We start from the raw sequence: 142,868 nt of genomic DNA, 5'->3' as shown, positions 1-142,868 counted from the left end.
ATAAATTAACTAGTTCTTGTCTCGTTTTAAGTCACTAAGGCACAGGTCCGCCTAAGTATGTCTTGATAAGTCCTATGCATCATCTCCTGAAAACATATGTGAAAATAGGTACGTCAGCATAAAAATGCCTGTGAGATACATTGGTTTTGTGAAAACGGAATTCATGACTTGAGTTTGAGAAAATGTTTAGTCATGAACCTCGTATTTTGCTTTGTCTTGTAAATCATTTGAAAAACGGTAAGATCAAATGATATGTATAAATAAGAAGACACTGTATGGTTAAACGGATAACCATGAAAAATGCATTTGTATAAGATAAGTCGTTTGTAAAGCAATGTCTCGTGAAAAGTGTGTTATTTGTATAAAATGTCATATGTCTCAAATTGAAATGATTCAAATAACGCTACGATATGTTAATACCATACAAACACTTATATATAGGAAGTACCAGCGGCGTATCCAACATGCTTGTATCATATTACACACGCCTCGTTACTTAATCACTTACTCAAACCAAACCATCAGAATGAAATGTTTGACAACTTTAGAAATGTTCATGTATAGTTAAATGTCTATTGTCAAATGTAATTCATGTCAACGGATACAACTGGTTTACACGGTTCAATGGTTACAGACGGTTCATGAAATCACAAGGGGTAAGACGGTTCACATAGTCAAATGGTTACAACGGTTCAAAATGTAGGGTAATGTGTTCATATGCTGGATGAGCATATGCAACAGAAATGCAATGTGAAACAATGTACTACGTATGCACACAATGGGCGTACGTAGCATGAAATGTATTGTAGAGTACAACGGTTCAAAATATAGTATACTGTGTTCATATGCTGGATGAGCATATGCAACAGATATGCAGTGTGAAACAATGTACTACGTATGCACACAATGGGCGTACGTAGCATGAAATGTATTGTAGAGTACAACGGTTCAAAATGTAGAATAATGTGTTCATATGCTGGATGAGCATATGCAACAGATATGCAATGTGAAACAATGTACTACGTATGCACACAGTGGGCGTACGTAGCATGAAATGTATTGTAGAGTAAGACGGTTCAAAATGTAGAATAATGTGTTCATATGCTGGATGAGCATATGCAACAGATATGCAATGTGAAATAATGTACTAAGTACGCACACAATGGGCATACATAGCATAAACACAATGAAATCATGTACTATATATGTACTATCGAACATAGCAGTATATGATGTGAAAACCGGAAAGCATGAAAGTAGCAAGTAGGCACATGTGTTTCACCCCAAAACAGTTTGGAAAACAGTAAAAGAGGGGTTCAATGTACTCACCTGAGATTGCTTTGAGCTCTTGTATAATAACCAGATAATGCTAAAGATCACGGGATATCAACGGCACCTAATAGGTAGCTATGTTAATATACCGGATCAAACCGGAAGGATCGGATAGTACGCGGGTTCGTAAACCAAACGAGTATGGAGACTCGTGTAATATGGTTTAACAAAGCCTACATACTAAAATGAAACCTAACTTAAGTGCTTACGCCCCATCATGACCCGTTTAGGTAGCTTAGGCTACCCTAACGCGTCGTTCGCGTAGAACGCGTCTGGAACGCCTAACATCGTGACCACAAGGTATAACCTCGGAAGGTCATAGCTATGGTCACCTAATGTGTTTGGTCGGGTCCTAATGACCGACCAAATGGGTCGGGTTCGAAAGGATAAGCGATGGTTTAGATCGCTTACCTTACGACCCTATATAAGCACTAAACTAAAAGTGACGAGCTAAGCATGTTAGAACATGCTTAACTAAGTTTAGAAAACAGGTTTGACATCAAAACAAACGGCTTTGATGCTCACGAGTAGTTTGGTTACAAAATATGCAAGAATGCACATTTTGGCCGAAACTACGACCCGTCACTGAGCCTAGTTAACGTGGTGATCAGTAGGTATAGTCACTACGGACTATAACCATCGTGATCACGCTCACGTTATGAAGTTCCATGAACTTCGCATCGACCATAAGCTGGTCAATGCAGAAAGTCAACAAAACGTTGACTTTCGGACTCGAAAAGCGATAAAAGAGCGAAAGAAGACTTACGGACGGTCCCCGAGTGCTAATCTAGATCAAATAGCTCAGGTATGGAACAATGGTTCCAACTTAGAGCCTTAAGATCAGATTTTGTGGGTTTTTGGAACAAAGGGGGGGGGTATTTATAGGAAAAGTGGAACCGTTAGGATCGTTTATCGAATATCGTGCCGCGATCTCGAGCGTACACTTGTCAAATTCTTGTGGTAAGTCAGAAATTGCCCCTTGGCTCTTGATTGGGTGAAAGGGCATTGCCTCTTGATCGAACGAAAGGCCAACTGCATTAAATAGATACATTGAATCTGTCTGACAGTCTCACGCGCCCCGCGTAAGGATTTGGTAAATCCTTACGCGCCCCGCCTAAGGTTCCCAGATCAGAATTTACAATTTTGGTCCCTGCACTTCAGAAACACGTATTTTGGCCCATTTTTGGCACGTTTAAGCCCCGTTAACCTCATTTCAAGGCTCTAAGATGAAGTTAAAGTGTAGGGGACATGAAATATGCTCAAAAATATTCCGGATGTCGGTTCATTTGGCCGTACGATTGCGATGTTCGCTTAATTACGACGGAATGCGCATAAGCGCGAAAGACGATCCAAATGACGCGACGAATGGATTTTTCTCATGCCCAACACTAAGGCATAATATAAGGATGCTTACATAAATTTTTGGATGTCCGGATGTATTCAGAACGTAAGTTATGCGCGAAAGTGCAACTTATGCACTTTTTGACACTTTTAGTCCCTGAATGATCCAAAAGTTTATTTTAGCATACCAAACCCCTCAAAGCCTATTTCTAAGCTATGTAAAGGATATTTATGGTATGTTTAACTTATGGACATGTTCCGGAATGTTCGTTACAGTTCAAATTGGCATACTTTCGCAGTTTGTCAAGTTTAGTCCCTGTAAGCGAATTAACTTGTTTTTGCCATACCAAAGCCTTCAAAACTTATTTCTAAGTTATGTAAAGGTTATTTAAGGTATGTTGAGTATATGTTGATGTTCCAGAGTATTTGTCGCATTAAACTAAGTACGTTTACGCACCAGTTTGTGTATGAACGTGGTAGTTAATCGTTCTTAACGTGATAAACCTGAACACTTTCCTCGTTTTCGACCCCTAAATTAGTTCATTTCCATATATAGAAACATGAGTGGACGAGGAAACGGACGTAGCAACTGTTGATTGAAACCTTGTGTGCTTACTCTTTCTGTCATTTTTTTTCCTTTCTGCGTTAATACCCTCTTTTGGTACGTTGTGAGTGTGCATTCTTTCGTTTAACTTGCGTTACGTCATCAACTCGACAGGCATGTCTGCACCGTCCGCATCTTTCGACCAATCCCGGGCGCCAGGGAAGGCACCCGCTGCTATTCACTCACCCCCGCGTCGGATGGAGACGCGTGCTGCTTATAGGAAGAGACTCGCACAGGGCGGGAAGTCGTCCTCCCGACCTACGCATGCACTACCAGTTAACTCCCTCAGCGCTCAGGCCGAGTCGGCTGTGAGTAAAGCCCTCCGAGATTATAACCAGATTCTAATAGGACAAAACCAAGTCTTAATGGAGCAAAATCAGAAATTACTAAGAAAGGTTGATACCCTAGGAGGGCGAGTGGAAGCTCAAGAGAAGCAGATACAGGAACTTAATAGGAGAACTACTGACTTGAAGGCAGAAGCCCTAAAAGGGCGTGAGGTACAAGGTCTGATACTGAGAGACGCTCGAGTGGAACATGAAAGGCTTAACTCGCATGCCGAAAGGATAGGTATGATGGATTGGAGGGTCCATCAGTTGGAGGAAGCCCGCTTCGCACCTGAACCCGAGCCAGCCCCAGTCCCGGCACCTCCCGAACCAGAGGCGGAAGAGTCTGATGAAGAGCCCGAAGAGGAGGAGGAAGAGTCGGAAGAGGAGGAAGAAGAGCCAGAGGAGGTCTCGGATAATGACGGAGGCGATGATGATGGTAGTGACCTCGGGGATGGTGACGTGGACGATTGACTCGTCTTTCAATCGTTTATCTAGTTATTTTTCTTTCAGTTGTTTTCGTATAAACAATCATGGTGATTAAAACTTTTGCGAATATTCGATGTAGTGACTTATATGGTTTAATTTGAATGGGTTGCTTATTTTATCGTTTAAAGGATATTTCTTGTACTGAGTCGTCACCTTACCTCTTTTTACCCTTGCACCACAAGAGTCACATCTTTGACTCTACGACAGTTACCTTAATTATGGTAAACCTCTCGCTGGCCTTTGTACTACCCGGTGCCTATTGGTTGATGCAATGCCTCTTGTTCGAGTTCGTTGGAACTCAAGGCGTGGACCAGAGTTCACGTGGGAGCGCGAGGATCAGATGAAGCTCAAGTATCCTCACCTGTTTCCTAAAGACAAACCCGAGTCGAGCAAAACTGGTGAATCTCGGGACGAGATTCCTCTTCAAGTTGGGGATGATGTCACAACTGAGCAAAACCCGCAACAACCCTGATTTCTCACTTCGTTTCTCTCACACTTGACGCTTGCCAAATTTCGGGACGAAATTTCTTTCAAGTTGGGGATGATGTGACAACCCGAACCTTCACGGTTAGTATCGTTTTCTCAACTCAGTTAAACCTAACTAACTCGGTTAGATTTGGATAACTTACATCTTGTTAATATTAGAAAATACGTCACAACTGGCCTAATGTAGAAACTGGTAACTTGCATCTCGATTTGGGCCTGATGTTATTAAATGGGCCGTACAACTAAAGTGCTAAATCAGTAGGCCCGACTTCTTTATTTGGTTGTTTAGAAAAGAGAATAGGCCGGCCCAACTTCCTTATTGCTTGTCTAGATGGACTAATCAGCCCAACACTTTTATTCATTTAATCAGAAGCGTACGTAGTATACTCGAAATCGAATTCTGTTTAGTTTAAAAACCATAACAAACTCTACTCCCTATCTCTCTCTCAAATCTACTTACGGCAGCAGGAGAAACCCTACCCCCTCACCCTTGATCGTACGAACTGTAGCAGCCCCTCACCCTTTGTGAGATATCTTTCGTGTACCGACAATCTTGGTTAGTAAATCCACACTGTGCTCATTATTATTTGATTGTTTCTTTTGTACTGATGATATTCATGATATGAAGGTGTTAGTGAATTATTTGTAATTTATTTTGATGATCATGCTTGGTAGTTGTTAGTAACAATCGAATGATACATGATATGTACAACTGTAAATCGAACCACGCCTATATTAATCTCTATTGGATGATCTTGTATGTGTGTTATTGTCGAATCCCATAAACCATAACCTGTCGCATGAATGTTATGGAATAGGGAATTATTTGATTGAATTGGTTGCCTGATTATACTCGATGTTGTATGGATGCATAAAGATTGAATTGGATTAAGTGTGATTAGAATTCATGCTCAAAGAATCTGGGTTGCGTGGGTGTTAAGTTGTGATAATTCCGGTATGATAATTCGACAAAACAGCGTTAATATATTGTAAATTGTATTGGCAAGTTGATCAGTGTCACGTATTAAACTGGATTGATAAAGACTAGAGATATTAGCGGACCACGAATATAGAATTCATGATTGTTACTGAATAGATGAGATCTTGTATGTATATATTCATATGGTTGTGAGTTAAGGAATGTGTGGACTGTTTTAAGATTGTAACTATAGGGTATAATGTTCGGGCTTGCATATTAATCAGAATTGCACGTTAATTGATCGTGATACATAAAAGGGTAATTGGGCTGGTTATATATAAGTAAAGAGAATTGGGTCTTGTAGCGAGTTGGGTCACCCTCTCAATGGGCCGCGCATAATCCGGGATTTGCGTAGGCTCGGAACAGGGTGTGGTTACTAAACAGGTTGGGCCACATTACTGAATCACCAAAGAAACAAGGGGGGGCCGAGGGATATTAGGACCATATCTGGTTTAGTGGTTTGATCTCATTAACGAAGAACTAGTATGGGTGTAGTATTAGTGTTTGATAAATCCGAATTTCATGATACTTATAAATATGAAATCGTGTTAAACACTCACTGAAAGAATTGTGTGATTGTGATCTAGAGTTGGTTGTGATGTTTAATCAATGACTTAGTATTATAGCCTAATATTAGATGCGAAATAGGGTAATAAGATCTAAAATTTAACTTGCCCGTGATCAATTTTATTTAACCAAGATCTGAATCAAATTGGAATTGTGCTTAACTGGAAAAAGGGGGTATAATATTATAAGCAGGTTGTTAACGGGTCTTAAGTGGGGTTCGATACAAGATGTTAGTAACCAAAGGGATTATTAAGTGTTGTGATTTATTATTGTTACATGCATGATGATATATGAATTTGTATTGTGAGAATACTCATAACCCGAATGCTCGTTATACGTGTATGATAAATGTGTGCTATATTTGCCTATCACATGTGGAAAATGTTTGTTGAATACGTGAATTCTATGTAAACGAAACTGATTATTATTGGAACCATATTAGGGCTTGGGGTGTCCAACGATAATACAAGTAACTAAGTCTAACCGAGCAAACCAAAGGTGAGTTCATTGCATTTTCTCAAGCATGCGTCCCGGTGGTTTGGGACAACTGGTAAACATTTGGAAGGGAAACTTTGGGTAAACAACTTGATCGGTTTTGGTTATTGAACATGGGATCTATCATCGGATTGCCTGGAGGGCAATGGGGGTAATTGGTTGATAGCGCTATTAGGTGGGAAACCTCACACCGGGCCGTAAGGACGGGCGTGAACTAATTGTCTGGGTATGGCTATGGTTGTTAGAGGCACACTCCTCGGATACATACGGGCACTCTCCCTAGGGTATCTAACGAAGGCAACATAGCAATCGGTCGTTAAGGGGTACCCACTCCCCGGATACATAGGGGCACATTCCCTAGGGTATCTAGCATGAGCAACATTGTATCGCAGCGTTAAATCGTATTAACATACATATGGTAACATAACTTGTTAACAAAACCTTGAACTCACCAGCGTAGTCTGACACACTTGTTTACATGCTTGTAGGTAATTATTGAAGGAACTTGGGAGCTTGCCGTCTGATGCTGCTGGAGTGGTTATGGTCATGATAAACAATTACATTGATTCGGCTTCGATACATTTATACATTTATACTTCTATGCTTCCGCTCAATACTTTGGTTTTGGTTTAACTTTTCAACGTTACATTTATTTCAATTGGGTATTTCAATACATTATAACTTGTGTTTGATATGATTGATGGCTCTCTGTTGAATCGTTACACCTCCATTAGGGACACGCCCTAGGTGATAAATTGGGGGTGTGACAGTTTGGTATCAGAGCCACTGGTTATAGAGAACTCGGTTTTAAAAATGTTTTCATAAAACCAGACTATAACCGAATTGATCCAAACGATGACCATGACACTCAGCTTCAGACTGCAAGGTTCGTTCCTCCTTAGCTTATGCTTTATATGCCTAGTAAAAGTAACTATATATTTATAGCATACACGATACGGCACGGTAGACATCATGACACATTGATAGTGTAACATAACACCTACATTTAGTAAATCCTCATATTGTTGGTAGTGCATATTTTGTGTTGATTGGGGTGGGAGAAACTTCGAACATAAGTTAAGAAGCATCGAGAGGAGCATGCAAACCGCCTTATTCTCATGGGTGCACACATAATAATAACGCGTGGTGCATGCAAATCCCAATGAGGCTTAACGAGTGTAAGAGGGGTTCTTCCCTGTTTGTGTATGAACGTGGTAGTTAATCGTTCTTAACGTGATAAACCTGAACACTTTCCTCGTTTTCGACCCCTAAATTAGTTCATTTCCATATATAGAAACATGAGTGGACGAGGAAACGGACGTAGCAACTGTTGATTGAAACCTTGTGTGCTTACTCTTTCTGTCATTTTTTTCCTTTCTGCGTTAATACCCTCTTTTGGTACGTTGTGAGTGTGCATTCTTTCGTTTAACTTGCGTTACGTCATCAACTCGACAGGCATGTCTGCACCGTCCGCATCTTTCGACCAATCCCGGGCGCCAGGGAAGGCACCCGCTGCTATTCACTCACCCCCGCGTCAGATGGAGACGCGTGCTGCTTATAGGAAGAGACTCGCACAGGGCAGGGAGTCGTCCTCCCGACCTACGCATGCACTACCAGTTAACTCCCTCAGCGCTCAGGCCGAGTCGGCTGTGAGTAAGGCCCTCCGAGATTATAACCAGATTCTAATAGGACAAAACCAAGTCTTAATGGAGCAAAATCAGAAATTACTAAGAAAGGTTGATACCCTAGGAGGGCGAGTGGAAGCTCAAGAGAAACAGATACAGGAACTTAATAGGAGAACTACTGACTTGAAGGCAGAAGCCCTAAAAGGGCGTGAGGTACAAGGTCTGATACTGAGAGACGCTCGAGTGGATCATGAAAGGCTTAACTCGCATGCCGAAAGGATAGGTATGATGGATTGGAGGGTCCATCAGTTGGAGGAAGCCCGCTTCGCACCTGAACCCGAGCCAGCCCCAGTCCCGGCACCTCCCGAACCAGAGGCGGAAGAGTCTGATGAAAAGCCCGAAGAGGTGGAGGAAGAGTCGGAAGAGGAGGAAGAAGAGCCAGAGGAGGTCTCGGATAATGACGGAGGCGATGATGATGGTAGTGACCTCGGGGATGGTGACGTGGACGATTGACTCGTCTTTCAATCGTTTATCTAGTTATTTTTCTTTCAGTTGTTTTCGTATAAACAATCATGGTGATTAAAACTTTTGCGAATATTCGATGTAGTGACTTATATGGTTTAATTTGAATGGGTTGCTTATTTTATCGTTTAAAGGATATTTCTTGTACTGAGTCGTCACCTTACCTCTTTTTACCCTTGCACCACAAGAGTCACATCTTTGACTCTACGACAGTTACCTTAATTATGGTAAACCTCTCGCTGGCCTTTGTACTACCCGGTGCCTATTGGTTGATGCAATGCCTCTTGTTCGAGTTCGTTGGAACTCAAGGCGTGGACCAGAGTTCACGTGGGAGCGCGAGGATCAGATGAAGCTCAAGTATCCTCACCTGTTTCCTAAAGACAAACCCGAGTCGAGCAAAACTGGTGAATCTCGGGACGAGATTCCTCTTCAAGTTGGGGATGATGTCACAACTGAGCAAAACCCGCAACAACCCTGATTTCTCACTTCGTTTCTCTCACACTTGACGCTTGCCAAATTTCGGGACGAAATTTCTTTCAAGTTGGGGATGATGTGACAACCCGAACCTTCACGGTTAGTATCGTTTTCTCAACTCAGTTAAACCTAACTAACTCGGTTAGATTTGGATAACTTACATCTTGTTAATATTAGAAAATACGTCACAACTGGCCTAATGTAGAAACTGGTAACTTGCATCTCGATTTGGGCCTGATGTTATTAAATGGGCCGTACAACTAAAGTGCTAAATCAGTAGGCCCGACTTCTTTATTTGGTTGTTTAGAAAAGAGAATAGGCCGGCCCAACTTCCTTATTGCTTGTCTAGATGGACTAATCAGCCCAACACTTTTATTCATTTAATCAGAAGCGTACGTAGTATACTCGAAATCGAATTCTGTTTAGTTTAAAAACCATAACAAACTCTACTCCCTATCTCTCTCTCAAATCTACTTACGGCAGCAGGAGAAACCCTACCCCCTCACCCCTGATCGTACGAACTGTAGCAGCCCCTCACCCTTTGTGAGATATCTTTCGTGTACCAACAATCTTGGTTAGTAAATCCACACTGTGCTCATTATTATTTGATTGTTTCTTTTGTACTGATGATATTCATGATATGAAGGTGTTAGTGAATTATTTGTAATTTATTTTGATGATCATGCTTGGTAGTTGTTAGTAACAATCGAATGATACATGATATGTACAACTGTAAATCGAACCACGCCTATATTAATCTCTATTGGATGATCTTGTATGTGTGTTATTGTCGAATCCCATAAACCATAACCTGTCGCATGAATGTTATGGAATAGGGAATTATTTGATTGAATTGGTTGCCTGATTATACTCGATGTTGTATGGATGCATAAAGATTGAATTGGATTAAGTGTGATTAGAATTCATGCTCAAAGAATCTGGGTTGCGTGGGTGTTAAGTTGTGATAATTCCGGTATGATAATTCGACAAAACAGCGTTAATATATTGTAAATTGTATTGGCAAGTTGATCAGTGTCACGTATTAAACTGGATTGATAAAGACTAGAGATATTAGCGGACCACGAATATAGAATTCATGATTGTTACTGAATAGATGAGATCTTGTATGTATATATTCATATGGTTGTGAGTTAAGGAATGTGTGGACTGTTTTAAGATTGTAACTATAGGGTATAATGTTCGGGCTTGCATATTAATCAGAATTGCATGTTAATTGATCGTGATACATAAAAGGGTAATTGGGCTGGTTATATATAAGTAAAGAGAATTGGGTCTTGTAGCGAGTTGGGTCACCCTCTCAATGGGCCGCGCATAATCCGGGATTTGCGTAGGCTCGGAACAGGGTGTGGTTACTAAACAGGTTGGGCCACATTACTGAATCACCAAAGAAACAAGGGGGGGCCGAGGGATATTAGGACCATATCTGGTTTAGTGGTTTGATCTCATTAACGAAGAACTAGTATGGGTGTAGTATTAGTGTTTGATAAATCCGAATTTCGTGATACTTATAAATATGAAATCGTGTTAAACACTCACTGAAAGAATTGTGTGATTGTGATCTAGAGTTGGTTGTGATGTTTAATCAATGACTTAGTATTATAGCCTAATATTAGATGCGAAATAGGGTAATAAGATCTAAAATTTAAGTTGCCCGTGATCAATTTTATTTAACCAAGATCTGAATCAAATTGGAATTGTGCTTAACTGGAAAAAGGGGGTATAATATTATAAGCAGGTTGTTAACGGGTCTTAAGTGGGGTTCGATACAAGATGTTAGTAACCAAAGGGATTATTAAGTGTTGTGATTTATTATTGTTACATGCATGATGATATATGAATTTGTATTGTGAGAATACTCATAACCAGAATGCTCGTTATACGTGTATGATAAATGTGTGCTATATTTGCCTATCACATGTGGAAAATGTTTGTTGAATACGTGAATTCTATGTAAACGAAACTGATTATTATTGGAACCATATTAGGGCTTGGGGTGTCCAACGATAATACAAGTAACTAAGTCTAACCGAGCAAACCAAAGGTGAGTTCATTGCATTTTCTCAAGCATGCGTCCCGGTGGTTTGGGACAACTGGTAAACATTTGGAAGGGAAACTTTGGGTAAACAACTTGATCGGTTTTGGTTATTGAACATGGGATCTATCATCGGATTGCCTGGAGGGCAATGGGGGTAATTGGTTGATAGCGCTATTAGGTGGGAAACCTCACACCGGGCCGTAAGGACGGGCGTGAACTAATTGTCTGGGTATGGCTATGGTTGTTAGAGGCACACTCCTCGGATACATACGGGCACTCTCCCTAGGGTATCTAACGAAGGCAACATAGCAATCGGTCGTTAAGGGGTACCCACTCCCCGGATACATAGGGGCACATTCCCTAGGGTATCTAGCATGAGCAACATTGTATCGCAGCGTTAAATCGTATTAACATACATATGGTAACATAACTTGTTAACAAAACCTTGAACTCACCAGCGTAGTCTGACACACTTGTTTACATGCTTGTAGGTAATTATTAAAGGAACTTGGGAGCTTGCCGTCTGATGCTGCTGGAGTGGTTATGGTCATGATAAACAATTACATTGATTCGGCTTCGATACATTTATACATTTATACTTCTATGCTTCCGCTCAATACTTTGGTTTTGGTTTAACTTTTCAACGTTACATTTATTTCAATTGGGTATTTCAATACATTATAACTTGTGTTTGATATGATTGGTGGCTCTCTATTGAATCGTTACACCTCCATTAGGGACACGCCCTAGGTGATAAATTGGGGGTGTGACATCCTTAAATCGTTTGACAAACATCTTATATATATATTAACCGGTCGTTTCTAAAGTCCGTCTTTTATATGGAATTTGGATTATTGGGAATGTTGCTACTAAAATACTGAATAGAATTCTTGTGAAAAAGAAAATTAATAATGGTTAACTAGCATAACCAACTATTGTGAGAATCCAAGATTTAAATCCTTGGAAATGTCCGACACTTTAAGAAATTACAAGATGCCAAAGTTGTAGAAACATGTAAGGGACATACAAGCATGCAATGGCTGAGCCAATAGGTCCCACAACTGAGAAAGTAGCATGAAGTTCGGAATCCACGAGATTGCATGGTCAAGACTTGAAGTTTGTGAAAATTTTGTTTCTGACCAACGGTTACGGACCGCAAGGCCCTAGTCTTACGGTCCGTAAGGAGGGTACCTGGGCGATTTCAGCAAGGGTCGGTTACGGACCGTAACTGTTTCAGCATACGGTCCGCAAGAGATGCTTACGGACCGCAAGGCCTTAAGCTTACGGTCAGTAAGGCAGTCGCTGGCAGCAGGAAATGGACAGCTGCCTGTTCAACCTGTTAAACCGACTTAAATGAATGGTTGTCGAAACCAGGGGCTTGCTAGGCAGTTTATAGCATCATAGAGACACCTGGGGTGATCTTGTAACCACTCTAGACTACCTTGGCATCATCTTGGACCTCAAGGTTCACTATATAAGAAATTGATGTTGTGAACACTTGGTATGCTTATTTGCAACTTTGGTTCAAGACTTCTCTAGAGCTCCTGGACTACAACAAATCTTTCTTAGGCCTCATAAGCATTCTTAGGACTCTTGTAAGTGTCCTTAATCCCCTCTAATTACTTTTAGCTTAGTTAATTAGCTAAAAGTCAAACCATCGTAATTAAGGTTTGACTTCGGGATTAGTCCATAATTACTCACTAATATCCCGAATTAAAAATACCTTTAAGTAGGTAATGATGTGGGTAACAAACCCTTAAAAGGGTAATTCCGGAATCCCACTCTAACTATGCTAATTGTCGAGTCAAAGTACATCATAAAAAGTCAACAGAAATGACTATTTGCGAATTAATGCATAATTAGCAATGTAGGTTACATGCAACCTGTTTGATCAGTAAAATAACTTGGTAATTAATGTAAGAACATGTTCCAACATGTTCAACTCGACAATTTTCAGTTTAGGCTCGGTTTGGAGCCGGAAGTCGCAAAGTTTGACTTCTGCTTTGACTTTCAGTTATGACCCGTTTAAGCCAAGATTAGGATTGCCTTAGAGCTTCTTTTGAACCTATTTACATATTGGTATAACTCTCTGAGTTTATACAACTTGGTTCATTAGATATCCTATTCACATGCATGTTTCCGTTAATCGCTTATATGTTGACCATTATGCCCATTTGACCTTAAAACGTGATTTTTGAAAATATAAAAGGGTAGGCACCTTAGCTACTGATTTATAAACTTGCACCCAAAATTTGAAATCAGTTTGAGGTCTAGATTAAGAGTTATGCTCAATAGCGTAATTAAGAGCTTCCTTACTAATTAAATGGCGTAAATTACGTATAGCCTATTAAAACCCAAATTTTTATACCAAGCTTTTTACCCATTGTTATAAAATAATATTTTGGGATTTTTGGTGATTTTTATTTATTTTTAGGCTGAGCATAACTTAGTGTTCTAAGATTAATTCGATTTATGCCGGTTTTGCCCTTTTTAGCCATAAATTCAGTTTTACAAATCCTTTTGACCTCAAACCAATTCCTACTTATTTGTTATGATAAATAAATTATTTTGAGCCTTCTAGAATATTAAAAATATCAGCTTTTTACAGAAAACCCGGAAATGGCTCCAAATCGCCTTTTTAGGCATTTTTAACACATAAGTGTGCACTAGAACCTTATTTAGCATAAGGGTTTGAACCTACTGATGTAATTAGCAAATTTTTATATTTTAAACAGTAGGCAAATGTTTTGAACTCAGAATTCCAAAATTGACCTTTTAGGCACTTGTGAAATTACCAAAATGCCCCTACGGTGCATAATAAGGTTAAAGACAATGAATTTCACATAATTTTGATACCCTACTGTTATAACTTAGTAAATTAAATATATTTACTAATGTAATCAGACCTGTAACTCAGGTTATTATTTTAACTCTTTTACACCTTATAAAATGACCAAAACGCCCTTATGAGGCATAGTTTTGGTTTAAAATCATTTGGGGCATAATGGAAGATATCATTCTGATATCACAACATATTTTGAGCATATTGACTTCAGAAACTTGTATTTGACTCTTATGGTTACTCGTTACGCATTATACGCGTTCGGATCGGCTTAAGTGACTAGTTTGGCCATTTTAGCCGAAACGGGTCAAACCATATCCTTTTGGTCTCAAAATTCAGAATGTGATTATATTACCCATATAAAACAAGTGTGCAAGCTTGTTGGGTCAAAACCACATTCTTAAACGGTCCTCGCCTTATTGTGCGTTTAAAACTGTAATCTTCATGTAAAACTAACCGGTCTAAGCTTAAGACCCGTTAGGATTCTAATAGGTTATTAAAACCTTAATTTCCAGATCTAGGAGCCCAGTAAAAGCTACTTGCACTCGTTATATTTGGTTTATACTTTGCTCAGGTACTACGCATAATAGGCTGGTTGTAACACCTCGAAAAAATTACGTCCAATAATGCATTGACACGTGTCATGGGCATTGGAAATGCGAAAACATACTTTGGAGGGGCTAAAGTTGACAAACAGTGAAAACTATGGAACGTAAGGGTCCAAAGTGTCAACAATGGATAAATAGACTCTATGATAACCCTACATAATGTTTATAACCTTAAACGGATGGATCATGGATCATACGAAGCGGAAATTTGCACAAAAGTGAGGAATTACAAACTGCAGGGGCCAAAAGTGTCAACATGTTGAATTTATACCTCTGAGTGAACTTTTGGCAGACCCGAAGCTTTGTAATGCTAAAATATAGTGGTAAAAATTTCATGAAGTTTCGTTATCGTATGAGAAAGTTATGGCCAAAACCGTACTTGAGGGGTTAAAAGCGTCAACGTCGAATTTCATGGCTTTTCGGGTGAGCGCAAAGTTAACCGAGGACATTACCATGTTGGTAAATGTCCCAAGGTTCTTAAAAACGACCAAAACTGCAACAAATGAAAAATGTTTGGGACTGCAGACCCCAGGCGGCCCGCCTGGGCTGCCTAATGCGGGCCGCATGCCCCTGCCAGATGCAGAATTCGCGAATTAAGCCATTTTGGGTCCGAATTTGAGTGCAAAACAGCTGTGATCACCTCCATTTCTCACCAATAAGATTACATGCATGTTGGGACACTTGTAATACTCCTACAACACCTGATTTCTCCATAAAATCTGATCAAAGCTCCATTTTATTGAGTTCTTGTGTTAGTAACAAGAATACTCTCAACTATCAAAACTTCACAAAGCATTCCAGGAGCATTCTGATCGGCAAGACCACTTCCAAGTCCTATCTAAGCTTCATTAGGACCTTTGTAAGCCTTCATATCATTCTCTAATTCGTTCTAGCTTTGATTATTAGCCAAAAGTCAATCCATTGTTCATATAGTTTGACTTTTCGATTAAACGAATTTGGCTCTGTCATTTCTCAAATTGAAACAACTTATAAGTTGGTATTTTTGTGGGAAACAAACCCTCAAAAGGGTATTCTCTGATTCCCACTCTAAGCATGCTATTTGTCGAGTCAAAGTTGTTCTTAAAAAGTCAACAGAAATGATTTTTGCGAAATATGGCATAAATGGTAATATAGATGACATGCAATCAGTTTGATCATCAAAAATAACTTTATAATGAATATAGGAATATGTTTTATCATGATCAACTCGACAATCTTTAGTATAAACTCGGATCGGAACCGAAAGTCTTATAAAACGACTTTTTCGTTGACTCTCGATTCGGATCCATGCATGCATGTTTGAGATCTGTATTGGAGTTTATTTTTGACCAATTTTATTTAAGTGTAACTCTCTGGAATTTTTGCAACTTGAGTCTATGTTTAACCGATTCATATGCATGTTTCCGATTATGCTTAAAAGTTGACTATTTTGCCCTTTTTGATATAAAACGTGATTTTTGAAAAATTGAAAGAGTAGAAATCTTTATTACTAATTTATAAACTTGCACCGAAAATTTGAGATCAGTTGGTGGTCCAGATTTTGAGTTATGGCCGATATCGTAAAACTATATCTTTATGTTAAATAAACGGCGCATTTAGCGTATAACCTATTTAAGGCCACTTTTTGATATAAAACTTTTTACCCACTGATGTTATATAATATTTTGGGATTTTTGAAGATTTTTATTTAATTTTTGGCTGATCGTATCATAGATCGCTAAGTCGATTCGGTTGATGCCGGTTTTAACCTTTTAAGCCATAAAATGAGTTTTATAAATCCTTTTGACCCCAAACCTTTTTCTACTGATTTTATTTGTTAAATAAAATATTTTGAGCATTCTGGAAATATAAAAATCTCAGCTGTCTTTTAAAAACCCGGAAACGGCTCTAAATCGCATTTTTAGCATTTCTAGCGCATAGTAAGCGTTATACTCATATTAAACATATAAGATTCATACCTACTGATGTATTTAGCATATTTTCATATAATAACAGTAAGTATAAGATTTTGAACTCAGATTTCCAGTTTTGACAGTTTTAGCCCTTGTGAAATTACTAAAATACCCCTACGGTGCATAGTTTGATTTTAAATGATAAGTTTCGTATACGGGTCATACCCTACTGTTTTAACATATCAAATTAAGTATATTTACTGTATAAATCAGACCTGTAACTCAGATTTTCAATTTAACTCTTTTATAATCTTTTAAATGACCAAAATGCCCTTATAAGGCATAAATTGAGTTTAAATTCATTCGGGGCAATATAGAACATAACTTGCTGATATTATATCATATTTAAAGCATATTATCTCAGGGAACTTGCATATGACTCTTTTGCCTACCCGTAACGCCCTTTTAGCGTTCGGTTCGGTTTATGTAACTAGTTTGCATAAATTGACCGAAACGGGTCAAACGTTATCATTTTTATCTCAAAATCCAGAATGTATTTAGTATACCCATATTATACAAGTATTCAAACTTGTCGGGTCTAAATCACATTCTATCCGGTCTTCGCTTAATCATGCGCTTGAACCGTATCGTCCTTAAAACTAACCGGTCTAAGCTTAGGCTTAAATAAAGACCCGTTAGGAATCTAATAGGTTATTATAAACCTTTGTTCCAGATTAGGAGGCCCAGTAAAAGCTATCTACACTTACCAATTGTGATTCATACTTACTCAGGTAAATACATTTTGACTTATTTTCCCTATACGGGCTTGGGGTACGGTATATAGAATACCGCTTGATCGAGCGTACAAATCCTGCACCCTTGGGTGTCCAGTTGGAATAATTTGATCGGCTCGTTTAAACAGTCTTGTTTTACTTTAAGCATTTGGGGGGTTATTGACCGTGTCCCGGATATCCTTGGCATTATCTTACGAGATGGCCACGACCAGAGCACGGGGTGTAGGCGTACACCCGTCGTGTATAACTCTTTAATGTGGTGTGTCAATTAATCTTTAACCCGGACAAGATCCGGGCTACCGAACGTACGAGTAGCATGTAATTCGTTCACAAGTTTATGTTGCATAATTATCCCAAGTTAATAAAAAATATTTATGCCATGTGCATTTAAATCAATTTTCAACCATTTTTTAAAATGAGTCAGTTAATTTGTATTTACCAGTGTAAACTGACGTATTTTTCCCAAAAGGTTAAGTGCAGGTACTACACGTACTAGGCTGGCTGTTTCCTAGAGCGTCCACAATAGTCTCGCAAGCTCGGACGACAATAAAACTGTTGAACAATTATCTTATTTTATTTGATCCGCCTGTGGATCCGTTTCAACTGCTTGTGATATTTATTATTACATTTTAATTAAAGTTGAAATGAATCTATTCTGCTTCCGCTGTGCATTATTATATTGTGTTGTTTGTCTATGACGATGCCAACTACGTCACCATACCCCACACCGGGCCCACCGGTGACACGTGGAGATCGGGGTGTGACAGGTTGGTATCAGATCCAACGCTGAGTGAATTAAACACTAGTCTTTTGTGTTTAATCTCAGTTACACAATTGCACATTCCTCGATTTTCGAGTCTAGACAAAGAACTTAGGAAATGTTCAAAATCTCGTTTATTTTATTTTTCTAACTTTGTCTCATATATATTTCTGTTGTGCAACTTGTTTGATTTTTTTGACAGGTTCAAGATGCCGCCACGTGTACGAGGAAGGGGACGAGGAGCATTCGCCACCTCTCATGACCATGAGGCAGGGCCTTCGCATAGGCGAACCCCATCAGGATCCCATAACACTGCTGCCCGCGATCTTTGGAGATCGTTCGCTGAACCCGCCAGGCACTCACTGAGTACCTCACCTTCCCTACCACACTCTTTTGGGCCTCACTCTGAAAATGGGCCCCACAACTCCCATGGATCCTTCATTCCTCTACCCCAGTGACCTTATGACTACCCAGCACCCGTCTATCAGGGCCTGTACAACCCTGATGCCTACTTGGAAGAACCAGTGGGTCATAACCCACTCGGACCTGAAGACCACTTCTCGGGTGGCAATGAGATGGAGGTCGATGAGGACACCGATCCTTCCATGCCACCGTCCGGCACACCGAACCACCCCATTGAGATATCCGATGGGTCACCATTCAGGGGATCACCTTACAATGGTGTTGACAGCTACGAGGAGAGGTTTAAGCAGCACGACTGGGTTTACACCCCTAGCTACCATAACTCTCCCATGCACCAGTCCTACCACAGCTCTCCTGTGCACTCACAGCATCACTCCCAGCAGCAGCTTCAGCAGCAGCCTCAGCAGCAGGATCCTTCTGAGGGATTCTGGCGCGACGTGGTCACTCCGCCGCCGCCACCACCGCCGGTTTTGCCTCCTCCGCCTCAGAGGCCAAGGAGGAACGCCCGTATGTCTACGCGAGGAGGGATACGCATTGGCACCCCTCGACATTCAGGTAGCAGCCGCTACTCGCCGCTTCACGAGGAGTCAGAGATGGGAGAATCTCAGCATCCCGTCTCAGAGGTGACTTCTGCGCCTATTGCGCCACTGCCACCACAGAACTTTGGAGAGCCAATCCCTGCGCATGCTAGCGCAGCACAGTTCAACCCTTTCGAGTCGACTTTTCCCCCGGGATATGACTATACAGGGGATCCTTACTGGATAGCTTCAGGCTACAACCCTCTCAATCAGGAGAGTGCTTTTGGAGGTCCCTGGGCTACGGGACAATCAGCTTTTGGATACCCACCGCATGGATACCAGCAGCCGCAGCCTCCACAACCACCGCAGTATCAGCCACCGCCGCCGGCGCCGATGATGTCGCCACCGCAAGTACAAGAAATCCTTCAGGGGATAAACGACGTGCGACGTGAATTGCGACAGGAAATGCGGGAAGATCGCCGCCACAACCGCGGAATGTTTAAGAAGATGGTTGACTTGATCAAGGGTAAGGGTACGAAGGATTATTAAATCCTTTGTTTGATAGCTCATTTACTCATGTCCCTGCGAGGACATTTATTCCTGTACTCTACCCCTGCGTGGGTATATTTCTCTTGTTCTACCCCTGCGTGGGTATGTTGTTTTTGTTTAACCCCTGCGTGGGTTTGTTTTGTTTGTTTTGTCTGTTATTTGGTTTAGCCCCTGCGTGGGCATGCTATTTGAGAAAAGTCCCGTTTAGGGCGAAGTTGTACTAGTTTACTTTATGTTAAATGGTTAATTTAAGTTTTTCATTTTATCTATGTGCATGAATATAATATTCAAATAAATGAAAAATATCAATTGTTATTTTGATTGCCATTTAATAAGAATCTTAAGAAGGTAAAACCTAGCTTGAATGTCTTATTAAAAGACCTGGCCAATATGGTAAAACCTGGTTAAAAAGATTCAATTCTCTGTTAACATCTGTAAATATGTTAACATTCTTGGCTAGCGTGATCTGTAAAATCACCCATGTCACCCTTTTAATAAATTATCTACAGATTATATCTGTATACAAGTCTGGTAATGACTTGATACCTACGGGTTATGACTATGTCATATAAAACAAAAAGGCAGTTGTGGTTTATGACTCCCTGCCAAGTAAAGGATTATCTGTTTAATTATACAAATTTTAATCCTATAAAAATCTAAATTTAAAATTTAGAAGTTGTCCGAAGTGACTAGGCCTATTGTGCCAATATATATATTTCATTCTATGATAAATGCTGATAAAATGCTGAATGAAATTAAATAAATTAACTATTATGGTTATTAATACCATGGTTAATAAATCGTCAAGAACGATAATACTGTTAGGTTTCTAAATAGACCTTGTCCTTACTTTTATGTAGCTTAAAGCTACATGGCAAAATCGGAAGAAACAAACAGTCGTTCAGGGGAACACCCAGATGACACAAAGATTCACGTAACTGGTGCGGAACTGCAAGCACTAGTTGAAAATGTTGTTGCCAAGGCTATGGATAGGCAATTCAGGGAATCAAGCGGGACCCGAAGTAGGACCCGAACCGTATCACATGTCAAGTCCAAGAAGCATTCAGAGGCTCATAGCAAGCCACCCTCTAAGAATGACGTGTCTAAGAAAGATGAGCCAAAGAAGAATGATGAGGATAATCACTCCTCCAACCACAGCAGTGTACCGAAACAAGAAATCAAGCAGAAGCATGATACGCACAGTAAGTCCTGTACGTACAAATATTTCGTTTCATGCAAACCCAGAGATTTTACTGGGGAAAAAGGAGCAGTTGACTGTATGACATGGTTAGATGAGATGGATACGGTTGTTGATATCAGCGGGTGTGCTGATCGGGACGTAGTAAAGTACGTGTCCCAGTCATTTAAAGGAGATGCTCTAGCATGGTGGAAATCGCTCCTACAAGCTGCCGGTAAGGCCACACTGTACGATATGTCATGGGATCAGTTTGTAGCCCTGATCAAAGAAAATTTCTGCCCACAACACGAAGTCGAGAGGATAGAATCAGATTTCGTATCTCTAGTGATGAAGAACCTCGACTGTCAGGCATATCTCACCACCTTTAACACTTTATCTCGATTAGTGCCATATTTGGTGACCCCAGAGCCACGAAGGATCGCCCGCTTCATTGGGGGTTTGGCACCAGAGATCAAGGCGAGCGTTAAGGCATCAAGGCCTACGACATTCAGATCAGTAGCTGATCTATCCCTCTCCCTCACTCAAGATGTAGTCAGATTGAGAGCTATTAAAAGCTCGGAGGAAAACAAGAGGAAACATGAGGATGACACCTCACGAAGATCGGAGAAAAGACACCGAGGGAACAACGACCACAGGAAAGGGTCGGGATTCAAGAAGGGAGATCATCAGTCGGGTGAGAAACCCAGATGCAAGACATGCAAGAGACACCATTTTGGGAAATGTCGTTTTGAAGCAAAATCCCAGTCTCACGAAAAACGATGTGGAATCTGCAAGTCCACAGACCATATAGCCTTAGATTGTAAGAAACTTAAGGATGCAACTTGTTTTGGTTGCAATGAGAAAGGGCACATCCGGCCAAATTGCCCAAAGAATGCCAAGAAAGCTGATGAAGGAAAGAAGACCAATGCGAGAGTCTTCAGAATGGACGCCAAGGAAGCAGTTCTAGATGACAACGTCATTACAGGTACTTTTCTTGTAAATGATGTTTTTGCTAGAGTTCTATTTGATTCAGGAGCTGATAAGTCATTTGTAGATGATAAGTTCTGTAAATTGTTAAACCTACCTGTTAAAACCTTAAGTGTGAAATATGAGGTGGAATTAGCCGATGGAACCATAGAAACCGCCTCGACTGTTCTAGACGGATGTGTTATATCCATTAGGAATCATTCCTTCCCATTATCCTTGCTTCCCTTTAAGCTAGCCGGATTCGATATAGTGATAGGCATGGATTGGTTAGCGCGTAACCAAGCCCAGATTGTGTGCAATAGAAAGCAAGTGGTAGTTAAGACTCCGTCTGGTGAGTCACTTACTATCCAGGGAGATACCCAGCATGGATTGCCTGAGCAAGTGTCCATACTCAAGGCATCCAGATGCCTGCAGAAGGGATGTGTCATTTATATGGCACAAGTTACTATTGATGAGCCAAAGCCGAAGATTGAAGATATCCCTGTTATCTCAGAATACCCTGAAGTATTTCCTGAAGAACTCCCCGGTTTGCCACCGGATAGGCAAGTGGAGTTTCGAATAGACATCATTCCAGGTGCAGCGCCAGTAGCAAGAGCACCATATAGGTTGGCACCAACGGAGATGAAAGAGTTGAGGACGCAATTGGATGATTTGTTAGCTAAAGGTTTTATTAGACCTAGCTCGTCTCCTTGGGGAGCGCCAATCTTGTTCGTTAAAAAGAAGGATGGATCGATGCGTCTGTGCATCGATTACCGTGAGCTTAATAAAGTCACTATTAAGAATAGATATCCGTTACCCAGGATCGACGATCTGTTCGATCAGTTGCAAGGAGCAAGCTACTTCTCAAAGATCGACTTGAGGTCAGGTTATCATCAGTTGAAGGTCAAGGATGAAGATGTGCACAAGACAGCGTTTAGGACTCGATATGGACATTATGAGTTCCTAGTGATGCCTTTTGGGCTCACAAACGCACCAGCCGCATTCATGGATCTCATGAATCGCGTCTGCAAGCCTTATTTGGATAAATTCGTCATCGTCTTTATTGACGACATCCTCATCTACTCGAAGAGCCAAGCTGACCATGAGAAACACCTTCGTTGTATTCTCAAACTTCTACATCAGGAGAAACTTTATGCCAAATTTTCGAAGTGTGAATTTTGGCTTCGAGAAGTCCAGTTTCTTGGACATGTGGTAAGTGAGCGTGGTATCCAAGTAGATCCCGCAAAAGTAGAAGCAGTCATGAATTGGCAGGAGCCGAAGACTCCTACAGAGATTCGCAGTTTCCTCGGATTGGCAGGATACTATAGGCGATTTATCGAGAACTTTTCAAGAATTGCTGCGCCCCTAACTTCGTTGACTCGTAAGAAGATTAAGTTTGATTGGGGCCCTAAGCAGCAGGAATCCTTCGACATCCTGAAGAAGAAGTTGAGCAATGCACCAGTATTAACATTGCCTGATGGTATAGAGGAATTTGTGGTGTATTGCGATGCGTCACACACTGGTATGGGCTGTGTACTCATGCAGAGAGGTAAAGTCATTGCCTACGCTTCTCGACAGCTAAAGGTGCACGAGAAGAACTACACCACCCACGATTTGGAACTGGGTGCAGTGGTATTTGCATTGAAGCTATGGAGACATTACTTGTATGGAACCAAGTGTATAATTTATTCGGATCACAAGAGTCTTCAACACTTGTTCAATCAGAAGGAATTGAACATGCGACAAAGGCGATGGATGGAAACTCTAAATGATTACGACTGTGAGATAAGATACCATCCAGGCAAGGCCAATGTAGTTGCCGACGCCTTAAGCAGGAAAGAAAGGGTGAAGCCGATCAGAATCAATGCCAAGCGCATTGAAATAAGGAATAATTTGAACGAAAGGGTGTTAGCTGCACAGAAGGAAGCTGTGTTGGAAGCTAACTATCCTGAAGAAAAGTTAGGAGTAACTGAGGAGCAGTTATCCTACGACAAAGACGGAATGCTAAGACTGAACGGACGAATATGGGTTCCAGTTTATGGAGGACTTCGGGATGTTATCCTCCAGGAAGCCCACAGCTCTAAATATTCCGTTCATCCTGGAGCTGATAAGATGTACCAGGATCTAAAAGCAAACTACTGGTGGATTGGTTTGAAGAAGTCCGTAGCAGAGCATGTAGCTAAATGTTTGACTTGTGCTCAAGTCAAAGCTGAGCACCAGAAGCCGTCAGGTTTGCTTCAACAACCTGAAATTCCCAAGTGGAAATGGGAAATGGTGACAATGGATTTCATCACCAAGTTGCCAAAGACGAAAAAGGGAAATGATACCATATGGGTCATAGTAGATAGACTGACTAAGTCAGCTCATTTTCTACCCATCAAAGAGACGTATAGCTCCGATATGTTAGCTCAATTATACGTTGATAAGATTGTAGCATTGCATGGTATACCTGTATCTATTATCTCCGATAGAGATACTAGATATACGTCACATTTTTGGAAAAGTTTCCAACAATCATTGGGCACTCGTTTGAATTTTAGTACGGCTTATCATCCTCAGACTGATGGTCAGAGTGAGCGTACTATTCAAACTTTGGAAGACATGCTGCGTGCATGTGCGATCGACTTGGGTGGTAGTTGGGATAAGAACCTACCACTGATTGAATTCTCCTACAACAATAGCTACCATTCCAGCATAAAAGCTGCGCCTTTTGAGGCCTTATACGGTAGGAAGTGTAGATCGCCCATCTGTTGGGCAGAAGTTGGAGATGTCCAACTGTCAGGACCAGATATCGTTTTTGCGACGACGGACAAGATCGTTCAGATTCGCGATCGTTTGAAAGCTGCCAGGGATAGGCAGAAGAGTTATGCGGATCCTAAGCGCAAAGATTTTCACTTCGATGTAGGTGATAAAGTGTTGCTTAAAGTATCGCCCTGGAAGGGGGTGATGCGATTTGGTAAGAAAGGCAAGCTAAGCCCGAGATACATAGGACCTTTCGAGATTATCGAACGTGTCGGGTCAGTCGCTTATAAGTTAAACTTGCCTGAAGAACTTAGCGATATTCATAATGTGTTCCACATCTGTAATTTGAAGAAGTGTTTCGCTGATGAATCACTGGTTATACCGCATACAGATATACACATAGATGAGAGTTTGAAATTCGTGGAAAAACCATTGTCGATCGAGGATCGGCAGGTGAAGAAGCTTCGAAGGACGTATATACCTATTGTAAAGGTCAAATGGGATGCCCGTAGAGGTCCCGAATACACGTGGGAAGTGGAATCCACGATGAAAGAGAAATACCCTCATTTGTTTCAGTAAATCTCAAGGTCGAGATTTCTTTTAAGGGGGTGAGGATGTAACACCTCGAAAAAATTACGTCCAATAATGCATTGACACGTGTCATGGGCATTGGAAATGCGAAAACATACTTTGGAGGGGCTAAAGTTGACAAACAGTGAAAACTATGGAACGTAAGGGTCCAAAGTGTCAACAATGGATAAATAGACTCTATGATAACCCTACATAATGTTTATAACCTTAAACGGATGGATCATGGATCATACGAAGCGGAAATTTGCACAAAAGTGAGGAATTACAAACTGCAGGGGCCAAAAGTGTCAACATGTTGAATTTATACCTCTGAGTGAACTTTTGGCAGACCCGAAGCTTTGTAATGCTAAAATATACTCACTAGAATATGTGGTAAAAATTTCATGAAGTTTCGTTATCGTATGAGAAAGTTATGGCCAAAACCGTACTTGAGGGGTTAAAAGCGTCAACGTCGAATTTCATGGCTTTTCGGGTGAGCGCAAAGTTAACCGAGGACATTACCATGTTGGTAAATGTCCCAAGGTTCTTAAAAACCAGATTTGAGGGTTTACGAGTCAAAATAAGTAGCCAAAACCTCGCGTGCGAAGACAGGGACCAAAACTGCAACAAATGAAAAATGTTTGGGTACTGCAGACCCCAGGCGGCCCGCCTAGGCTGCCTAATGCGGGCCGCATGCCCCTGCCAGATGCAGAATTCGCGAATTAAGCCATTTTGGGTCCGAATTTGAGTGCAAAACAGCTGTGATCACCTCCATTTCTCACCAATAAGATTACATGCATGTTGGGACACTTGTAATACTCCTACAACACCTGATTTCTCCATAAAATCTGATCAAAGCTCCATTTTATTGAGTTCTTGTGTTAGTAACAAGAATACTCTCAACTATCAAAACTTCACAAAGCATTCCAGGAGCATTCTGATCGGCAAGACCACTTCCAAGTCCTATCTAAGCTTCATTAGGACCTTTGTAAGCCTTCATATCATTCTCTAATTCGTTCTAGCTTTGATTATTAGCCAAAAGTCAATCCATTGTTCATATAGTTTGACTTTTCGATTAAACGAATTTGGCTCTGTCATTTCTCAAATTGAAACCACTTATAAGTTGGTATTTTTGTGGGAAACAAACCCTCAAAAGGGTATTCTCTGATTCCCACTCTAAGCATGCTATTTGTCGAGTCAAAGTTGTTCTTAAAAAGTCAACAGAAATGATTTTTGCGAAATATGGCATAAATGGTAATATAGATGACATGCAATCAGTTTGATCATCAAAAATAACTTTATAATGAATATAGGAATATGTTTTATCATGATCAACTCGACAATCTTTAGTATAAACTCGGATCGGAACCGAAAGTCTTATAAAACGACTTTTTCGTTGACTCTCGATTCGGATCCATGCATGCATGTTTGAGATCTGTATTGGAGTTTATTTTTGACCAATTTTATTTAAGTGTAACTCTCTGGAATTTTTGCAACTTGAGTCTATGTTTAACCGATTCATATGCATGTTTCCGATTATGCTTAAAAGTTGACTATTTTGCCCTTTTTGATATAAAACGTGATTTTTTGAAAATTGAAAGAGTAGAAATCTTTATTACTAATTTATAAACTTGCACCGAAAATTTGAGATCAGTTGGTGGTCCAGATTTTGAGTTATGGCCGATATCGTAAAACTATATCTTTATGTTAAATAAACGGCGCATTTAGCGTATAACCTATTTAAGGCCACTTTTTGATATAAAACTTTTTACCCACTGATGTTATATAATATTTTGGGATTTTTGAAGATTTTTATTTAATTTTTGGCTGATCGTATCATAGATCGCTAAGTCGATTCGGTTGATGCCGGTTTTAACCTTTTAAGCCATAAAATGAGTTATATAAATCCTTTTGACCCCAAACCTTTTTCTACTGATTTTATTTGTTAAATAAAATATTTTGAGCATTCTGGAAATATAAAAATCTCAGCTGTCTTTTAAAAACCCGGAAACGTCTCTAAATCGCATTTTTAGCATTTCTAGCGCATAGTAAGCGTTATACTCATATTAAACATATAAGATTCATACCTACTGATGTATTTAGCATATTTTCATATAATAACAGTAAGTATAAGATTTTGAACTCAGATTTCCAGTTTTGACAGTTTTAGCCCTTGTGAAATTACTAAAATACCCCTACGGTGCATAGTTTGATTTTAAATGATAAGTTTCGTATACGGGTCATACCCTACTGTTTTAACATATCAAATTAAGTATATTTACTGTATAAATCAGACCTGTAACCCAGATTTCCAATTTAACTCTTTTATAATCTTTTAAATGACCAAAATGCCCTTATAAGGCATAAATTGAGTTTAAATTCATTCGGGGCAATATAGAACATAACTTGCTGATATTATATCATATTTAAAGCATATTATCTCAGGGAACTTGCATATGACTCTTTTGCCTACCCGTAACGCCCTTTTAGCGTTCGGTTCGGTTTATGTAACTAGTTTGCATAAATTGACCGAAACGGGTCAAACGTTATCATTTTTATCTCAAAATCCAGAATGTATTTAGTATACCCATATTATACAAGTATTCAAACTTGTCGGGTCTAAATCACATTCTATCCGGTCTTCGCTTAATCATGCGCTTGAACCGTATCGTCCTTAAAACTAACCGGTCTAAGCTTAGGCTTAAATAAAGACCCGTTAGGAATCTAATAGGTTATTATAAACCTTTGTTCCAGATTAGGAGGCCCAGTAAAAGCTATCTACACTTACCAATTATGATTCATACTTACTCAGGTAAATACATTTTGACTTATTTTCCCTATATGGGCTTGGGGTACGGTATATAGAATACCGCTTGATCGAGCGTACAAATCCTGCACCCTTGGGTGTCCAGTTGGAATAATTTGATCGGCTCGTTTAAACAGTCTTGTTTTACTTTAAGCATTTGGGGGGTTATTGACCGTGTCCCGGATATCCTTGGCATTATCTTACGAGATGGCCACGACCAGAGCACGGGGTGTAGGCGTACACCCGTCGTGTATAACTCTTTAATGTGGTGTGTCAATTAATCTTTAACCCGGACAAGATCCGGGCTACCGAACGTACGAGTAACATGTAATTCGTTCACAAGTTTATATTGCATAATTATCCCAAGTTAATAAAAAACATTTATGCCATGTGCATTTAAATCAATTTTCAACCATTTTTTAAAATGAGTCAGTTAATTTGTATTTACCAGTGTAAACTGACGTATTTTTCCCAAAAGGTTAAGTGCAGGTACTACACGTACTAGGCTGGTTGTTTCCTAGAGCGTCCACAATAGTCTCGCAAGCTCGGACGACAATAAAACTGTTGAACAATTATCTTATTTTATTTGATCCGCCTGTGGATCAGTTTCAATTGCTCGTGATATTTATTATTACATTTTAATTAAAGTTGAAATGAATCTATTCTGCTTCCGCTGTGCATTATTATATTGTGTTGTTTGTCTATGACGATGCCAACTACGTCACCATACCCCACACCGGGCCCACCGGTGACACGTGGAGATCGGGGTGTGACACTGGTCACTCCTTAAGCATCCATAGAAGTCTCGCAAGCTTAGGATGCATGAAGTCTGTTGAAATGAAGTTTCCTGTTTATTTGATTCTGCCTGTGGATTCTATTTCGACATTTTGTGATACTCGAATATTACAATAATTTAAGTTGAAATGAATCTATCTTTGCTTCCGCTGCGCATTATAATTTGTGTTGTTTGACTATGACGATATCAACTACGTCATGTTAATCCCCCACCGGGCCCACCGGTGACACGTGGAAATTAGGGGTGTGACAAGAACAGTACAGGGTGACCCAAACGGTTCAAGATACTTCAGATTTGGTTTACGGTTATTGATCAACTCAAAGCACGTTTTGTTGAATTTCTTGACAGTGAGAACTCTGTTGAGCGTATAGCATGCGTCGGAAACAGCTTCTGCCCAAAAATTTATCGGAAGCTTTGAATCAGCAAGCATTGTTCTAGCCGTTTCGATTAGTGTCCTGTTTTTACGTTCTACAACTCCATTCTGCTGCGGAGTGTATGGAGCACTAAACTCATACATTATACCTCTTTCATCACAAAATTCTTCCATCTTGTTGTTCTTGAATTCAGTACCATTATCACTTCTGATTCTTTTTAAACGCCTTTGGTACAGATTTTCAATTTTCTTGAACAACGCCATCAGACTGTCATATGTTTCATCTTTCGACTTCAAGAATGATACCCATGAAAATCTGGAATAATCATCAGTAACCACAAGACAGTAGTAATCTCCTGTAATACTTTTGACATTCACAGGACCAAACAAATCCATGTGAATTCTCTCCAGAGGTCTTGAAATTGAATTGATTTGCTTTTTAGGGTGTGACTTTTTCTTCTGCTTGCCTTTGATACAGCTAATACACTCCCCTTCCAGATGAAAACCTTTTACATGAACACCCATGACTAAATCGTTATGCACCAGGTGATTCATTTTACGTAGGTGAATGTGGCCCATTTTTCTATGCCACAATTGTGATTCTTTCTCCGTTGCTCTGGACACAAAACAATGAGCCTGACCCGTGGTTGTAGTAGCTACGCTCATATCCAACACGTACAGATCATTGACTCTTGGTGCCCTCATGATAATCCATTCCTCAGGGATAACAAATCCTGGTTTCAAGATCAAACATTCTTTGTCTGTGAAGTGAGTGGTATACATCCTGTCACAAATCTGCGAGATACTCAGCAGATTATTCTCCAGCTCAGCAATGTAATTAACTCTTTCAAACGTCACAATCCCATTGGATAACGTTCCTTCACCAATAATCCTACCACCTTGATTTCCTGCGAACCCTACATAACCTCCATTGAAATTCCTAACATCGTACAGCAAAGCTGTCTTCCCCGTCATGTGCTGAGAAGCTCCACTATCCATAATCCATCGCGAAACGGATCTTGGAAGTTCCTGCACATATCACAAATTGATTTAAAAACATATTTCAATAAAGATGCCGATTCACGCTTCGCAATTACCAACAAGGAAGCTCCGGCAAGTCAGGTTTTCAAATGAAGAAAATATCCACCCAAGCCTGACCAGCCTTGGGTGATACCGTGTTATCTTCAACTTTCGCATTTTGTTTCTTAAAATTTTAGCCTGAAGTGGTGGAAACTTTGCATCATCCATAATTGGAACTGAATTCACCACCCTTTTCACTTGTGGAGTTGAAGTTTGTTTCTCTGTTTTAGGCTTCCAAATTTGTTGAGACGATGCAACCCGTTTGTAAAACTTGTCATTTTTAGTTACCACATTCTTTACGGGTTCAGTTTTAACTTTAATGTTTTCATTTTTCAAAACCTTTTTCTCAACAATCAATGGAATTTTTCTTTTCCCATCAACTTTCTTTTGCTGAATCTTCACAACTTCAGTCTTAGGCTTCAAATTGGTACATTTTCGTGCAATATGCCCAACTTGATTGCATTTGAAGCATGTTCGGGTGTCAACTACTCGACTTGTGCCTTCGGACTGAGGCTGTGAGGCCTTCTTCTCAAAGAACTCTTTGTTTGTTTTCGAAAAGATTTTTGATTCTTCATCAGAAAGTGAACTCGAACTATTCACAAACACTTTCTTCTCAACAAACCTTTTTGTTGGTGCACTACATCTGTTGACTTCGTCTTAGATCAAGTCTTACATTGCATTGTATAGATTAGGGCTCAATATACGAGAAAATAGGCGAGTGTATTTGTCTAGTGAGTAGGTTTCGCTTATAGGGTAAATGTTTAGAGGTTTCGCTTATCTGGTCTTAGATGGTTTCGCTTGGTTGTTCACATAAGGTTTCGCTTATGTGAACACATCACTTCAAGCGAAACCTGAAACCTATATATACCCTTGAAGCGAATCTCATTTAGAACTTTTGTGATTTCCATACCGAGGTGCTACCGGTGTGACGTTTGAGTTGTAAACGTTGATAAATCAATACAACAGTTGATTAAAGTGAAGAACAAGCTATTTCTACCTACGTTTCTTGTTATTCCGCACCTGAAACATAGGAGATTGCCTCTGAACGACTCGTCAGGTCGAGAACACGATCCTACACTTTTGTTTTGAACATTCCTTTTCTGATAAGACTTACCACCTTGATATCCACCCGACCATTTGTTTCGATTGTTGTTATAAAAACGTGGTGGAATAACTGGCTTCTTGTAGTAAGCTTTATCTTTTTCAAAATTCATTTGTTTTTTTATTTGATTTAAACTGTTCACTTCTGACAGATCAACTTCAATCAATTTGAAAACATTTGTCAATTTAGCAACATTTACATTCTCGAATGGAAACTCAGAATCCGAAAACAACTTATCCAAACCCAACATCTTGTACATGACAAGATTTGGTCCTTCATTTAAGTTGTTCTTGGACTTTGGCTTCGGAATGTATTTGTCCAAGAAACATCCATCTTCCTCAGTAGTGTCACTTTCAGATTTTAGAACATTCTAAACCACACTTTTTACAACGTCAGTTTGAACACTATCCTCATCGGAAGAAGAAGTGAACGTGACATCAATTGTGTCTGGAAGTTTCACCTCATTTTCATCATCATCATTAACCAACCCTGATTTTTTCTTTGAATAATTGTTCAAAACTGGTGGTGGAACTTGATGATACCCCACCCCTGTTCCATCAGATAATACATCTTCGCCTGCTTTGTTTTTCCCGATAGGTTTGGGAACAATGTGTTGCAAAACAAAGCTTGCGGAGTTGTAACTGGTTAATTTCAGATTGATACGCTCATTCTCAATCTTAGCTTCTTCAAATTGAAGCTTCAACTTAGCAATCTCATCCAATTGCTTGTTGATTTGTTCTTCTTTGTGTCTAAGAATCATAGTTAAATGCTCATTTTCTTTTCTTGTTTTACCGTTTTGTTCATCAGAATCTTGAATTGTTTGTTTTAACTTGTTAAAATTTTCTGAGAGTTGACGGTTTTCATGAATTAGTTTCTCATTTTCTCTCCTAATTCTTTCTACTTCAATTTTATCATTGTCAATTTTTTCAGTCAACTTTTTAACTTGATCATTTGAAAATTTGAGCATTTTGTCATGATCAAGAATCTGATCTTCAACCTTTCTGACTCTCTTTGTCAGATCATTAACCTTCGTATCTTTGAGATAAGCTTGTGTACTACAAACTTTGCAGTTTTTCATGCAATGTTTGCAGTCACTGTCATCTTTGACTTTCTTACCTGACTCACTTGATGACGCATTTGAACTGACCTGGCTTTTAGACTCAGATACAGACTTAGAGTCTACCTCAAGTGCTTTAGCAGCCAGCACCTTGTCAGCCATCTTTCCAAAGTTTTCAGCGTTCAACTCTAGTGAAGTATCAATGATCCCTTCATCTATCTTCTTTGGCTTTTGCTCCTGCTCTTTTTCTTTCTCTTTCTCTTTCTCTTCACCACCTCCCCACCATTTTCTCTGTTGAAACTCTTCAAGTTTAGCAAATTCCACAGTCATAGCTTCAAGACTAAGAGTCTTTGGATCAATAGCAATGTTTCCTTCAGGATCAAGGTAACATTCTCTATCTGCATCCCATCTTTTTGCTCTCTTTGCTTCAGTGTGTACACGAGAAAGTCTCATCATTTTCCATTCAGCTCTCTGTCTTCTATCATTTGCTTTATTTGCTTCTGTTCTGGTGTCTCTGAACGGTTTGACTTCTTCTTTTGCAACAAACGCATAACCTACTGCGTCTTCCTCAGGTAGCAGCTCGCTCTAGTCAGAACCTTCATCGTCATGAATGACGGCAAGAGCTCTGGATTTTTCTTTATCTTCAATCTGCTTCATCCTGGGGGGTTCAGCCTTGTTCTGATGATAAATTGCCTTTTTGTAGTAATCTTCTCTAAACGGATTTTCAGAATCATCAGCATAAGCATTTCGGCACTCTCTTTTAAAATGACATTTCTGTTTACACTTGAAACAGGTCACTTTTGATTTATCAAAGCCTAACTTGGCAGATGGTCCACCAATAGACTTTCTTCCTGTAATCTCCATGAAACGCTGTGCCCTTTGAACTGCACGGGCCATACACCACCTTATGTCGATCAATTCCATCTCCTCAGGATCTATCTGATCGTAGTATTCCTTTGTTAGGTTGGTGTTGCCTATCTTGCCTGCCACAAGGCTTTCATACGATTCAAGCATAAATGCTAAGAAAACCATCTGCTGCTTTGCAGATTCTTCGCTGAAATTTTGACCATTCTTCAAATCTACAGCGATGTTACATTGAAATAAGTTCTTTGATGCAGATTGGTTTGAAGGTGTTGAAGAAGATCCACTGTGGAAACCACTATGAGGTGTTTCATGATTCACAGTATTTGAACTTTCTGCAGAAAACACTGTTCTTGGAGACCCAGTCTTTGGTAGATTTACTCTGTAGTACAGCTCCACATTCTGCTGATAGGCTGAATTATTGACTTTAGATTTCTTGATCTCCAGCTCATGGCTTTCTAGTCTTTCGATAAGCAAATCCACAGTTAACACTTCTGGCGGTTTGATAGTGTTCTTCAACATCAAGGCTAAGTATTGCCAATCTTGATCATTCGGCAATGAGTCAAACAATTTGTCTACCAACTCCTCTTGACTATAAGTGATTCCATGCCTAGCCAGCTCCATCTTTAGATGCCCAAATCTCTCGATCATTTTACAAACAGATTCATTCTTTATACAACCAAATAAATCAAACTCTTTACGCAACAATTTCTTTTTGTTTTTCACAATCTCAGCACTACCTACACACTTAACTTTCAACTTTTCCCAAAGATCTTTTGAATTCTCATATTCGATCAATGAAATTATATCGCCTCTGACTGACTGATGAATCAATGCTATGCATTTTTGTTCAGTAACGTATCTTTCAACATCATCAGTATCTGTCAAACTTTCACCAACACGTTCTCCTGAAGTATAACCATTCTTTAAACTTTTCCAGCTTGGAAATGCGAATGCTTTAAGCCACTCCTCAAATCTCGTAGCCCACCGATTATAATCTTCGATCGCCATCAGTTTAGGAGGCTTGTTATAGGTACCATAAGCACTTTCTACGCTCATTGCATCAGACAGAATCTTCTTTGTATTCGGTGTTGGTGTAGTTTCATTCGTGTTGTTCGTTGTGCCATCTCCCGAACAACTGGTATAAGCAAACACATCACAGAATGGATTCATGAACAAATCATCCATTTTCAAGTACCTGAAACAATCAACAAACACTTAGAAAATTTTCGAAATTTTGAACAACAGCAGCTTCAAGCGAAGTCACTATTTCAAGCGAAATAGCTTCTCAAGCGGAATAAGACTTTTTCAAGCGAAAGCTAAACTTCAAGCAAAATTAGACAAGTTTTCAAGCGAAATCTGATTCAAGCGGAATCAGATGATATCTTTCAAGCGAAATATGAATGTTTCAAACAGAATCTGTTATTTCGCTTGAACTGGCCTCTGATTTTCAAGCGGAATAGATTGTTTCGAGCGGAATAGCTTGGTTACTCGTTCAAGCGGAATCAGGTTTTTGACCCATTTTCACCATTTTTAATCCGAATTTTAATCTGATTCTTTGTAGGGTTTGTTAAAACTATGTTTTACATGACATATGTGAAAATCAGGCCATTTCAACCGTTAAAACTTGTTCAAATCTGAAAAGTATGAGTAGAAGTGAGTAGAAATGAGAAAATCCGGTAGAATCAAGCTGAATTGGTATGAACTCCTCGTCCTGAGCTCTGATACCACTTGTTGGACCGGTTACGGTGACCCTAAATAGTCAAGTTGAGTAGTTCATCATCATTTACAAAGGCGGAATCAATGTAAACAATGTCAAACAGCTTGTTTTCTTTCAATCCTTTACTATTACTGGATTCCTGAGCTTTTACAAGTTTAAATGAAAAACGGACAGCACCTCGGCTCAAAACACAAGACCAGATTCCGCTCCAAATGAACACCTCACACACATATATATAGGAAGCCTGATTCCGCTTGAAACTGTTCAAGCGGAACTCCTGATTTTGCTTCAAACCTCCCAAGCGGAATCAACATGTGTGGAGTTCAAGCGGAATATCTAGGATCTGATTTCGCTTGAAAATGACCTATTGTCATTTCAAGCGGAATCACCCACTAAATTACATTTTCTTGGTTTCCGTGCACTGATCTTTCCTATCTAGACATAAGACTCGATATAGACGTAGTTAACAGACACTAGATGCACCAACAAACATAACACATTGCAGCCTCGGTTTAGTTCAGTAAGGTAGAACAGTGACCAAAACAACAATTTACTCTAATGTACTAAAGAAGATTGCATCGTTGTACATCAACATCATTTGTTACAACCTACAAAACAGAATTATTACGTATTACATAAACTAAATGTACTAAAGATCAATCATCAGAGAGAAAAACATAACCATTCAACATAAACAGAATTTTTTGTCGCTTTCCCCATTTAAATAAAGGGTATAATTGTCATTTTGTCCCATGAAATATTTTAATTAAAGGAAGAAAACGACAAAAAAAGGTGAAGTTAACAGAAAATTCTAACCCGGTTTGACAATTGGATAAAAATGGCAACAAAAATGAAACCTCAGTGACCCAGATACAAAAAAATTTATTTTTTGAACTGAAGTGGCAAAAGTTACCTAAACTCTTGAACCATTTTGCCATTTTACTCAAAGTGTGTGTGTGGGGGGGGGGGGGGTGTAAAACCATGTTACCAACGTGTTGCAGGGAGGGTGTAAAACCATACTAAGTAGCAACCAAGTGACAATTAAAACTGGGAAAAAGTGAAAATGAAAACACGAATTTCTAACATCAAATGGCTCACATGACGTAACACGTAGACGAAGTTAAATTTATACCGACTCGTATTAGAAAGTCAAGGGGAAAAAAGAAACTTGAGGGACCACGTGTGAGCACCAAACACCATGCTAAATAACAAACGGACGATGACCAAATTTGAAAAAAAAAGAGCATAAAACAAAACTAAAAACAAAAAAATAAACTTATTTAACTTTTTTGGCGGTATAATAAAAACCATAATTTTATTACAAAACAAAAAACCTTCAACTTTATTACGAAGAAAAACACACAAAAGACAAAACTACAAAAATTAAAAAAAAAAAACAAAAATCACTATTCATCATATAGATACTTTGAAGCTAATCGATTACGATCTTGTTAATTGCACTAAATGTATTACTCTCACTGTTTATAAATTAAAAAAAAACAAAATCAAATGCTTCAATTTCAGAACAAAATTAGTTGGTTAACTAAATTGATTAAAAAAAATTGTGGCAAGTTTAAAATCCACATTTGTATTTCAGTTACAACACAACTGATGTATGCAAGCTTAAGAGGCGAAACAGTACCGTTCTGGTTGGAATTTGGGGAAAATTACGACAGAAACTTAACTAATAATAATAATCAGTAGTTATTAACATAGTAGATGATCAGAAACCAGAGATTGTAATACATAAGTGATGCTAATTAGGTTGTGGAGTTACCTGCTGAGTTTGTTGGTGTGATTGCTCATCAGGAGCGAATAGAAGGAATTAGGATTTGAGAGAAGGTGCCATCAATCAAGTAGTGAAAACCACCTACTGGTCCAATGGTAGTACTGGTTGGTAAGTAAGCCAATTAAAGTCAATATCGTTTGTTACAACCTACAAAACAGAATTATTACGTATTACATAAACTAAATGTACTAAAGATCAATCATCAGAGAGAAAAACATAACCATTCCACTTGGTAAAGATCCCACTTTCGGTGCTTGGTGTATCATTTCAAGTAGTTGAAACGATTTTGAGCCTGGAGCTGCATACACTGTACATAAAAAAATCAAACATTTAACACAACTTCAATCGAAAAAAAGCAAGCCTGTATGCTTCAAGCAAAAACAGGTCAGGGGGGATCAAACTGCAATCTTTTTCTTTGTCTATTTTCATTGTATTAAGTTTGATTACGAATACCAAAGCTATTACAATAATATTCTATATTTGTAAAGTAATACAAATTAGGAGGCTATAAGCAATTCAAAGACACCCTGGATGATTTCAATACCCCAGATTCAAAAAGTAAATGAATCAAACTGCCACCTCTAAATCATACGAAAATCGAACCCTAAACGAATGTTTCATATAAAATCATACGAAATCGAACCCTAAAACATATGAACCCTAAATACATAATCAAAACCCTAAAACTCACCTTGAAGATAAATGAATCAAACTGCCCAAATTTTCACATTAAACCCTTAACAGAGTATACGCCTATATCACATGCGCACTAAAATACGAACATACCCCAACATAAGAATAAAAAAAAATCATGAAAATTAAACTGTAAAGTACAAAAAAATCAATGAAAGTTTACAATTGAAAAATGAATGGAGTCTGGTCACAAGGTTGCTTGATGAAACAGAAGTTCAGTTCTTTCCCAAAACCCTAAGCAGCTTCAATTCTCATCAAAGTAACCACACAGTGATGAAAAGATGCACATCAAGAACAACTACAGCAAGATTTATAGAGATAATGAAACATATACCTGTACTTTCAGTTGAAGCTGCTTCAGATACTCAATAGTTTCATCCAACATTGAAGCCTTATCAATCTAGCACAAAACAACAAACCAAAATCAAACAATCAAAACCATAACTTCTACAAATAATTAAACACATCTTAATTTCTTCAATCATTAACGTAATTAACCCTAACCTTGTTAGAATTTGGAACCAAAGTCTGCAATGCTTTCAAGTTCCTCACCCTGCTATGCTCATCTAGCTTTACTCCGACCACCACCGTCACTCCTCCGGCCAACTCTCCGGCGAGCTCCGTTTGAAGTTTTCTGTAATTTCAACCAATCGAAATCAAAATTAATCAAAGAGGATGATGTAAACTTACCGAAAATCTCCTGTTTTGATCGAATGAAGAAAAAAGAATCATCTATCGAGCCCTAGATCAAGCCTCAACAAAAAACAATCAATTCCAACCAAGTTGCACCGTATGGAAACCCATACAGCCAAAAATTATATGAATCAGGTTACAGATTACAAATCAAAACAAACTTACCAGGTTACTTTTGATTGTAAAGAGATGAGATCTAGGGTTTTTCAAAGAGAGAAAACTGTAAGGAGGCAAAGGATGAAAAGAAAGGTGTGTGTTAATTCTGGATTTAGGGTTCGTGATTGTAACAACTTTCAATAATGGGAGAATCAAAAAGGAAACTCCAAATCAATGCAATTGATTGTGTAGCTGGCTAAGAAAAAGAGCGGAGGACACTTCTAGTTTTAGCGCTCAATTTTTTTCATTAGGGAGTATTAGGATGCCACGTGGCATTAAGTGGCCTAAGCAAATGCCATGTGGCATAAGTTGGTTTTGTTTTATTAGAAGTAGTAGATTTTAATTTTAATTAGAGTAAACTGCTATTTTGGTCCCTGTGGTTTGGGCAGTTTTGCCATTTTAGTCCAAATCTCAAACTTTTTAAATCTGGGTCCCTGTGGTTTGCATTTTGTTGCCATTTTAGTCCAAATCTCAAAAAGTCTCATTTTTTACTGTTCCAACATGTTTTTTTTTGTCTTTTTGTGCAGGGGTAGTTTTGTCCATTTACTTTTCATTAAAACATTTTCTTAATTAAAAAACCCAAATAATTACCCTCCTTATTCACTCTTTAGCCTATCCAACAATCAATTCTCCGGCAACTTTCCGGCGTCCCTACCCTCGTTATTCACTCTTTACCGTCTCGATCTTTCGTTCAACAACTTCTCCGGCGAGATTCCGTTTGGTTACATTACGGTTGGAGCAGAACCGGTTTTCCGGTGATGTTACTGTATTGAAGCTGCAAAAATTACAGGAGTTTAATATCTCTGGCAATGAATTTTCCGGTGAGATTCCGTCCGTACTGTCGAGTTTTCCGGTATCTGCATTCTCGAAAAATAAAAATTTGTGTGGATTTCCGGTGGGTAACTGTACGGAACTCGGTCTAGCGTCGCCGGTGGATAAACCGGATTCACCGGCGAATACAGTTATATCGTCTTCTCCGACGTCCTTGCCGTCAACGACGTCGTTTCGTCGTGAGAAATCCGGTGGCGATCATCACGGTAGTGGTGGAAAAATAAGTACGGTTGCAATTGTTGCAATTATAAGGAGGTTGAAGATGATGTAAATGGGGAACGTGAACTGATAGGGGGGTATTTATTTGGGTTTTTTAATTAAGAAATTGTTTTAATGAAAAGTAAATGGACAAAACTATCCCTGCACAAAAAGACAAAAAAAGCATGTTGGAACAGTAAAAAATGGGACTTTTTGAGATTTGGACTAAAATGGCAACAAAATGCAAACCACAGGGACCCAAATTTAAAAAGTTTGAGATTTGAACTAAAATGGCAAAACTGCCCAAACCACAGGGACCAAAATAGCAGTTTACTCTTTTAATTAATATAATATAATTGTTTATTATTTTAGCAGCCAGCTTAATTTAATATTCCAAATAAAATGCAATGCATTTTGAAAAGTTTTTTTTATTTATATCGAATAATTTAATTATTATAATTGGATTTGTTTTTCGTTAGTAACTTTTAGATATGATGTTATATAAAATTTCCAATTGTTGTATTTATTTTTCGTTAATAACTTTTAGATACGATGTTATATAAAATTTCTAATACGATGTTATGACTATCATTGAGCTTTAAAAAAAATGTTATGACATAAATATTTTTATCTATGTCTATATATAACTGTTGGACAAAACCAAGTTACAAATAGTATCGCATGTGTGCTCTATTTATAAAAGTAAATGTCTGCAAAGCTACTTGCTATTTTCGTCTTTACTCGCTATTTGATGCACTATTGGACCGGATGTATCCTAATTCTGCTTTTTTTTTTTTACCATGCCGAGTGCCGGTATTATAATGAACGAAACTAATACTGAATTTCGGCCCACAATACACTGTTTAGGAATTTAATTAGTTGTTTATTAAAATATGTTTTACAGCCAGCTACGTGTATATAAAATATAAAGTTTGTTTGTAAATTCTAATAATATATTATTTATTATAGAAATAGAAAAGAAGTCTTTGAATGAAATAAAGAAAAGAACGTAGTTGTTTGTGGTATTAATAACATACGTAGGCACAAGTACAAAGTGATTATGACGGCTAATTAAGAAGCGATGAGGCAGGCAGTTAATATGAAATGGAACAGCACAGAACAGAAGATGGAGTAGAATTGAAGTCACTCGAGAGAAGAATCATGTTTCTGAACGGAGCGAGAGTAGGCCAGAATATCATCCGGATTACTCGCATCGCACGTACTCATCATGCTTTCTCGTATCACCTCTCTCCCCTTCTCCATCGGATCATCTTTCTTTTCCACCACCTCCTCCTCCTTCTTCTTCTTCTTCTCCAATATTATTTGCTGCTGCTGCTGCTGCTCTCTTCTCTCTTTGTTAGCTTCCATATCTATATATCTATTCTTCGAAACGTACCACTTGATATATCCTATTATCATGTACGTACACTGACTCTCATATTTATATTTGTATTTAACCCGGCCGGCCTTATCATCAATGAACGAATACATCCACGTGGGAGCATTGCATGCTACCCATCTGGGAGAACCTTACTCATCATCACCGGATCATTATATGACGACCGACTCCGAGCCACGGTGGACCACCTGCAGCCCATATATATATATTCTCGTCGACGATATGTAATATTACTATTGATAATGATAATATACTTACTAGCTAGGCTAATTATTATTAATCCTTGTATTCTTGTACAAATACGTTCGTATCTGAAAAATCTTTTGTTTTGTTGTGATTGAAGATGGATATATATACCAGAGTGATTTGGTTTTCTGAAATAAAAATAAACTATTTCTTTTCTTTTTTGAATTAAAATATATAATATGTTTAAATGATAGAAAATATAGAACACGGGAGTCTCCGGTTGATTACACGTATTCAAGAGAAGTGAATGACAATTAGGTGAAGTTGGGGGAGTGGATCAATCAGTCTATTCTATTCAACTCTACGAAAATTAACATCCAAATGAAACAGAAACAAACTGTTATCGATATATGATTAACAAAATAACGATACATCCCTTATAAAATTTCCATAAAAATGTAAAGGTAACTAACTATGTACGGACCCAGAGCCGTCCCGAAAACTCTTGAAAAAATTTAGGCCTCAGACGACGAAAAGAATTGGGCCCAAAATTATGGTTAAGGTTAAATGAGTTACAAAAATAAAAACTTAGTGATGGAGGAACGACTTGAACTTGAGACCTTTACATTATTTTGAGATGGTTCTTGCCACTACACCACCAATATTTTTTTGTATAATAAATAGATGAATATACTAAATATATAATTTAATAAATAAATACAAGCTCATAAAGACTTTTCGGGCCCTTTGAAATTTTGGGCCTCGTGCATCGGCACGGGTTTGCCGGGCCCAGAGCCGGCCGTAATGGACCACCTGTATACCGTCCACCCCACATATATTTCTATTTTCTAGCTTTACAACATATAGCCGGTGTTACCCTCAACAACTAAATAGGTTATTTTCTCTCAATAATCTGCTCTGAAAATAAAATAAGAAATTCTAAAAATATAATAATCATATTCAAACATACTTTTTGGGGCGGTTTTCAAACTGCTTCAATGTTTGTGGCAGTCCTTGGTTTTTTGATGCGAACTAAAGTCTTTCTTTCGATAGTTTAATTACGCTTTTCAGAATCATTAGTACATTGAGAATGGCCATAACACATTAAGTCTTTCGCTATATATTGATTAGAAAGCATGTAGATTTCAATGTATTATCTTGAAAACATATGATAGGGATATTATTTGTCTAAATACGCATACACATATGCAATTTCTTTTTCAAACTAACTCATCTAATAACCAACTAATTAATTTGTTTATGTTGGGAGAAAATAACCATCAGAAAATGAAGGGTGATGAATGACTTATGGCCTACCTATAGCAAGCTCATTTGGAAATATCATGTAGCACGCCGTTTATTAAATGCCTTCTTTCCTTCTAAATAGATACATAACTAATTTATTTAATTTTGAGTTTTAAGCTTTCCAGAATAACAGCCAACAGGGGCCTATAAATTAGGCACCCCATATATACCATTTAAGATTTTGCTTTCATCTTATTTCACCTTTCATAAACAAATACTAGCTAGTAAACAATACCTATTGACCAAGATGTTGATGATGATGATCATGATTGCAGGCTTGGTGGACTCCATAATGACACCAATCAAGTCATGGTTAGACACGGTGGGCATGGGTGACAACCAGCACAACATGACAGTGAAGGAGGTTAGGTCTCGAGTGGACTGTATCGTTTGCTTGTCGGGAGTGGGTTCAGGAGAAAAGTTTGCGATGCTAGAAAAGGTGCGGACATGGGTTTCATGTGGAGTGTGTAGAAGCATGGTTGATAGACCATCCAAACTGTCCACTCTGTAGAACCCCTATTTCTTGTGTGGATCAAAACACCTGCACTTACTTGAAGAAATCGTATGAGCTTATGAGTCGTTATGTCCTAGAAACCATGGCCAATTGGCTAAGTGTTTCTTCTAGCCAGGGTCTGCAATCCAGTCTTTCTGAGAGTTGCAGTTACTTGTGATCTCGTTTCAACTAATTGAAGACAGACACATATATATATACTCTTAAAGAATTCCTATTCTTTTTTACTTTTAGTTTAAGATATAGTATACAGTACTCATGTTTGTAAAGAAAGTTTGGTTGAAGATATCTTTTTATTTCTTATTTAGACATGGTCTTTTGCATAAGACTAGCTAGTACTGTTAGAAAACAAAGAATTGAAATAAGATTTGAATGTAAAAATACATACATACATATGCTGTGGTTAATATAGAATCTATTTTAAGTAGAGAATACTTCGTGTCACTGAAATTAATCACTCCCATACATAATAATATTGTTAAGTACATGTCACTAGCTAAGAATTACACCATCGTAATCACATAAACAATTTAGAAACAACTCCTAAATCGTTTCTTCTCTTTCTTTCTTTTGGACTTACCGTGCTAAGATATAAATTATTACGTTGTCATCATTATATATAATATACACTGTCATGCAAACCCCGGTAAAAATATATACTATATAGGACCATAACTCTTAACTGTGATGATAAGAAGGATCTCATTATTCAATTCGTATGAAAATAAAATGCAACAAATAATGTCTCAGTGCGGGGAATGGAAGCAACGACTCATTAATATGAATATCTTAACACGCCAACACGGGTTTCATCAAATAAACGTTGCTTCCTGTCATCCACAAATTAAAATGCTTATTGTGATCATCTTTATTATATGATTATGACTAGAAACTGTGAAATACTTTTTAATAATATAGATAATCAATCCATACACAAACACACATAATTTTTATTTAAAAAAAATGATCGAGCCACATTGATCTTTTACAATAACACATATGATCATTCTCGTTTGAACAGGGGCGGACCCACATTGGGTGAATCGGGGTCTCCAGATCCCAATGTTTTTTAGAAATTTAGTAGATTCAGTATGTTAAATTGTTTAAGGACCCCATAAGAAAAATTAGTTGGACCCCATAATGACAAAAGTATCACTGCTCTGGTGGTAAATCTCCTTGTTTCCTAGCAAACAGGTCCTGGTTCAACTCTTGCAAGTCTCGTTTTTGTTTTTTTTTTTTTTCTTTTTTACATCCGAATTACGGGCATTCAAGCAAAATCTAACAAAAAAAACAAATACATCACCCAGCATCCCACTAACACTCTAATTTCCTTTTTTAAATCGATAAATTAAAATCCTTTGAATGCTTTTATTTCACTTTTATTTCACACTTGGTTACCAAATAATACTTTTATTTTACAGTTGCTCTTAATGTACAGTGGACTTTGTAAAAAAAATACTTAACAAAAATTTGAAGTTATTTTAAGTAATGGTGATGTTCAGGTAGTTGTTTGTTTTAAAGTGCAACTAATTAAGTCGATGATGTGTCATTATATGTTCGCAAAAAAAAAAAAATTGATGAAACTAGGTTTATTAATCTTTAGATTAAATTAAATCGCCTTTCTTTTACATGCAGTGACACATTGCAACAATATGTGGTATGAGAATATGGGCTAACCTACTCTCTAATAAGCAGTGTATATGGTCATATATTATTATTATGATGCTATATTTTGCTATGTTCTTTGCCCCGACCCGAATGACCGACCCGAAAATTCTAATGTTTGGTTGTGAAAAATGTTAACACCGAAAAAAGGGGACCCAGTGGAAAAAAATCCTGGGTCCGCCACTGCGTTTGAACCTTATCATATAGTAAAATATTTGTATTCTTCTAATTTAAATCAAGTTCCACAATGAAATTGTACTTGATAAGAAACAAAAACGAAATTTTAACTTAGAATATTTGGCTTATGGTAAATAATTTGAAGGAAGTTAGATGAACTTATCAACAACACATGATTTTCAAGATACAAGGGTCGATGAAATTGATATGTACCAACAGAAAGGTTAAGCAACTAGGTTTCCATGCACATGCAAATTTAGTAATGGAGTTTATTACTTATTTGTTTATTTTTTAGTTTTATGGGTCAAATAAACTAGTAGTGGGTAGGTAAGGCTGGTGGGTGTGGAGGTAGGTAGTCATTTGTAGATGATCCTCTACGTAGGCAGTCACGTCATCGGGTACGGGGGATGAGCCCCAAGGATGGACGTAGGGTATGGTTATGAGCCCCTATGTATGTATGTATGTATGTATGTATGTATGTATGTATGTATGTATGTATGTATGTATGTATGTATGTATGTATGTATGTATGTATGTATGTATGTATGTATGTATGTATGTATGTATGTATGTATGTATGTATGTATGTATGTATGTATGTATGTATGTATGTATGTATGTATGTATGTATGTATGTATGTATGTATGTATGTATGTATGTATGTATGTATGTATGTATGTATGTATGTATGTATGTATGTATGTATGTATGTATGTATGTATGTATGTATGTATGTATGTATGTATGTATGTATGTATGTATGTATGTATGTATGTATGTATGTATGTGTGTGTGTGTGTGTGTGTGTGTGTGTGTGTGTGTGTGTGTGTGTGTGTGTGTGTGTGTGTGTGTGTATGTATGTACGTACGTACGTATGTACGTACGTACGTACGTACGTACGTACGTATGTATGTATGTATGTATGTACGTATGTACGTATGTACGTATGTATGTATGTACGTATGTATACGTACGTACGTACGTATGTATGTATGTATGTGTGTTGGATAAGAAAGCAATAGCCCGTAGCGAGCGGCAATGGAGGGACGATGGGGACGAACCAAAGGGGGGCGGTGTGGATGACCCTCGACGACCCTGAGACGTCCCCCATACCCTTTAGTCTAAGCGTGTTTCCATGATTTCCTATTTTTGGGGTTAATTTGCGTTTTTGTAATCCTTTTAAAAGGAATGTTGGTTATGAATGAAAAGTAAGTAGAAAATTAACCGTTGGCACCACATCAGAAATCTAAATATATATGCAGTTGTCAATTAGGCTTGAAACTCATACACAAACTCTTTTACGTTGAAATATGTGTATTTTAACGTTTTTGGACGTCGGAAGTCACGTATGACTAGCCAAACACCATGAGTACTTAATATAAGTTAAAATACTTATAATCATCTTAAAAATATCTGTTTATATTCTGATTGAAAACAGTTTTACGAAAATCACTTTAAAAGCCGATTTTTACTGTTTTTAACGCATGGTCTTTTACCGAATTTTACTATAATCATCCTAAATAGTCATGACTTGATATTTTAACAAAACACATGTTATTTACTGATTAAAATGATGATTATACTCATGATAGTACACATTTCATGCATGTCACATAAATCATACAATTTCACCCATTTTACTACTTTTTAAGTTTCATGTACAACATGCAAAGCTACTTATGACATAATTTTATACCATCATAATACATCATATAACATCATTTTTGGTGTTCATATTCTGTTTTAGATCACTTTCATCCTATCATTTCAAATTTACCAACTTAATCCGACTTCTTCTAAGCTTCTGAATCTTCCAATCCAGAACTTCAACAAGTTCTTCGATAAATCTGAGTTTATCGTTTACTTGAACCTCATCAGGGGGTATGATTAGTGTCTCGTCCGACAAACACTTCTTCAAGGATTAGAAGCTTTCCCTATCTCGATGATTATGAGATTTTCTACAAATAAAATACGCATATTTCAATGTACGCAAAAGCGGGTTGTTTAGAGGTGAACTTTATGTGTTACAATGTGTTATGTGAATATGAGTATGTGTAATGTGATCTATGTCACACCCCAACCGATGGCGGAATCATCGGGGCACGGCACTAGGCGAATCAGATTGCTCAAGAGAATCCATAACAACTATATTGCGATAGTATTTATTACATTTGTCATCCCATACTAACAAACTATTCAATCACATAAGTTATCACAGATTTCTTGTCCTCTCGAACAATTCAAATCCGACAACCTAGATTTTAGGTGAGTTTCTAGACTTCCTAGCTTGATTTGATGTAGACTTCGACTAAACCTGCAACATACGTTAAAATATTGTCAATACACAAGTATTGGCGAGTATACAGGTTTGATATGTAATAGTATAATAGATTAAAAGTGCTGCGAATTTCCACATGCATAAACGTAATACACGACATATATACTCACAAAACTGATACTACCAGCTAAGTCCTCGATGCTCGACTCTTCGATGGCATAACTAGACCCCGTCGGGCGAAATAGTACTATACTAGTCGTGGTGGGACGTCACGAGTATAAGTCCTAGCATACATGTAACTAGCATCACGTATATCTATGCAAACAGTTATTCGCAAGTGATAAATTGTCCAATTGAATCATTCGTTTGATAAGTTCGATTTAATAGGAACGTATGCTACACCCAAAGTTCGATAAAAGGGGTCAAGTATACTCACAGTGCGTATTCGGTTGGATTGACGAGATGGTGCCTGAGAATGCCCTCATTATAGACTAATTACATGAGTATTGGGTTACGTGTTAAATGATATCGAATCACGCGAATTTGGACGAAAAATGAAATTGGGCTGGCCCATTCGGATGGGCCGCTCGATCGGGCGGGCTGTCCGATCGAGTGGGCCGTCCGATCGAGTGGGCCGTTCGATCGGCTGGTCCAGCCGATCGGCTGGGCCGCCCGATCGACTGGGCCGCTCGATCGGCTGCGCCGCTCGATCGGCTGGGCCGCTCGATCGGCCAGCCTGTCCAGCTGTTTTTGATGATTTTCGAGTGTTTTTCGGTGTTTTTGGTCGAGACGTTGTGGTGACGTGTTGAACGACTGAAATCCCATCCATTCCGACCTGTTCCAATGGCCGGGAATCACCCCGTTCATCAAAACTGACCGTTCTTGGCGGTTCTTCCGTGTTTAACCCGAAATTGGTCGTCTCTTCGATAGAAATCAGATTCTTGACCATCACGACACTAATAATGAGTGGAAGGTCGGTCGAATCTCCGTTTCTACCGTTGATATGTGTAGTTCTGATGTGAAAACCTTGATTGTTCCTGGAAACCCCTGGATTCTGAGTTGTTCTTGGTGAAAATGAGGCCAACACTTGAAGTTCATAAGAACTTTGTGATGACATCACTCTGAACATCTTAAATCCATGGCTTCTTGATTAGAAAACATAAATTTGGACGAGATTCGTGAAGAATCGTATGGAAACCATTCGGATCTGAGTTGTTCTTCATGGGATGACATCACCCTTGAAGAACTCCATGGTGACATCACCCTAGAACACCCCAAATCCGTCGATTTCACGGTTAAAAGTCGAATTTTGAAAGATAGAAAGATGAAGGATTGCATAAAGATCAAGGAAGTACAAGATTCGGGTTGAGAACTTACAAGAATTGGGAGAAATCGAGAGAAAAGTGGTCAAGAACGTCTTGGTCGAGTAGCAGCAGCAGCAACAACAAGTGTTTGGAGTGAAAGGAGGGGTATTTATAGGCAAGGGAGGAGAGAAGAGGAGAAAAACGGGCCGGATCGGATGGCCCGTTCGGTCGGCTGGTCCGTTCGATTGGGCGGTCCAGCCGGATGGCTGTTCTGTCCGATTGGGCGGCCCAGCCGATCGGCTGGCCCGTTCGATCGGGCGGCCCAGCCGATCGACTGGCCCAGCCTTTTGGCTGGCCCATCCGTACGGAGGCCCTGGGTCTTCGTTTTTGGCGCGATTTCGACTGTTTTGGGCCGTATTTTCATATATTTATATAATTATTTAATTATTTACCATAATTGATCACAAAAGGGCCGTATACACGTATCTACGTATCCAATATTCGGTGCGGTGATCGAGTTACGCGTGCCTTCGAGTGCGTTCTTCGATGGGAGGTGCCACAATGATTACCGGGGCACTACTTGCTCGTATTGCCATCATCGTCATGACGGCTGGAGGCATGGTACTCACCCGATAGTCCTTGTTAGCGTTGGTTGCTTATGTTTCAACACCTCACGGTTATCGAGGAGGGTAGATTAAGTCCTCACCCAACAACATCGTGAGTGTTATAATTTACGAAAATAGGTTGTAATTGAGATAGAATATGCGTAATTATTCGATTATACTTCGATTTAGCGATATATCTGATATAGTCACATTATGATCTGAATCTCCGGTGCTAGGCGTAACGAGTGTATCGAGTAGTAACAACGCACGAAAGTGCGGGTTGTTACAATCTATTAACTATTGACATATACCAACATCAAATTCATGTTCTTGTTCTAGATAAAAAAAAGAGAAGAGAGAGATACAGAGTGAGATGATGGTGATGAAGTGAGGAATGTTTTTTTTTATGATTATAATTATAAACAATTAAATTCTTTTTGTAAAGTTACTAAAACACACTTCTCATTAGATGTAAAATTACCAAATTGCCCTTATTTTTGACAAACATTTTGGATGGCGTTAGGGGCGGGGAGTGAAATAGAGATAAGCTTCATAGATTAGGGAGTAAAATAACTATTTTTAAAAAATTAAGACAAAACCGTTAAAACGACCAAACCACAGGAAGCAAAACGAAAATTTACTCTATAATATTTCATTTGTTAGGATCTCCCTTCGTATGAATACAATAAGATTATTGTTTCATTGGCCAAGTACGATAAGGATCACAATAAGATTACCTATGCTCCTGAGTTATTGGGTCGGAAAGCATGGAAGCCGAAGACCTGGAATCAGGACAATTTTGAAGCTGAAAAAGTTCCCAGTGGTAAACCACAGAATTATGTTCCTCATCCAGCTTCTCAGGAAGGTAGGTCCTATGCGGAGGCTCTCAAAGGTAATTCTGTGGGGTCGGGTGCTGGGGCGAAAGTGATAACAGTGGAGGGGAAAGGCTCTCTCTACCCTCTGCACTGTGTTGGCAGGTCTATCCTGGGCCATGCTAGAGATGTAATGTCCATTAATAATATGAGAAAAGCTATTGAGGATGAAGGCTTGGTTGAAGTCGGACTATCTTACGTTGGTGGGGTCACCTTTATCCTTACCTTTCGTGACAAGGTGACTGCCATTTCTGGAATGGAGTTACATCATGAGTTCCTCAACAGAACCTTCTCTAAGTTCCAGGTTTGGAACGGAGAAGATATCCCCTATAGTAGATTGGTGACTTTGAATGTCTCTGGGGTTCCATTCGTTATTCGAGACAACTCTTTGTTTGATAAAATTGGTGATATGTTCGGGGAGGTGGTACAAAAGTCATCTTTTTCTTGGCAGGAGGAGGATAATTCCTTGGGCTTGGTTAAGATTATTACCTCTCAACCTTCTCGGATTGAGGAGGCTGTGGTTATTAAGTGGAACAATAAGTCGATTGTTTGTTGGGTGTCGGAAGTGTGTGGGCAACGATTTCAGGGGTTGGAAGGAACCTCAATGCATGGCTCTCTTGATTCTGAATCAGAAGACTGGGATGATGACTCAATGCAAGGTTCGGAGTCTGATTTGGGTCCGGAAGAGGTGGGTGGTCTTGAGGAGGGGGAGATCAGAGACGATGATGATCAACGTCAGGAAGGTGACCGGAAGTCTCCCCGACCGGATTCTGATCAGATGGGAAATGATCGGCCACTGGATAACCAAGAGTCGCATGAAGTTCAAGAGACTCCTATAGTTAATGCTGGTGGAAACGCTTCTCCAATGCATGGGGAATTGTATGAAAATGAATTAGGCGGCGAGAATAATGAGATTTTATTTAATGACGTGGAGCAGCCTAATAATTTCGGGAATGATGGGCCTAATATGGATGGCATGGATCTTAGAAAGTCTGGGCCTGGAGTTGGGCCGACAAAGTATGATCCAGTAATAAATGTTAATTTGGGGAAGAGGAATAGAGATGTCCGTAGCCCACCATCTATTGGTTCTACCCAGGGTCCTACCCATAGATTATTTCATCAAACTAATGGTGCCACCGTCGATCCTATTGACCTCAATACCCCTGTTCGTGAGCCTTGCAATAATGAACTCGAAAATGGTGTTCCTGTGATTAACCCTGGGTCGTCGGAAGCTCCAATTGCAGGTGCGGAGGGGCTAATCAACCCACAATTGAATTCGGTGATTCAAGAGGATATTAGCGGTGATGATGCAGGAGATGTGCAAAATAGGTCAGATCTACAACGTATGATTTCAGAAGAGACTCAGGCTACAATCCAGATTGGGGCTCTTATTGGGGTAGATCTAAATGGTTTCGCAAACGAGACTGAGAAGCTTGTTGCTGATGAAGGTGTCACAATCGGTTTCCAATGAATTGTCTGTCTATCAATTTGAGGGGGATCCGGAACAGTCGGAAATCGGACTGGATCCGTGGTCTTAAAACAGGTTATGGCATTCACTTTCTCGCTATTCAGGAAACGAAACTTCAAGATTCCGAGTCATTCAGGTTCAATCAATTCTGGGGAAGGGCGGAGTTCAAATTAGCAGTGGTGAATTCACAAGGCAGATCGGGGGGGTTGGCTTGCTTATGGTGTCCGTCTGTTTTCAGGTGCGTAGACGTTATTTATAACAGATCATTTATTAGTGTCTCGGGGTTCCTTGTCCATTCCGGTAGTAGGATCAATTTTATGAACGTTTATGCCCCTAATGATGCGGTTAGTAGACGTGCACTTTGGTTGGAGATTTTGGATGTTAGAAACTCGGCTCAAGGTTTATGGGTAATGATGGGCGATTTTAACGAGGTTCGGGATGAGAATGAGCGAATGAATTCTGAATTTATAGATTCTAATGCTGCCGCGTTTAATCAGTTTATATTATCAGCTGGGTTGGTGGAATACAATATGGGCGGGGGCAATTTCACGTATATGTCGGATAATGGTAAAAAGCTTAGCAAACTGGATCGGTTTCTTGTATGCTTGGGGTTTAGGGAGCAATGGCCTAATGCAACGGTGCTTGCATTAGAGAGAGGAGCGTCTGATCATCGGCCAATTGTTTTATCCACTGTCCAGTCGGATTTTGGTCATACCCCTTTCCGGTTTTTCAACTCTTGGTTCGAATATAATGGTTTTCTGGATTTCGTGCTACAGCAGTGTGGAGAGTTCTCTTTTTCGGGGCCAGGAGATCTTGCTTTAGCAATTAAGTTGCGATGGTTGAAAAACAAAATCAAAGCGTGGCTGAAAATGGAAAAAGCTAGGAAAGAGGGTATTTATAGTGATAAAAAAAGTAGACTGGCTAGCATTGAACGCTTGGCGGAAGAAAGGCTATTATTGGACGGGGAATTGGCTGAAAGAGCGGATTGTAGGAATTATATGGCCGAATTTGATAGAATCACCCAGTTGGATCTTAGACAGAAATCGAGATCGAAGTGGGCTATTGATGGGGATGAAAACTCTGCCTACTTCCACCATATTATAAACTCGAATATTAGTTCCAATAGATTAAACGGGCTCATGATTGATGGGGTTTGGGTTACGAATCCTTTACTGATGAAGAATTCGTTATTTGAGTTTTTTGCCAGCCAGTTTACGGAACCGATGCCGGTCCGGCCAGTTTTGTCTTGTCCGAACTTAGCGTCCATTTCAGATGAGGAGTCTTCGTGTTTGGAATGCCCATTTACTCTGGAGGAAATTAAAGCGGCTGTATGGGATTGTGATGGGGATCGGGCTCCGGGTCCAGATGGCTTCAACTTTAAGTTCATCAAAAGGTGTTGGTCAGGCTTTCGTGAGGATTTATTGAAGTTGTTCAATAAATTCTATGAAGATGGTTCCCTTAATCAGTGTTGTTCCTCATCCTTTATCGCCTTGATTCCAAAAATTAAAGATCCGGTGGGGCCGTCCGATTTTCGACCTATTAGTTTAATTGGGGTTATTAATAAAGTCATTTCTAAGGTCCTGGTCAATCGACTGAAAAAAGTGGTGGGGGGTTTGATTTCAGAAGAGCAGTCTGCTTTCCTGGCCGGTAGGAATATTATGGATGGTCCTATGGTCCTCAATGAAGTTTTCAGTTGGTTAAAGAAGTCTAGACGGCGTGGGATGTTCTTTAAAGTGGATATTAGTAAGGCGTACGACTCAGTGAATTGGAAGTTTCTTGACTCGATCATGTCTCAAATGAATTTTCCGAGAAGGTGGCGAGCATGGGTGATGGCTACGTTATATTCAGCTAAGGCCTCGGTTCTAGTGAATGGTTCACCGACGAGGGAATTTCTATGTTCCCGGGGGCTCCGGCAAGGGGATCCTCTGTCTCCTTTTTTGTTTGTAATCGTTATGGAGGCCCTATCAAAAATTATGGAAAAAGCGGTTTCACTTGGGCTATTTAATGGGTTAAAAGTCACCAATAATGGTCCTATCTTATCACACTTATTATACGCGGATGATGCAATGTTCGTGGGGGAATGGTCGGTTTCGAGTATTAATAATCTCAAGCGTATTTTGAGATGCTTCTACCTAGTCTCTGGATTGAAAGTAAACTTGGCCAAATGTAGCATCTTTGGTGTGGGAGTGAATGAAGAAGATGTCCAAAATATGGCCCAATTACTGAATTGTAAACAAGGTACGTTTCCGTTCAAACATCTTGGTTTAATGGTTGGCGCGAACATGAACTTAGCTCGGAACTGGAAGCCGGTGATCGAACTTTTCAGAAATAGGCTATCAATATGGAAAGCTAAAACGCTGTCATATGGAGGGAGAATAACCTTGATAAAATCAGTGTTAAACGCGTTACCGACTTATTACCTATCTCTGTTTAAAGCCCCAGTAAAAGTCCTAGATGTTTTGGATAAAATTAGAAGAGTTTTCTTTTGGGGCGGTTCAGAAGAGAAAGCCAAGATGAACTGGGTGGCGTGGGAAAAAACAATTGCTCCTATCGAATTTGGGGGTTTGGGATTTGGTTCACTTAGAGACGCTAACCTTGCGATGTTGGCAAAATGGTGGTGGCGTTTTAAAACAGAGAAAAAAAGTTTGTGGCGACGGGTTGTATGGTCAATTCACCACAATTCAAGGGCATGGAAGGACATCCCAGTCAAGGTGTCAGTTGCGGGTCCTTGGAAAAATATGTATAGTATTTGGCAGCCGTTGCTATCGGCTAATATTGACCTCAAATCTGCGTTCTCGGCAGTTGTTGGCGACGGAAAAAATACTTGCTTTTGGTTGGATAGTTGGGCTGAGTCGACTCCGTTTTACCTAATGTTCCCTGAATTATTCCATGAAGAAACCGTCAAGGACTGCTTGGTACAAGACCGATGGGCCGCTGGTACCTCTGGGCCTGTTTTTAACTGGGCCTGGGCTCGTCCGGTTCTAGACTCCATTGCTGCGTCCCAACTGCAGTTGTTACAGCAGGTATTAAGTGTCCGGGTTGGGTCAGTGGGGGCAGATCGCTGGATTTGGAAGCATGACGGCAGTGGGGTGTTTAATGTTGCAAGTGTTAAAAGCATTCTTAGTTCTGTTAACCGGACAAGGCCTTCTAATGTTTTTGAATGGAACAACTGGGTCCCGAAAAAGGTCAGCATTGTTGCCTGGCGGGCAGAAATGGAACGGTTGCCAACGAGATGTGCTTTGGCTGTTCGGAACGTCCCGGTCTCGAGCCAAATGTGTGTGATTTGTGGTGACTATGCTGAATCTAGTGATCATATTTTTGTCTCGTGCTCTTTTGCTCAGATGATTTGGCAAATTTTGGCGAACTGGTGCGGGATTCCTCCTATCTATGCGTTTGGTATAAAGGATTTGCTTTCGTTGCACTCTTCAAGTTCGGGTTCGAGGAGGAAGCGGAAAGTCATTCATGCTGTTATTCTTGTGGCTTTTTGGAGTATATGGAAGTCAAGGAATGATGCCGTATTCCGACAGGAGGTACCAAATGTTTCGAAGTCTATGGAGGAAATCAAATCGTTGGCGTTCCTATGGGTGAAGAATCGTTCAAAAGTGGGGGCTTTATCTTGGGAGGATTGGTGTCGGTTCAAACTAGATGCTATGATTTGATGTAAAGTTTTTGGTTTGTTTTGTTTGGTGATAAACGTTGTATTTTGGTTTGTAGCATCTTGCTACTATTAATAAAATTTTCTGTCGGCCGTTCAAAAAAAAAAAACATAAAGTCATAAATGTTAGTACATTATTCTACTTATTATATCGTTATATATCTACTACATAAAGTCATAAATGTTAGTACCTTGCAACTTGTCGTTATAGTAAAACAAAATTTAATTTACGATAATGAGAAAAGAGCATGGCTGGTCCGATATGAGTGATACATATATGATTTGGGAGATCATTTTTCTACATGCTTTTTTGCTTTTCGGTGCAACCAAATTATTACCCTACTAACAAAACAAACCCACAATATATGATATACTTTAGATCTACATAATATATAATGAACATTTTGATCATTGCTCATGCCCAAAGTTCCAAACTACTCTACGAACAAGATGTGTTACCCTCGAATCGATCAAACATTAAAGAATAAAGACAAAACCTTAACTAATGAAACTAAATTCATAATATGGCCAAACCACAATGGCCGTCCATGTTCTATGGATTATATAATGAAACAAGGATTTCAAATCAAGTCACACTAAGGCTATAGGGTGTGGTTATGATCCTCATGACCCTCCACGTTAGTGTTATGTCATTCACCTCTAATCCACAATCCAAAATCACTACCCTAAGGGTGTGGTCATGACTCAAACCACTATCCCTTTATTTATTTTAATTTATTTTTGTCTAAAGAAAAAGAAAATGATTACTTGAAAAATGAAAAAGATGGCCATGGTTGCCATGGTTTAATCCATGCAAACCATGATAGATTAGGGAAAGGGTAGTATAACCTTCCATTCATGTTCCTATATAACGAATCATGTTCCAATCATAACCCCACACCCTTTAGCCTAATAAAGATTAATAGTCAAATATGATGCTCTTGTGACAAGTGAATCTACAATTTAAAAACAAATGAAGGGATTTATTTGGTAATGAAGGCAGTCAAAGTCAAAACACAAACAACAGAAGCAGGGATAAGAAGAAGAAGAAGGGTACAATATAATAGCTTTAGGTCTTCTGCTAACGTCACTTTCTCCCTCAATTATCGTCCCTTAAATTCTGCCACGATTTCCGATCCCCCCTCAATTATCTCCCCCAATTCAATTCAATTCAAACAAAAACCTACCCAAAAAGAAAAAGTTTCAACCTTTAATATCCAACATGAGCGATTCACATCTAGTAGAACGTTTTGGGAAAATCTTGATGGTCTCAATCGTAGTATTTTCTGTAGCTGTAATCTTCGTATCCTTCATCCACCACTACGCCAAGTGGTTCTGGCGCCACCGAGAAGCCGCCACCAACACCCCCCGTCGCCGCCGCCGTGGCGACTTTACCGCCGGCTACCAGGAACAGCAGCAGTCCGGCGTCACCGTCCTCCGGCGGGGCCTTGACCCCGCGTTTCTAAAAACCATACCCGTTATACCCTTTGACCCAAAAGAATTTACACAAGGGTTGGAATGTGCAGTTTGCTTGTCAGATGTGTGTGAAGGAGAAAAAACACGTATATTGCCTAAATGTAATCATGGGTTTCATGTGGAGTGTATTGATATGTGGTTTTATTCACATTCCACGTGTCCGATATGTAGAAACACTGTTGCTGTTGTGGAGAATCTGTTGGAGACTCAAGAGGAGTCAACAGATTTTCCAACTAATATTTTGTTTTGGGGTGATGAAACTGAAGTTAGCACTTTAACTTCTCAGCTGGAGGAAGCTAATAGTAGTAGTAGTAGTTATCATCAACCCGCTTCAGGAGCAACACAGATGAGACCGGATCACTTGGTGATTGACATACCGTTATCATCATTGAGACGGAATGATTGTGATGGAGATCAGAAATCACCATCGCCTGTTTCAACGTCACGGATAACCAGGATTTTGAGTGGCAGTAGAAGATTTATTAACCCGTTTAGCAGCCATGCCGGTGGTGGTGAACAGGGAAGCAGGGGACATTTTTGATCTATATGTTGTGCCTAAACTAAACAATCAATCTTCAGATTCCCTCTTTATCTACAAGTTGTGTATATTGATTGAGGAATTGGATTGGGTTGGATATATTTTAGATTAGCGATCATCCGTCATCATATGTTGTTGTATAACTGTAATTAGTTTTCAGCATCTCTGTTTGAGGCAGAAGCGTGTCATCATGTAAATTCTTAATTCAAATTGAATCCTACTCGTATACATATATATTTATATCACACATTGTCACAACTCACAACTATTGTTTTGTTTGTTCTAGATAGTTGAGAAATTGCAGTACAGGTAATTGTTACATGTGGCAGTTAGGTCCAAACTAGCCTTTTAAAGTAACAGGTAATTGTTCTAGATAGTTGAGAGATTGCAATACAAGTAACTGTTACATGTAGCAACAAACGACGCCTTCAACTGGTAGCCAGGTCATTTGCTGATGTGGCATCTAATTTCACATTGCATAATTATTTTCAAATACAAATTAAAATAAAGAGATCATGTTTAGAACTTGCAGATTTTCTATATTTTTCATACAAGAATTTTTAGCATGTGTGGCATCAACCGTCGGCAATTACAGATACCATCAATTAAAATGGTGTTTGTTGGGTTAAAATAACACTAGCTTGAGAGCAACCACATTGTGTTCCAACTTTCTGGATGGAGCGGTTAAAGACTAAAGTAAGGTCTGTATGTTGGTATGTGTAATGCTTCCGATACAGTACCATTAAGACATTTGATGCCTGTCTATCGGTAAATGCTTGATGTTTAGTCTATTGTCTTAGATTAGTAACGTCTGTAGTATTTTGTCCAACGGATGTTACCTAGAGCTGGTGACGTCTGTAGTATTGGTCATACTCTAGATGAGTTGGTGACATCTGCAGGTATCGTATTTCGACTGGGCTAGGATTAACCGGAGCTGTCATACCCAGCTTACAGGTGATGTTATTTGTTGTCATGGTAAAGATGCTATCATTCTAGTTTCCTCAACTTGTTTGGTTACATCTGAAAGTGAACCTCTTTAAAGATTTCCATAGTTTCATGGATACCTATTTTTGTCATATTCAAAATTTGGCAACTTTTTTTCATTTTGATTTCGTTCAAAAAAATTCATCAAACAGGGACTGGGCATTTATACTGTTTATAAACGAACATATTATATTATCGAACAGACACGAACGCTGCCTTTGTTCGTGTTTGGTCATCTAATTAATCGAACGAAAAGTCGTGTTCATGTTCGTTCATTTATTAAAGAACAAATGTAAACGAACCTCCCATCAAATGGTTCACTGGACGTTTGTTTCGTTTACAGCCCTAGCTATAATCTAAAAAATCACTTGAGCAGTTTAAACAAACAAAATCCTGAACACCGATAGTGACAAGTCTGATGTCAAACATTACAAGAAAACATAAAACAGATGAACAACACAACCCCAAAGATCCTGTGTTCAAATGCCATACCTGAAGGGTAACAGAATAAAAAATCTCAACAGTTTCAAATACAAATTTTATTAAGCCATATCAGACTCTAGTCTATAAACGACTGATAACAGCTTCAACCTCAGCCGGGGTGTACAAGTGATAAGTAGGAGCCACCTTTGCAATATCCACGTTATTAGGAGTTACCTGAACCCAAAACCAAATCACAATCATCAAAACTATTTCTCATGATGAGAGACGAAACATCTAAGCATGGACTTAAACTCACCTTTTCTTCCATCACTTGCTTCAAGATGGAAAGAGCAATTGTTTCAGCTTCTTTTAGACTCAAGTCCTAACAGTAAAACGCAATCACACAATCAGCAATGACATTCAGCAAGCAAATGAACACAAACTAAATCAGACCTTGTTAAATTGCTCCTGCAGAGAGCTGTCAGCACCTTCAGACCCTGACCCTATAGCTTTTGCATTACATTGCCAGAATGTGCCTGATGGATCCGTATAGTATCTGCATATAAACAACCCAACATCTTATCCTATGTTGCTTTCCTTACCGACAACTGACATAACAATATATCCCAGAAAAAATATTGAAACTTACAAACTGGGACCATTTTCATCATGGCCTGCAATAAGAAGAGATACTCCAAAAGGTCGAGACTGCAAAATTTAAAAGATATTAATGTCATGGTGATAAGCTGCTCAAAACCTAGTGAAAATGCATGCACTTGCACCACAAACTGTTAAAAGAAATAAAACTAGAGTCATGGTGATAAATAAGCTGAATCACCAACCATGGATTCTTCATCTCCTTCACCAAATCGCAGTGCCAGATCACACAGAGCTTGGGTGGTTGACTCAACAGTCATCGGCTCACCATAGGAAAACCTATGATTCTAAAACAAAGAAAAAATAAACATCAATATTAATGCAGAACATATTCCTGGTAAACAATATAGTTATTGATGCTAAGGTCACCTGAGTCTCAACCCGTGCATGTTCAACTAGTGTTCGGGCATCTGCAATTAATCCACTCATGGCACAGCCAATGTGTTCATCGATTTCCATAATTTTCTCAACACTACTAGGTTCCTGCAGTTAGTAATATGTGGAATGTTGATTTAATAGCAGTAAACTGAATTGTTCTCAACTCTTCCCGGTAAATTCCAACAAAAGTTTCTACCCACAGTATATAATATTAGTCAAAACCACCAACCCATTTGTTAAAACTTCTTTCTGCAACGTCATAACACTAACAATACCATCAAACCGAACAATTGAAATCAAAATAAAAAGGTATATGACTTCTTGTTTTCCAATTTCTGAAATACCAAAACCTAGGAACAAACCAAATAGTTGTATGCTGATTTAACCTCGACTCAATTCATAATTACAATTATACGACATGTCATAAATTTTGTATTGCTCTCATACCTCCAGATACTAAACAACTTGAAATACTAACCACAATTTATCAACACACAGGCCTAGCAGGCAATGTCCTACTTGGTAGTGTGGCTATGATTATTAATAATTTCATATATGGGAAATCCATATCCAGATTTTCTTTCAGATCAAATAAGAATAACAGCTCAGAATAGCACCATCAAGCAGACAGATGCAAGTACGCATAAAAAAAATCATAATTTCAGTTCAAAGAAAAGCAGCTCTGTAGTAGAACCAACCAATTACCAGATAGGCTTATAGCAGAAATATATGAGTGCAAGTAACAAGAACATACATATTGGCAAAATAATTGCAAAGGCACTTAAAATATTAGTGATAAGTAGATATGGCAAAACAGGGGGGGTCAGGTCAGGCAGAGTAACGGGTCAGGACAAAAATCTCAAGCAGCCATTTTGGTTTGAGTCACAATGGGTTTTGACAAAAATGGATACGTGTTGTTTAATGTTTACAAACAATCTCAGCCCATAAGGTTTTTTTCTGGTTTAAGTTTGCATCTTGCTTTACTATCCCAACCTCCAAACTTTCTTTGCTGTGCTCAGTCTCTTTCCCTCTAAGTTTTGGCTCTGTCCCAACACTCCGGCAACGTCTCCATCACCTACAAATTGTGTTGCTCTTTTTTTTTCTTTCTTCGCTCTACTGACATCAAAATCGACCTCGTTTCTATCTCCTCATCTCAAAACCATCCACACTAACCATCAGTGGTAACCATTGTCGCCACCATAAAATCCGATGACTGATAGAGACCGTCTTTCCGGCCCCTCAAAACCTTGTCTCCACATTCAACTACTTTGCGAACCATCACAGACTATAACACCATTTGGTTCAAAGGTTCCCAAAGAAAAGCAAAGATTTCGATTAAGTTTGGAAATTTCATATGTTAAACAGGGCCAGAAAGGGCTAATGTGTGGTAATTGTGGCAAGGGGGTATATCTCACCCATGGAGGCCGTTAGAAGTTGACCCGTTATTCACGTTACAATAATAGGCTGTAGTTACCCATCTGGACCCGTTATGTGATTTAGCATCACCAAAACCTGCTCAACGTGTTTCAAATTTGACCCAGGTAAGGCAACCATGACACCCAAACAGATGAGGGGAATATAAATTCAGAAGATGGCACAAAGAAGCTTAAATTTCTATCACAATTCAAAAAAAAAAAAAAAAAATCCTACATAATTGTGCGGTAATGATGAATGATCGAAAAGCATACACACATAGAGAGGGTAAGATAGGCAGGCATACCAAGAGTGGGGAGGTAATACGCTTTTCAACAGCAAGAACAACCCCTTCCTTGGTCTTCAGCCCAATAGCTGTGGAACCCAACTGGACCAACATATAAAAAGCCATTTAATAATAATAATAATATTAAGAAGAAAAAAGTGGAAAATGTTGGTACCTTAATGGCCTCAATGGCATATTCAACCTGAAACAACCGCCCTTCCGGAGAGAAGGTGTTTACACCCCTGTCATACTCGGTCCTATAATACACACGATTTACTTCAAATAATGATTTTAAGGGGGGCTGACGGATTCCTAATGAAAATACATTATTAATTACCTGGTTAGAAACATCTTCGATTCAGTTTAACGGATGGATGATAGATCTCTGCAATCGCATACATACATAATTAGCTTCCACATATACAGATTTTATCTTGGCGTAATTAAATGTTGAATCAAGCAGTGAATAAGAAGAAGAAGAAACGTACCTTCTTGTTTTGCGTTAGCCTGTTGTTGGTTAACGATGTTTTCTCTATTTATTCCAGTGCCTTCTTGGGAAGCAAGCCACCACTGCCTTCTTGCTGCTAAACCGGGTCGGGTCCTACAGTCAAATTGATACTCGGCCTGCCAGAAACCTTTAAAGCCCAAATATTTAGGCTCCAGCCCAAATCTTAACATATGAAATCACTCTTCCATAATTGGCAAATAGTATCGGCTTATGTTAAACGAGTTATGATGCATGTTATAAATAGTATCGGCTTATGTTAAACGAGTTATGATGCATGTTATAAATATAGGGTGGGTACTCGTACGGTTGTTCATTTACCCCTGCCTCGGCTCGTTTATAAACTGAGTTTGCTCAGCTCAGTTCGGATTTGAAAACAAGATGAAAATTTAAGTTTGAGCTAGCTCGGCCCGAATTTAAAAAAAAAAATAGTTAATGTATAGCTTTCAAAACTCAATAGTCTAAAATACCATTATATAGTTCAAAAGAATATATTCAGAAAAGTTCAACAAGCCAAAATTAAGTTCAACAAATTATAAAATAAGTTTCAGATTTTAACGAAATACCATATAACATTCATTAGATCCAAATCAACCCCCAAACATGTCATAGATATACAACCACACACCTAAATGCTAACCCACTTTTTTACAATATGTTATATGTATATAAAATAAAATATATTAAATGTAAAATAATCTAAGCCAAACCAAACCAATCCATCTTGGTGCGTAATCAAGCCGAGCTAGGCTTGCTTTCTAACCAGCCGAGCCAGCTCGACTTACTTTCAAACCAAGCCACATCAAGTGAGCCTTTTCCAAACTAAATCCAAGCAAGTTTCGAGCGAACTCCAAGCCACCTGCTTTTTGAACAACCCTGAGGATGTGGTTATATCCAAACATGACTCATTTAACATGATTAAACATAAAATAGTTGAATAACCCAACGACCTTGTGACACTATACAAGTAACATGATTAAATACACCACATGCTCGTATAACTCGGTTTATAAATGATATGATTCCTTAAAGAACCGTGTAACGCCCCAAAACTCGAAATTATAATTTGATAGAATGCTTTCTTATTTGGGGTTTGAAATATACTAACTAAGTTATTTAACTTAGTTGAATATGTAACTATTAAGCCTAAATGAAATTGTGGTATTGGTTGTAAATAAACAAGGACTCAAAAATAGAAGGACCAAAAGTGGAATGTAGGGAAACTTAATTAAAATCCTGCATTTTATATGTGGGTGGATGTATATGTGTCGAAATATACACATACATATGAAAAAGAAAGGGGTCTCCCCCAAAACCCCATAAATTGATGAAAGAATTGGTGAAATTAAAGCTAATTTCTTGCATGAATGGGGATTCTTCATCATCTAGCCTTAATACACTTGTGGTAAGTTGCAATTTATGATTTGATGATCTTATATGAAGTGAGTTTATGTTTAATCCGTGAAATTGTATGAAATTAATCATGTATAGGTGTTAGAATCACCATGTAGAACATGAACTATGTAAGATTCTAGGTAATTTGATGTTTTGGGATAAAACCCACTTGTGCTAGTAAGAATGGTGAGATGAATGAATTACCATGTTCAATTCTTGTATAATTTTGATGTATGATGTGCTATATGATCGATTCTTATTAGTTAGATTGAGTAGGATTTGAAAGAAATGTGATATTGTGTTATTGTTGATGATTGAAAACATGTGGTAGAAGATGAGCATGAAATACTTGTTCATTGTGCCTTACTTGTTGTACACCCACCAAGTGTTTGATGAAATGCCTATGTGATGATTTTAGATGAAATTGTGCACAATGAATGCACTAATGAAGTGATCAACGAGAGGTTAACATGAGATATGCGTTTTGGTTGAAATATATATGGGTATTTAGTTGATAAAACAACGTTGGTAAAAAGTATGCTTAGGAGTTGTACTCCGTACTTAAATGATGTGGTAAACATCATGTATTGGACTAGAGGCTTAATGGTAAATTGTATATGGATGTGCACTAAAGGTATAGATTGAGGACTTATTAGCAAAGAAGGATATTAAGATTACGTTAAATTACTAGCTTGAATGTGGTTGACAATTGTAAGATTATAAAAGTCATATGGTACGTAGTTAGATCAATATATGAATGTGTGATGACATGATGAATTATATGAGTTTGAAAAGATATGATTTTGAGTACATGCCTTATGTTTGTTAGAAATAGATTAATGAAAGTCAAGTGTTGAGCATAGATTTAATGTGATTGATGTTATGTGTGGTCTTGTATGCTAACAAGGATATCAATGTATTGACATGTAAGGATAAATAACATGTCTACGGACTCAAGCACGGAAGCTAACGGGTCAAAAGTAAGCATGGAACCGATGCTTGAACTTGGACGCTCAAGGTAAGTGAATTTCGATTCACTTCTTAGTACGTATAATAAATGTTGATATTTATGAATATGGCTTATCTCATAAGATTATGTAATAATCAGAAATACTAGCTTAAGTAATATTTTAGTAAGACAAAGATTGTTAATTAAGTAGAAAGCAAATGGGTGAATTTAAACGGGTCGAATAGTGTGCATAAGTAATGTAATGATATGTAATTCGTAATGATTAAGGACCCGGGGTAAGGATTTCGGTCATTTATGTACGGAATGATTTGCGGACAATTAGAAACTAGTTTCAAGTGATTCAGATGTGAAAGGAACAAGTTATGCAAGTTTTAGTATCAAAATGGTAGGCTGAACTGGGCTCTACCGTAGCTTACGGTAGCCACCGTAAGCTACGGTAGGTACTGAAGGCCCATCCTTCCACCGTAAGGCAGTAAACTGCCACCGTAACCTTTTTGGGTGCCACCGTAAGCTACGGTAGTCACCGTAGCTTACGGTAGTGGCCAGTTTAATATGTGTGATTTTGGTACCTTGTTCGTTCCGAATTTTTGTATGGTTTTATGGCTTATGTTAAGGCTCGGTAAATCTTTTGGAGGGTAGTATAACCTATATAAAGATCGTAAAAGTTATGTATGTTACATGAAAACGAATATGCAAGTATATATATATATGTATATATATATATACAAATAAGTAGGTGCTTATAATTGTATATACAAATATGTTTTGCTTGAGAAAAGACGGAAAATGTTTATGAGCATGTCTAAGGTTAGATAACCATATGTATAAATTAGTACGGTACACCAATTGTGTTGTGAGCAAACTGGAAAGTATGTATGCATGTATAATTAGATTTATGATAGGTATAAAATACATGAACTAGTATGTGCAATATGTGTAGGCGATCTACCTATAAGTAGACGATTATGTGAGAGGGTATACTCGCGATGTAGCTAAACAAATGTATACGAATGGTTGACGTTTATTGAATGCGTTAGAAGGTAAAATATGGATATGGAGATGAAACTTGTTCAATAGTGAGCTTATGAGTGAATATTTATTACACATGATTTAAGCAAAATAGGTTGATATGGCCGACAAGCAAGTAAGATGATATATTGTTGTAGAATGTAAGAGTTAGGTATTGTGGTTATTGAGAGACGTAGAAATATGATGTGTATGTGAACGAGTGGATATATATAGAAGTGATTTCATGCGGTGGGATTAAATAAAAGTATATCAATGTTATGTACTTAAATGGGACTAGGAATCCTCATTACGTTGTAGGGTATGTGTTGCTAAATGTTCTGTTATTGAGGATGAAATTAGTAATGCAGGTAAGTAAGTGTTGGGCTCTTGAAGATTTGAAGCTCGGTGTAAGGAATGAATCCGAAGAACATCCTATTGAAATTTTATACAATGAATAATGGCTATGTGGTTATTGATTATTAAGTAATTATTTAAAAGTATATGGTATCGCCATTCACTAACATGTTGGTTGTTTATGGTGACCGCAGATAATCGGATCATCTTCATGAACAAATCAACGGGGATTGAGTCGAAGACCATGGATTGTACGGGGATGTAGTCACATGTTGAAATTATATGTATCGTAACTTCCTTGAGTAGATATTAATGATGTAAAAGAATTAAAAGAACTCAATTCGAACGCCTTCTTAAATGGGTTGTAAAACAATAAAGAAAAGAAATTTTAAGTTTCCATTTTTCCGCTGCTATTATATGGTTAAAACGTATTAGGGTGTTACAAACTGTCCATAATATACTTAAAATAACAATTTATAAAATCCACGAAAGATACGTGAATTTTAGCTTCAACTTCATTATAACACATTTTCATAAACTCAAACTTGATATTTCCTATTCAACAAGAATTAAAATGAATGGAATCAAGCATTAAGGACTTAGTATGTTGTTGTTAAGCAAAAACCAAACGTTGCTGCATTAAGGCCAATTCCACCCATTAGCTACCATCCAAAGAATGGTGATAGCTTGTATTTTTAGTGAGAGAATCAAGAGAAAGAAAGAGAGACCAAACCCAAGCTGATCAGTTATGACCCGCCCAACTACTTTTATTAACGAACTTTAACTAACTAAACAGTTTACACAAATGGTCCCTACACTATTACAATTTTACAATACATCTCTTGTACTTCTAAACAATCAATAAAACGTATCAATATTCCCTCGATATAGAAAATCCTTATCCTCAAGGATTAAGCAAACTGAAAATCTGAAAATCTTAGCTGCAATTCATCTCTAAACTCCCAAGTAGCATCCATCAAGGACTTATCTTTCCACTGAACCAGATTTGTCCTGCAACCCTATCTCACCTTCTAACAACTCTTGAATCCAACACAACAGCTGGAATTATGAAAATCTAGGAGCTTTTGGAAATGAAATAACTTTCTTAGATGGCCCATCAGCTAACTTTAACAAAGAAACATGAAATGCATGGTGTATATCCACAACTCCAACCTTCTCTACTATTAAAAGTGGGCCAAAGTATTTAGGAGCCAACTTATTATAAGTAGTGCCCCTAATAGAGCTTTGAACATAATTTTGCAACTTGAGATACACCGCATGTGACACCACACTCAGATAAGGATGCACCATACACAATTGATACCAACTTACAAGAAAACACTTATTTTATTAATATAAATTGTAAGGTAAAAAAGTTGGAAACTTAAACGTACAAAGTTTGATCAAACTATTCTTAGCCGTAAATACAAAATTTCCACTAGATATGAATGTCGATCAGGTCTGGTGACTCAATCTGCCAGCTCGACCGTGCCCCCTAACTTGAACAGGGGGCCCTAATCAGGAACGAGGCACAAGGAGCGGGCAATGATGATCCGATTGGTCCATGCGGATACAAATATATCTCGGGATGTCTTTAACCAACTATCATACATGTAAATAAAAACATCTGAAAATATAAAACATAATCAAATTTTGTATCTACTTTAATGAATGTATAAATTTAAAACAAAACTTATGTTCACGTTTTTCTCTGGTAAGGACTCTGTGAAGATTGGAGAAGTTATAGTTGTATATTGGCTTGGCTGGAGGATCACAAAGTGTCCCCCATGAACAAGTAAAATCCTCTCATTCCGGTTCAGTAAAGGATTTCTTGCAGTATTTTACGATATTCTGCAAAATATGATACCTGCAAAGATATATGTGTGTGTTCGGGAAAATTTTGTGACATGCATTTATCAGGGCTTGGTCTTTGTCGATCAGAATTGCACGTGACTCTATACACTTGGACATCATAGACCCGATCCTCTCCAGATTCCACATGTATGTTACTTCCTGCTCACTTGGAAGAAACGTATACGCGACACAAAAGGTCTGGTTTGTCGACGTCATACCGACAACTTGCAAAAATGGAAGACTGTACATGTTGGTTTTGTAGGTCACGTCGATCATCGGCACATGCGGGAATGCCTACCACATTTCGAATGACAAATTATGACAAAAAAGATATTCTCAATGACTTTAGTGGAGGGATCCTCCTGCGTGTGATAGGTGAAATGTTTCTCCTGGAGGATTTGTTCTAGTCTCTACACAGGAGACGCTTTTTATCGAACTTTAGGGTTTAGGGTGTATGTCTTTTGGCGAGCGGGTGTATATCTTTTAAAACAAACTTGTTTCTAGGGTTATTTCGATTATGGCTTTCCAGATTTTACGGGGCTCTATGTCTTGATCTGTCAGCTCTCGCACAAATCTAAACTTATTAGGAGTGAGTCTCCTGGTATACACATAACCCTCCAGATGTTGAGCAGGGACGTGGTTATCTTGTTTAGCATATCTATCTGCCAAGTGCCATGCGTTACGTCGAGAGACCCTATCACCAAAAAAAGGCCTCCACATTTTTTGTTGCCAGTTTTCCTAAGTATTTCCTTACTCTTATGCTCGTCGCTACCGCAGCATTAGAGCCACGTCTTCACCTCCTTATGACCCTGTTTCTTAGACCGTCTAGTAACAATAACGTAACCGTTATTTAAACCCCTTTGTTTTACCCAATTTTCCAACTCACCGCGCGACATAAAATCCTAAACAACATAAATGAAAATATATATATATAACACTTACAATAGTATTTTAACAAAAAAAAACAGCAATTTAACATATTTTAACAAAATATATATCATTTATAATACATTTTAACAAAATATATGATATTTATAATTATACTTTAACAAAATATATAACATTCATACCTCGTCACTTTCGTACGAAACTTCGGGTAAGTTGGTTGCTCGTCAACCAATGACTCTTGGGCGTAAAAAGGCTCACCAACGTCTTGTTGTTCATACGAGGTCTCGCTAACGAAAAAGTTGTTGCCATAGTTTTGTTGTCCGTACGAGGACTCATACCCATCTTCGTAACCCAGACACCCATAATCGTATTCACACTAGGCACAACAAACTGGAAAAAACCAACCGGTAAAAGATAACTGTAAATCTAATGCCTAATTCAAATAAGTAAACAAATCCTTACCTCGTTCAGGTTTGGCAACAACGGTTTCTATCACACCCCGACCACGTAAAACAACAAAACGTGGCGGAAACGTCGGGGAGTGTTGTAACAGAATCATTGTTTCACAACCATGGATTAAATAATTTCGTTTTATTGAATTATTGAACACATCGTTTTATTTCAAATCAAATAAATACAATTATTGTCTTTCAAGTTTTAAAGTCGCTAAGGCACGAGTCCATCCTATGTATAGCATGTATCAACAATCATCACAAAACAGCACCTGAAACATGTGTAAAAATAGGTACGTCAGCATAAAAATGCATGTGAGATACATAGGTTTTATTAATGCATGATTCATGACTTGTAAGTTTAAAAGAATGTTTTAACAAAAGTAGTCATGAACTTTAAAAATGTTTTCTTTATAAATCATGCGAAATTTTACAAGAAATTTGATGATATAAAAGAATGATGCATAAATAATCAAATAATTAAGTAAAATGAGTTTGTACAAAATATGTTGTTTGTAAAACAATGTTTTGATAAAAGGTTTGTAGTATATATTAAAAATATACTTTGGTTTTAAGAAAGTCGAATAAGTAATATATTAAAATATATTTCAGTTCCAAAATAGTTAAACAGATAGTATATTAAATATACTTTAGTCGTCAAAATAATAGTTTTCAGTAGTATATCAAAAGTATACTTTGGTTTAATTAATAACATATTAAACTATGCTTTGGTTTTATGAATAGCATATTAAACTATGCTTTGGTTTTATAAATAACATATTAAACTACGTTTTTAGTAATTAACGAAATATATGTTGTTTTGTACAATATCACACATGAGAGCATATCAAACTATACTTTTGGGAGTATAACAAAATATACAATAAAAATATGATTTTTGAATTCAACCAAAACTTAGTGCATCAAAATACACCTAGGAGACTATAGAAATACCACGAAGGCAATCCCTATTTGGATAAAATATCAGTTTCTGACATTCCAAACAACAGGAATGGGGTGTCAAATCCTATAGCGCTATATCGTACTACCAATCGGTCTGGTGAACGTATAAAACAAGTACAGTTCAACATTTAATTTTATAATCTTTGAAAAATTAGTGTTTAAACCATAAATAATCATTCAGTTTGTCAAAAGATAAGTACTAACATGTATAATCAATTATACTTCGAAATCATGAACATAACAATTAGGTACACATGTTTCACCCCAAAACATTGAAAACAGTAAAAGAGGGGACTATGTACTCACATAGTTACCACAAAACATGTAAAAAGAGGGGATCTATGTACTCACTTGAGGATGCTTAGAAGTCTTGAATAACAACCAAGCAAAGCTAGAGGGATCACGGAATCAAACGACACCTAATATAGGTAACTAAGTAAATAAATCGGACCTAAATCGGAAGACCGGATAGAACGAGGTTTCGTAAACCAAATGAGTATAGGAACTCATGTAATATGGTTTAACAAAGCCTACATCCTAAATCGAAACCTAACCTAAGTGCTTACGACCTATTACGACCCGTTTAGGTAGCTTACGCTACTTTAACGCGTCGTTCGCGTAAAACGCGTTCGGACCGCCTAACTAGTCCTATGACAAGTATTATATGCCTTAACAAGTCTAATAATGTTGCTTAATCAGTTTAGATGTCAAAATTTAGGTTACATATGTTTCCACGGTTCCACCCCATACCCAATTTTGCCAAAATCTGGTCTCACCCGGACCAAAATGGTTTTTTTCTAAACGACCTATTCTGACCGGTTACACCACCTGATAAACTATTCAATGTAGAAAGTGACAAGGTTGTTACTCCATACAAAAAAGGCCTAAGTGAAAGACTTACACTCTTCTCATTAAGAACATCCCTTGTAAAATCCCATTGTTTCCACCAAGAACTCGCAACATACCAAATAGTTGACCAATAGCACAGCCCTGAAAGACACAACTACAAGACAACAATAATAAATGTAATAGGACTTACAGCAAAAACATTTCTTTATTTCTAACTATATGAGTGTCCGAATGGTGACTTGACCATGAAGGGCATTATTATTATTATTTTTCTCCACCAAATATTTCATCACCGCCATATTGATTCCCAGATTGACCCGTTTGACTTGCTGGTAAACTGGCTTGTTGACCAATGCCACATTGCAACTTATGGTAATCAAGATAAAGATCAAGTAGGTATGGCAAGTTAAAGTTGAATACAATGGTGCAAAAAAGCTTATGCGGACAATGAAAAGAAGCATTGTTGATGTCCTCATCAACATATATTTAATACAATCAGTTCTAAACTTGGTATGATGTACATTGTCAATGTCACCGTGATCTTTATTGGGAGATTATGTTAAAAGCACCTTACCTAGGCAATACGTGTATAGAGTCTGTATGTTTGATATATGTTATGTAAAAGCATTGCCACTCCTTGAATAATAGCCCATCTCAAAAACAATTGTATCCTTTCTGCAAGTTGGTTGAATATATGCATGAAAATTTAGTTCCAGAAGACCTTAAAATATATATAAAAAACAATATTGTAAACTTATAACCTACTTCAGGGCATAACCAGGTTGCTTTTCTATCTCTCACGTGAGGCTGATGATGGTATATCCACCAGCACTATCACAAACCTACAATCACCACCATACGTAAAACATACAAATAATTACTACAAAATCCAGTATTTATCCTCTAACTGTGATATATACAAGCTGAGGTTTACAATGAATATAATTGTAATCAAAGAGGTTGAGAAGCTAGGATAAAAGTAGCACTAACTCGTCACTGCACAACAATAATTTGTGATTGGAGTATGATGTATCCCATTTGCAGAAGGGAGAACTGTAATTGATATCACACTAATCACTCAACTGAATCTGAAATCAGATTTGTAAACGACAGTAATCTTTAGAGGCAAGTATAATCTACTGAAAATACGAAATTATACATGGGCTGGTCATTGTGCTAATTTATGCTATCAGATATTTCCTTCTTCCCACTCGTCGATATCAACATTACGAGACCTAACAGATTTGACACCTCCCCAAATATAGATGAACGATCATGGATGCACCTAGAAGAATATGAAAACCTATCAAAAGTGAAAGTCTGCACATTTTTCAAATCCAAATCACGAAAATAAGATAGAAACAAACCCAAATAAAGTTTTGAAATAACCGCGAGTTTGATTTAAACTGCTAAAGCTTATCATGAACATGTAAAATAATAAGCCATAAAAAAAACTTAACCTCAAAACCATAAACCAATTATGGCACCTGCAAAATTGTTTACTAAACCTATAAAATCCGTTTAGTTAAAAAAAATAGGATTTTGAACTAATTGAGATGATGCACATGATTAAGAAACTAAAGATGAAAATCAACATACCAACCGTAGATATGTAGGGTTTAGGGCATGTTTGGCTAAGCTTTTCAAAACAACTTATTGGCTTATTGACTTATCAAAAAGCCAATAAGTTGTTTTTGTGTTTGGCTAAGCCAAAAGTCCTTTTAGAAATGGCTTTTTGCAAAAAAGAAAAAGGAGGTTTCAAGAAGTCACAATATTGTGACTTATTGGCCAGCTTTTAACTTTTCAAACTACAAATTACCAATATACACCTTCTTTACCCCCTTATATCTAAAAGAATATCAATTTTAGTCATTTTACATCAATAAGCTAATCCAAACACTTTTTTTAAAAACTCATTTTCAAAAAGTCCTTTTCCAAAAGTCCTTTTTAACGATAATAAGCTTAGCCAAACATACCCTTAGTTAAATCAACAAACTTAGGAGCTTCAATCCTCTCGTAAAACTCCTCATCTTCTCATCCTCCATCCTAAGTTCTTCATTTTTTCACCTCGGATTCTTCTTAATTAACTTCAATTTCCGCGGGTACCGGCTGAATTGTTTGATCCTCCATTTTTTGAGGCACACGGTTGAGATAAAGTGAGAGAGATAGCCGATGGATTTTTGTTACAGATCTCTGGAAGGGGAGAATAAATTAGGGCAGATAAGTGATCGTGGGGATTTCCAGGATTTGAAGTCAGAGTGGTAACTGCTCCATGAATTACACATCAAAACTGCAGCAGTCTTGAAAACTTCTAAAAAAACTGCTGCTTCTAGAAGAAAATATGGAATTTAAAGGGTAAGTTGAAGAATTTGAATGGTCACGGTCAACCTAAATTAGAGTTGAGTTTAATGGGGAACATAAGAATAGATAATGTGTGGAGGTGCAATTCTGTCCGAAATCATAGCCCCGGCGGTGCACCGCCAATTACTTCTCCAAGTCGTCGTCACCACCATCTGACGACGATGACTTCGAAGCTGACATTCAAAGATAACATTGAAACTCATCATCAACCCTTTTCTCTCCTCTGCCTCCAAACCCCTCCCTCCTCCTCCTGGTAGTAACCCACCCACCCTTTTTAATTAAAGTCGATTGCTTGCAACAAATTAAATGAATTTATGCGTTTAGGGTCAAGATCTGATGGTTCCAAGAAAAGGAAGAAGCAGTACAGAGGGATCCGTCAACGCCCCTGGGGCAAGTGGGCTGCTGAAATTCCTGATCCAAGAAAAGGATCCCGTGTTTGGCTCGGTACCCCTGAAGAAGCTGCTACGGCTTATTATGCTGCTGCCACCAGGATCCGTGGTCCCAAAGCCAACCTCAACTTCTTCAAACCATTATCACAAACTCCTCACCCTGCTCATGCTAAAAAACCTAAAACTGACAATGATATGTTCTTCCAAGGTAACTGGGATGCTGCTTCTATGGATGCTGGTGGTAATGTCATGGATCTTTGGACCTTTGATGATCTTCCTGTCACCGTGAATGGAGTTTTTTTAATTTAATGTGTGTTTGTATGTAGATAAGGCTTTACACTCTCAGTAGCTTATGTGCTTGCTTTGACTGGTGTCTAATTTTGAATTATGAAGCGGTATGTGTTTTGTAACTGTGGTCGGCTTCGTTTATATGTAATGGTGATCGGCAACTTTTTTTTGTTATTAGTCTGTGTTCATGTAGTTATGTTATTATTGTACTCGATCAATATGCAACTCCCAAGTAAGGAATATGAGAATGTATAGCTGCAGAAGCAAGGAAAATCTTTTACTTTTGCCTTGTTCTTCTTCCCACAGATGATGGGTGGTCATCGAGCTCTCTGTTTTCAGTTTTCTTGCAAGAAATGTTGTTTGTTTTTCCTTATTATCATCATCTTCTTTGTTTTGGTTATTGCATCTCTTTCGTTGATCATAATCTTCGTATTCAAGCCTCGTAGGCCAATCTTTTCGTTTGAAACGATGAATATAGCTTCATACAAGTTTGATGTTTCTGATTCCTCAACTGTGTTTCTCTCTTTAGTTGCTTATGTTACACTAATATCACACAATCCGAACAGAGTTGGTATAAGGTATGATTTCTCAAGGCTCAAGATACTCGACCATGGAGTAGCTGTAGGAATGTTGAGAATCCCAGAGTTTTATCAGCCTGCTAGAAGCCATAATGTAAGCATCCGAATTGATATCTTGTTTCAACGTCTTGACATAAGTACAATCATGTCTGGAGGCCAAACTAGAAATTTTCCCATCAAAGTATTAGGTGATATTGGAGTTCACCTATGGGTATTACATATCAAATTGCCAAAGATCAAGGTTGGTTTTCGTTTCTTAAAATCTCGGGTTCTTGTTTTTTCACGCAATACACTATTTATTAAACGGGTTTTGTTTTAGGTGAATCTGGCTTGTGATGTAGCAGTTGATTGGAGATATTTAATATCCGCTGATGAAATGTTAAGCTTGAAAGCAGTCAAGAACCATATTGTATGAAAAAGGCTTGTTACCTTTGAACATTTGTTTTCTATTTGACATAAGAATCATTCAAGATTTTCATCAATTGAAACTTTGCAGGCACACTTTGATGCCAACTCACAGGCTTTGTCCAAGAAATGTTCCGTAGGTTTTTACTTATAATATACAAGCCAAAGAGACCTTCTAGTAATTTGCACTTGGTGGTCAACGAAAATTGAGTAAAGATTTGGCATGACAAACTCCAGCCTCCCAAGCAATGAAATGCATGCAAGAACACCAATACTGATTGATTAAAGCAAATGACTTGGTTGCCATTGTATATACATTACATCATGGATATAAAACAATACACACCTCCATATACAAATGCCACATATTAGGTTCATCTTTCTAACTAATGTTATATATATATATATCTTCCGCTAGAAGGAATCAAGTTCTCAATGTTCCACGTGATAGGATAGCTGCATCATGAAAAATGAAAAACAATCAGTTCACAAAATAGACCCAAAAAAAAAAAAACAACCAAAGGCTAGAATACTAAAAGTCAGCACCGATTGCATGTGAGATGCACTACACACAGTTTATCAATCAATTTATCTTGTTTATGAAGCACCGCGAGTAGTAGTGTAACCAACATTCAACATGCCTACCTCTTTTAGTGGCGATGAAAGACGCTTGGCATAATGCTTGAAGTTTGGTCATCCTCTTAAAAGTATCTGGTAATTGAAGAGAATAAAAGAAAACATATTAATAAATAATCCAAAAGTGCAGCTACGAATAACAAGAAAGAGTGATGAAAAAAACCCCTAAATCAAAATCTAGCAAACCTTCTTGGGAGAAGGTGTGCATCAGCAGTTACTTAAACTTTGGTGCCCTGCCACATTTGCAAAACCATCCATCAAACACTCATGTAGTCAGCCGCAAATTCTTCATCGTTCTTTCCCAACATGTCTTTTAAGCTGCACTCACAGTTCCTACCCTTGATCACCCAAAACCTTGGCTTTATCTTCTTCTCCAGCGAGTAGCTAAAATATCTTGGATACTCCACCACCTCTTCTAGTGGCTTTTGCATTGTGTTTGCTAGAAACTCGTATTTCGGCCTTAAAACCTCCTCAATACTGTACCCTAGCAATGGAGAGAACCTGCCCACCATAAATGCAATTTCCCTCTTCGATAGTCCAATCTTCAACAAGTACGCCATTCTGCAATATCAACTTATCATCATCATCATCATCATTGTCACTCTTGTAATATTCATCATGATAAAAAAAAATGCTTACCTTGGATGTAAGGAATTATTGACGTCACAGACAAATAGCTCTGGGTATTTTCTGATTACACGAGGAAGATGCTTCTGAGAAACACCCAGTTCAGAAAGGAATTCAACCTTCTTCTTGAGTGTCTTATCAATGTTTGCCATAAAAATTTCAGGACATCGCCCGAGCACCCTTCCAATACTTTCTTCTTCAAGTCCCAAACCTTTTAAATATGAAACCACCTGTTGGATCAACCAGTTAAAATTTGGTACCAATACACATAACGAAATGAATAACCAACCTGGAAAAATTCTTGCGGTTTCTGCATAAGTAGTTGAGGACTAGTGGCAATAACTTTGTCTAGCATCTTTTCTGTAACACCTATTACTTGCAATTCACCAATCATCGGCTTCAGTTTTGCAACTGAGCATCCTAAAATAAGCGGCCAGCTCCTTACTGCATGACAAATGCTAACTTCTGCCACCTATCACAATTTACCAGGCAACATGATTATTGATTATTGATTACAGATTTGCAAAAAAATAAATTTTAATTGATGAAAAATATTTCCCTTGAAATTATTTTTACGCCTTTTTGAAAGACATCTGAAAGGAAAACAGAAGTCAAGCGTGCTGGTATGTGTAATGACACAAAATTTGATTGGTATGATACGACAAATCGACACAGCCAAAATTTAATATATGTAACACATTAAATTCAATTTGTATTGCCTTATTCTTGAGCATGTTGCAAGTGACAGACCCGAGGTATGTTATGATTGATTTTAGAGAAGAAGAAATACAAAGAAGAGGACTTTGTCTCAAATCATCGAAACCCAATTCTTATTCATCGACTTGCTTAAGTACAATCGAACTAATAACTTGCTATTAACCCCTTCTATTTCTATTATTAACATATAACCCCCTGTACTCTTTTATATCATAACAATACTCCCCCTCTAAACATACCCATCTTTCTTTGAATTTTTCTGTCATCAATGCAGGCTCTTTTTTAATGAAGCAGCTCTTTCCACCAAGAACAAAAGCTGCATAAACACAATTCTTTTAAGTTTCAGAATGTCTCCTCTTTAAACCTACATAATTCTCAGATTCCTTCACTTCTACCAAAACCGTTGATAACCCCCTATACTCTTTTTATCATAACAAGGTAACCCCTAGTCATCTGTCTTAAATAACCAACTAATTAGTGAGAACTTCATTATTTTTTTTTTGTTTTAGTTTAGGTTTTGAAGAGAGAAATAGATGCTTTTTTCTGCTCAGGTGGTATATAAGCCCAAACCCATTAGTATGCTTTGGTTTTGGATTTGAGAGTTTTAAAACCATTGCTAAACGTGTCAAAACCGGACCATGAACGCCCCTAGTTGGGTTGGGCCTATACACCTCCTCATACAACTACAGCGATACAATTAATGAACATTGTTGTACAAGAATAGATACATTTACTGTTATGTCTATTCTATCTACCCGTTTCATTGTTCCAAAAAATCAATTGCAATGTCTCATTGGGAGCGGCCTCTCGATCATCTGAGATAGAGCTGAGGTTTGACCTCGCCTCACCCTACCTACAGGTTTTAAAAAGTGTGAGGCGCTCTGAGGTGTTTAGGCCTCAAAAGCCGAGGTGCAGGGCGTGAGGCATGAGCCTCACGTACTTGAGGCGATACCCTGTGTACAACCAAATAAGCCATATGTACAATCAAAAGCTAAATATGTCTCATTTTTTTACATCTTGGCCTTTTTTTATCATGTAAAACTTTCATAATCTATTCATCCCTTTGGTTGTTTCTACGTGTTACCCGTCCACGAACCCCAATGTTGGACAAACTTTGACCCAGATGTCATGAAGCGCCGCCTCAAGGCCCTGAGGCGTTTTCCTGATCACCTTGAGTGCCTCACACCTTAGGCGCTCCCGAGACGCTATTTTTTAAACCAAGCTACCTACACGTGGGCCATTACTGGTATGTTTGTTTGTTTGTTTGTTTGTTCAAAGCTCTGTTGTCAAGGCTCACCCAGGTGCACGCCTAGGCCCACTTATCAGGCCCAGCGCAGCCTTCTCGCTTCGCTTCAAAAGCCCCTCTTTCAGGCCCTCAGACACATTTTCAGGCAAATTTCTGACAAAACTCTGGCAAAAAATCGTCTGAACATGTTCGGAACAGTTATACCAACCCTAAACAAGCCTGAAATCAACCTAAACTACCCCTAAAGAAGCCTAAAACATGTCTAAAACCCCTAAAAATGTATTTTCACACTATACGCCTCGCCTATAAGAGCCCTGGCTTTTTAAGCGCCTTGCACTATGGCCTACGGCTAACCCTTTATACCTTGAGTGTGCCTTACGCCTTCGAAAACTATGGTTCAAGTTGAAGCCATGTATTAACTTAGCTTTGATGACGTGTGCGTGTGATGTGTGTCCCGGAGTGAGAAAATAAGCGGATCAAGAGAAGCTGAAAAGGGACTCCAAGTAAAATACAAAAGCAGTATCTAAAGAATAAAACCACGGGATTCATTATTAAAGATAAGAAGACTCAGACCAAACTTCTTCTGTTGCATTAACAAACTGCATAATAAACAAATGATTTGCAAGCAAATTACATATTTGTGGATGGTTTTATTAATTATAGAGTTTAATAATTTTGGCTTAAAAACTGTGGTGCACATGATATACCAAATCTGGTTATAGGTTTACTCACAGTACTACTCTACTTATATGCAGCAAGAGCAAAAAAAAAAATGTCCAAGTAAATATGTGAATATGTATGTTCAGCATAAGAAGCAAGATGCATATATATGTAACAGATAAAGTTACGTATGCAAAAATTTGGAAGTGCGTATGTATATTCATACGTGTATCATTGAAGGCATGAATACTGAAAAACACTAAATGTTACAAGTTTCAGTAAAAGAAAGGATCACAAGGAATGTCTACCCCAAGATCAGAAGCAAACCCTGGCTTAAGAGTATGACTGACCAATGACCCATATTCGTAGGTCACCCAAGTAATCTACATAAAAGTTCCACCTATTCTAATAACGCCACATAAAATAAGAAAGATGCAACTTTATTCAACACTTCTAATCTAGTGCACAATTATCATACTACTTTTAGCTCACCATGCAATGAAGTATAAAATTAAATACCTTATCTGCATATAAGAAAGCAATGATTTCCTCATAATTTTTTTGGATGCTTGTAGAAAGAATCCACGGATATTTCAGCAGCATCTTACCGAACTCTGCATCCTCTCCACAAACCTAAATAATGGTACTGATAAGTGACTTCATCCACAACAAAAAAATAATGGAATAGTAACATCTTAACAACAAATTTTAAACAGTTTTATGATTATCAACTGTTTCCTGGGGTTATACAAAAGGAAACAACAACTACATAGATTAAATGGATGTAGAATCACATTTAAAAGAGTTCTCCTAAGTGTTAATATGTTGAAGGTTTTACAAGATGCTTCTTGGTTGAAACAGGAAAAAGATGTGTTCTGATTAAAAAAAGATCATGTGAGGCTTATAAAACTTCAGCTGACTGGCAGTCTCATGATGTCTTAGAAATACATGTAATGGAGGTATAAATACATGAAATAGATGTATAAATACATGAAATGGATGTATAAATAAATGAAATGAAGGTATAAATGCATGAATAGATGCTTAAATACATAAAATGGAGGTATAAATAAATGAAATGAAGGTATAAATAAATGAAATGAAGGCATAAATAAATGAAATAGAGGTATTATTACACGAAATGAAAGCATAAAACATGAAATACATGAAATAGAGGTATAAAAGCTAGAAATATATTAAAAAAATAAATGATTCGGTTCGGTTCGGTTAATTTCGGTTAACCGATGGTAAAAAAAATTATCCGTTAACCGACTTTCGGTTAATTCGGTTTCGGTTAATTTCGGTTCGGTTTTGTCGGTTTTCGGTTCGGTTTCGGTTAACGGTTCGGTTATTGCACACCCCTGGAAGAAAGGTGTTGACTGGAAAAAACACCATGTAGAACTTTCTCACAGTGACAAAATGAACTAAAAGTAGACAGTGGATCAAAGAACATGCAACCCACGACAAAAAACAACGTCAAGCCATTGTGATATTCACCATGGAGAGTCATAAGTATGAATATAATCTGAACTTAGAAGAGACTAGGTGTTGCATGGAAAGGTAAGTTTGTGACAATAAGGAAGCGTATTGTATGTATATCATCATACCTTTGTAAAAACTTGCTTTCTTGGTTTAATGTCTTTCTCAATGTCATAGAAAAGTATTGGAGGGTACAACAAAAGAACGTTTCTTATGCAACCCTTAGGGACTCCAATATGTTCAAGGAAATCTACCACTGGCTTCATATTGGACTCTACAGACAGCAAAAGCAGCCTGGGAAATGACTCTATTAGGTAGCGGAATGACCCGTCTCCAGAACCCAACAAAGCTAGGCCTCCACGCCTCGCTTGAATCTACATGAAAGATAAAACAAACAAAGCAATGAAGTGGAAAGGCAAATGCATATGATGAGCAAGATCTATAAGTAAAACACACCTTCTCAAGAAATGATAAGGTGTGCTGCAAATCATCATCAACGGATACTGATAAATGCATCATCATTCGGCGAGCACTCCTTGCAATTGGCACTTTTCCATCCAGATCAGTATATAAAATCTCTTTCACGTACTTGACCTACAGGTAAATGGCAAACAATAAATCACTTTACTAGAGGCAAGGAAGGAAAACAACATTAATGTGGCTGTTAACAAACATCCGATCGATAAATAAAAGCTGATGAATAAAAACAGAATCATGTAAGTGATTAATAACCCCAGGCCAGGGAGGAGGGGCATATGTTAGTAAAGAAAGAATATAAGAAGAATGAATGATACCTTGTGGAGGAGTTTAGGAGCAGTGTGAGGGGAGAGATAACGAGCAATATGCATAGCGGAAGGCAGAGGAAGACCGACCATGCTCTCCAGCAGAGGAACCAAACCCTTGTCCCCTTTCTGTCTTCCCATCTCAAACACTTTCTTCTTGTAAGAGCTAGAGCTGCTGCTGCTGTTGGATTGGAAGAGGTCGTCCAGGTCACGGACGCTATCCATCAACATCTCCACATATTTGGGTGAATTCACAGCAATTTCCATAGCTTCCTCCTCTGAAACTCCGTTTTCTCGTAGGATATCTGACACGGCCTCTATTGCTGCTTGCTTTTCATCTTCTTCGTCAGCAGCAGCAGAAGAAGAAGAAGAAGAAGAAGAAGAAGAAGAAGAAAGATACAAGGGACGTCGGCATGGTGATGGATGGTGAACAAGGCGGCGTGTGTTAGAAGGAGGGGGGCAAAGCGAAGGGAAATGAAGTGGGGAGGAGATAGGAAAGAAACTGTGACGAAGAAGGGCGTAAGTTGTTGGGGGCTGACATAGGAAAGAAACCGACGTATCTGCTGCTATTGCCAACGCCATCGCCTTCCACCTAAGCTAAACCCTCACTTGCCACCAGCGAATCCCAAAGTTGAGGTTTTTGATGGAACCCAGCGTCATGTTATCACCCTCCTCCGTCTAACTATCCACCAACAAAATACCCTTACACTCTGTTCCTGAGTTTCATTAAACGAGAGAAAAAGAGAAGATTTGAAAGAGAATAATTTTTATTTGTGTTTACAGAGTTTCATTAAAGGAGAGAAAAGAAGAGAAAATGAGAGGTTTTTTTGCCTAAATTTAATCTTTTCAATTTGGAAAGAAACAGAAAGAAGAGAAAAGAAAATGAGAGAATCATTTCTTTTCTCCCCTTAACTTAACTCGGGAACATAGCCTTATTTTGTCAATGCGTTGGTTGTCTGGAGTGGTAACGGAGAGGCTTGATATTTCAAGGGACTCGTGTTTGATGTGTGCTCTCTCTATTATTTTCTGCGGCACCTTGTGATGATGGGGAACTATAGGTGGAGTGTCTTCGGGTGAGTGTTCACGGGCTTCGGCCCGAGGTAAGGGTTTTCCTCGGTTCGAAGGCGAGTGTATCCCGATGTGGTGAATTCCATTTGTAGCTCATTTAGAGAATTCGTTGGCGATTAAAAAAAATAGCCTTATCTATTATGTATATTAAAACAATACATTTTGGTGCCACTTGGCATTTGCTTAAACCATTACTTGCCACATGTCACTCTAGAACCATCTCCTAATTGCTTTTGAGCGGCAAAGTCTTCTAATTTCTTTTATCTTTCTTACGCGTGCTCTCTCTCTCTCTCCAATTAAACTCCTCTCTCTCTCTCCAATTAAACTCCTTTCAGTTTCTTCGTAACCTATCAAAACCCTAATTGACAGTCATATTCAATCAAAATTGGAGTTTCTCATACCTATCAAAACCGGTCACATATTCATGTCCTTTATGCTACTGGATGCGATTCTCTCATAAGTAAGATTTCGAACTCTATTACTGTTTCTTTTGTAATAATTCGGCATCTATTTTGAATTCCGAGTGTGATTGAAATATCATGCTTTCTTTGTTTATGTTAAACAACCATTTGTGAATAAAGCACTTTTCTTTTTTAAAGATTTGCTAGGATTTTTCAGTGTTGTGATATTATTCACAATTGGGGCCAGAAACGCCTCTTATTACTTGAAACTGTATAATAGACCTGAAACAGCAAATATGGCTATATTATTATTTTTGAATGGGTTTGTGTAAATTGATAATGTGCCTTTGGTTTTGTGATGAGCACCAGTTGTTTGATGAAATTCCTCAGTGAGTTTTAATGCACTATACAAATGAATCATGAAAGTAGATTGATAGTATGGTGTTTCTTACTAAAAAGGAAGTTGAATCATATATTGGCCATGACCAAAAACATGTATATTCTTGAATGGGTCATACAAGGTTGTACAAGTTTCTTTAGTGTATTTACTAATCAATGAAATGTTGTGATGCGGGGCATTTTATGCAATGTAATGCGATGTCAGACTGAGTTGAGTGACGTTTGGTAGAACGTATTCTGTAATTTTTGATATATCAGCCAACTTGATCATACATCCAGCCATGTTTAGCTCAAGAGAATCCAAACAGGGTATTTTTTTGTTTACTTTTGGAGTGGGGTGTGTTTGGGACATGCAATAACAAAAAGTGCATGCACACTCCCCTTCAAATTGCTTGGAAACCAATAGTTTAGTCTTTAATGATTATATATTCATTGGAAAATAAAAATATAATAACAATACCTGCTCAATTTCCTGTCCATATATATTTTAGTTCAGGTATATCATATATGTGCTTTTTGGTTAACTAATGGCCTAGTGTTTTTCCTCTGTATGTATTAGTTGGTAAATGGGTCAGTTTAAGTTTATAATTTATCCTTAAGAGGTAATTTGTAAAACGTATTTCTACATTTGTGAAGTGTTTGAAAAGTTGACTAAAGTGTTGATGGGTCAACCTGAGTACGACCCGGTCAGTTTTACCTGATACTGTCTTCATTCGTTTGTTTTCTATAATTTCATTCTTGATTACAAAACATGGGTGACGCATGTACATTTGCATTTAATGATATATTCAACTCTTTTCTGGCAGGAACAAATCATCCCCCTTTGCACGTTTTAATTACAGTGCTTTATGGTGAAACAAATAACATCGTGAAAAAAGATGGAAGTTACCAGTAACGAACCAGAAGAAACCCGTGTTCTAACTCCACTGAGATTCTTACGGGGCGTGTTTTGTTTACTCGTGTTGCTTTCAACTGCATTCGTGATATTAGTCTACTGCGGTTTCATCACGGCTGTTATCTTTAGACTTTTTAGCGTACATTACAGCCGAAAGGCAACTGCCTTTTTCTTCGGCAGCTGGCTGGCGTTGTGGCCTCTTTTATTTGAGAAAATAAACAAAACGAAAGTAATATTTTCCGGAGAAACCGTTCCTGCGACTAGGGTAATGAACATTCAGATCAACAAGTGAAAAATTTAACTCTTCTATTTTTTTCTTTTACATGGTTCTCTGTAAATTGCTGAACTATATTTTTTTGAACTACAGGTCATTCCGTTAACTCGATATACAACTTAATGAGGCTATGAAACCTTTAAGCTTCAATACGACACATATACGATCCATTGGCGAGCATACCACGTTGGTCAATGAGCCCATTTTTCCATCTTCATGAATCTTGACAAAAGGAAAGTTAGTTACATCTTCTTCAATTACTTCAACAATATAGGATGAAATTGCGTGTTCTGTTGATAGACACCAGTTTTTCAAAGTCACCAGTGGTGATAATTACCATCACATCTTTGACGGTTGCATAATATCATGTTGCGATCTGGCCATTTTCTTTTTTTGTTCTTAGGTGAACTTTGAGGAGGTTAAGAAAGATCTTAATCTGGTTCCATCGGTTCCTCAAAAGTCTCTTGCTCACCAGAAATATGAAAATATGCTGATGTGGTTAAAGCTTCTGTTAATGAACATATTAAGTGAGGTTCTATTTTTAGTTTTCTTTTTCATTTGATGATTGAAGTGTAGAGTACAGGTTTTTAGTGTTAATTAATGTAAATGTATGCAGTTGAACCCTATATCATTATAGTTGAGACTTGATTCATTCAATGGGTGCCAAACTCATCTATTTCCAATTCCACCAGAAAGCACCAGTTTGTATCAGCAGTTCAGCACCTTCACGGGCTTCAAGTATGTGTGTTCCTACACTTATTCTTACATTGTTTGTGTAATCATTTTCTATTCGTGGCTATCTGAAGTGCCTATTTTTTACTGAATATGTTTCTGTAAAGTTTATTTTTATGTATGTATTTATTTCGTTGTACCTTTTATGATTGAGACGCTTTCGGACCCACCGTTGATTGAGATGTAACACATAGGAGGATAGAGTGCTCTAAGAGGTTCAAAAGCTTCAGAATGTGGGGGACCAATATATCACCCACTCTGAAGGCGAATATACATAAGAAAGGTGGGAGGTTTATTGGTACTCCAAGGACCGACACTACCACTCCCATGACAGATAAAAGTGGTAAAAGTCGGTGAGGGGATAACCATTGCTGACCTGCATAGGTTAAATAAAAAAATAAATCTGCTGTTAATGTGAAATGGTTGATGAAGTGTTTTATCTACTTCATACGAGCAATTGCAGGGTGCGACGGGGGATGAAGATGAGTCTGTGGTACATATCACAAACAGAAAGCAAGCGGAAGTTGCACCCAAGAGAATATTCTTGAATGTTGCTAAACCAAGCTCCAAGTAAGTTCTATATTTTAATTTAATGTTTTTTAATCGATTTTGTCTTTAACCATTTTCAACTGGTTCATGTTTTATGTGGTAAAAATATGATATATAGGTTTGTCAACGAGCTGAGCTGCAATTGAGTTACTTGAGATTGGCCTTGAATCGAGCCGAGCATAGACCTCATTTAATAAACAAGCGCGAGCTACGCTTATGGAGCTTGACTAGGTTCGCAAGCATGCTTGAGTCTATTTTATATATATATTTTTCTATGTTTTTCTTTCAGCTATAGAAAACAAGTAGTGTTAAATATATACATGTTTGAAAAATTAGTGTTAATATATACATCTTTGAAGTAGCTTTAAATATATACAGGTTTGAACATCTATTTATCTCTGATTGCAGGTGCCCACTTTTTTAGAAGTTTTGATTTCACGCCTTAGTTCATCGCTTCATTACTTGCTTGGGTTATAGAAATATATACAAGTTTGAACAACTACTTATTTCTGTTTGCAGATGTGTGCTTTTTTAAAAGTTTTGCTTTCACACCTTAGTTCATCACTTCATGACTTGCTTGGGTTATAGAATTTTAAGTTTTGAAGTTGCAATGCTCTTATCTAGCTCCAAGCTGTTCAAGTCCCATCATATTTCTATCTAATATAGGGTGATGACATTGAGATAACACCAGATTGGATATTTAACCAGAGTTTCGCTGCATCTAGGCCAGATGCTGCTACATCAAGTAGTGTGGATGCTAGATGATCTCATGGGGATGGAAGTTAGATTCTCATACTTACGAGTTTTTTCGTACTTTTGGAAACATTAGATGGGGAATATTAACATTGTTATGGTCAGACACGACTGATTGGGTTATTGAGTCACTATGTTTTTTAGCGATGATAAAGTGGTTTTATGTTGCACACGCGTACAAAGGAAGATGGATGATTTTTGACGATGATAAAGTGGGCGTATCTAAGAATCCTCCAAAAGACATTGCATACCTCTCCTTTATTGGATGATTCAAAGTTGAGTATTTTTATCTTATTCTATGACTTGGATCTTTCTTTTGTCCAAGGTCGATTTGTATACAGAAGAGGGAAACACAAAGATAGTGGAGGGCTCTACTGACTCAACTAGGATCTTATATTTTGTTATGTTAAAAACGGTTGATTGTTGAATGATGTTAACACATTTGTACTAATTTTCAAGATTGCTTGATTACATTTGTACTAATTTATTTGGTTCAATTCCATCACTCATATATGCTTAATCATGTATCATGTGGTGGCGTTGATAGCTGAAAAACAAGAGAGTACATGCACTAATTGGGCTTTGTCTTAGTTGTTGAGTGTTATGTGGCTTATATCTAAGGCTTGATGCAAAACGACTATCGAGTCGCGGGTCTCACCGGAAGCAACCTCCCTATTCCTACGGGGTAGAGGTAAGACTGTCTACGTCTTACCCTCCTTAGACCCTACCTAAGTTTTGCTATTGGTGGAATTTACTGAGTATGATGACGATGATCATATCATTTCTCATAAACAAAATAATTGAGCTTTTTTTTAAAAGCCACGAAGACTTTGTTTAGATCGGCAACACTTTCATCGATTTGGCAGGTTGTTTTACAACATATTAATGGGGTGATTGTAACTTAAAGGACGTATGTTACTTGAATAACTTAGATTTCTTTGTTTGTTCGATAGGCTTAGACTTGAAGAACCATGTTATGGATTGATGGATTTGGTGACCACTTAAATAGAAAAAAGGCTATTCTTTTGTTATTAATGTATATTAGAACGTTTACATAAATATAATTTAATATAATTTTAATATTTACATAAATAATAGAACGTTTATTTCATTTCAAGGTTTATGTTAACAGTGGCGTCTCTTAGAACTCATGTACCATGTTCGAGTTTGAAATAATATGCCCTTATGCCTTAACGATAAACAATGCAATTACTATAATAAAAAAATGGGCTCACTAAACCTAATGCTAATAGACTAATTTTCAAACCATAAAAATTGATTTGTAAATCAGCCTATACTGAAATTGGTAAGAGTAAACTATTTAAAAAAATTACTTTGAGTAACCCGTGTAACACACGGGTGCCTGGACTATTTATGTTAATATTTGAACGTATATATAATTAAATATTACACAAATTTGCATCATCATGTATCTCGAGATATTATATTATTTGTCTCATTGTAGTTTACTAATTGATTATTACTTGAACGTTTATTTAATTCAAACGATTACTTGAATAAATTATAGTTATTCATTTGTGTTTTAGTCCACCCGCGAACCTCGCGGGTTCTTAAACTAGTTTTCATTAAAACAACACGTGTGTGCTTGGAGGAAAATAACTTTTAATTGTGTTTAAGGAAATCATTTCTTTTCTCTGCTTAAGTTAACTCGGGAACACAGGGTTAAAAAAATATATTTGTGTTATTTTTAGACAACAATGCCAATCACCCCACTAAAGTTTGGTTAAGTCCCGATTAACCCTCGTGAAAACAATTATCTCAACCCCACTCCCATGTGGCATAGATATCCAGATAGGCTAAAGGTGGGTTGAACCATTAAATTAAACTCTGCTTACAAACGTGAACTTAAAATATCTCATACTTATCGATTGAGTAAGGTTATCCTACAAATTCTTCTAAATCTAGGAAAAGACACAATACCAAGAAATATAATACAATGATAGGGAAAGACACAATAAATCGTAAAAAAGACACGATGACAAATATATAAAAAACACAATGCTAAATAAAAAGACACCTAAGATATACAAACTAAAAATCCAAAAATAGAAACTTAAAATCCATCCTAAATAGTAGAATTCAAGGAAAGGGTTCCAATGCGCTAGAATGATTTCAATTAATGAGGGTTTTTGGGATTCCTTATTACAAGTCATTTTTTACTTCTCTAAAAAGTTAATAAGTGAGAAATTGTGACTTATTAAGTTGTTCCCCGACAGCACAAGCAATCTCAATAAGATTATAAATTTTTTTTTTAACTTTTCAAAAAGCTAATAAGTTATAAATTGATAAAAACTAGTATTAAGGTCCCCCGCGTTGCCGCATGGGGGGGGGGGCGTAAAATGTATCAAGTAGTACCAATACTATATCACTGCTAGCGACCACCCACACACGAAAAAGCAGGTAAAAACAAAATAACATAAGAGGAAACAATAACACCGAACGAAAAACATACGTAGGATCGTTGAACCATGCACATCCGTTGCGTCGTCGTGTTAATGCGAAAAAATTAGACTCAAACGTAAAACATAGAAAAAAATAACTAAGTAAATCTAGGACCCTCGCTCTTTGCGACGAACCTGCCAAACAGGGAAATAAAGACGTATTGCAACAAGCTTGACAAATGGAAATGGAAATAAAATAGACAAAAAAAAATTGAACCCACGCGCACGTCGCAGCGTATTCACGCACAAAATGTAGAACGAAACGTATAACGAAAAAATTGAAAAATATGAAAAGTATGGGAGATCAAAGTTATAAACAAAAAATTTTTATGGGTTAACTTGAAAAAGTTGAAAAACTTTGGGTAAAATTAAAAAAAAAAATAATGAGGTTAAAATGCAAAAAAGATGAAAACCTTTAAATTAAAAAAGAAAAGACCAACTTTTTTTTTGAAACACTCCCTATGCTTAGAGTACAATTACATAAAACAGCAACATGTTACCAATTTATAACAAGACCAGAAGGTATGGGGCTCGTCCCCAGCCTCGTCCTCCCGCCGCCGCCCCAAACTCTCCACCCCCCATGCCCGTCGCCGGCCTAGCCCCGTGAACTTCGGCTCCCACCAGCCGATCTCGACGCCCCTCTCTCCTCTCTCCTCTCTCCTAACACACACACATCTATACATATATACATATATATACATAAAGGGGTTCATCCCCATCCCCTAGATCCATCCCCTCTAGACCGAGCCTACGTGACGCTGACGTGGCGGCCTATCCCCTTGAGGATGAGGCTCTCCATACCCACTAGTCTAAGACCAATGGGTATGGGGTTCGGCACAGGGCCGTCCCCCCCCCTAGGCAAGTCGTACACCGCCCCCTAGGGGACCGGCTCGGCACATCCGTCGGATTTTAGACGGTGGAGATGGGGAAAGCTGGTGGGCCCCCCATCTGACTTCTCTCTCCTCCTTTATATATATATATATATATATATATATATATATATAGTGTAAGTATATGGAGAAAACCAATTTTAGTGAGAAAACTTAGCAAACTATAATATGTGGTCCACATTCACCCACATCACCTCATCCATACCCATCCTTTAAGGGTATTTTGGTCTTTTTGTTTCTTTCTTTGAAGATTGTGCTTTGTACTTTTCACCAACCATCACATTTCCCCACATCCCCACTTGATTATACCCAACCCATCATCCATCACCTTTTGTACTTCTTATCATCCATCATATTTTTCAAAACTCCATTGTTATCTTCTTCAACCATTGAAATCTGAAGATCGAAGATCGAAGCCATCCCTTCCAACCTTTGAAATATGAAGATCGAAGCCACCATCAATGCTCTGCCACCATCAAAGCTCTCAAAGATCGAAGATCAAAGCCACCATCCCTTCCAACCTTGAAATCTGAAGATCGAAGCCACCATCAAAGCTCTCAAAGAAAAGGAAGCTCGGTGTCATTTTAATCACATCTTTGTTTCTGTTTTTTAGAGAGAGAAAGCTAATGTTTTGGAAGGAGAGATAACAATTTTCATGTTGTTCACCTAGACACCAAGAACACACGCACAAGTGTGTGAGAGAGAAACAGGTTTAAAGATCTTACTTTTGTTAATTTATGTAATTTGTTTAGATTTATACTTTGTATAACGTTTGGTAGAATTAAAATCAGAGCTAGTTTGTTTATTTTATTTTTTAAATCAAGATCTATAAGAAATTTTTGTATGTTGTATTTCTCTCTTCAAAGTGTATTGATTTTTTTATGAAGATTAAAGTTAAATTTCTAAATTGTTTGTCCAGCGATTTTGAGTTAATGATTACTTTTAGTTGGATTTTTGTGTGTGTGTGTGTGGGGGGGGGGATGTGGGTGAGCTGGGTTTTTTTTAGGGTTTATGAATTGGATTTGGTTTAATTTGTGTTCTAGTTTTGTTTAAATTCAGCATCACCATTGATGGTAGATAATTAGTTTGAAAATCCATAATTTTTACGATGTATGTTTCAAATTTCTTTGTTTTTTAGTTGTTTTTTTGAATAAATTCACTCCGATATTACATTTTCATTACCTTTAGAAAGTTCATAATTTAATCGGATATCGGTTTTGTTTTACAAATAGAAATTCGTGTTTTTTACTGGCATAATTTGTTACATATGTTACATTTCTATCAGCTACATTTATGCGAAGAGTATATTGATATTTTTTACGAAGATTAATGTTGACTTTCTAAATTGTTTGTACAGAGTATATTGTTATTTTTACGAAGATTAATGCTAAAATTTCTAAACTGTTTGTCATATATGTTGTAACACGTGTTACACTGCGGGTTACATATGTTGTATATAGGGTGTTACATGTGTTACACCCAGTATATGAGACCAGCTTATTGTTTTTTTAGATTGGCTGTTAAATGTTAAAACGTACAAACTTCATAATTTATTCGGAATATCTCGTTTATTTTACAAATAAAAAGTCGTGTTTTTTTTGTGGGATAATTAGCTACATATGTAGTAACAACATTATGCAAGTTACTTATAGATACCCCAACCCTTTTTTGGACACAAAGGGGGGGTGCACATATGTAACACATGTTTGTAACATGTGTTACACTAGAGAGGTAACACATGTATAGCCACGTTACACATGTTACATAGAAGATTAATAAGTTTTAACTATAGAATATTTAATATTGATGTACTTGTTTTGTTCATAGGTGGAAAGATGTTTTGTGTTCAAGATGAAGATGGTTATCAACAAGCGAAACCCGCGGAAGGATTACAACGCATCATCAGGTTTTCGTGGTGACGATGGTGTTGTTGTGAAGGCAATTTTTAGAAGACCATTTTTAGAAGCATTACAACTATTGATATAAAATTTATTTTTATTTTCATTGTTAGTATGCCAATATTTGGATGAATACGGATGTTGTTGTGAAGGCAATTTTTTTTTGGATGCAACAACTATATGTAACATGTGTAACCTTGACGTTGTAACACATGTAACACCTATATGTAATATGTGTAAGATTGCTATACATGTGTTACATATATACCCATATTGTAACATATGTTATAAACATGTGTTACATATGTCAGCCCATTTGGTGTCAATTTAAACTTAGCAAAATTACATATGTAACAACATTACATCATCCAAAATGTCATATCAATGAACAAACAAGTAATATATGTAACTATAAGTATATGAGACTAGTGTAACAAATTAAAGGGACAAACGATACACTTCATGTTACATAAGTACCTAGACTTGTTATTAACAATGTTATTAGTAGATAAAAAAACTGCATTAACGTATATTTTTTACATTGAACCCAACTTCTTGGTTATAAGCCTTACACATGGCAAGAAGTTCTTCCAGTGTGACGTATGATTTAACAATAATAGGATGATATTGCTCGTTGACATTCGGTGTCCACAATTTAGTGCCATTAGAATACTAGTAAATATGGTAACGTGGAGTATGTTCTATATCATCTGTGGACATAGGGACGGATGTTAGTATAAGTTTACGTGTGTGTGTTATGAACGTTGTAATACGTTTAGCACCCTAGGGTAACAAAAAAAGATCATACATGACACTTGTCGTGATGTTACACATCTTAATTGTGTGTGCACATGTAACATCTTCTCTACAATGTATGTAACATCCTTAAAAGTTGTGTTCCTACTCTGCTTTATATTTTGTAAGTACTTATAGGTAAACATGTTTTAAAGATACAACCTGTAAAATATGTTACACCAAAATGTTACACAAGTGTTTTCAGTTTTACACATGTTACATCTTCTGTAACTCTGCTTTATACATTGCAAGTGTTTCCTGTTTCCAGTTTAAACATGTTTTAAAGATACAACCTGTAACATGTAAGTACTTATAGGTAAACATGTTTTAAAGATACAGTCGTATCACCTTACAAGTTATATGTTTTACTGACAAACGCCATTTCACACATGTTACACACTATAGAGTGAAACAACAGTATTGAACGTTGCTACACATTTCCCATTCTATCGTAACATGTGTAACCTTTTCGGGGGTATCAATGTTGTAGGTTTATACAGACTTAAATATATACAAATGATCCAAAAATGATCATACATGTGTTACCCTCTAGTGTAACATAAGTTACAAACATGTCTTACATATGTGCAGCCCCGATTTTTGGTAACAAAGGGGTTGAACATATGTAACACATGTTTGTAACATGTGTTACACTGGAGGGTAACTTCTGTACAACGTCAAAGGTACCCACCACCTGCCCTTCATCGACTTCTTGTTCCCATTCTTCATCGGTTTCTCCATCTACCTTCTTTCGTTATCGTTCTGTTTCTTTATCGTTCTGCTTTCGCTTATTAGCCAGCCTACCCGTCACGGACCTGGTCATTCTCCTCACTCCTGCAAATACAACCGCCATAGTAAATACATAATAGCACAAGTAATATTTCCGGAGTTATTTGTAAAATAAACGAGATATTCCGCATAAATTATGAAGTTTATATATTTTAACATTTAACAGCCAATCTTAAAAAAAAACATTTTAACATTTAAACTTACTATTACATTAAGTAAAAACCTTTTGTAACACGTAACAAACCTAACACGTGTTGCATTGGATGTATCTTCAAGCTGAAGATGAGATAATAAAAAGGAAAATGCACAACACTAAAAAAGTTGTAACACGTGTTACAACGGTTGTTTTAAGAACTTTCAAATAAACAAGTGTTGCAAAGTGGATGTTTTTAAATAACTGTTTAAATCAACGTAATAGAGATGTGTAAGTAGGTAATTTCCTTTTGTAACACGTGTTACATTGGATGTATCTTTACATTGAAGATGGGATTATAACACGTGTTACAACGGTTGTTTTAAGAACTTTCAAATAAACAAGTGTTACACCGTGGATGTTTTAAAAAAACTGTTTTTCATCCATTTGTAATAGAGACGTGCAAGTAGGTAAAAACCTGTTGTAACACGTGTTACATATGTGCAGCCCCGATTTTTGGTAACAAAGAGGTTGAACATATGTAACACATGTTTGTAACATGTGTTACACTGGAGGGTAACTTCTGTACAACATCAAAGGTACCCTCCAGTGTAACACACGTTACAAACATGTGTTACATATGTGTAGCTCCTTTTTATGTCCAAGAAAGGGCTGGTTTTAACATAAGTAACACGTGTAACATTATTACAACATATGTAGCTAATTATGCCAGCAAGACATTTCAACTAACAACCCATTTAAAATAACATTTCAACCCATTTAAAAAGATATAGATTTGTAAACACATAATGTTTTGTTAGGTTTCTTCCCAGTCCCAGTCCTGCCCAAGAAATGAAAAACACAAATATTAGTAGTCAGCAAAAGAGTACTTGCTAAGATGAGGATACAACAATTACCATTCACCATTTCAATATCCACTCATATCAAAACAAAATGTGTAACACAATGTATGCACCATATATTGTCCGAAAGTGTAACATATGTTACAACATACAGGACAAACAGTTTAGAATCTAGCTGGCAGAAATGTAACATACGTAACTAGTTATGCCTGCAAAAATTTGAAACATTTAACACTAATTATAAAAAAAGAACAACTTAACCAACAACATTTTGAAACCTTTACTGTAACAATTATGGATTTTCAAACTAATTATCTACTAATAATTGGGATGCCCAATTTAAACAAAAAACAGAAAACAAAATAAAGCAAATCCAATTTATAAAACCTAACACAAACCCAACCCATAAATTATTGGTCAACAAACTGAAAATATCAAAAAACTAAAAATCATTTTAACATAAAAACAAAAACCTGCAAAATACATGAACATTAACCCATTACTAGAACACCTTGAGCACACAAAAAGTTATTGACAACCTTTTTAACAAAAAAATCAAGTGTGTTCTTGCCATTAGTAGAACACTAACCGGATCTAGACTCGTCTGATGAACACGATGAAGATCTTCAAAAATGATTCTCTCACACACACTTGTGTGTGTGTGTTCTTGGCGTTCTAACAACTTTCTCTCTCTAAAAACCCATGAACCAAATGATTTCTGACCTGCTTCTCTCTCACACACTTGTGTGTGTTCTTGGTCTTGGTGTTCTAATAACTTTCTCTCTCTAGAAACACATGCAACCGAATGATTCAGGCCTGCTTCTTTCTCACACACTTGTGTGTGTGTTCTTGGTGTTCTTCATGAACCCGAAGGGGTTTTAACAATAACGATTCTCTCACACACACTTGTGTGTGTTCTTGGTGATTGAAACATGAAGAAAGAGAGAGGATGAGAGAAGGGATGATGATGATGGTGAATGCACAGAAGTTTTTTTGAATTCTCAAAGAAAAGAAGAAAGAAGAAAGAGAAACAATGATGATGGTGATGGTGACAACAATAAAGAAGAGAGAGAATGAAGGTCTGAGAGAGAAAGAGAGAAATGGGAGTCTTGGTTATAGGTAATTGTGCTTCTCTCTCCTTTTCATATCATGCATGTGTAATCAATATGAATACAATATATAAAATGTCATAATACCATAGGTAATTTTACCCATATGCCCTTGAAGTACCTTTTTGACTTTACCACTCTATTTAATTTAATTCAAAAATGCTTCAAATTTTATGAGCCATTGGATGATCATGATCAATGGTCTAGATTGGGTTTCCTAGGTTTTCTTAGTAGAAATAAGTTTTCTGTAGATCCATGCCCTATATATATATATATATATATATATTAATATATTATTAATGGTGGGGTAGTCTTAGTTAGTCCCCACACCCTTGGGTAGTCCCCCAAGAGAATGTTTCTCCTCGTGATGATGTGCAGGTAGTCTCTAAAAGACTATCCAAACCATACCCACCGGTCTAAGGGGAGGAGGGGTGGTTTACTAGTGATAGATTCTATCACTCCCATTGTCCAATAAAATCATGCGATGTCATCAACCAAATTTCTATCACTAGTGATAGAAATGTAGGGGGTGGTATCACTAGTGATGGGATTCCAATGTATAAGTATTAATGCACAATGTACAAGTCATACCCTATCACTCCTCAAAGTTCAACGCGTTATGCCCATAACTCGTTACACTCCATCACTAGTGATGGAATTAGGCAGGGCGGTGTTCCACATACTATCACTCGTTATGGTGACTCCATAACGGACCACCCCGTGTGGGCTAAGAAAATAAGGAATCTAAACACCCCCTGTGAATAATTGAAAAGGTTTCTTGTTCTTTGAACGAAAGGTACAGCATATATATACAAATAGAATCCTAACTAACCAATCACTTAAATATGGAATATACAATCTCTACAAATATACAAATGATATTATATTATTAAGTGTAGAATATCCTCTGTGAATATACGTTGACTAATAGGCCCCCGCAGTCGTAGCGGTAGAAGAGCGAACGCATAGACTGGACTTGAAACGATTAAAGAGTTGTTTCGGAAGGCCTTTCGTGAAAATATCAGCATATTGATAGTCCGCTGGGATGTGTAAGACGCGCATATCACCAATGCGGACTTTGTCCCGGACAAAATGGATGTCGATTTCGACATGCTTGGTGCGCTGATGTTGTACCGGGTTCTCAGACAAGTAAACAGCAGATACATTATCACAATAAATGATTGTGGCTTTGCGTGTAGGAACATGAAGCTCGAGTAAAAGATTGCGAAGCCAGCTCGTTTCAGCAGCGGTGTTTGCAACTCCCCTGTATTCTGCCTCTGCACTGGATCGGGAGACTGTATGTTGACGTTTAGACGACCATGAAACCAGGTTGTCACCCAAAAAGACGCAATAACCCGAGGTAGAGCGTCTTGAATCAGGACATCCCCCCCAATCGGCATCCGAATAAGCAGTAAGTATGGTAGATGAGGATGGTCGGATGTGAAGAGTATGATTGGATGTTCCCTTTAGGTAGCGTAAGATTCTCTTCAAGTAATTAAAATGGGGTTCCCTTGGAGCGTGCATAAATAAGCATACTTGTTGGACGGCGTAGGCAATATCGGGTCTTGTAAAAGTGAGATATTGTAGCGCACCCGCAAGACTCCTATATAATGAACCATCCGATAAAGGAGCGCCAGCCTCGGCACTAAGTTTGGAGTCGGTGTCACATGGTGTGTGGCACGGTTTACAATTGGACATGTTTGCTCGGGCGAGGATATCATTAACATATGATTCTTGAGAAAGTTGTAAACCGGTACCGTCGCGAGTAACTTGAATCCCCAAAAAATGATTGAGATGCCCTAAGTCAGTCATGGCAAATTCAGTAGACAAGGTTTTGATAATTCTTTGAACAAAATTGTTGTCAGATGCCGTGAGTATGATGTCATCCACGTATAATAATAAGTAGGCAGTACTGGAGCCTTGTTTGTAAACAAAGAGAGAAGTATCACAAGACGCACTACGAAACCCGCATTTGGTGATAAAAGTTGCAAACCGATGATACCATGCCCGGGGGGCTTGTTTTAACCCATAAAGTGATTTGCGTAACCGACACACATATGAGGGGTGTTGTTTGTCTACAAATCCGGGGGGTTGGAACATGTATACGGTTTCATTTAAATCCCCATGCAAAAATGCATTTTTGACATCAAGTTGGTGTATTGGCCAATCACGCGAGACGGCAAGACTAAGAACGGTACGAATCGTGGTAGGTTTAACCACAGGGCTGAACGTGTCAAAGCAGTCAATACCAACTTGTTGTGATTTTCCGTTGACAACAAGACGGGCTTTGTATCTCTGTAAGGAGCCATTAGCATGGAACTTATGTCTATATAGCCACATGCAGCGAATTATATGAGCACCATCAGGTCGTGGAACTAGCTCCCACGTATTATTATCCATTAAAGCCCTATATTCGTCGGTCATGGCACTGAGCCAGTTTGGATCAGTTTGGGCGGCTATGTAAGATGTGGGAATGGGTGAGATTGAGGTGGGTCTGTAAGTGTGTAGGCTGAAGTGGGTTTTGGGTTTAGTAATGCCATCCTTAAGACGAGTCGTCATAGGATGGATGTTGCTAGGAGGCCATGGAGGATGGGTATTGGCGGACGGAAGTGGGGAGTGGGCTGAAGTAGGGCTAGGTGACGCGGTGGCGGACTGAACTGGGGTGTGGGCTGGGGTTGGGCCAGGTAGTGGCGAGTGTGTGTGGGCTGGGGTGGCATGGTGATCAGGTGGAGAAGGGGCTGCGGGGCTGGGCGGTGTGTTATGTGTAGGGTCGCAGTGGGTTGTAGAATGTAGATGGGTTGGACTAATGGAGTGGTTTGTGGTGGGTTGTAAGATGTGCGGAGATGGCACAGTTTGGGAGGTGGTCTGGACAGTATGTTGTGGAGAAGGGTGTGTGAAGAGTGGAGATAATAAATCATTCTCCAAAGGAGTGTAGTCACGGGGGGTATTGGCGGATGAGAAGGGGAAGGATGCTTCATCAAATGTAACGTGACGAGAGAAAAATGTTTTTCCGGTGGATAAGTTAAGGCACCGGTAACCACGGTAATCCGCGGGATAACCGAGGAAGACGCACAAGGAGGACCGAGGGTGTAGTTTGTGGGGTCGAGTGGAGGATTGATTTGGAAAGCAAGCGCACCCGAAAACCCGTAGGTGATCGTATGTTGGGTGGCGGAGGTATAGTGCAGCGGTAGGAGTGTAGTTATTGAGGAGTTTGGTGGGTAGTATATTGTGAAGGTAGACAGCAGTGTGAAGAGCTTCCACCCAATATGTGGTTGGAATGGAAGCATGGGTAAGGATGGAAAGCAAGATCTCGTTAATTCGTCGGATCATGCGTTCGGCCTTCCCATTTTGTTGGGAGGTGTGTGGGCACGAGAAGCGGAATTTTATGCCATGTGTAGAGGCAAATTGTTTAAAAATATGGTTATCAAATTCACCACCGTTATCACATTGGAATGATTTAATGGGTAAATGAAATTGGGTTTTAATGTAGGTGTAAAACTTAATAAATTGTGAGACTGTTTCAGATTTATATCTAAGGGGGTATACCCATGTATAATGTGTGTGATCATCAATCAAAATCATATAATATTTGTAACCAGTATTAGATACGATTGGTGATGTCCACAAGTCACAGTGCACGATATCAAATGGTAAGACAGTAGTAGAATTTGATAATGAAAAGGGTAAACGTTTATGTTTGGCAAGTTGACAAGAATTGCAAAACTGAGTTCGACTAGATTTATTACATGCAACAAATTTATTTGAAATAAGAGAATTAATGACGGAAATCCCCGGGTGGCCTAGTCGATTATGCCACGAATCGGGAGTGGAATCAGCAAGTAAACATGAGGTTGAAGCTTGAGCAGGAGCAGTGACAGGATAAAGGTGACCTTCACTGTCGTGACGGGTCAACATCTTCCCAGTCTTGTAATCCTTCACAGAAAATCCAAACGGGTCAAATTCAACAGAAACCCAATTATCTTTGGTAAATTGTCTAACCGAGATCAGGTTTTTAACAAGTTTAGGGGCATAAAGGACATTATTTAAGAGAAGGTTGTTTGGGGTGGGAAAGGTTGTGTTTCCTGATCCAAGAATAGGCATGCGTTGACCATTTCCGACTAATATAGATTTAATGGGACTAATACGAGAAGAGTTAGAACATATACCTGAGTCGGCATGGAGATGGTTGGATGCGCCCGTGTCCATTATCCAGTTCGGGTCACCCGAGTCCATCGTGAATGCATGAAACGCCTCACCAATGTCAGTAGGCTGCAAGGGGTCGAACTCGGTTGGTTGGGCTGTGGGTACTGCTTGAAATGCTTCAGCGATATGTGTGGGCTGGAGAGGATCATAATCTGTGATATGGGCCTGAGGTGAGGTACGTGAAGTTGAGCCAGTAGCGGGCCGGTTCCCATTGGGCCTGGGTGATGGTTGTTGAAAGCCTTGCTGCCAAGGAGAGGCCCAACCTGCTTGGGTTGGGTATGGGCAGGGTGGCGGAGCCCAACCAGCAGGTGATCCAGTTGGGCCGACCCACCAAGGAGTGTACGGAGGCCACTGTTGAGAAGAGGAAGTCCATGGCCCATTACGTGGTTGTGGAGGACGTTGCTGGCCATTTTGGGAAGTCGGGCCACGATTGGGCCTTGGCCCATTGTTGCGACGTTGTTGACCAGATCTGGGTTGGCCCCGGTAGGTGTTTTCACGGTGAGGAGCAGGCGAATCCGATGTGTTAGATGGCGTGGTGTGTGTGGCAGCTGCAACAAATGAAGGATTTTCCCGAGCCTTTTGGCGTCTCTCTTCAGAGTCAAGGAGGTTGACGGCATCCTCCCACGAAGGTAACAACTGATTCAATTGAGCAGCAACCACATCATACTCTGGAGGAAGGCCACGTACCAGCTTCATAACAAGACGTTTCTCATCGACAGGGCAGTCGACATCAGCCAATTGACCAGCGAGTTCTCTTAATTTTTGACAATAGGCTTGGAGTGAGGGCATGGATTTCAGGGTTAGATTGGTGAAGGCATCGTCAAGAGCAGCAGCGCGGGATCCTTTGTTATTGAGAAAAATGTTCTTGAGGCGAACCCAAGCCTCAAGCGCGGTGGATTCTTGTTCAAGAACACGAACCAATAGTTCATCAGAGAGTGTGGCATAAATCCACTGCAGAACTATTGCGTCAATCTCCATCCACAAATCATAGTTTGTGTCATCTTTAGCTGGTGGTTTGGTGCCGTCGATGTGGTCGAGCACCTTGTAGCCACGGGCATTTAATTGGAATAGCTTCACCCAAGACGAGTAAGTAACTTTCGTGCCGTCCAATATCCGAACCTTGTTCTGGATGTTAGTGACGGTATACACCGGGTGCAACGCAGGTGGGGTTGGGATTTTGCCGGAGCCGGACGATTCAACGGTGTCTGGCATGATCGAACGGGTGAAGAAGTAGAGTGAAACTGAAAGAAAGATCGAGACCGTAGCCTCAAGAGGGAAGAGACCGTAGCCTCAAGATGAAAGCGATTGAGTTAGGATTCAGAGCAATGGGTGCTCTGATACCATGTGAATAATTGAAAAGGTTTCTTGTTCTTTGAACGAAAGGTACAGCATATATATACAAATAGAATCCTAACTAACCAATCACTTAAATATGGAATATACAATCTCTACAAATATACAAATGATATTATATTATTAAGTGTAGAATATCCTCTGTGAATATACGTTGACTAATACCCCCAATATTTACTTTGTTTCAAAAGGTACGCTGTGTGTGTTTTGACAGTTTACCGTTTAAAAGAACCCTACCTAATTTGTGCAAGGGTTCATTGTAAAGGCGGTTTGGGCCGTCGTCTCTCCATCCATTCACTACACACCATCTCCTGCTCGATCACAAAGGTACTCTTTCTTGATTTCTTATTGTATCTGTTCCCCTTTAATTCGATTTCCGTTTAATTAAGCGATGATAAGTTCGGATTTCACTTCAGTTTCAAGGGTTTTCCATTTCTCCATGAAATTCCCAATCTTGTTTTGTATGCCCACCAAGTGTTTGTTTATTTGCCCCTCCTAATAAGCAAAACTTTAATCTTAACTTTTAGTGGTTTCCTATCGGGATGATGTATAGTCTTGCTTTTTGTTTGGACTATCAGTTTTAATTTTGAAATGTTATCTGTTCATTCTTCAGATAGTGCGACATCTTCTGTTATTATGTTCATTTCTAAATTATCAAGACTTGGAGCTCAGGCGTTCAAGGGCTTATCAAAAGGTTTCTTCTTTGCTGTTTTTGTAACTGTATGAGTATTCATTTCATGGTTTTAAGATTGACCCATTAGTTCTTGCCTTATCAACGTTTTCTTGGTGGTCACATTGTTAAACTATATTGTGTTCCCCTTTAAGATGGTTTTGTATACTAATCTATGTTGTCAAAAGCGCAAAAAGCGCGCGCCTAGGCGCCCGGGCGCAGCGAGGCGCACCTATTGCGCCTGGTAGTAGCCTAGGCGCAAAAATGGGATTTTTTTGAAAAAACGGTGCTGAGGCGCAAAAAGCGCGCGCCTAGGCGCAAAAAACGTTGTTGAGGGGAAAAGGTAAAACAGCACAAATGACCATTAAAAACGAAACCGAGTGCGTGCAAAACTGCCTCACGCGTGCAAAACTATTAGCTACATGATCTTAAATGGCATATATAATAGCTTTTTTAATTTTATATGTGGAATCTTATTTATTATCAAAGCATAACATATTTTTTATATTTTTTTTCTCTATGTGCGTTTTTTTTAAAAAAGCCCACGCTTTTTTTGCGCCTTGCGCCTAGGCTCCAGGCGAGACCGATGCGCCTCGCCTGCGCCTTGCGTCTTTGACAACATAGATACTAATTAATATTTCTTTAACATGACCCTTCCTTATTGAAAAGTCGTTCTTAGTTCTTAATGTCGAGTTGAAAAAAACCCTCTTTTGTGCAAGGGCATCCTGGTTTGAGTGAATGCCTCAAAACATTAGTCCATATATTGACATTGTGTGTTTAACCCTCGCACTGGAGTTAACTGTTTGCAACTTTGTTTGAGGTCAAACATTGGCTTACTGGAGTTGGTCTGGATCATATGTATACTGATGCGTATCTGATGTGGTATGATATGGTCTTTCACATTAAGTGTTGTTTGATAAACTTGAGCTTCACATCTTTCCCTTACCTGTTTGAAATGACCTATATGAGCTTTGCCAGATTACTTTTTTGCTTATAAAAGTGTTTAACTAAATAAATACAATCACTTCATTGATGATGTTTTCACTGGTTCTGATTCCTTTTCTTTGTCAAATTGCAGCTCCACTAACAATTAGACCAAAACGGTCATTTTTCCCTATAGTTCAGAAAGACTATTTGGAGCCCGCGGTTAGTTTACGATCGCTTTATTCATGAAGCTTGTATGCTTTTTTTTGTTTCAGATGCTATGAATTCTTCAGGATTGGAAATATTACCGCAAACTATTTTCTTTTTAACAGTAGCTTTACTTGTGCAAGATGTAAGATATGATAGGAACAGGATATCGAAAGCTTGAAATTGAAATAAACAGCCTGATTCGAGATATAGGCTAAATCTCCGATTACAATAGGTAAAACCTAAATTGATAAACAAAACATCCACAAAAGCCTAAAACTAGAATAAAGGATATAAATAAACGTAAATAACATTAACTGCCCCTAAACTTCAGCTACCTAGGGCTGTAAACGAACCGAACGAACACGAACAAGGCCTTGTTCGTGTTCGTTCGTTAAGGAAATAAATGTGTTCACGAACGGTTCATGAACACTTACCGAACGAGCTTTTGTGTTCGTGTTCGTTCGTTAAGGAAATAAATGTGTTCACGAACGGTTCATGAACACTTACCGAACGAGCTTTTGTGTTCGTGTTCGTTCATTAAGGAAATGACTGTGTTCGCGAACGGTTCACGAACGGTTCACGAACACAAATAAATTTGGCGAACGCGACGAAGGATAAAGATAGATGGCCCAGAGAGTGGCACTCGAACTTGAATCCCTTATTGTGGAACGGAGGTCGATCGTATTCGCCGATGTAAATAATGAGAAATGAAAAGGATAGTGCATAAACAAGGTGCAAGAGGGTTTCCTAGTTTAAATGTTAGGGTAATAAAATAAATAAAGTTTAATAATATAAAAAACACACATAAAATATATGTAAGTACAAGGATCTTCAATTAAAGCACAAACATACGAACATAAAAGAACGCAAATCAACGAATGTTCATGAACACGTTCACGAACACCTTACCGAACGTTCACGAACACAATCGAACGAACGAGACCTCTGTTCATGTTCGTTCATTTAACTAATCGAACGAACTTTTTTGTTCATGTTCGTTCGTTTATTAAACGAACGAACATAAACGAACTTCCTGCCGAACGGTTCGGTTCGTTTACAGCCCTACAGCTACCTGTTTACCCACAACTGCCCTCTTTCGAAAACTGCTTTGACCCAACTTCCCTTCATCCGGCCTTAATACCCACCCGTATAGAATTCGGGTTTGTATCGGGATACCACATATTTGTGGGGACAGAGGATTAAATCCATTTGGTAATTATATAATTGATAACCAATCTAGACCAAAATCAATACATCTTTAACCTGTCACAACCTACTTTAATATAGTATCTATAGAATGAAAATTGATCATTAATTTAGTGGCAATTGTGTTTAGTGGTTCATAGTTATCAAAGGCGCTAGCCGCACTCAAGGCGCATAGGCCAACTATTCTCTATAAAATGATAGTCCTGAGATGCAGTTCGGTTGTTGATGAAAACTAATCGCGTCTTTTGTTTACTTGCTGTTTGCCTTTTTTGGGTAACAACATTAAATGTTCTGTCTCTACTGTAATACGCATAATGTTTTCAGAGCTGTAAATTATTCTCTACTACAGCCATCGGAAATTCACAAGAAAAAGAAGAAAGCCAAAAGTGAGTATATGTTCTCTTAAGAACCCTGATCATGTGTTTATTTTCTTCTTCTGTTGCATTTTGTAAGTACAATCTGGGACATACGAAAACTCAGTGTCAAATTAAAGAGTACATGTTAATTGGTTTATGAGCATCTTGTTACAATCGGTTTGCAGGATCTCTGTGACCTTCTTTGACAAAGATGGAGAGCAGGAAATTAAGGTTCCTGTTGGAATGTCAATGCTAGAAGCTGCCCATGAGAATGACATAGAGCTTGAAGGTTGCTTCACTTTATGCACACACGTTATTCTTTTGTCCAACTTAATGTCACATTAGTGCTATTTGGTCTTCACATTAGCTTAATTTAGCAACTCCTTTTTGATTCATAGTTTTGTGGCTTAACAATTGAAATTTGTTTACAGGAGCTTGTGAAGGTTCACTTGCTTGTTCCACGTGTCATGTGATTGTCATGGTATGCTACTACACTTTTGGGTTGAGAAAAACCGACATACTTGTCATTTTGCACGAAAAAGTTCCTCAATCGATTTTCACATATTAAAGTCCTTGAACTTGTAAAATTTATACAAACTGTGAAATTAATGATTACTTACATAGTATCAATGTATGTAGTGACTGTGTAAGTAACCAACATTTACCATTAATTTCACAGGTTTGTATATATGGAACACGTTAAGGGACTGGTACTAACCTTTTTTTAAGACGGCAGTTAATTTGTTTTTTAGAGCAATAATAACACATGTATGATTGCTGTTGGTCAGGATGTGGAACAGTATAATAAGCTGGAAGACCCTACAGACGAAGAGAATGATATGCTAGATCTTGCTTTTGGACTGACTGAAACGTAAACTTCTACATGATTTTTTTTACAATTATATCATACTTTCATACAAATTAAGGTGTGTTTTATGTTGCGCAGGTCTCGGCTTGGTTGTCAAGTAATTGCAAAACCTGAACTTGATGGCCTTCGTCTAGCACTTCCTGCTGCTACTAGAAATTTTGCTGTTGATGGATACAAACCAAAACCACACTAACCCTATTTATTTTTGGATCAAAACTAGAGAACCAATTTTTGTAGCATGTATTTGCATTTGAGTGGATGCTTCAAGGCTTGATATCATATTTGTCCATTTATCTAATCCTTGGTTTTACAGAGCGCGAGGAGGCGATAGGGTCCTTGAGGGAGCACGCTTATTAAAACCAAGATCTAATCTTGCAAATAATTAATGGCTTGGGGTTTAGAATTTATGATTGTTGTAGCTTGTGGAATTAAGATTGCAGCCATTACTTTGTTACAAGGTGGTTATTGCTATTAAAAATAATGTGGCTTGGTATGGTCATATATATAGAATTAAAGTGCTGTGATATCATTTACCTTATCAGTGATAAGGTACAGAATGTAAAAGCAATGGGGTGTTTGTGGAATATTAAATAGATAAATACTAATATAAGTTGTGTTGAATATAGATTTATTGAATAAAAAATAATATATTTTGAACTTTATAAATTTTGATTAATAATATATCAATGTTATATATTTTTGAACTTATATAATTTAAACGTTTACAATTTTTTATAAATTTCTCTCCACTTCTATTTCCACTAAAAAAACAACCATCAATTCAACTCTCTACTTCTGTTTTCCTCCACGTCTTTAAACATCTTTTTTTCTTTTAATCATCACAAAGAAAATTTGGATCATGAAATATTCAAAGGGGAAGTAAAAAGCTGCCGAAAACAAGCCATTTGATAATATGTAAGCAGATTAAGAGGTGCAAAAAGATCGTACCTGGTAAAAAAACCTCGGAACCGGTTTTTTTAATACCCAGGTATGCTATACCTGAAATCAGAACCCATCTTATTCGTAGGGTATAGATTGCAAGCAGGTGCAAAAAGGTAGTACATGGTAAAAAAAACTCATAACCGGTTTTTTAATACCTAGGTATGTTATACCTGAAATCAGAACTCATCCTATTCGTAGGGTATGGATTTTGATCTCAATACCCTGAACCAGAACCGTTTTATACCGGGAACCGGTTCTAATCTATACCTGGAACCGAGTTTTTTTAAATACCCGATATAGGTTTTGTTTTATACCCGATACATATTATAATTATTAGTCTAAACTCATTTAACAAGTTATCAACTTGAATGTCTTTATGTTTTGAACTTGTTACTTTGTTGTAAATTATCCTTGTATACTTGAAACTAAATTTGTTTTTATTTTTTTTAGTTTTTTCAAGTTAATTTTTTCACATATAATAATGCATATGTTATAATATTAAACAAAAAAAAACCCCGAAAATAGGGTTTTTAATACCCAGTTTTTCAAGAGTCAGAACCGAACCCTACCTAACCCCGGGTACATAGGGTTTTTTTGTCCAATAACGGTACCGGTTATAACCCTTATGTATAAAAAATCGTAACCAGTTATTAGAAAAATACTTAATACCCGGTTTGTGCACTTGATGAAGATGCGGAAAACTAAATTTGTTATATGGTATTTAAACACTAATTTGTTAGATTTATCCATTATATGATATAAAAAACTAAATGGTTTATTATAATAAATCAAGTGGTTATGAAAAATTAACGTACACATTGGTGATTGGTGATGATGTGAAAGGATAAAAATGTATGTTGGATGAATGCATTGCTTGAGAAAAGTTTGAAAAGGTATCGCTGTCTGATTACTTACTGCACGTTGGTAGATATTTATCAATACATATGCTCTAAAGGTCAACTGATTTGAAACTTGCCATCCGATGGGTCAATATTGTGTTTTATAACCGATGAGGCGATGGCATATCTAGTAAAGTTAACCACATTGATGCCTTGCGCCAAAGAAATGTTCCCGTAGAAGATGGTTCTTGCAAGCTATGTGGAGACATCAAGGAGACGGTAGATCATTTATTGAATTCTTGCCAGTTTGTTGCTCAGGTTTGGCAAGGCGTGCGTACATGGTGCCGGATTCCGCCTATCTTTGCTTTTGAAGTTCGGGATTTGTGTATGGTTCATAAAAACCTCAATCTGGTAGCTCGGAAAAAGGTGATAAATGGGATTGTTCTTACGGCTTGCTGGTGCATCTTGAAGGAAAGAAACGAAGTGGTTTTTGCAGGCAAGAAAGCAAGTGTTGCTAAAGTTTTGGAGGAAATAAAATCCTTAGCTTACCTTTGGATTAAAAATAGGTCTCCGTTTACCAATCTTTCGTGGAAAGATTTGGTTGTTTTCAATTTGCAAGTCTGTACATTGTTTTTTCTAGCTTCTTGCTAGTTTTTGTTCTATGAAAGCTGTTCCAAAAAATAAAAAAGTAAAGTTAACCACATAACCCAACCAACCATTTTCTTGCTACAACCAACTGATTCCGAAGATCCATTTTTAGAGTTCGAAAGCCTATTTTGACCCGTTAGTTGACCCAAACAATGAACTTGAGTAGCAATGCACACAAAGAATAAATGTACCTTTTGCTGTGCCTTCGTACAAGTGTATACAAGATAATCAGTTATGAATACATATTGGTAGCTAGCATCATAACTATGAAATTATCTTGTTTTTGTTGGTCCAATAGTCGTTCCCATTCAAACATCAGAAATATGTAGGTGGTTTCTAATATAATCAGAACATACATACATACATACATACATCTGTTTTTTTTTTTAAAAGTAGTTCATTACAGCATGATTGCTTTTTATTATTAACTTGAATGGCTATCATTTCAAATCCAGAAAACTGATTTGGGCTCGATTCAAGAGTAATGTCACTATGCATAAAAACTTGTATATCTACACAAGAAAGGATGCCTTAGTAAAGTTACTGATCCTTGTACGGGGCGAATAAGATGGATGAATTGTGCCCCCCAAAGCCAAAAGAGTTGGACAACGCCACCTTTACATCGAATCTTTCCTTTTTTGCACCCACCAGCACGTTTTTATCCTAATTCAACAACAATTTTGTTTTTATTATACACATGACGTCTGCCTTTAAAAAAAACGAAAATATTTATGTAGAAACATACCACGCCGACATCTGGATTTTCAAGATTGATGTTTGGATGGAGCCATCCCGTTTGTATAGCCTACATAACATTATTCAACCCAAATTTCCTAAGTTACTTATAATTATTCATTTAACTTGTACATGCTGAATTTCATACGCCGATTACCTTAACAGTAGCTACCGCTTCAACAGCACCGGCAGCCCCAAGCAGGTGACCTACCATGGATTTCGTGGAGTTTATCTTCAACTGCAAGATTTAACAAAACCATATTAGAACTCACAATTAAGCCATTCAAGTGCGGGATTGCTTGTTTATTATGTTATGAAACAGTAGTGAGCTGTTTTACCTGAGAATTGTCTCCGAAACAGCGAATGATAGCTTCATATTCATTTAGATCACCTGACGGTGTAGATGTAGCATGGGCATTTATGTAATTTACATCTTCTCTTGCAACCCCAGATTGAGCCAAAGCCTTTTCTATGCACAAAGCTATTCCTGTCCCTAATTACAGCAACCAAAACAAGTAAATTATACGCAAATTCCAGAAAGTGAGAAAAAAAAAATCATACGAAACCAGAAATTTATTCAATTTTTTCATAGAAAATGAAAATCCAGTTTTCTACTTCTAAACATTGTTTTCCAGAATTTCCACTAATAAATTTTCTATCTTTTCAAGCCCACCAACGCATCTGTCTACCACCATAATTACTGTATATATTATATATTCTTTTCTAGTCATCTCTTGAAAACGTTTTCCAAATTTTCATTCATATTTTAAAAATAAATAAATGTTCTAGAAAGGTAGAGATAGAAAAGTGAAGAATTATTTTGCAGCTAAAGATGGTGTAAACTTACCATCAGGATGAGGCTCAGTCATGTGATACGCATCACAAGTGAAACTTCCCCCCATGAATTCGGCATAAATCTTTGCACCTCTTGCCTGCCAACCGTTTTTCGTTCAGGTTGCAGATTCATTATGGATAATCAACTAATTGATACGTGTAAATTGAGATATACCTTGGCATGTTCTAACTCTTCTAGAAGGAGAACACCAGCACCTTCTCCCATTACAAATCCATCTCGGCTCTACTCGACCAAAATAACATTATAAGCAAAAAAAAGTTTATTTGAACGAATTATGTATATTTAAATCATACCACATCCCAAGGGCGTGATGCTTTTGTTGGATCATCGTTCCTTTGTGAAAGACTATTGCAAGCAACAAACCCACCAAGTCCTAGAAAACATATTCATTTTAAGATGAGAATTCATGAAAAATGAATCAGTAGTTCTATTTATTTAAGCGCAGACCGCAAAAAAAAATTGTACTATTCATGTTTCACAGATATATGAAGCAAGCTTTGTTTTAACCACTAAATGCATCATTATTACCTTTTTTTAATCAAAATATACAACCCAGTAGTCATTCAGTGCAACAAGTTGCATACTTTGCTAAGAAACGGAATGTTGCATGCTAAGTAGCACTGGAACGGGTACGGGGTACGGGGACGATACGGGAACGTGGAACGGCAAAACTCAAAATTCCAACATACGGGTACGGCAATAAAAAATATAAAAAAATAAAAATACATTAAACAAATTCCAAAAATACTACATCTTCCAAAGGTAATTAATTATCAATAATCAAATCATTTTTCAAATTCTGGTTCATCTAGTGAGACATCAGCAATCGATAGAGAATTAGAGATGATGAGACTTGAGAGTTTAGAGATTAGAGATTAGAGAAGCCGAATATGATAGGTCTATTTATTTAATGGCCGGTTGTGGAATTTGAAAGGGTAAAAACCCTAAAAATAAATGGAAACGGGCTGGATAGTTCTACCAGATACGTCCCCGACATTGGAAACGTTTAGGAAACGTCCCCGACGAGTACCCATGGTGTTTCCGTCCCCGACAAGTACCCGAGACAGGTACGGCCACATAAATGGAGTCGCCGTGCTACATAGGTTGCATGAAATGGTAAAAAAGAAAGTATGTTGTATATATCAGTTAAAAATTGAATAGCACGTTGCATTGTTTTGCAAATTGTCCTTTATTTGATACCTATAGGGATGATGGCTGAATCAGAACCGCCAGAAAGCATCATATCCTGCAAGTTTTCACCCAATTAGTCCAAACCAAGAGTCTGCAGGTGGATTATGGAGAATTATACACGAATGAACAATGATGCTTACAGTTTCACCTCTGATAATATGATTAGCTGCATTGAGTATACAATAATTACTCGTAGCACAAGCTGTGGAAATCGAATAATTTGGTCCCATCCAACCCTACATATCACCAAAAAAAACATCAGCATACTTTCATAAAACAATTTGCAACAAAGTAACTAATTACCAAATCCATTGCAAGAATTGCAGAACCCATGTTTGTGGTTGCAAACGGGACACAAAATGGATTCATCTTCTTGTACGAAACCCTCAATGCCTCAATCGCATCTTGAAATATCTGGATAAAAAACTATCTTCAAACACCCCTAAAAATGATTCGAAATTAGAAAGGTAAAACTAACCTTCATGCCACCAAGTGCAGATCCAATTATGACACCGCATTTTGTTATGTCTAATTCTTTCATGACCTCATCTGTAACACCACCATCTTCTAGCGCCTTCTTGCCGGCAGTTAGCAAGTAAAGCATAAACTTGTCTACCCGTTTCGAAAGCTTCGGTGCTATCCATCCATCAGCTGAAAACGACTTAATTTCCCCTGCAATTTTCTGAACGCAACTCCAATTAGACCAACAATATTTGAATTAATCATTAAAACTGCTTATTGTCGTTGTATAACCAATTCATTCATGACAATCAATTATTAAATCCCAAACAGCCTATTCTTGTATATCCAACTGTAACAAGCAGTTTTAATAAAATAAAAATTGCAGCAATATAAAATAATATGATATTTACAGTAGGAAAGTGTTGGCAGTCGAATGACTCGATTTCACTTATGCCACTAACACCATCCAGTAAATTTTCATAGAAAACATCTACAACATCACCAACTGGGGATACCACACCCAGCCCAGTCACCACCACTCTTCGTTTCTTCGTCACTGGTTTCTTCTTCGTTGTCGGTTCTTTCGCAGGCTGCACAGCAATCGCCATAGCTTTACCTAAACAACAATCCAATGGGGGGCATATTAAAAATCAAATCTTTTTAAACCCCAAATCAAAAAACACCCAAAATTAAAATTATAATAAATTAATTGTTACCTGTTTGTTTAACCCTACGATTTTCATAACCAAAAATAGACAAAGAAGAAGAAGACAAGGGTTTGGATTTATAATATTCCTCACAGGGCTCCAACAGATTCATAATACCCGACCCGTATATCGACGACATCAACCCACCGGCAGCGGAGAAATGATTGCATTTGGTCATCGCCTGTAGTTTTCTTCTGGCGGAACGGCTGAGGCGTTTAGACGGCAACGGCAGGGCCGCCGGCGGTGAGGGCTTGAGACGGGTGTCGCCGGAGAAGGACATGCAGGCGGCCACTAGCCATGTCGCAACCGCAGAAGCCACCATCCTGTGAAATTAATTAATTAATTCGATAGCATTGAATTGAAGTGAGTTGAAAAAGTAAAAAAGAATTGTTGTTAATGTGGTGGCTAAAAAAACATAAACATGAAATTATCCAAAAACATGACTACTTGATTGAAATGGGTGGTTGTTGTTAAGCTCAGCAAAGCAAGATATGTATGTATGTAATCTTGTTGATAGAGACTTGCTCGATACGCCTCAGATTTGTGAAGAAAGACAATCACATCTTCTTTTCCTTTCCCTAATTTATATTAAGTTTTCCAGAAAGAAATTATTAATATTATAAATCTAAAACATTAAACTTACTAATAACTGGTTTTGGAGAGTAAAAACCAAGGACGATCCCAGCAAATCAAATCAAATCGCATTCACACAGCTAATTCAGTGGTGGTTAAAGAAAGAGGAAGACCTAAACCAGATATTCTGAGTATAAATCAAATGCTTCATAAAATAACTTGTATTTTTGTACTATATGCTAGTCTTAAACGAACACTTGTTTGTCCTTTTTGTTCACTTATAATTTTTATATTACAATCAACATTTTCAAATTATCACCACTAATACACATTTTATTATTAATTTTTTTTTCTAATAATAATGCATGCATGCGTGTATTTTAATTAAATAAATCGATACATTTTCTAAAATATTTGACACCCTTATTAAATTAGCTTTTAGGTGTATTATATTTCTTTATTCTATAGTAGCTAGCTAGCAATTGAAGGTTCTAGCCTTTAAACCCACCTATTATTATTATGTCAAGATGTTGTTGATGAAGTAACACTTGTTACCTCATTTCCATGTGGTATAAGTTGAGGTCCGCTTTCACGGCAGACAAATATGTGGTGATCAAGGAAGGAACCAAAAAGACGGTGTATATAGCACCAAAGGTGGTGTATCAAAAGGATTAGACTAGTAGATCTCCATTAATCGCATTTCCGACCACTAAAATATGATGGATATGTTGGAATCCGTTCGTATAAAATAAATAAAAACTTTTATTAACTTGAATTACAATACTGAATTAAGAAAAGCAGTAAATTACAATGCTGTTACAACTTAAATAAAAGGAAAAACAAGAACATAGTGCGAAACTAAAAGAAGATCTTGGCTGTGGATCGTGTTAGACACGAGTCCCTTAAAACAAATTTCGAGTCTCACAGGAGAACTCGTTTGTTTCCAGGATACAACAGTATAAACAGTTGTACTGCCGGACTTGACGAAAAACCCAAAGGTGTACCTCGAAACTAGAAAGAAGATGAAGAATATTATGCAGAGAGAAAGTTGCATCCGTTGGTGTTTTTGGTGTGTTTTCTGCAGCAGGTTGGCCTCCTATTTATACTGGAGGTTTGGATGAAACTGAAAACCGAATTAAATGGGTGAATTAAATTGCATTAAACGTCTTCAATGCACTTTAATTCGTCATTTAATTCTCAGTCAAAACCGTCGACTCGGTTTCAAATGCTGAAATGAAACTGCTCTGTCATTAAAGTCTGCAAGCTTCTACACACGCGCGCAGGATAGACACTCTGGTGGGCGCGCGCCGCTTTGGCTAACTTTCATGCGTCCCAGGTCTGCACTACTCATGCGCTCGTGCGCCAGTTTGGCTCACTTTCATGCGCATGCATGTCTGCACCACTCATGCGTGTGTGTGCCATGATGTGCACAAAATGCAACATATTAATTACATCAATTGTGGCGTAAAATTAACCCTTTTTTTAGTACTAATGTTGGAAAAAGTGTGTTTTTGTCTCCCTTTTGTATTTTCAGGATTAAATAAGCTCAAATGAACAAAAGAAGCAAAAAGGCAACTAAATCTAACATAAATACAAGAAAAGGAACAAACGTGGCATGCCCGACCCCCCTGATACGTGGTTGTAAACCGGTGCTTGTTATTGTTTAACTTAACGTTTTTACGTAAGTTTTAGTTTCGGATAGCCTACTTTTAATCAAGAATGTGTTTTGCAGGTTTGATGAAGTTTAAGGAGCTTTTCAGGGAGCTTTACGGGTCACCGGGTTGAAAACCGGAGCACCGGAATGCAGTACGGATCAAACGGGAGCGAAACAAGGGAAATCTGAAAATGGAATTTCGAGAACCCGTCGCCGACGGGCCCCAAGCCGTCGGCGACGCCCTCAGGAAATGCCCGTAGGCACATGTTGGCCGTATCCAGATGCTTAGGCCGTCGGAGCAGGAGACAAATCCAAGGCCGGCGACGGCCTGTCAAAACCAGCAACGCGTATTTTCTTGAGTGTGGGGGTTAATCTCGATTTTGATTGGTTCTCACTCATTGAATTCGGGGGTTACACTCTATTTTGAGTTTTGAACTTGATCTTGGAGCCTAATTGATCTAGCACTTCATCTCCATTCTATCCATCATCATCTCTACAACCGAGAATCATCACCATCAACACAATACAACCACCAATCATCAAACCCTAGTTCATCGAATCACTCACCATTTCCACTGTCACCATCCATCACTAACCTTCATCATTCTCCATCCAATCAAGCTTCAAGATGAATCCTTCCGCGTTCCAAACATCCGGTGATCAAGCTTCTTCAACCATGAGCGGCTAATCATCTCGGTTTCACCCCGGTGTAGGTAGTTGTTAATTCTAGGGTTTTGAATTGTTCTTGTTTTAACTTAGTGACAATTTGTATTTGGTTTTTGAAACTCTTGACAATAGTATTACATTTGTTACGAATTCGTGAATTGTCGAGCGATGTTAAAAGTTATGACTTCGCGAAACGGTGATATGTAATTGTACATTGTCATTGTTAGGATTTACTTGTGTTGATTACAAAGTGTCTTTTTGTCCGTTCTTCGGGGCGTTGATAGTTAGTAGCACCTAAGTCACGGTACACTAAATCCGTTAATCAAATGCATTTGAGTTGAAATTAGAACTTGTAGAAATCCTAGGTTAATAATTACCGAAACCGGGTGTGATTCCTTTTTATTATTATTGTTCTAACAACCGTTTTTTATCGCAATCGTTAAGTAGTATTTGTCAATCATTCTCATAAATTCATTTAGTTAAAAATCATTTCTCTCAATTAAACGAAAACCCAAAAATACTTTAGCAAGCTTCATAAATTGTGACAATCGTTTATAATTCATTCGAATCCATACACAAACCACATACTCTTCGTGGATCGACCCCTTACTACCACTAACACATTGTTAAGGGTAATTTGGGTTTATAAATATTATCTTTGACCGGAGCGCGACACTTCGATCAAATTTTGGCGCCGTTGCCGGGGAGTGCGTGCGCTTTGTGTTTGGATATTGTTTGAATTATTGTGATTAACTGTTTAATTTGTTTTGCTTTCTTTTTGTATTGTCTTTTTCCTTGTTACGCGGGGTGTGTTACTTGTGCAGGTTACAGGTAGTGCATGCGTACACGAAATTCGGGGAGGACTTCACCTCTAGTCTACGAACCGGAAATTGAAAGACTTGCAAGAAGGAACCTAGCAAGCCGGTTAGAAGCAACTCTTGCTTCTAATCAAACCAACCAAACACCACCACTCACACCGACCATTGAAACCGATTCAATGGCAAACCACAACTCCAACCAAGACTTTAACCCCAACCAAAACCTCCATCCAAATCAATTCCAATCCCGAGGAACCTTTTATCCCGCTCAAAACACCCAACCTATACCTCAAGAACAACCGGGTGGTAACACCAACGCAAGACCACCTACTCCACCTTTCCGAAACCAAAATACCAACAACACCCAACGAACACCTCAACAACAACCCCTTCACCGACAAGCATCGTTACCTATCAACCTTGATGATCGGAATGTCAACTCCGATCGTAGAGGTAACCGTGATCGCGGCAATCCCGCGAATGAAGACCCGTTTTTCAACATCGACGATTTAAGGAATGCAATCCCCGATGATGAACCATATAGTGTTCCCGGTTATCAATCACCGGAACACGTAAGCATCCATACGGAAAATTCGGACGATGGGGGGTATTACGATGATCGAGCTAATGATGATGAAGATTGGGGCTACGTGAATAGAGGAAACGTCTACAATGCTAGAAGGTATGACGATGAGGAATTTGGTTACCAACACGCCAATTATGTTGGGGAAGATGAATACGGTTACGGAGGTGGAAGAAACGATGGTTATGGGAACAACCGCCAACCACAAAACAATAACCAAAGGAACCGGAATGATGGGTTTTACAACAACAATAACAACAACAACAATGTAAACCCTAACCGGATTCCTCGTTTTGTGGGAGGTGGTAACCCAAGGGATAATCGAAGGGGGGATCAAAGAGGTGAGAGAAGGGATAATCGAAGACCGGTCGATCCAGAAGTTAATGGGCCACAACGTCGTCAACAACCTCCACGGGGAGTAAATGACCGTTTCCGACCGATAGTGACCGAGAATAATTCTCCGATAGTATGCGAAAGGAGGATGTTTGATTGTAAACCGCATTACATCAACATACTTCCTCACTTCAATGGGAGATCCAATGATGAGCCGTACACACATTTAACGGAGTTCTCTTCCATTTGTGACACTATTGGGGGGGGGGGGGCATAATTTCGCACTAGAGGAAGTGAAGCTTCGGTTATTTCAATTTTCGTTGAAAGATAAAGCAAAACAGTGGTTCCTTACACTTCCGGCCAATAGTATTCGAACTTGGGAACAAATGCAACAAGCATTTTTGGACGAATACTATTCTATGGCAAAGACCGACGATGCGAGAGATGAAATTCGGTCATTTCGTCAACTTTCAAGTGAGCCGTTACATGAAGCATTTACCCGATTCAAAGAGCTAATGAGGAGATGCCCACATCACCAAATAGAAAAATGGGAGTTGGTGAAATGCTTTGTACGGGGTTTGGATGATGCAACTTGGAATCGGCTTGAGACGACAAGCAATGGTACACTCTTGAGCAATCACGAGGATGATGATTGGGAATTCTTGGAAAGGATGAGCAAACGATCCAAAGAAAAAGAATCGGCCGATAGAGCAAAAAGACATCCAGTTTCCCGGTCACTTCCCGATCTTGATTCCAAGGACCGGATTTCCACCTTAGAACGGGAAATAGCTCAACTGAAAAAGAAGAAAGAGGTGAACGCGGTTCAGTTTGCGGTTTGTGAAGAATGTGGGGATATTGGGCATGCGACTGAGCAATGCTCAATGGGGTCGAGTGGTTACACTGAAGAAGTCAATCAAGTGTATGGAGATAGAAAACAGTATGACATGAACTCCAACACTTACCATCCGGGTTTGAGAAATCACCCCAACTTTCGGTATGGCAATGCTTCAAATCAAATGAACCCGAATTTCCAATCGGGTAATCAAGGAGGAAGCGGGTCATCATACTAAAACCGCCAAGGTGGTAACCAAGGAGGCTACCAACGGAATTACAACCAAGGGTACCAAAGTGGGTACCAAAAGAATTACAACAACCAAGGCGGTAACGGAAGTGGGTCAAACAACCAAACCGGGGGTGATGACTTGAGTGCCAAGATGGATGCTTTGCTCAACATGCAAAAGGAGACTCATAGTGATGTCAAAGAAATAAAAAAGGCAAATGAGATCCGAGACAAAGCACACGAGGCATTGGCGAAACAAGTGGGTCAATTAGCGGAAGAAGTGGCCCAAATAAAGGGAGGCATGGGGAAGCTTCCAAGTGACACCACCATGAACCCTAAGCATCAAGGGTCGAGCTCGAGGAGCACACGTGAGGTACCAATTAATAAAGTTACTTTACGTAGTGGTCGAGTTGTTGATAATGGTGTCAAAACACCACCACCCCAATTTGTTGAAGGGGTGGTGGAAGATGCTAGTGATGAAGAGCTTGAGGATGGTCAAACGGGTCAAAATAAAAATGATTTGAAAAAGAATAATGTTACTCCCGTTACGACCATCCCCGTTCCCAAGGCTAAGGAAAAGGGTGTGGAGGCTAATACCGCCCCTTATCCCGAAGTATTGAAGGGACCGACGAAAAAGGTTGTAAACAAAAGAGGTCCACAACAAGAAGAGTTGTTGGAAATTTTCAAACAAGTAAAAATCAATTTACCTCTTTTGGATGCAATTAAACAAGTACCGTCGTATGCTAAGTACTTGAAAGATTTGTGTACCCAAAAACGCACTCACAAATTTCCAAAAAAATTAGATTTAACAGAAAACGTGAGTTCGATTCTTTCGGGTGCACTTCCACCTAAGCTCCAAGATCCGGGTGCGCCTATCATTTCAATTCAAGTGGGCGATTTTAAAATCAACCGGGCACTTCTAGATCTTGGTGCTAGTGTAAGCATTCTACCGGGTAGTTTGTATGACCAATACGAGTTTGGTCCACTTCAATCGTCAAACACCACCGTGGTGTTAGCCGATTTGACACCTAAACTACCCCGTGGAATTGTTTCGGATGTGATAGTGAAAATAGAGGATTTTTACTATCCGGTGGACTTTCTTGTACTTGATTATGTGGCCAAGGACCCAACCAAACAACCTACGGTGATTTTGGGTCGACCGTTCTTAGCAACTGCAAATGCTCAAATTGATTGCAGAACGGGAACGGTTGACATGACATTTGGAAACCGGAGGTTGAGGTTGCATGTTTTTTCCGGACTTATGAGCCCTCCAGTTGATGATGAATGCTTTATGGCAGACATTTGCGACACAGTCGTCTATGGGGAAAACACAATGGAGGATTGTTATATGTTTGACAGGTCACAGGTGGAGTTGGAGCAAAGCATAGACGAGGAAGTGAGGAGTTTAGAGGTGCTTGCGGTTAGAGAAGGAAAACCGACATGGACGCACCAAGTTGAAAGCTTACCGGAGAGCATTGATACTAAATTGAAGCCGTCTTTAGTGGAGCCTCCGGAAGTGGAATTGAAAGCATTGCCAAAGCATCTCAAGTATGCTTATGTTGGAGAGGGCAATACTCTCCCGGTTATCATTGCATCAAATTTAACCGGAGAGCAAGAGAAAAAGTTGATGGAGGTGTTGGTCACCAATCGGGCGGCGATTGGGTGGACCATTGCGGATTTGAAGGGTATTAGTCCCTCGGTGGTGATGCACAAAATCATCACGGAAGAGAATGTGACTCCCGTTCGAGATGCACAAAGGCGGTTAAATCCGAACATGCGGGAGGTTGTGAAGAAAGAAGTGTTGAAGTGGCTTGATGCGGGTATCATTTACCCGATCTCGGATAGCCAATGGGTGAGCCCAACACAGACGGTTCCCAAGAAAGCCGGTATACAAGTCGTGAAAAATGACGCAGGTGAAGAGGTAGCTACCCGGCCGGTAACCGGGTGGCGAATTTGTATTGATTATAGGAAGTTGAATACCGCAACTTCCAAAGATCATTTTCCTTTACCTTTTATTGATCAAATAGTTGAGAAGTTATCGGGGCAAAAATTTTATTGCTTCCTAGATGGTTATTCCGGTTATAACCAAATTGCCATCCATCCGGAAGATCAATCAAAGACTACATTTACATGTCCTTACGGTACCTTCGCATTTAGGCGGATGCCGTTTGGATTATGTAATGCTCCCGCCACCTTCCAAAGGTGCATGATGAGTATCTTCTCCGATATGGTGGGAAAGTCTTTGGAAATCTTCATGGATGATTTCTCAATTTTTGGACCATCGTTTGAGACTTGTTTGGACCAACTAGATAAAGTATTAAAAAGATGTGTTGAAACTAGTTTGGTCCTAAGTTGGGAAAAGAGCCATTTTATGGTTCAAGAGGGAATTGTGTTGGGGCACGTGGTGTCAAGTCGTGGGATAGAGGTTGATCGTGCTAAGGTACAAGTCATATCTACTTTACCTTATCCCACGACTGTTAAGGGTGTTAGGTCGTTTTTAGGTCATGCGGGGTTTTATCTGCGGTTTATTAAGGGTTTTAGTGATATAACGAAGCCTTTATGTAATTTGTTGTTAAAAGACCAACCGTTTGATTTTAATGAAAATTGCCAAAATGCTTTTAACAATTTAAAAGGAAAGTTAGTGGAGGCCCCAATCTTGCAATCGCCAAATTGGTCGTTACCTTTTGAGATTATGTGCGATGCAAGTGATTATGCGGTGGGGGCCGTGTTGGGACAACGGGTTGACAAGAAACCTGTTGCCATATACTATGCAAGTAAGACTCTGTCGGATGCACAATTGAACTACACAACTACCGAAAAAGAGCTACTTGCAGTGGTATATGCATTGGATAAATTTCGGTCTTATATATGGGGTAGTAAAGTGATTATTTACTCTGATCACACTGCAGTTAGGTACCTCATGGAGAAGAAAGATGCGAAGCCAAGATTGATCCGATGGGTGTTGTTGCTCCAAGAGTTTGATTTGGAGATACGGGACAAGAAAGGCATTGAGAATGTGGTAGCGGACCACTTGTCCCGGTTGATGGTAGACGATGATCCGAAAGCCTTTGAGATCAATGAGTCTTTCCCGGGTGAGCACATAATGAAATTAGATAAATTGCCATGGTATGCTAACATTGTCAATTATCTTGTTACAGGTGATATGCCGGCGCATTGGGATAGACGGAAAAGGCAACACTTCATGTCCCAAATCAAGTATTATCGGTTGGAAGAACCGCATTTGTGGAAGGAGTGTGCGGATCAAGTTATAAGGAGATGCATTGATGACGAAGAGATTCCGAGCGTGCTGCAACATCTACACTCGTTTGCATGTGGTGGTCACTTTAGTGGTCACAAAACGGGTCATAAAGTGTTGAATAGTGGCCTTTATTGGCCTACTATTTTCAAAGACGCAAACGAGTTTGCTAGAAATTGCATAGAGTGTCAAAAGTTAGGGGGTATCTCAAAAAGGGATGAGATGCCCATGCAACCAATCCTTGTAGTCGATGTTTTCGATGTATGGGGTATTGATTTCATGGGCCCATTCCCCAATTCCTATGGCAATTTGTATATCTTGGTGGCCGTTGACTACGTGTCAAAATGGGTTGAAGCAATAGCCACCAAGACAAACGACCATTCCGTAGTATGTAACTTTGTCCAAACCAATATTTTCTCAAGGTTTGGGATTCCTCGTGTCATCATAAGTGATGGAGGATCTCATTTTAAAAATTTTCGGTTTGGCAAACTCTTAAAGCGGTTTGGTGTTGACCATAGGATTGCTACCCCCTATCATCCGCAAACAAGCGGGCAAGTTGAGGTGTCAAATAGGCAAATCAAACAGATTTTGCAAAAGACCGTGCGGGCGGACCGTAAAGATTGGTCAATTAAATTGAACGATGCTTTATGGGCCTACCGAACGGCACATAAGACACCCATAGGCACTACACCTTATCGGTTGGTTTACGGTAAAAATTGTCATTTACCGGTTGAACTTGTGCACAAATCATTATGGGCTATTAAAGAGGTTAATGTGCAATATGATGATGCAGGTAAGGAACGGAAGCTCAAGTTGTGTGAATTGGAGGAGCTACGGGAGACGGCATATGAATACACATCTCAATACAAGGACGGAATGAAGAGAGCGCATGATGCCAAGTTGAGGAAGAAAGAATTTGAAGTGGGTCAAAAGGTGTGGCTCTACAATTCAAAGCTCAAATTTTTTCCCGGAAAGCTCCGAAGCAAATGGATGGGACCCTATGTTGTCACCCGGGTCGGACAATTGGGTGATGTTACTATCGAGGACCCGAAGGATGGGGTGCGGCAAACGGTAAATGGTCATCGGCTAAAACCGTTTCTCGAGGGTAACGAGAAAGTGGATGCAAACAAGGAATCGGTAAGCTTCGTGGTAAGTTTCCCGGTTTACGAGGTCGAATGAAAAGGACCGATAACACTTTGTGTAAAGTTATGTATATTTGTTTAATTGTTTGGGTGTTTCGAGGATTATCGTTTTCAATCCCTACTAATCCTTTTTGATTGTGTGAAGTCCAGACACTACGAACGGGTCATGAAGATACAAGGTATGTTTTTAGACTTGTTTATGTATATTGAGGACAATACATGAATTTTTTTTTGGGGGGGGGGTGGTAGAGCCATTAACGATTTCCGTTTTGAAAAATTCTAACTTATAAAAATTCACAAAAAGATTTTTAATAATTTTTAGGAATTTTTAGTGTACATAGTCTCTTTATTAAAATCTCATAATTTTCCTCATATTTTTTTCAAAAAAAAAAAAAATTTTAATAATTTTTAGGAATTTTTAGTGTACATAGTCTCTTTATTAAAATCTCATACTTTTCCTCATATTTTTTCAAAAAAAAAAAAAAAAAAGGCCAACCCGTCGGCGACGGGGTGATGACCGTCGGCGACGGCTTCAAAATATAGCCCGTCGCCCCTTTTGTCCCGTATCCAGACGGTTAACCCGTCGGCACCACACCCAAAATCCACAACCCGTTGGCGACGGGGTCTTGACCGTCAGCGACGGGTCACCATTTTGTCTCCGACGCAGGTCGGTTCTATGGGTTTAAAAAACGATTTTTAATGCTTTTCCACCTAACCAAGCATCATCAAACTCAATCTTAACCACAAATCCGACCCCTACCCATCTTACATCATTCTTTACTTCCAAAATTCCTGACTTCTCTCTCCAAACTCACCTATTCCCTTCATCTTCCTCATCTCACCTCAAGAACCCTAAACCTTCAAGCTTTCATAACTCTCTCAATTCTCCACCAAATCCACTGATTTTCGGGTCCATCTTGGGTAATTTTTCAAGAGGAACAAAACCCCCAACACGGTTTTCATCAATTCTTGCTATTGTGCGAGATTTCTGGGCGTGTTCTCTAGGGTTTTTGAAAGGGTGTTCATCAAGTTGATTATTTGCCATCTTTTCTTAGTTCTTCTTGTTTAACAATAACAAAGGTATGGATTCTTCTTAAATTTATGCTTGATTATCATATGTTAGTGTTTTTCTTCCGAAATTTTAAACTTTTTGGTTTAAGAGTAGGTTGTTTAGACAATGTATGTTGTGCTAGCATGATTTTGAGTAAGATTAGTTGTTTTGAATGGAATTTGAGTATGTCGTAACCATAGTGAAGTGATTACACTGTTATGAACATGATTGAACATGAAGGTGATGTTGACTTTTGTTGAAATTATAAGAGATTGTAAGATTAACAAGGAAATTAATAAGTTTATGATGAAGTGAGCGACTTTGGAAGTTTAAAGAGGCGATTTCACATTCACTTGTTAATTTAAATGTCAACATCATACCTCATGTTCAAAGTTTGGGAGTTAATGAAGGTTGAATTTATATTGATGTTTGCTTGTTTGTGATTGTAGTTATGGCGGGAAGCAAGAGACAAAAGACTACCGGCCAAGCTTCATCATCCGGGATTGGGTCTTCTTCCGGTTTAATACCGAAGAAGTGGGAGCAACTAAGCTCCGTAGAGGAAAATGATGCAAGATTATATAGACAAGATTGGGAGTGGGCAAAGTTCAGGGAGAGCCAAAGTGCTAGAATTTGGGATGACGAGAAGAACAAACAGTTGTCGAGTTATCAAGATAGAAAGTTAGAAGCTAAGTTGTGGAAGTGGAAGATGGTGAATGGGGTGAACACGTCGGTTCCAACAAGAGTGATATGTGAACGGGTCGTGAATGTAGAAGAATTCTGGAACATCGGGATTGTGCAAATGTTTGAGCGTTTAGGATGGGAAAACGTTCTTGATTGGTGCGAAGATAATACCTCAAGGATTTACTTATCGGAGGTATGTGAATGGTTGTCCACATTGAGGCTCGTAAACAAGAATGAATCTCCTTCACAATGGAAGTTGGTAGGGAAGACTACTCGAGGGAGCATGACGATGTCCTTCGAGACCATGAATCGTATTGCTCGTTTTGACTCTTTGGGAGCACAAGCATATGATTACCCAACTATCGAGCAGTTTCTGGATAATCATTTGAACATCAATGATGCCGAGCAATTGATAGATGTTATTTTACCGACCCACCAAGGGGGAGACATGAAACGGAAGCAAATGTCACTTGAGGGAAAGATTCTTCAAGGGATCTCGGTTGAGAACATCTTGGCAAGGTTTGGTGATCATGGGGGAGTGAGAGTAAGTGACTGTAGGGTGGTACATGCCTTACTGTATGGGACCCCAACACTGTCGTGGAGACATATAGTGATGATGAACACATGGGCTACCAGGGAGTCGTCCCAGAGGCGTTTTATTCCGTATGCACGCCTCATTAGCGCCATGATTGTGCAACAGAATTGTTTGCCCCCGGAATCACTATGGGTTTCTAAGCCGGTGGAGGAATTTAACTTGGCTTATATGAGGAAGAATTGGAAGATAGAAGTCAAGTTCTCGGGAAACAAATACGTTGTGACCGATGATGTGGGGAACAAGTATGAGATCCGTACAGCTGGAGCACCACCCGTAGTGGAAGAAGATGAGGAAATGGGTGAAGAAGAGGAGGAAGTTGAACCATCCGGTGTACAAAGACCAAGGCAACGATATATGCGGCCACATAGAGAAATTAACGCAGAGGTGGCAGGTTTTGTAACCAGGAGACGGGTGCCCTCCTACAAAAATTTTGATAGGGGGCAGCATGAGATATATGATAATGTCTCCGCGTGTATAGGCGAAGGACGGGAGTATAACCAAAAAAGAGAAGCTTGGGAGGGGTCTCACGGATCATCAATGCAAGAATATTGGGCGGCTCAAGGAGCCCAACGTGAAAGAATGAACAAGTTTATGGAAGAGCAAGAACTGTTCCAAGCCATGCAAAGATCACACATGGAACAGTTGGCAAAGATGCAGGAGGATGAGGCAGCCCGAAGACGGGCATGGGAAGAAGCGGAAGCGGCGCGGCGACAGGAAGAACAAGAATTGAACAGACGCCGTTGGAGTGCCATGTACGTCTCTCAACAAATGGCGATTAATGACGCCAAAGTGTTGCATGATCAGGAGCGACACCATAGAGACTACCAAGCCGGCCTCCCCTACGCCGAGCACTCGGGGTGGACAAATTACTCCGATCTTCCCTACCCTCAAGGCCCATCCGACCCGACTCCACATTGGCCCGAAGCGGTAGGGTCTAGCTTCATCCCAATCCCGTACCAACCACCGCCCCAAGGGGAGCAAAGCCCCTTAGATAACTATAGGGAGATGTTCGAGGCCCTCACTGGTTATCCATACCAACCCAACCCACCAATGGATCCGAACGAGCGATATCAGCGGTAGAGGTATGGTATGTTTTATGTTGTTGTTGTTGTATATTTTATTCCGTTATTTCTTTTCGTTTTTATTTAATTTATGTCTAGTTAAATGAACGTTGTGGGTGTGTTCCCTATATAACCCTCACGAGACCGACTCGTCCTCCCGAGCTATCGGGAGGTTTAAAGGGCTTGCGTGCATATGCTAAATGCCGTCGTGATTCCTACGAAAGTGAGTTAGGTTTGTTATTGTTGTAAAATATTTTCCACATAAAATCAAAGTAAAATAATGCATGACTTGGTAATATGTTCATAAAAAGGGTAGAACTAAGTGACTAACAAATTTTGATGGTTGTGAGAAGCATGCTTCTACACAAGGATTAGAATTTGTAGGTACGATGGGTTCACGAGACAACCATTTTTATGAAGAGACGAAGGATATGAGCATCAAGCGATGAAAATCAGGTGCATGTGTTTCTTTTTGCTTTGATTGTTAGTTAGGAATAAGTGGATTGTAATTTGTATTTTAATTTCCGGGGTGAAAAGTTGGAAAGGTTAATCGTGTCACATCCCTTGTGCATTACTAAAACTCTAGTTCTTACACATTGAGGACAATGTTTACCTCAAGTGTGGGGATGGGGGAGTAGTAAAAATTTTCGATTTTGACCCGTTCATTTAAACACTACGCATTGAGGACAATGTTTACCTCAAGTGTGGGGATGGGGGAAAATTTCAAAAATTTTTCAAAAATGTCTTGTTTTCAAAGCAATCTCAAAAGCACAAGTAACCAAGTCAACGAGGGATGTCACAACCCATTTGGTCTTTTGTCATGGTCAAGTTCAAATTAATAAGCATAGCGGGTATTTATTGGGTGGTTATTTGGGAATAATTCGCCTAAGGAACTAGCAATTTATGCATATCACATACCATACCCTTATACGTGAGGTTTGAGCCACTTATATATCATAGATTTACATTTACATGTTTCTTTGTTTGAGTGGACCATTAGTCGCGTATTGTAGAACTTGCAACTTTTGATACGTTTGAGACTATAGACCAAATACAAGCACGAGAATGATTAAGGCATTAGGTAAACCTTTTTCTCTTAAAACCATTTTTCTATCCTTACCCGAACAAATTCCTTAGTCGCCCATTTTGAGCCTAAACCTTTCGTTTGACCACCCCATAGCCCATAAACCTTAAACCTTTTCGTTTAAACCCGTGTGATGAAAATTCGATTGTAGGAGCTTAAGTTTGTATAGTTGTTATGATTCGTAAAAAAAAAATGTGAAAAAGAATTGAAAATTGTTGAAGAAAAACACAAAAAGAAGTGTTCGTAGTTGTCGAATAAAAGGGTGAAAGATCATTGCCCATAGTTGATGTTTATAGTTTACTTTCGTCTTAGATAGTCTTTTGTAATAAAAAGTCGAATTTTCATCACTTTAGCCACTTTAAAAATATCCTATTTCCTACCCTTCGCCTAGCCCCGTTACAACCCGTCAAAGACCTTTTGACTTGTGCTTAGTATTTGTGTTCGATAGTGGAGAATGATTGAGTTGCAAGCTTATGCGGGTACGTGTTCTAATCGGTTTTGAGCGGTTAATTGTTGAAATGCTAATACATTATACATATTAGCAAATTTTAAGCCGAGTGGAGAGCACATTGTGAGGGATATGCATGAGTTATTAGTTTTACGGGCGAGTTAATCTTGGATAACCATTAGTATATGTGATTATTCACTTAACCGGTAAATATGTGAAATTTGTAAAGAGTTTGAACTTTTGTATGACAATAGACCTTAACTTCTGTCTCGGGAATGGGATGTGCATTTGTTGTTCGACCCACGTGAAAATGAAAAACAAATTTGCTTGAGGGCAAGCAAAAGACAGGTGTGGGGATGTGATACGTGGTTGTAAACCGGTGCTTGTTATTGTTTAACTTAACGTTTTTACGTAAGTTTTAGTTTTGAATAGCCTACTTTTAATCAAGAATGTGTTTTGCAGGTTTGATGAAGTTTAAGGAGCTTTTCGGGAGCTTTACGGGTCACCGGGTTGAAAACCGGAGCACCGGAATGCAGTACGGATCAAACGGGAGCGAAACAAGGGAAATCTGAAAATGGAATTTCGAGAACCCGTCGCCGACGGGCCCCAAGCCGTCGGCGACACCCTCAGGAAATGCCCGTAGGCACATGTTGGCCGTATCCAGATGCTTAGGCCGTCGGAGCAGGAGACAAATCCAAGGCCCGTCGCCGACGGGTTGAGGGCCGTCGGCGACGGCCTGTCAAAACCAGCAACGCGTATTTTCTTGAGTGTGGGGGTTAATCTCGATTTTGATTGGTTCTCACTCATTGAATTCGGGGGTTACACTCTATTTTGAGTTTTGAACTTGATCTTGGAGCCTAATTGATCTAGCACTTCATCTCCATTCTATCCATCATCATCTCTACAACCGAGAATCATCACCATCAACACAATACAACCACCAATCATCAAACCCTAGTTCATCGAATCACTCACCATTTCCACCGTCACCATCCATCACTAACCTTCATCATTCTCCATCCAATCAAGCTTCAAGATGAATCCTTCCGCGTTCCAAACATCCGGTGATCAAGCTTCTTCAACCATGAGCGGCTAATCATCTCGGTTTCACCCCGGTGTAGGTAGTTGTTAATTCTAGGGTTTTGAATTGTTCTTGTTTTAACTTAGTGACAATTTGTATTTGGTTTTTGAAACTCTTGACAATAGTATTACATTTGTTACGAATTCGTGAATTGTCGAACGATGTTAAAAGTTATGACTTCGCGAAACGGTGATATGTAATTGTACATTGTCATTGTTAGGATTTACTTGTGTTGATTACAAAGTGTCTTTTTGTCCGTTCTTCGGGGCGTTGATAGTTAGTAGCACCTAAGTCACGGTACACTAAATCCGTTAATCAAATGCATTTGAGTTGAAATTAGAACTTGTAGAAATCCTAGGTTAATAATTACCGAAACCGGGTGTGATTCCTTTTTATTATTATTGTTCTAACAACCGTTTTTTATCGCAATCGTTAAGTAGTATTTGTCAATCATTCTCATAAATTCATTTAGTTAAAAATCATTTCTCTCAATTAAACGAAAACCCAAAAATACTTTAGCAAGCTTCATAAATTGTGACAATCGTTTATAATTCATTCGAATCCATACACAAACCACATACTCTTCGTGGATCGACCCCTTACTACCACTAACACATTGTTAAGGGTAATTTGGGTTTATAAATATTATCTTTGACCGGAGCGCGACACTTCGATCACCCCCGACAACATCTTCTCAAGCAAAACCAAGAAGACAGAAGGCTGAACATGCCCCGTGCTCAGTGAGCACGGGGGCGTGTCTAAGTGTGTGCAGAAAAGACAAAGTTGTAGAAGCTTCTATCGCCCACCACGGGGCCGTGCTCAGCGGACACGGAGCCGTGGTCAACTATAAGATTCGCAGAATCCAGGCAAATCTTGATAGTACAGATACGCTTCTGCACACGGGGTCGTGCTCAGCGGACACGAGGGCGTGGTAAACTAATGCAGACAAGCTGCAATTAATGAAGAAAGAGAGAAGGATGGACACGGGGCCGTGCCCGAGCTTCTGTTCAGCCTATAAATAGGAGTGCTTGGATCACTTGCAACTCATCCCTTGACACACCACCTCTCTCACACTTCACCCACCACCCACCACCATCACAACACCATCATCCACCACCATCATCCATTGTCCATCATAGAGTGTGTGAGTCGTCTCGGGATCCAAGATTGATCGTAAGAGTTCCTGACAATCAAAGGCCATGTTTGCCTAAGTCTCTTACATCACTTGGTGAAGACAAGTGTCTGGTGTAATACTTTTTATTTTTAATCTTTTCGCACTTTTTACTTGGTTATGTATTAATGATTTTAATAACTAGTTTCTTATGTTGAAGGTGATTCTTCCTTATCGTTTGTCCGTGGTGTCTTGGCATTATTTTACTGTCTATATAAAATAAAAGATTTTCACCATTCATATCTCCACGGTCTATTTGGAGGTATGTTGGCTACCTGGTCGGGGGTTAAGGGAACGGTTTGGTAAGAGTCTTGTCATTGTTCAGTGTATAGATCCTGCAAAGGACCTGGGTCAAATTTAGTAGGACCTCCTTCAATACCCACCGGTATTGGATGGCGGGGTCCAAACTCTTTGATCCCCTCATAAGTTAAACTACTATTAATATTTTAACCCGGCTACTTAGGACTGTATCCCTGCTGACCCAGACTACTTAGCCGAGGGTAACGTCACCTTCAAAAGAGGGGCCTACCACAATATGCATTAATAACTTAATTAATTATCTTTCAATAATCCGACCCTTTTAGGATTGTATCCTTGCTGACTCAAACTACTGGGTTGAGGGTAATGTCACCTTCAAAAGAGGGGCCTACTACAATAACTAAAATAATCTCTTAAAAAGTGCAAAAGTGCGGAAATAATCAAAGGTTACACTATACACGAGTCGGATCCAAGTGATTCATCTTGTCTATCTGTTTTTACTTTTATTTTATTTTTCAGCATTTTAGTTAGTTTTTATTTTTTTCTAGTTTAAAAACCTTTTTTCTAAATTTTTGATTTGATTAGACGTCGAGGATAAACCGGTATTAAAAGCTCTTGTGTCCTTGGACGACCTCGGTATCTTGCCAACACTATACTACGCTCACGATGGGTGCACTTGCCCATATGTGTGTTTGGTGTTAGTAAAATATCGTGTTTTATAAATTTAAAATTTGACTAACGTGCAAAAAGGGGTTAAAATATACTTAATTCCATATACACACCAACCCGCATCATGCCACGTAACCAGTGAACCTATACGATCACGCCACACAGTCGCGCCGTATTGTCTCACTTTGGTGAGTCAGTCCATGCGCAGACCAGCCTGGTCATGCTCCATGCACCGGTGCGCTCGCCTGCCACGTTATGCGCCACTGCGCGCAAACCCACCTGAGTCATGCGCCATGTACCCGTGCGACTGCCTGCCACGTCACCTGGTCCTTGCAATGTCACACCCCAACTGATGGCGGAATCATCGAGGCATGGCACTGAGCGAAACAGATTGTCCAGAAGTTTCCATAACAATTATCATTAATATTCAGTTTTAATAACACGTCCCATACCGTGTCCCAAATAACAAACAAATTATTACAGATAACAACTAGTCAAATATTCTGTTCCTACAACTCAGGTTTAAATAAAACAAATAAATATTGTTCAAATGCTCCTAAAGACCCAGCCTGACAAGATCTACAGACAACTATGCTCTAGTTGCTTTTTCCTGACAGACAACTATTTGTTGGGGGCCTCTAGAGCTTTATTCTAGCCTCGCTTCCCTAGCAAGTAAACATCTTAAACACCTGTCACATACGTTAAAATAAAGTCAATACGTATAATGTAAAGGTGAACATACAAGTTTGATAATAGCATATAAAGTTTGAAATAGTTTACGCATAACCAGCACACAAAGAGGAAAACGAAGCATGTTAATTATCGACATGGACCTATCGATACCAATGACTGCGGGTTGACCGTCCAAGACGGTTCGCAATACATGATTACCACCATAATCCATGCAAGTAATTGTCCTTAACAACCCCCGTGTGAACGGGTGCTGAGTCCAAATTATAGTACTACGTCGTTAAGGCAGGTAGACATCATTCCACGTGTAAACACAATCAACAAGCATTCATTTAGTCACGTAATACATGCATATTGGTTAGCGTTCAAACAGTTGAGTGGTGTGATCGATTGTGGTTTGATATAAGTAACGTATGTAACGCCCAAAAGTGCTAAAAGCAAAAAGGGATCGAGTATACTCACAGCGATTGATTGATGGATTGAAGGGAGCGCTTGAGAGTAGGATTAGCCTGAACAGTTCGATAGCATAGCGATGAGCAACACGTAGAATGGAAACAAGTGTAAGTGGGTTGGACAGCCTGGTCGATCGAACAGTTGGTTCGATCGAGTGGGTTGTTCGTTCGGCTGGACAATCCGTTCGGACAGCCTGTTCGATCGGCCGGTAGGCTCGATCGGTTGGACTGTTCGAGTGGATTGTTTCTTCCTTTGTGAAGGATGTGTTTGTGTATGATGGCTTGTCCTTTTGAAGTTTTCGTTGTAGTATTTGAGAACACTGAAGTGTTCTTACCTTTCAGGTCGATCGATCGAACGATCCGTTCGATCGGTCGGCATAACCGATCGGTTAGGAACTTCAGTAGTAGTCCTCATTAGGATGTCACTCGATCGAACAGCCTACTCGATCGAATAGCATGCTCGATCGGGTGGCATTCCTATACGACAAACGAATTAAAAATCGACTAAGTGTTGAAGCATAGTATCTCATGATCCGAGGAGTAATGTTGACAAGCGGCTGTTCGATCGAACATCATCTCGTTCAATACTATACTTCATGAAATTGTCAAAGTGTGGGGCCATATGCTAGCCGATCGGCTGGCCTGGTCGATCGACTGGCATGTCCGATCGGTTGGGCTGTTCGTTCGAACAGCCTAACCGTTCGGCCAGCATCCTGACCTGGTCGGCCTGTTCGTCTAACACCTGGCTGTTCTGATTACTTGGCGTTACATTGAAGTAGTTTGTCAACGAGCTGAACCATAATACTTCCGTTCTTACTTGTTTCCCTGGTTCGGACAGGAATCACCCAGATCCGGCCAGTGAACGGTTCGGAACGGTGGTTTAACATTTAACCCGAAGTCGGTGAACCTCGTAGATAGAACCCGAATCTTGAACCTCACAACCATTAGAATGATTAGTGAGTTGGCTCAAGCTCCGTCTTCTACCGGTTTGAAGGCATTGAGTGTAAAAGAGTTGAAAGAAAGTTGGAAACCCTTCTTTCAATCCTTCACAACATGTAAATGTTTAGATCTTTGGTAGATCTTAGCTTGTTTATGTGGAAATCAGTTAGATCCGAGCTATTCATGGTGGATTGAAGTCAAAACATGATGTTCTTGAAGAACACCATGATGACATCATCCAAGAATGCTTAGATCTTGGTGATTTCACGGTTAGAAATCAAGATTTGAAAGATAGAAAGGTGTAGGAGCATGTTTTGATCAAGAAAGTACAAGATTTAGGATGAAAACTTACCGAAATCGGAAGAAATCTGAGAAAAGAAGGGGAGCACGAGCTGGTCGGTCAGAGCTTTCCAAAAGTGGTAAAGAGTGACAATGACAACCCTATTTATAGGCTCCAAAAGAGGAAAGGGCTGGTCGATCGGCTGGCATCCCGATCGGACAGCCTGCTCGATCGAACAGTCTGTTCGATCAGCTGGGCTGTTCGATCGGCTGACAGCCTGATCGATTAACAGCCTGGTTCGAGGGTGCGGTGCGACGATTTTCGATATTTCGGTTTCGATTGAAGACGATATGAGTACGATAGAGTTTCCTATTCAACTTACTTTCAGTCCCAACTACTATATCTAACATACAATCGTCTATACTTCACCCTATCCTTACGTTACCATTCGTCATAATTCGATTTCGATTGCATTCGATTTGAGATTCGAGTTTCGATTGAATACCACACAAAACATAAAGTAAGCACGCACAGGTAACACATAAGGCACACACACACGTATAACAACAACCAAGTTTCGCGTAATTCGAGATTCGAGTCTGATGATAGTTAGATCGGTTTGATTACTGATTAGTTAACTTTATCGCATTGTTACTTCCTACTATTCACAGTCGTAAGTCGGTTCGCGTCGATGAAACGTTCGATTACTTCGACTCTTTCTTGAGTACAACACTTACTCCACATAATACAAATAAAACATAAAATAGGTTATTTACAGTCAAAGAAAGTCAAAGTTAACTTGGACTTTGCCTTTGACTTTGACGTTCGAAAACACGGGGTGTTACATGCAACCCCTGTGCTTCACCACACGCACGCGTTCAAAAATACAAAGGCGGCTCTCGGCGTTGCGCGTGTGCGAGTGCCAGCTAAGGTGCTCCGCACCCTTCGCGAGTACACTAGTGTGTGCTTCCATGAAACAATAAGGATGGAGAGTTACTACTTAAATACCACTTTAAATTTCACCTCTCCTCCTATGTGTGACAAGGTGCCACTTTCCCATTATTTCAGTATTCAATGTATCAAACACCAAACTTTGAGCATCGATATCTCATTCATCTTAGCTCCGTTTTGGACGTGGTTTAGCTCGTTGCGAAGCTCTTCCAACATAGAACACAAACCGACAAATAAATATATAAAAACCCTTCAGTTTGTTATATTTATTTCTAGTCCAAAAATAGGAAAAATGCATTTCCTATATTTGTGAAAATTGTTATTTCCACAAAATTTCCAACAGCATATACAAGAGCATTCCCATTGGAGCCTCTATACATGGACATTCTATATAATATAGAGGAAAAAGTAAAGAAAACAACAAAAGAACCACTACATTTGAATCTCTAAAATAGAGAAAAACTAATAGAGGCCAAAGGTACACCTCTATATTTATAGGGTTGTATTCAGCTCTCTATACTATTAATGTGAGTGCTCTCTATACTATTAATGTGAGTGTATAGGTTAGAGAAAATAATAATAAAATAAGTGTTGTGAGTAAGATAGAGGTAGAGATGGAGGGTTGGATGTACAAGATTCTGTAAACATTAACAAAATTTAGAGAAAAATGTACTTTTTGAGTAATATATATAGATGAAGATGGAGGCTCCAATGTGAATGCTCTAAGAGAATGAATATAACCGAAACAAATAATTAACAAACCAAAAAAAAAAAAATCAAGGAGATTTGTAATTTCTAAATGAATAAAACGTTACACGAGGAAATACTTAAATTAAAGACATAAATTGATGCGTGAATCAATTCAACCAAAGATTCACGCATTTTTAGGCTAAAATGGAAAGTGTAGACATTTGACGAAATTGGGAGAAAATGTGTGAAATCAGAGCCCTAAATCAATGTAATTGGGCCTGACAGCTAGGCCATTTTTAACCGTAGCTTAAGTTATGTATGTTTAAAGTTTAAGTCATTTCTATCCTATTTTCTTAGGTTTTTGAACCCGCTCCTCATTATTTAGCTAAAAATCTCTTGAGAGAGAAGACGTCATGCCTAATGTTATGCATATCCTATACGTATTTTATGCATCCTCTTTTACTATTAGTTACATCAAGTGACAAATGAAGCAATGGTAACCCAATATATTTTACTAAGATAATTAATGATCATGCTATCAAATCTTCTGATTATAAAACACTGGTATGGTTACAAAAGAAAACACATATAATTTGTTTGCATCAAATTATAAGTATAAATTTACATTAATAACCTAATTTCATATGAATTTTTTTTCAACAAATATTAATAATTAACATCAAAGTTGTCATTAATATGCACCATTTCACAAATGATAATATATTAATTATCAACCGAGTTCAACGTTAAAATCGTAATCAACCCCTTACAGTCTGTAAGGGGTCTGCAGACAGCAAACTGCAGCTGTAGCTACTGCCTTATGCCATCTTGCTCGCGATTTTGCCACTTTTCCTCCTCCTTGTGACACCTAGGATGCCACTAATCTCTTCCTTAACACCTCTGATCACATTTGGGAGCTCCAAGCTTGTTATAAATAGGTAATCAAAGTGCAGATTCAAACTATTTACTTTCAAATTTCTTTCTCTCATCTCTTTGGAGCAGTTTCTGATATATAGAGGCCTCCTCTCTGGAGTTATCATTCTCCCTTGAACACTTGTAAGTGTTTTATCTCAGTCTTTTTCCATTCCTAGGCTAGTTATTAGCCGAAAATTAAGCAAATTGACTTTTGCTTTGTCTTTCGGTTCTGACCATTTCGGTCAACTCAAAGTTCGAATTGAACTTTGCAACGTGATCGTAATAATGAAGGTGTTAATCCCTTGTGATTACACACTCTGAAATAGGCGAAATGACGAGTCAAGTTTATATTAAATAAAAGTCAAAAACGTAAATTTTGCAAATTACGCTAAATGAACTTCTAAGCATCAAAACCTTAATTTTTGTCATCATAACAGTTCATATAAAATACTAGGACATTTTTTGTCATGTCCAACTCGTCATTTCCTGTTTAGAGCTCGTTTCGTAGTCGAAAGTCAAACAGTTTGACTTCTTCTTTCACTTTCGATTCTGACCTATTTGGTCAAGTTTAGAGCATGATTAAGGTTTGTTATATGATCATATTATTGTAGGGAATAACCCTATGAGGTTATACCTTCTGATGATATCATTTGTCGGGTTATTTGATAAGTCCACATAATATGCCTTTACAAATACCAAAAATGTCCTTATGGCATAAAAATGGTTTTAAAACCAAATAGACTTGTAATATGAGTTTGAAACTGAAGTTGTAACATAATGAAATATACTTTGGCATAATGGATTTGTCATAAACCTATTCGACCACTCGATACAACATATGCGCGTACGACTTGTTTAAATGGCGTAAAATATATATAAACTACCCGAATCGGGTCAAAACCTACTCAGTTATAATCATAATGTTCAGTTATTTAACCCATATTATACGAGTCCTTGCACTCGAAAGGGTATAAACCACATTCTATCCGGTGGGTAGAGTTACTCAACGACTATGATTGCGAGATTCGCTACCAATCCGATAAAGCGAATGTCATGGTCGATGCCCTTAGTTGAAAAACTCATGTGAAGAGTATTCGTTGCTTCCAAATCCAAACCGACATTCAAAACCGTATTCGCGAGGCACAATACTCGTCCGTTATGACAAAATGAAATGTGGTGCTAACATATTTGATTTGTAAAGACTAGCACAGGTAAATACTCATAGAGGTTAATCGTACCTCCATGCTTGACTTATATGACAATACATGATGGACTATACAATATAATATACAATATATATATATATATATAACTAAATTCTTGATACTAATCGAATTATGGTTAGATGTTAAGAACTTAGGTTATATTATCTTCGTTCTAAACTCCTCGTTTGTGATTCTAATGGGCAAGTTAGGACCCATGAAAACACAGGAAAACTTAGTGTCCAAACGAGTATTTAGGAAAGATATATTTTCGTGTACATATACTTTTATACGGAATTCTGAATCCGAACTCTCTCCAAACTTCGAATACTCATACACCTTCATTTCCCCAATGTAGGGTAACTTCGATGTTCCACTTTCAACAACCCAATTTGCGGTGTGTACATGACCCCTTTATATTTTAACACCTTTGTGTGCAATACTTATTTCTTGTTAAAACGCACACATGCACTTACAAACATGCTAACAAACAAACAATCCAATATACATGCTTGATACGTGATACTAGAACTCATAGATGCTACTTATTTGCTTTATACTTGTTATTAACTTCATACGAGCCTCCCTTAACATGTATAACGCTATAGGATTAACGCACCGCCCTTATTCTTGAGGTCATGTTAAGTTAAACAAAACGGTCTTATCGTTGCTACGATAAGATTATGCTAGCGAGAAACTTTGGGTTGACAATTATAAGTTGCATGATAGTATTGTTATGTTAAGTCTTAGTTTACGATTATGCCATGTGGATTTGTTTAAAACATTTATACTTATGCTAATACTCAAACTTGTATGCTCGCCAATACTTTGTATGTTGACATATACTTTAATACGTATTGCGTGAAATTGATGATGATGATGAGCGAAATCTAGTAGGATGACTAGAAACCGGTCAAATTTATGGCATCAAACACTCAAATTTCAGAAAATACCCAAACCAAAAGTTTTATTAACCCAAAAGTAGAACTGAACAACATAATTATGAACTGAGAAATCTCAACACTTTTAACCCTCATAAGATCATCAACATAATGATCTTATCTAAACGATCTAAAGGCCTACAACCATATGTGAATCAACACGATTCACAGATGAAAACCCTAACAGAGAGAGAACCCAGAAGTGTATGAGAGATATTTTTTTGTATATATTGTGTCTCAATAGACACTTCTGTTTATATAGCCCATTTGACAACCCGCCTGATCCGGAAGCTCATAACAACCCAGCTGTGTTTGTGGGCCCTTAACAATCAGCATTAACTAGCCAGCCCATACTCTTCAGCAACACACCAGGCCCATTATATCATCAGTCCAACTGTTCCACTGTTCCAAAGCCCAGCTACAAGTCTGCTCCATTTCAGCCCACTTGAATCAACGTACAATAATCCAGCAAGCCCAACGAACATACAAAAATAAAAATAAAACAAATAATATTAATATCAATAAAATGTTTGGTAAAAAAACTGGAACAAATATAGTATTATTTTAACAAAACCCATTTTTAAATTTCGTACTTGTTTTTGTATTTTGTTCTTTGTTCAAATTGTCGTAATTTGTTTCCAAACTATGTAATGCGATTCTAGAAATGAAATAAAATTCTGATTATTAAATACTTGTCACAAAATATTCGTTATAAAGTCTCTCGCAATCTATTTCGTCCCGCACCGATGTTTCAGCCATCGGTTGGGGTGTGATACAACGGATGAGAAAGATGGAGGATAGAGATTTGATCGTGTAGGGACAGATAGGTTTTTACCTTTTCAATTATTTCCTTCAAAACCTAATAATCATATAACAATGTCCAACGCTCATCAAACCTACCTTTGTCAAAGCCCACTAGAATTAATCGTTTATACCAGTGCATTGGTAATAATATTTTATTCCTTAATTTGTTAAAATGATCCATATTTTATATACCTATACTTATAATTTATATCCATATTCCCTAAGAGAAATCACTATATTTTTAAATTAATAATTTACACTTTTCCTATTTTATTTATCTTTTATATTCAAATTTACAGCACATTGTTGAGAGTCCATCTTTTTTAAATTACATTTTAACTTGTACTGTAGCTATAAAAATATAAACCACACATAAACAATTTAAGATATACTAAGATATACATAAAGTATATGATATATGATACGCTAATAAAATGAAAAGTGGTCTTATGCATATATTTTCGTATTTTCCCTTATTGTTTTATCTCCATTAAAAACCTGATGTGATTTGAACTAATATTGTTGATCAGTTCTGTTTTAGGCATAATGGAAAACATGAAAACATACCTTTGATTGCATCAGCACAGGCCAGCAGAGAATCTAGATGGAGATGCAGCAACATTGTTTGACATGATTGTCAGCTTGATCTGGTTCCTCCTTAGGGTGCAATCTAATGATGGTGATGAAGAAACCGAAAAGGGTGTTCGGTTGGGAGAGGGAGGCGAGATTGATGTTATGTGTTATTAGGGTTTGTGTAATTGTCTAACCCTTTAACCTCCACATTATTCTCCTTATATATGCACCCAGGAGGAAACCCTAATTAGTTAATAAGGGTAATTAGGCCCATCAACAATTAATTATTTAATAGGATTGTTACATATTTTGATCCATATAATGTAAATGATTATAATGGCTACTAGATTAAATATAAAATAAATATATTTAATCTTACATTCTCCCACTTAGCCGAGTAATCATTTACTATGAGTGTTAGGTAAGCCTGATCAGGATTTAACACTCATTTTAGCCTTAAACAAGTACTATAGCAAAGAAATACAGCCGTTGAATCATTATGCGACTCAGGACCCCCATTAATCATACTATAGCCTTAATTTAAAACCTAATCGTCATGATCAAAATACGCATAAGCCCTTTGTTTAATTTGTAACTTTATTTGTCTATATGCCATTATGTCGACTTGACATATTCTTAGAGACATACAAAATCAAACTGATGAGGAAAATTAACTAATACTTAGTCATTCATAGTACAATATGCAATTGCGCATGGCCGTTAAATAATACCCGTCTATGAGCTCTCTTAATAAGACTTATGGGTAATAGCCCTTCAGTTATAGGATCCTTAAGCATATCATGAATGTATTCGATACAAAACTTAGTTTCCTCAATTCGTTCATAAACGAATAATTAATTGCGTATCGAAATTTAATGCAGCACCTCTCGAACTGTTACTGTTCAAGGAGTCATGGTAGCTGACTTTATCACACTAAGTCTTCAAAACATTAATTATATGGAGTTAATAAACTTATGAGTCCACCGATAAATTTCCAACAACATTTAGTGACTATATTATGTCGTTATAACTTAGGTTGTTAATATCAGTGCATTATGACTCCTCCATGAGATAGGTTTTGTCTGCTGACATAAAGATATACCCGAAATTACATTTTGTCATCTTTGAATATCACAAGGTTAGAGTAATAAACCAGTTTTAATTCTCACTTCTTCTTTAAATTGTAGTCTCTCGTTTCTTTTAAAGATATTGTAATACTCCATTAGATGCTTCACATTAATCTAGACATATCTAGTGTGTTGCAATGTGAGTAATATCTAAACTAGTATAGACTTAAACTTACATAAGGCTTCCAATTAATGAATCGTAAATAAATAATCTCATTTATCCTATTACCCTCTAAAGGAGAGCAGTAGTTCGTTACATATGTAAAGACCCATTTAATGTTAAACTTATGGAACGATACTATTGTCCCATTGGGTCTATCTCGGTATGTTATGATATCTGTTACATAAGAGATTATCTCTGAGATCTATTATATCAAAGTTTGTGTTAACAATGCTTTGACTTATGTAACATATATTTGTCAAAAGAATATCATCTATATAGACAAGTTTATCTTAGTTGCTCCCACTCATTTTGAGGTAGGTACATTAATCCACTTGATTGTTGATGAAAATAATTACGTTAAGATTTCATCACATTATGATGTTTGCATTAACCTATACATGGATTTTATTGGCTTATAGACAGAATGTTCTTTAACCTTCAGTTTGGAAACTTTTAGGTTGTTTTATGAACATGTAAATGTGTCAGCCAATTGTTAGGGAAAAATTGTTTTAATGTTCATCTAATGTAGCTTTAAACCATTATAAGCTACTAGAACAGTGATGATCCTCAAAGAAAACTTTGATAATTTATCTCTTCCTAAGTATAACCTTTGACAATCAATCATGCTTCTTAGTGTCTTAACGTTTGTATCAGGATTTGTTTTAGTTATGAACACTCTCAGGTAATTCAATCAAATCCCAAACGTTATATGAACACATAAAATCAGTTTTACTAGAAAACTGTTTTATTCCATTCAGAAGATTAATTGACGCTAATGGCTTAATCAGAAGAGATTGGATCGGTAAACTATTCCAAAATCCATTTCAACTTCAGTTAGGGAGGTTATGTAATCATCAAAGTTAGTAGGCTTTTAAACCTAGATGACCCCCTGAGTTGATTATTGGGTTTGTTAGAAGTTTCAGTTTTATGGATTAGCTCTTGGTTAGGTTGCTATCATTTTCAGGATTATAAGTTTGTAAGAGTTGGTGCAGTATGCTGTACAAGAGGTGTAATCGGAGTTAAATTCGGAGTGAAATTTAATGACACTCTTCCCCCCGCCTCTTGTATTCCTTGCAAGACATAATAAGGACTTTCACTGCTCCCACTGACCTTAGAAATCTTTAGGAACTCAGCATGCTTAGGGTCATATTTAACGACCAACAAATTCTAATAGAGAAAACAAATTAATGACGTTAGTCGTTGTGATTTCTCTTGTTGAGGATTATGTTAGTTTAGGTAAGAAATCTAAGTGTGCCCACAATTAAGCAACAATGAAACTTTTGTAAGTGTAGCATTAGATTTTAAGGTGACAAGTTATGATAGAACAGTGTCAAGATGGAGCAGTGTCTTGTACAAGAGGTGTAAATTTAGGTAATGTAAAATTTTCACTCCCCCACCTCTTGCAACTATTGCAAGTTATTATTAAGACACTTAATGCTCCCACTGATCTTTAATATCTCTAGAAATGCTACAAGAGAAGTTTCAATGAGCTACGTGACGTGGGAACCTATCATATATACGTTAGACTTTATTTGATTTCTTTAGTGTCCAGATATCATAAGAAACTTTAGGGACATATTTAATAGAAATCTTATTAAGTATATATATATATAAATAGATTTCTTCTAAGACCGTGGGCCATATACGACAAAATTTAAATACAAGTTGATAGTCTTTTAAATGATAAATGAATTATGGCTGAATATTCCATTTGGAATAAGTTCCACGAATGTCAATGAATGACTTATGATGGACCCATACTTATTCCTTAAGCCAAGTAGTATTTAGGGCTGTAACATCATGATTTAAAATCACTTAGAATGAGATTAGATAAAAAATCATCCTCATTAACCATGTCATGATTTCTCATGAATTTTGGTTATAATGGATGAAATGTGTAAGTCTCATTTTCCTTTTGTCAAATTCTCATTTGCATGATAACAAAAGTTGTGAAAATGTAAGGTATCATCTAGTTTTATCTTAGTAATGTTTCAATCCAGATATTTAGAACAAATAAGATGAGAGTTTAAGGTAAGTGTGACTTTATATTGACTATGCAAACCTCACAACATTCATAACATTTCTTAATTATGATACTATATTCTGATTAATCTTCAGAATATATAAGGTATCGAAAAGCGTTGTTAGAAGACTGCTTATTATGGTTCTTATAATCTTAACATTTAATTTTGTCACTAACTCTCATGTTAGTTATTTGTTGACTTCTGGTAAGGAAACATTTAAAACTAGAGTCAACTAATCATGTGTTAATAGGAATATTAAAATTATCGGACTTAAATATCATTAGTAAGTTACTATCTAATTAATTTATCCAACTGTTCTTTAGAATAATGGATAATCTCGTTGCTTATGCCTAGTCTAATGACATAATTATGCATTGAGATTTTCCCTTGAAGAACCTTAAAGTTGGAATTAGCACTTGTAATTTGTCTATAGACCTTAGAACAATCCTCTTTTAAAGTTTAAGTGGTTGTAAGGTGAGTAACAACTTATTTTCTAGCTTTAAACATTTATTTCTTTATACATATGTTGCTTATCAACACACTCATTATACTTTGGTACTTTTGAGTGTTATAGTTGATTTATAAGGCATCAAATTGTACAAGTGAAAATCTTAGTATGTAACGTACTGGAAAAATGTACTTATTTCCATGTGTAAGCCCTTAACTTTATGGGTCATGGTATTGTACATTATTATGTATTCACATATACCACTTAGCTTTATAGTTTAGAATTTTAAATGAAGGCATGCATCTTAGGAATTCTTGTGATTATTCCACAATAATAGATTAGTCTTAGGAAAAACTTAATCCGGAATAACCTTTTAGTGATAACATTTATGTTTAGAGAGATCTTGATTATCATAAGAGACATCATGTTCGATTTATCCTAATCATCATGCTCTACTTTTCTTCTGTAGTGCTTTATCAGAAGAGAGCAATAGGATTATCGTGTCTTAAGAGATAATCAAGGATTTAATTTAAGAGCTAATTCTTATAGAAACTTTAAGCAAAACATATTAGATTTAGGAATTAGAGTGGATGGGATATAGATTTATAGAAGAAAATTATAGTGAGTAAAATTATGGGTAGTAAGAATAAGGCAGATGAAATGATCATAAAAATTAATTAAGGATCATTAATATAAGGATCATTATGTGAAGAGGTTGTGATATGTCTATTACTAACATCAAAATAATAGACTATTTAAAGTTCTACTTAAACGAAGACAAATCAGCTTTGGCCAGAAGTGTAATCATTTAAGCATGTGTGCAAAGTGGTTGTAACAAATCAGCTTTGGCCAGAAATTGAGACAATCACTTTAGTTATGCACTCGTTAAGTATGCCATCTATGAAAGAATTAAATCAGCTTTGGCCAGATATTAAGACATTCATGTTTGTGATGCACACTTAACATAGCTTTCGTAATACTTGAACGATAAATAGATGCATCAAATCAGCTTTGGCCAGAAGCGATACATCAGAAGCTCATTCAAGTTAAGCCATTTTGGTTTTGTAAAACATTATTTGATCCTTATTAATTAACTAAGTAATTACAAAAACCAATTATTTAGTAGCAAACCACCTGGTAGCGCGGATCGAGTGAGATCTCGACTTAGTTATGAGATCTCGAGTGAGATCTCAAGTCAAGTCTCGACTCAACTTGTAAAAATTATGAGGTCTCGACTCATTAAGGTCTCGAGTCGCAACCTCGGTCTCGAGTCGTAATCATGGTCCCGACTACTGTGTTTTAAGAGATCTCGAGTGCTTGATGAGATCTCGAGTCGCAACCATGGTCTCGAGTGATGAAGATTGAAGCCCTTGGTCGAAACCTCAGTTGTCTCGAGTCAAGACCCTGTGGTCTCGAGTTGAAATCGTTGTCTCGAGTTATGAAGATTTGAGAATACTTATGATTTCGAGTAGAGACCTTATGGTCTCGAGTCGAGATCTTGGTCTCGGCTCGTTAAAGGGATCTCGAAACTTCCTGTTAACAACTGTTAATGTAAAAGCCTAACTGAAAATTCGAATTCTTAGGAATTGTGATAGAGTTTCCTGCTTTAACATTGATCTAATTTTAACAGAATATTTCGAAAATCATAATATGTTTATCCTTTTAACAGATTTCGAAAATTCTCATTAGACAAAACAGATCAAAACTAGGAAAAACATTCAACAATTCAAATTATATTCCAAAACATAAAGGAATTTTCGAATTTTCTAAGAACATACGATGAACCCTAAAAACAAAACATAATTCTGGAACCCGAAATCTGAAAATTAAGGCTTCTAAAACAGATTTCGGATTTGTTGATTTTAACCATTATGATTTCGAGTCATTTATATAACATTCTTTTTCCGAAAAAAGTGATTTCGGCACATCAGACTCGAAACCGACTGATTGTGATTATGAAGTTGTTCAAAATTTCTGTTATCATGATTTCCGAAACACTGACTCGAAACAGTAACTCGAGAACAAAGTT

The 142,868-nt window shown here is 38.1% G+C and overlaps 12 protein-coding genes and 3 long non-coding RNA genes across 33 annotated transcripts; 8 read left to right on the top strand and 7 right to left on the bottom strand.

Moving 5' to 3' along the window:
• Nucleotides 1–31,661: 31,661 nt before the first annotated feature.
• On the bottom strand, nucleotides 31,662–33,731 carry LOC118487576 (uncharacterized protein DDB_G0283697-like). Its single transcript, XM_035984532.1, has 4 exons — nucleotides 33,378–33,731; nucleotides 32,499–32,933; nucleotides 32,084–32,438; nucleotides 31,662–31,738 (listed from the first exon to the last, which is right to left on the bottom strand). Exons 1-4 carry the CDS (start codon nucleotides 33,729–33,731, stop codon nucleotides 31,662–31,664), a joined length of 1,221 nt encoding a protein of 406 aa, XP_035840425.1.
• Nucleotides 33,732–34,113: 382 nt separating this feature from the next.
• Nucleotides 34,114–38,996, bottom strand: LOC110913077 (transcription factor LRL3). 15 transcript variants are annotated; one of them, XR_004880403.1, is made up of 7 exons: nucleotides 37,916–38,996; nucleotides 37,746–37,811; nucleotides 37,575–37,653; nucleotides 37,410–37,487; nucleotides 36,707–37,025; nucleotides 35,484–35,537; nucleotides 34,114–34,407 (listed from the first exon to the last, which is right to left on the bottom strand). XR_004880403.1 is itself a non-coding variant. In XM_035983684.1 (5 exons), exons 2-5 carry the CDS (start codon nucleotides 38,141–38,143, stop codon nucleotides 37,627–37,629), a joined length of 249 nt encoding a protein of 82 aa, XP_035839577.1. In that variant the 5' UTR covers nucleotides 38,144–38,153; nucleotides 38,270–38,995; the 3' UTR covers nucleotides 37,575–37,626. The 15 variants fall into 15 exon arrangements, 1 of the variants encoding a protein (XP_035839577.1); XR_002578361.2 differs by lacking the exon at nucleotides 35,484–35,537 and having other exon boundaries at nucleotides 36,707–36,865; nucleotides 36,940–37,025; XR_004880407.1 differs by lacking the exon at nucleotides 35,484–35,537 and having other exon boundaries at nucleotides 36,707–36,865; nucleotides 36,964–37,025.
• A 1,278-nt stretch (nucleotides 38,997–40,274) lies between these two features.
• LOC110910968 lies at nucleotides 40,275–40,925 on the bottom strand. Its single transcript, XM_022155542.2, has one exon. The coding sequence runs from the start codon at nucleotides 40,778–40,780 to the stop codon at nucleotides 40,433–40,435; it is 348 nt and encodes a 115-aa protein (XP_022011234.1). The 5' UTR covers nucleotides 40,781–40,925; the 3' UTR covers nucleotides 40,275–40,432.
• A 10,452-nt stretch (nucleotides 40,926–51,377) lies between these two features.
• On the top strand, nucleotides 51,378–54,719 carry LOC110914665 (LINE-1 retrotransposable element ORF2 protein). The gene has a single exon (XM_022159448.2). It carries the CDS (start codon nucleotides 51,378–51,380, stop codon nucleotides 54,717–54,719), a length of 3,342 nt encoding a protein of 1,113 aa, XP_022015140.2.
• A 997-nt stretch (nucleotides 54,720–55,716) lies between these two features.
• On the top strand, nucleotides 55,717–56,974 carry LOC110913076 (RING-H2 finger protein ATL60). Its single transcript, XM_022157943.2, has one exon. It carries the CDS (start codon nucleotides 55,938–55,940, stop codon nucleotides 56,730–56,732), a length of 795 nt encoding a protein of 264 aa, XP_022013635.1. The 5' UTR covers nucleotides 55,717–55,937; the 3' UTR covers nucleotides 56,733–56,974.
• Nucleotides 56,975–58,081: 1,107 nt separating this feature from the next.
• On the bottom strand, nucleotides 58,082–61,468 carry LOC110913075 (proteasome subunit alpha type-5). The gene is made up of 10 exons (XM_022157941.2): nucleotides 61,359–61,468; nucleotides 61,208–61,255; nucleotides 61,046–61,127; nucleotides 60,892–60,972; nucleotides 59,163–59,276; nucleotides 58,979–59,080; nucleotides 58,786–58,844; nucleotides 58,590–58,692; nucleotides 58,453–58,518; nucleotides 58,082–58,370 (listed from the first exon to the last, which is right to left on the bottom strand). Exons 2-10 carry the CDS (start codon nucleotides 61,219–61,221, stop codon nucleotides 58,278–58,280), a joined length of 714 nt encoding a protein of 237 aa, XP_022013633.1. The 5' UTR covers nucleotides 61,222–61,255; nucleotides 61,359–61,468; the 3' UTR covers nucleotides 58,082–58,277.
• Nucleotides 61,469–62,651: 1,183 nt separating this feature from the next.
• On the top strand, nucleotides 62,652–65,504 carry LOC110910967. The gene is made up of 3 exons (XR_002576624.2): nucleotides 62,652–62,780; nucleotides 63,702–63,788; nucleotides 65,297–65,504. It is a non-coding gene; the product is annotated as an uncharacterized LOC110910967 (long non-coding RNA).
• Nucleotides 65,505–72,783: 7,279 nt separating this feature from the next.
• Nucleotides 72,784–73,339, top strand: LOC110914664 (ethylene-responsive transcription factor ERF071-like). Its single transcript, XM_022159447.1, has 3 exons — nucleotides 72,784–73,143; nucleotides 73,185–73,253; nucleotides 73,325–73,339. Exons 1-3 carry the CDS (start codon nucleotides 72,784–72,786, stop codon nucleotides 73,337–73,339), a joined length of 444 nt encoding a protein of 147 aa, XP_022015139.1.
• Nucleotides 73,340–73,434: 95 nt separating this feature from the next.
• On the top strand, nucleotides 73,435–74,390 carry LOC110913073. Its single transcript, XM_022157940.2, has 3 exons — nucleotides 73,435–73,965; nucleotides 74,044–74,133; nucleotides 74,221–74,390. Exons 1-3 carry the CDS (start codon nucleotides 73,453–73,455, stop codon nucleotides 74,281–74,283), a joined length of 666 nt encoding a protein of 221 aa, XP_022013632.1. The 5' UTR covers nucleotides 73,435–73,452; the 3' UTR covers nucleotides 74,284–74,390.
• LOC110913072 (transcription termination factor MTERF4, chloroplastic) lies at nucleotides 74,381–80,994 on the bottom strand. The gene is made up of 9 exons (XM_022157939.2): nucleotides 80,289–80,994; nucleotides 79,951–80,088; nucleotides 79,623–79,868; nucleotides 78,535–78,648; nucleotides 75,682–75,864; nucleotides 75,405–75,622; nucleotides 74,952–75,326; nucleotides 74,775–74,840; nucleotides 74,381–74,585 (listed from the first exon to the last, which is right to left on the bottom strand). The coding sequence occupies exons 1-7, from the start codon at nucleotides 80,856–80,858 to the stop codon at nucleotides 75,023–75,025; spliced, it is 1,773 nt and encodes a 590-aa protein (XP_022013631.1). The 5' UTR covers nucleotides 80,859–80,994; the 3' UTR covers nucleotides 74,381–74,585; nucleotides 74,775–74,840; nucleotides 74,952–75,022.
• A 609-nt stretch (nucleotides 80,995–81,603) lies between these two features.
• On the top strand, nucleotides 81,604–85,870 carry LOC110913070. 4 transcript variants are annotated; one of them, XR_002578356.2, is made up of 7 exons: nucleotides 81,604–81,804; nucleotides 82,951–83,304; nucleotides 83,407–83,845; nucleotides 83,930–84,051; nucleotides 84,509–84,615; nucleotides 84,713–84,825; nucleotides 85,114–85,870. It is a non-coding gene; the product is annotated as an uncharacterized LOC110913070 (long non-coding RNA). The 4 variants fall into 4 exon arrangements; XR_004880400.1 differs by having other exon boundaries at nucleotides 82,951–83,327; nucleotides 83,407–83,840; XR_002578354.2 differs by having other exon boundaries at nucleotides 81,605–81,804; nucleotides 83,407–83,840.
• Nucleotides 85,871–88,873: 3,003 nt separating this feature from the next.
• On the top strand, nucleotides 88,874–90,753 carry LOC118487133. Its single transcript, XR_004880401.1, has 2 exons — nucleotides 88,874–89,409; nucleotides 90,527–90,753. It is a non-coding gene; the product is annotated as an uncharacterized LOC118487133 (long non-coding RNA).
• A 7,181-nt stretch (nucleotides 90,754–97,934) lies between these two features.
• LOC118487132 lies at nucleotides 97,935–99,802 on the bottom strand. Its single transcript, XM_035983683.1, has 2 exons — nucleotides 98,453–99,802; nucleotides 97,935–98,219 (listed from the first exon to the last, which is right to left on the bottom strand). The coding sequence occupies exons 1-2, from the start codon at nucleotides 99,699–99,701 to the stop codon at nucleotides 98,179–98,181; spliced, it is 1,290 nt and encodes a 429-aa protein (XP_035839576.1). The 5' UTR covers nucleotides 99,702–99,802; the 3' UTR covers nucleotides 97,935–98,178.
• A 219-nt stretch (nucleotides 99,803–100,021) lies between these two features.
• On the top strand, nucleotides 100,022–104,591 carry LOC110913069 (adrenodoxin-like protein 2, mitochondrial). Its single transcript, XM_022157938.2, has 8 exons — nucleotides 100,022–100,169; nucleotides 100,456–100,536; nucleotides 101,591–101,658; nucleotides 103,177–103,238; nucleotides 103,394–103,497; nucleotides 103,640–103,689; nucleotides 103,997–104,079; nucleotides 104,155–104,591. The coding sequence occupies exons 2-8, from the start codon at nucleotides 100,479–100,481 to the stop codon at nucleotides 104,267–104,269; spliced, it is 540 nt and encodes a 179-aa protein (XP_022013630.1). The 5' UTR covers nucleotides 100,022–100,169; nucleotides 100,456–100,478; the 3' UTR covers nucleotides 104,270–104,591.
• A 2,132-nt stretch (nucleotides 104,592–106,723) lies between these two features.
• LOC110913067 (3-oxoacyl-[acyl-carrier-protein] synthase II, chloroplastic) lies at nucleotides 106,724–111,249 on the bottom strand. 2 transcript variants are annotated; one of them, XM_022157935.2, is made up of 14 exons: nucleotides 111,100–111,249; nucleotides 110,466–110,779; nucleotides 110,160–110,365; nucleotides 109,766–109,969; nucleotides 109,591–109,701; nucleotides 109,428–109,523; nucleotides 109,297–109,342; nucleotides 108,390–108,469; nucleotides 108,250–108,318; nucleotides 108,088–108,172; nucleotides 107,579–107,733; nucleotides 107,398–107,478; nucleotides 107,251–107,310; nucleotides 106,724–107,168 (listed from the first exon to the last, which is right to left on the bottom strand). In XM_022157935.2, the coding sequence occupies exons 2-14, from the start codon at nucleotides 110,776–110,778 to the stop codon at nucleotides 107,046–107,048; spliced, it is 1,629 nt and encodes a 542-aa protein (XP_022013627.1). In that variant the 5' UTR covers nucleotide 110,779; nucleotides 111,100–111,249; the 3' UTR covers nucleotides 106,724–107,045. The 2 variants fall into 2 exon arrangements, with proteins under 2 accessions (XP_022013627.1, XP_022013628.1); XM_022157936.2 differs by lacking the exon at nucleotides 111,100–111,249 and adding an exon at nucleotides 110,904–111,046.
• Nucleotides 111,250–142,868: the final 31,619 nt, after the last annotated feature.

The sequence above is a fragment of the Helianthus annuus genome, chromosome 15, assembly GCF_002127325.2.
Source record: "Helianthus annuus cultivar XRQ/B chromosome 15, HanXRQr2.0-SUNRISE, whole genome shotgun sequence".
In the NCBI taxonomy this organism is placed as follows: domain Eukaryota; kingdom Viridiplantae; phylum Streptophyta; class Magnoliopsida; order Asterales; family Asteraceae; genus Helianthus; species Helianthus annuus.
This window is presented reverse-complemented; position numbering and strand designations above follow the sequence as displayed.

What these genes read in the sequence shown, in the direction of transcription:
- LOC118487576 (XM_035984532.1), bottom strand. Translation starts at nt 33,731, where the DNA reads ATGTTGAAGAACACTATCAAACCGCCAGAAGTGTTAACTGTGGATTTG. An exon ending in TTGGAAAGATGGCTGACAAG is followed by an intron (nt 32,439 to 32,498) that starts GTGCTGGCTGCT and finishes TCTAAAAGCCAG; the next exon opens with GTCAGTTCAAATGCGTCATC. An exon ending in AGATTCTGATGAACAAAACG is followed by an intron (nt 31,739 to 32,083) that starts GTAAAACAAGAA and finishes TGAAACTTCCAG; the next exon opens with ACACAATTGATGTCACGTTC.
- LOC110913077 (XM_035983684.1), bottom strand. Translation starts at nt 38,143, where the DNA reads ATGATTCTTTTTTCTTCATTCGATCAAAACAGGAGATTTTCG. An exon ending in TGGTTCCAAATTCTAACAAG is followed by an intron (nt 37,812 to 37,915) that starts GTTAGGGTTAAT and finishes GTTTTGTGCTAG; the next exon opens with ATTGATAAGGCTTCAATGTT. An exon ending in AGCTTCAACTGAAAGTACAG is followed by an intron (nt 37,654 to 37,745) that starts GTATATGTTTCA and finishes TGAGAATTGAAG; the next exon opens with CTGCTTAGGGTTTTGGGAAA.
- LOC110910968 (XM_022155542.2), bottom strand. Translation starts at nt 40,780, where the DNA reads ATGTATTCGTTCATTGATGATAAGGCCGGCCGGGTTAAATACAAATAT.
- LOC110914665 (XM_022159448.2), top strand. Translation starts at nt 51,378, where the DNA reads ATGAACGTTTATGCCCCTAATGATGCGGTTAGTAGACGTGCACTTTGG.
- LOC110913076 (XM_022157943.2), top strand. Translation starts at nt 55,938, where the DNA reads ATGAGCGATTCACATCTAGTAGAACGTTTTGGGAAAATCTTGATGGTC.
- LOC110913075 (XM_022157941.2), bottom strand. An exon ending in GTATTACCTCCCCACTCTTG is followed by an intron (nt 59,277 to 60,891) that starts GTATGCCTGCCT and finishes TACTAACTGCAG; the next exon opens with GAACCTAGTAGTGTTGAGAA. An exon ending in TGCAGGAGCAATTTAACAAG is followed by an intron (nt 58,519 to 58,589) that starts GTCTGATTTAGT and finishes TTTTACTGTTAG; the next exon opens with GACTTGAGTCTAAAAGAAGC.
- LOC110914664 (XM_022159447.1), top strand. Translation starts at nt 72,784, where the DNA reads ATGCGTTTAGGGTCAAGATCTGATGGTTCCAAGAAAAGGAAGAAGCAG. An exon ending in TTGATGATCTTCCTGTCACC is followed by an intron (nt 73,144 to 73,184) that starts GTGAATGGAGTT and finishes GTTTGTATGTAG; the next exon opens with ATAAGGCTTTACACTCTCAG.
- LOC110913073 (XM_022157940.2), top strand. Translation starts at nt 73,453, where the DNA reads ATGATGGGTGGTCATCGAGCTCTCTGTTTTCAGTTTTCTTGCAAGAAA. An exon ending in TCAAATTGCCAAAGATCAAG is followed by an intron (nt 73,966 to 74,043) that starts GTTGGTTTTCGT and finishes GTTTTGTTTTAG; the next exon opens with GTGAATCTGGCTTGTGATGT. An exon ending in AAGCAGTCAAGAACCATATT is followed by an intron (nt 74,134 to 74,220) that starts GTATGAAAAAGG and finishes GAAACTTTGCAG; the next exon opens with GCACACTTTGATGCCAACTC.
- LOC110913072 (XM_022157939.2), bottom strand. Translation starts at nt 80,858, where the DNA reads ATGGCGTTGGCAATAGCAGCAGATACGTCGGTTTCTTTCCTATGTCAG. An exon ending in AACCGCAAGAATTTTTCCAG is followed by an intron (nt 75,623 to 75,681) that starts GTTGGTTATTCA and finishes TTGATCCAACAG; the next exon opens with GTGGTTTCATATTTAAAAGG. An exon ending in AATAATTCCTTACATCCAAG is followed by an intron (nt 75,327 to 75,404) that starts GTAAGCATTTTT and finishes TTGATATTGCAG; the next exon opens with AATGGCGTACTTGTTGAAGA.
- LOC118487132 (XM_035983683.1), bottom strand. Translation starts at nt 99,701, where the DNA reads ATGCCAGACACCGTTGAATCGTCCGGCTCCGGCAAAATCCCAACCCCA. An exon ending in CCATCTCCATGCCGACTCAG is followed by an intron (nt 98,220 to 98,452) that starts GTATATGTTCTA and finishes TTTTCTGTGAAG; the next exon opens with GATTACAAGACTGGGAAGAT.
- LOC110913069 (XM_022157938.2), top strand. Translation starts at nt 100,479, where the DNA reads ATGTTCATTTCTAAATTATCAAGACTTGGAGCTCAGGCGTTCAAGGGC. An exon ending in AAGACTATTTGGAGCCCGCG is followed by an intron (nt 101,659 to 103,176) that starts GTTAGTTTACGA and finishes TAATGTTTTCAG; the next exon opens with AGCTGTAAATTATTCTCTAC. An exon ending in GAAAAAGAAGAAAGCCAAAA is followed by an intron (nt 103,239 to 103,393) that starts GTGAGTATATGT and finishes ATCGGTTTGCAG; the next exon opens with GATCTCTGTGACCTTCTTTG.
- LOC110913067 (XM_022157935.2), bottom strand. Translation starts at nt 110,778, where the DNA reads ATGGTGGCTTCTGCGGTTGCGACATGGCTAGTGGCCGCCTGCATGTCC. An exon ending in CTGCACTTGGTGGCATGAAG is followed by an intron (nt 109,702 to 109,765) that starts GTTAGTTTTACC and finishes TTTTTTATCCAG; the next exon opens with ATATTTCAAGATGCGATTGA. An exon ending in AAGAGTTAGAACATGCCAAG is followed by an intron (nt 108,173 to 108,249) that starts GTATATCTCAAT and finishes AACGGTTGGCAG; the next exon opens with GCAAGAGGTGCAAAGATTTA.